The 101,933-nt window shown below is 44.9% G+C and overlaps 37 non-coding genes and 88 pseudogenes across 37 annotated transcripts; all 125 read left to right on the forward strand.

Annotated features, from left to right (window-relative positions):
* The first annotated feature begins 23,440 nt into the window (after positions 1-23,440).
* LOC114291537 (5S ribosomal RNA) lies at positions 23,441-23,559 on the forward strand. Its single transcript, XR_003639430.2, has one exon. It is a non-coding gene; the product is annotated as a 5S ribosomal RNA (ribosomal RNA).
* A 190-nt stretch (positions 23,560-23,749) lies between these two features.
* LOC114291493 (5S ribosomal RNA) lies at positions 23,750-23,868 on the forward strand (annotated as a pseudogene).
* A 488-nt stretch (positions 23,869-24,356) lies between these two features.
* On the forward strand, positions 24,357-24,475 carry LOC114291348 (5S ribosomal RNA). Its single transcript, XR_003639378.1, has one exon. It is a non-coding gene; the product is annotated as a 5S ribosomal RNA (ribosomal RNA).
* A 194-nt stretch (positions 24,476-24,669) lies between these two features.
* Positions 24,670-24,788, forward strand: LOC114291478 (5S ribosomal RNA; annotated as a pseudogene).
* A 185-nt stretch (positions 24,789-24,973) lies between these two features.
* On the forward strand, positions 24,974-25,092 carry LOC114291399 (5S ribosomal RNA; annotated as a pseudogene).
* Positions 25,093-25,288: 196 nt separating this feature from the next.
* LOC114291391 (5S ribosomal RNA) lies at positions 25,289-25,407 on the forward strand. Its single transcript, XR_014355830.1, has one exon. It is a non-coding gene; the product is annotated as a 5S ribosomal RNA (ribosomal RNA).
* A 184-nt stretch (positions 25,408-25,591) lies between these two features.
* Positions 25,592-25,710, forward strand: LOC114291497 (5S ribosomal RNA; annotated as a pseudogene).
* Positions 25,711-25,900: 190 nt separating this feature from the next.
* LOC114291510 (5S ribosomal RNA) lies at positions 25,901-26,019 on the forward strand (annotated as a pseudogene).
* Positions 26,020-26,504: 485 nt separating this feature from the next.
* LOC114291402 (5S ribosomal RNA) lies at positions 26,505-26,623 on the forward strand (annotated as a pseudogene).
* A 192-nt stretch (positions 26,624-26,815) lies between these two features.
* On the forward strand, positions 26,816-26,934 carry LOC114291459 (5S ribosomal RNA; annotated as a pseudogene).
* Positions 26,935-27,118: 184 nt separating this feature from the next.
* Positions 27,119-27,237, forward strand: LOC114291494 (5S ribosomal RNA; annotated as a pseudogene).
* A 185-nt stretch (positions 27,238-27,422) lies between these two features.
* Positions 27,423-27,541, forward strand: LOC114291473 (5S ribosomal RNA; annotated as a pseudogene).
* Positions 27,542-27,725: 184 nt separating this feature from the next.
* LOC114291529 (5S ribosomal RNA) lies at positions 27,726-27,844 on the forward strand. The gene has a single exon (XR_003639421.1). It is a non-coding gene; the product is annotated as a 5S ribosomal RNA (ribosomal RNA).
* Positions 27,845-28,038: 194 nt separating this feature from the next.
* On the forward strand, positions 28,039-28,157 carry LOC114291503 (5S ribosomal RNA; annotated as a pseudogene).
* Positions 28,158-28,344: 187 nt separating this feature from the next.
* Positions 28,345-28,463, forward strand: LOC114291344 (5S ribosomal RNA; annotated as a pseudogene).
* Positions 28,464-28,660: 197 nt separating this feature from the next.
* On the forward strand, positions 28,661-28,779 carry LOC114291393 (5S ribosomal RNA; annotated as a pseudogene).
* Positions 28,780-28,912: 133 nt separating this feature from the next.
* LOC114291426 (5S ribosomal RNA) lies at positions 28,913-29,031 on the forward strand (annotated as a pseudogene).
* A 184-nt stretch (positions 29,032-29,215) lies between these two features.
* LOC114291474 (5S ribosomal RNA) lies at positions 29,216-29,334 on the forward strand (annotated as a pseudogene).
* A 494-nt stretch (positions 29,335-29,828) lies between these two features.
* On the forward strand, positions 29,829-29,947 carry LOC114291387 (5S ribosomal RNA; annotated as a pseudogene).
* Positions 29,948-30,133: 186 nt separating this feature from the next.
* LOC114291477 (5S ribosomal RNA) lies at positions 30,134-30,252 on the forward strand (annotated as a pseudogene).
* Positions 30,253-30,444: 192 nt separating this feature from the next.
* Positions 30,445-30,563, forward strand: LOC114291420 (5S ribosomal RNA; annotated as a pseudogene).
* Positions 30,564-30,762: 199 nt separating this feature from the next.
* Positions 30,763-30,881, forward strand: LOC145812402 (5S ribosomal RNA; annotated as a pseudogene).
* Positions 30,882-31,063: 182 nt separating this feature from the next.
* On the forward strand, positions 31,064-31,182 carry LOC114291337 (5S ribosomal RNA). The gene has a single exon (XR_003639367.2). It is a non-coding gene; the product is annotated as a 5S ribosomal RNA (ribosomal RNA).
* Positions 31,183-31,379: 197 nt separating this feature from the next.
* On the forward strand, positions 31,380-31,498 carry LOC114291549 (5S ribosomal RNA). The gene has a single exon (XR_003639443.1). It is a non-coding gene; the product is annotated as a 5S ribosomal RNA (ribosomal RNA).
* Positions 31,499-31,697: 199 nt separating this feature from the next.
* LOC114291322 (5S ribosomal RNA) lies at positions 31,698-31,816 on the forward strand. The gene has a single exon (XR_003639353.1). It is a non-coding gene; the product is annotated as a 5S ribosomal RNA (ribosomal RNA).
* Positions 31,817-32,014: 198 nt separating this feature from the next.
* LOC114291506 (5S ribosomal RNA) lies at positions 32,015-32,133 on the forward strand (annotated as a pseudogene).
* Positions 32,134-32,331: 198 nt separating this feature from the next.
* LOC114291411 (5S ribosomal RNA) lies at positions 32,332-32,450 on the forward strand (annotated as a pseudogene).
* Positions 32,451-37,467: 5,017 nt separating this feature from the next.
* On the forward strand, positions 37,468-37,585 carry LOC114291512 (5S ribosomal RNA; annotated as a pseudogene).
* Positions 37,586-37,768: 183 nt separating this feature from the next.
* LOC114291394 (5S ribosomal RNA) lies at positions 37,769-37,887 on the forward strand (annotated as a pseudogene).
* A 188-nt stretch (positions 37,888-38,075) lies between these two features.
* LOC114291381 (5S ribosomal RNA) lies at positions 38,076-38,194 on the forward strand. Its single transcript, XR_003639395.2, has one exon. It is a non-coding gene; the product is annotated as a 5S ribosomal RNA (ribosomal RNA).
* Positions 38,195-38,377: 183 nt separating this feature from the next.
* On the forward strand, positions 38,378-38,496 carry LOC114291464 (5S ribosomal RNA; annotated as a pseudogene).
* A 185-nt stretch (positions 38,497-38,681) lies between these two features.
* On the forward strand, positions 38,682-38,800 carry LOC114291341 (5S ribosomal RNA). The gene has a single exon (XR_003639371.1). It is a non-coding gene; the product is annotated as a 5S ribosomal RNA (ribosomal RNA).
* Positions 38,801-38,983: 183 nt separating this feature from the next.
* On the forward strand, positions 38,984-39,102 carry LOC114291491 (5S ribosomal RNA; annotated as a pseudogene).
* A 182-nt stretch (positions 39,103-39,284) lies between these two features.
* On the forward strand, positions 39,285-39,403 carry LOC114291416 (5S ribosomal RNA). Its single transcript, XR_003639398.1, has one exon. It is a non-coding gene; the product is annotated as a 5S ribosomal RNA (ribosomal RNA).
* Positions 39,404-39,588: 185 nt separating this feature from the next.
* On the forward strand, positions 39,589-39,707 carry LOC114291548 (5S ribosomal RNA; annotated as a pseudogene).
* A 143-nt stretch (positions 39,708-39,850) lies between these two features.
* LOC114291447 (5S ribosomal RNA) lies at positions 39,851-39,969 on the forward strand. Its single transcript, XR_014355065.1, has one exon. It is a non-coding gene; the product is annotated as a 5S ribosomal RNA (ribosomal RNA).
* Positions 39,970-40,179: 210 nt separating this feature from the next.
* Positions 40,180-40,298, forward strand: LOC114291428 (5S ribosomal RNA; annotated as a pseudogene).
* A 188-nt stretch (positions 40,299-40,486) lies between these two features.
* LOC114291412 (5S ribosomal RNA) lies at positions 40,487-40,605 on the forward strand (annotated as a pseudogene).
* A 185-nt stretch (positions 40,606-40,790) lies between these two features.
* LOC114291456 (5S ribosomal RNA) lies at positions 40,791-40,909 on the forward strand (annotated as a pseudogene).
* A 182-nt stretch (positions 40,910-41,091) lies between these two features.
* LOC114291481 (5S ribosomal RNA) lies at positions 41,092-41,210 on the forward strand (annotated as a pseudogene).
* A 190-nt stretch (positions 41,211-41,400) lies between these two features.
* LOC114291423 (5S ribosomal RNA) lies at positions 41,401-41,519 on the forward strand (annotated as a pseudogene).
* Positions 41,520-41,702: 183 nt separating this feature from the next.
* Positions 41,703-41,821, forward strand: LOC114291518 (5S ribosomal RNA). The gene has a single exon (XR_003639410.2). It is a non-coding gene; the product is annotated as a 5S ribosomal RNA (ribosomal RNA).
* Positions 41,822-42,003: 182 nt separating this feature from the next.
* LOC114291422 (5S ribosomal RNA) lies at positions 42,004-42,122 on the forward strand (annotated as a pseudogene).
* A 185-nt stretch (positions 42,123-42,307) lies between these two features.
* On the forward strand, positions 42,308-42,426 carry LOC114291427 (5S ribosomal RNA; annotated as a pseudogene).
* A 184-nt stretch (positions 42,427-42,610) lies between these two features.
* LOC114291377 (5S ribosomal RNA) lies at positions 42,611-42,729 on the forward strand. Its single transcript, XR_014355794.1, has one exon. It is a non-coding gene; the product is annotated as a 5S ribosomal RNA (ribosomal RNA).
* Positions 42,730-42,913: 184 nt separating this feature from the next.
* LOC114291467 (5S ribosomal RNA) lies at positions 42,914-43,032 on the forward strand (annotated as a pseudogene).
* A 489-nt stretch (positions 43,033-43,521) lies between these two features.
* Positions 43,522-43,640, forward strand: LOC114291498 (5S ribosomal RNA; annotated as a pseudogene).
* Positions 43,641-44,130: 490 nt separating this feature from the next.
* Positions 44,131-44,249, forward strand: LOC114291360 (5S ribosomal RNA). Its single transcript, XR_003639388.1, has one exon. It is a non-coding gene; the product is annotated as a 5S ribosomal RNA (ribosomal RNA).
* Positions 44,250-44,432: 183 nt separating this feature from the next.
* LOC114291415 (5S ribosomal RNA) lies at positions 44,433-44,552 on the forward strand (annotated as a pseudogene).
* A 198-nt stretch (positions 44,553-44,750) lies between these two features.
* Positions 44,751-44,869, forward strand: LOC114291492 (5S ribosomal RNA; annotated as a pseudogene).
* Positions 44,870-45,363: 494 nt separating this feature from the next.
* Positions 45,364-45,482, forward strand: LOC114291413 (5S ribosomal RNA; annotated as a pseudogene).
* Positions 45,483-45,665: 183 nt separating this feature from the next.
* LOC114291502 (5S ribosomal RNA) lies at positions 45,666-45,785 on the forward strand (annotated as a pseudogene).
* Positions 45,786-45,984: 199 nt separating this feature from the next.
* On the forward strand, positions 45,985-46,103 carry LOC114291362 (5S ribosomal RNA). Its single transcript, XR_003639390.1, has one exon. It is a non-coding gene; the product is annotated as a 5S ribosomal RNA (ribosomal RNA).
* Positions 46,104-46,591: 488 nt separating this feature from the next.
* Positions 46,592-46,710, forward strand: LOC114291433 (5S ribosomal RNA; annotated as a pseudogene).
* Positions 46,711-46,893: 183 nt separating this feature from the next.
* On the forward strand, positions 46,894-47,013 carry LOC114291466 (5S ribosomal RNA; annotated as a pseudogene).
* A 197-nt stretch (positions 47,014-47,210) lies between these two features.
* On the forward strand, positions 47,211-47,329 carry LOC114291421 (5S ribosomal RNA). Its single transcript, XR_014355761.1, has one exon. It is a non-coding gene; the product is annotated as a 5S ribosomal RNA (ribosomal RNA).
* A 489-nt stretch (positions 47,330-47,818) lies between these two features.
* LOC114291509 (5S ribosomal RNA) lies at positions 47,819-47,938 on the forward strand (annotated as a pseudogene).
* Positions 47,939-48,118: 180 nt separating this feature from the next.
* LOC114291430 (5S ribosomal RNA) lies at positions 48,119-48,238 on the forward strand (annotated as a pseudogene).
* Positions 48,239-48,437: 199 nt separating this feature from the next.
* On the forward strand, positions 48,438-48,556 carry LOC114291460 (5S ribosomal RNA; annotated as a pseudogene).
* A 187-nt stretch (positions 48,557-48,743) lies between these two features.
* On the forward strand, positions 48,744-48,862 carry LOC114291417 (5S ribosomal RNA; annotated as a pseudogene).
* A 179-nt stretch (positions 48,863-49,041) lies between these two features.
* On the forward strand, positions 49,042-49,162 carry LOC114291449 (5S ribosomal RNA; annotated as a pseudogene).
* A 181-nt stretch (positions 49,163-49,343) lies between these two features.
* On the forward strand, positions 49,344-49,462 carry LOC114291358 (5S ribosomal RNA). Its single transcript, XR_003639386.2, has one exon. It is a non-coding gene; the product is annotated as a 5S ribosomal RNA (ribosomal RNA).
* Positions 49,463-49,629: 167 nt separating this feature from the next.
* LOC114291485 (5S ribosomal RNA) lies at positions 49,630-49,748 on the forward strand (annotated as a pseudogene).
* Positions 49,749-49,930: 182 nt separating this feature from the next.
* LOC114291444 (5S ribosomal RNA) lies at positions 49,931-50,049 on the forward strand (annotated as a pseudogene).
* A 184-nt stretch (positions 50,050-50,233) lies between these two features.
* Positions 50,234-50,352, forward strand: LOC114291452 (5S ribosomal RNA). The gene has a single exon (XR_003639402.1). It is a non-coding gene; the product is annotated as a 5S ribosomal RNA (ribosomal RNA).
* A 210-nt stretch (positions 50,353-50,562) lies between these two features.
* Positions 50,563-50,681, forward strand: LOC114291343 (5S ribosomal RNA). Its single transcript, XR_003639373.1, has one exon. It is a non-coding gene; the product is annotated as a 5S ribosomal RNA (ribosomal RNA).
* Positions 50,682-50,864: 183 nt separating this feature from the next.
* LOC114291496 (5S ribosomal RNA) lies at positions 50,865-50,983 on the forward strand (annotated as a pseudogene).
* Positions 50,984-51,165: 182 nt separating this feature from the next.
* LOC114291330 (5S ribosomal RNA) lies at positions 51,166-51,284 on the forward strand. Its single transcript, XR_003639361.1, has one exon. It is a non-coding gene; the product is annotated as a 5S ribosomal RNA (ribosomal RNA).
* A 186-nt stretch (positions 51,285-51,470) lies between these two features.
* LOC114291504 (5S ribosomal RNA) lies at positions 51,471-51,589 on the forward strand (annotated as a pseudogene).
* Positions 51,590-51,773: 184 nt separating this feature from the next.
* Positions 51,774-51,892, forward strand: LOC145812210 (5S ribosomal RNA). The gene has a single exon (XR_014355735.1). It is a non-coding gene; the product is annotated as a 5S ribosomal RNA (ribosomal RNA).
* A 187-nt stretch (positions 51,893-52,079) lies between these two features.
* Positions 52,080-52,198, forward strand: LOC145812405 (5S ribosomal RNA; annotated as a pseudogene).
* A 186-nt stretch (positions 52,199-52,384) lies between these two features.
* LOC114291385 (5S ribosomal RNA) lies at positions 52,385-52,503 on the forward strand (annotated as a pseudogene).
* Positions 52,504-52,688: 185 nt separating this feature from the next.
* Positions 52,689-52,807, forward strand: LOC145812375 (5S ribosomal RNA; annotated as a pseudogene).
* Positions 52,808-52,991: 184 nt separating this feature from the next.
* On the forward strand, positions 52,992-53,110 carry LOC145811378 (5S ribosomal RNA). The gene has a single exon (XR_014354920.1). It is a non-coding gene; the product is annotated as a 5S ribosomal RNA (ribosomal RNA).
* Positions 53,111-53,276: 166 nt separating this feature from the next.
* On the forward strand, positions 53,277-53,395 carry LOC145812427 (5S ribosomal RNA; annotated as a pseudogene).
* A 183-nt stretch (positions 53,396-53,578) lies between these two features.
* On the forward strand, positions 53,579-53,697 carry LOC114291429 (5S ribosomal RNA; annotated as a pseudogene).
* A 183-nt stretch (positions 53,698-53,880) lies between these two features.
* Positions 53,881-53,999, forward strand: LOC114291511 (5S ribosomal RNA). Its single transcript, XR_003639408.2, has one exon. It is a non-coding gene; the product is annotated as a 5S ribosomal RNA (ribosomal RNA).
* Positions 54,000-54,209: 210 nt separating this feature from the next.
* On the forward strand, positions 54,210-54,328 carry LOC145812262 (5S ribosomal RNA). The gene has a single exon (XR_014355793.1). It is a non-coding gene; the product is annotated as a 5S ribosomal RNA (ribosomal RNA).
* A 183-nt stretch (positions 54,329-54,511) lies between these two features.
* Positions 54,512-54,630, forward strand: LOC114291505 (5S ribosomal RNA; annotated as a pseudogene).
* A 182-nt stretch (positions 54,631-54,812) lies between these two features.
* On the forward strand, positions 54,813-54,931 carry LOC114291333 (5S ribosomal RNA; annotated as a pseudogene).
* A 185-nt stretch (positions 54,932-55,116) lies between these two features.
* Positions 55,117-55,235, forward strand: LOC145812408 (5S ribosomal RNA; annotated as a pseudogene).
* A 186-nt stretch (positions 55,236-55,421) lies between these two features.
* Positions 55,422-55,540, forward strand: LOC114291325 (5S ribosomal RNA). The gene has a single exon (XR_003639356.1). It is a non-coding gene; the product is annotated as a 5S ribosomal RNA (ribosomal RNA).
* Positions 55,541-55,722: 182 nt separating this feature from the next.
* Positions 55,723-55,841, forward strand: LOC145812400 (5S ribosomal RNA; annotated as a pseudogene).
* Positions 55,842-56,039: 198 nt separating this feature from the next.
* On the forward strand, positions 56,040-56,158 carry LOC145812376 (5S ribosomal RNA; annotated as a pseudogene).
* Positions 56,159-56,342: 184 nt separating this feature from the next.
* On the forward strand, positions 56,343-56,461 carry LOC114291390 (5S ribosomal RNA; annotated as a pseudogene).
* Positions 56,462-56,643: 182 nt separating this feature from the next.
* Positions 56,644-56,763, forward strand: LOC114291514 (5S ribosomal RNA; annotated as a pseudogene).
* Positions 56,764-56,961: 198 nt separating this feature from the next.
* On the forward strand, positions 56,962-57,080 carry LOC114291371 (5S ribosomal RNA; annotated as a pseudogene).
* A 191-nt stretch (positions 57,081-57,271) lies between these two features.
* On the forward strand, positions 57,272-57,390 carry LOC114291442 (5S ribosomal RNA). The gene has a single exon (XR_014355652.1). It is a non-coding gene; the product is annotated as a 5S ribosomal RNA (ribosomal RNA).
* Positions 57,391-57,904: 514 nt separating this feature from the next.
* LOC114291408 (5S ribosomal RNA) lies at positions 57,905-58,023 on the forward strand. The gene has a single exon (XR_014355683.1). It is a non-coding gene; the product is annotated as a 5S ribosomal RNA (ribosomal RNA).
* A 184-nt stretch (positions 58,024-58,207) lies between these two features.
* On the forward strand, positions 58,208-58,326 carry LOC114291380 (5S ribosomal RNA; annotated as a pseudogene).
* A 481-nt stretch (positions 58,327-58,807) lies between these two features.
* Positions 58,808-58,926, forward strand: LOC145812362 (5S ribosomal RNA; annotated as a pseudogene).
* Positions 58,927-59,109: 183 nt separating this feature from the next.
* Positions 59,110-59,227, forward strand: LOC114291355 (5S ribosomal RNA; annotated as a pseudogene).
* Positions 59,228-59,408: 181 nt separating this feature from the next.
* LOC114291392 (5S ribosomal RNA) lies at positions 59,409-59,527 on the forward strand (annotated as a pseudogene).
* A 185-nt stretch (positions 59,528-59,712) lies between these two features.
* On the forward strand, positions 59,713-59,831 carry LOC114291386 (5S ribosomal RNA; annotated as a pseudogene).
* Positions 59,832-60,018: 187 nt separating this feature from the next.
* Positions 60,019-60,137, forward strand: LOC114291454 (5S ribosomal RNA; annotated as a pseudogene).
* Positions 60,138-60,319: 182 nt separating this feature from the next.
* LOC114291419 (5S ribosomal RNA) lies at positions 60,320-60,439 on the forward strand (annotated as a pseudogene).
* Positions 60,440-60,638: 199 nt separating this feature from the next.
* LOC114291469 (5S ribosomal RNA) lies at positions 60,639-60,757 on the forward strand (annotated as a pseudogene).
* A 189-nt stretch (positions 60,758-60,946) lies between these two features.
* LOC114291451 (5S ribosomal RNA) lies at positions 60,947-61,065 on the forward strand (annotated as a pseudogene).
* Positions 61,066-61,247: 182 nt separating this feature from the next.
* LOC145812330 (5S ribosomal RNA) lies at positions 61,248-61,366 on the forward strand (annotated as a pseudogene).
* Positions 61,367-61,560: 194 nt separating this feature from the next.
* Positions 61,561-61,679, forward strand: LOC145812380 (5S ribosomal RNA; annotated as a pseudogene).
* Positions 61,680-61,869: 190 nt separating this feature from the next.
* LOC145812154 (5S ribosomal RNA) lies at positions 61,870-61,988 on the forward strand. Its single transcript, XR_014355678.1, has one exon. It is a non-coding gene; the product is annotated as a 5S ribosomal RNA (ribosomal RNA).
* Positions 61,989-62,185: 197 nt separating this feature from the next.
* On the forward strand, positions 62,186-62,304 carry LOC145812227 (5S ribosomal RNA). The gene has a single exon (XR_014355753.1). It is a non-coding gene; the product is annotated as a 5S ribosomal RNA (ribosomal RNA).
* A 456-nt stretch (positions 62,305-62,760) lies between these two features.
* Positions 62,761-62,879, forward strand: LOC145812392 (5S ribosomal RNA; annotated as a pseudogene).
* A 183-nt stretch (positions 62,880-63,062) lies between these two features.
* On the forward strand, positions 63,063-63,181 carry LOC114291450 (5S ribosomal RNA). Its single transcript, XR_014355620.1, has one exon. It is a non-coding gene; the product is annotated as a 5S ribosomal RNA (ribosomal RNA).
* Positions 63,182-63,364: 183 nt separating this feature from the next.
* Positions 63,365-63,483, forward strand: LOC114291445 (5S ribosomal RNA; annotated as a pseudogene).
* Positions 63,484-63,669: 186 nt separating this feature from the next.
* Positions 63,670-63,788, forward strand: LOC114291340 (5S ribosomal RNA; annotated as a pseudogene).
* Positions 63,789-63,974: 186 nt separating this feature from the next.
* On the forward strand, positions 63,975-64,093 carry LOC114291436 (5S ribosomal RNA). The gene has a single exon (XR_014355807.1). It is a non-coding gene; the product is annotated as a 5S ribosomal RNA (ribosomal RNA).
* Positions 64,094-64,275: 182 nt separating this feature from the next.
* LOC114291482 (5S ribosomal RNA) lies at positions 64,276-64,395 on the forward strand (annotated as a pseudogene).
* Positions 64,396-64,595: 200 nt separating this feature from the next.
* On the forward strand, positions 64,596-64,714 carry LOC145812343 (5S ribosomal RNA; annotated as a pseudogene).
* A 188-nt stretch (positions 64,715-64,902) lies between these two features.
* On the forward strand, positions 64,903-65,021 carry LOC114291483 (5S ribosomal RNA; annotated as a pseudogene).
* Positions 65,022-65,203: 182 nt separating this feature from the next.
* On the forward strand, positions 65,204-65,322 carry LOC145812264 (5S ribosomal RNA). The gene has a single exon (XR_014355798.1). It is a non-coding gene; the product is annotated as a 5S ribosomal RNA (ribosomal RNA).
* Positions 65,323-65,517: 195 nt separating this feature from the next.
* On the forward strand, positions 65,518-65,636 carry LOC145812364 (5S ribosomal RNA; annotated as a pseudogene).
* Positions 65,637-65,827: 191 nt separating this feature from the next.
* On the forward strand, positions 65,828-65,946 carry LOC114291437 (5S ribosomal RNA; annotated as a pseudogene).
* A 198-nt stretch (positions 65,947-66,144) lies between these two features.
* Positions 66,145-66,263, forward strand: LOC114291379 (5S ribosomal RNA; annotated as a pseudogene).
* A 158-nt stretch (positions 66,264-66,421) lies between these two features.
* On the forward strand, positions 66,422-66,540 carry LOC114291487 (5S ribosomal RNA; annotated as a pseudogene).
* A 312-nt stretch (positions 66,541-66,852) lies between these two features.
* Positions 66,853-66,971, forward strand: LOC114291470 (5S ribosomal RNA; annotated as a pseudogene).
* A 198-nt stretch (positions 66,972-67,169) lies between these two features.
* On the forward strand, positions 67,170-67,288 carry LOC114291488 (5S ribosomal RNA). The gene has a single exon (XR_003639405.1). It is a non-coding gene; the product is annotated as a 5S ribosomal RNA (ribosomal RNA).
* An 8,179-nt stretch (positions 67,289-75,467) lies between these two features.
* LOC145812374 (5S ribosomal RNA) lies at positions 75,468-75,586 on the forward strand (annotated as a pseudogene).
* Positions 75,587-75,768: 182 nt separating this feature from the next.
* On the forward strand, positions 75,769-75,887 carry LOC114291448 (5S ribosomal RNA). Its single transcript, XR_014355586.1, has one exon. It is a non-coding gene; the product is annotated as a 5S ribosomal RNA (ribosomal RNA).
* A 195-nt stretch (positions 75,888-76,082) lies between these two features.
* On the forward strand, positions 76,083-76,201 carry LOC114291536 (5S ribosomal RNA; annotated as a pseudogene).
* A 189-nt stretch (positions 76,202-76,390) lies between these two features.
* On the forward strand, positions 76,391-76,509 carry LOC114291461 (5S ribosomal RNA). Its single transcript, XR_014355787.1, has one exon. It is a non-coding gene; the product is annotated as a 5S ribosomal RNA (ribosomal RNA).
* Positions 76,510-76,706: 197 nt separating this feature from the next.
* LOC114291364 (5S ribosomal RNA) lies at positions 76,707-76,825 on the forward strand. Its single transcript, XR_003639392.1, has one exon. It is a non-coding gene; the product is annotated as a 5S ribosomal RNA (ribosomal RNA).
* Positions 76,826-76,982: 157 nt separating this feature from the next.
* On the forward strand, positions 76,983-77,101 carry LOC114291400 (5S ribosomal RNA; annotated as a pseudogene).
* A 314-nt stretch (positions 77,102-77,415) lies between these two features.
* On the forward strand, positions 77,416-77,534 carry LOC145812381 (5S ribosomal RNA; annotated as a pseudogene).
* A 198-nt stretch (positions 77,535-77,732) lies between these two features.
* Positions 77,733-77,851, forward strand: LOC114291534 (5S ribosomal RNA). Its single transcript, XR_003639427.1, has one exon. It is a non-coding gene; the product is annotated as a 5S ribosomal RNA (ribosomal RNA).
* Positions 77,852-101,933: the final 24,082 nt, after the last annotated feature.

Genomic DNA, 101,933 nt, shown 5'->3' on the forward strand with positions numbered 1-101,933 from the left:
TCGCACCAGCCTCAATTGAACCGTACATACAATATCGTGCCTGTAAAAGAGAGAAATTGCAACAAGTACAATATGCTACCAACATATATTTAATGTGATTCCGAAAGTTTGACACACGCAGCGCCGGTGAGTGAATGCATCGCAATGCAAGAGTGGAACATGCGTGACAACGTATGCTCAAACATAGAGGTATGCCAATATCAAGAAATGTGCATAAAAATGTGAGTATGCTCATGAGAATGCGAATTATGTGCATGATAGTACAATGCGAGCATAAGTTAACGTGCCCGTTTGTTACGAAACAACGATCACGGAAATGCATGTTTCGGCGAAGGTAACTCGATCACGGCCTCCGATCCGCTTCCCGGAAAGGCTACAACTCTTTCAAAAAGGATACACTTTGATTTTGATGAATGATGATGAGACACATGTCAGATCTTGAAGCTGAAGTTCCGGCGGAGCAATTTCACGACCGGAAGTGTACTCATCTTGAATTTTTTCAGGTCCCGGGAACTCCGATCTTCCTCAAAATTTGCAGGGAGCTAGGTGAGCCTGTGAGGGACATGGCCGGCCGTTTATCTTCCCAAGGGGAGGCCACCGGCCACTTTTGTAAAAAGTAATTGGCTGGCCGGCCGGTTTTCCAAAAAGGAAATGGCTGGCCGGCTAGAAAAGGTGGCCGGCCGGCCATATGCCCAAATCCAAGGGCATTTTGGTATTTTCACCTCCTTTTTGATGCTCCTACATTCTAAGACTTGGAGCCTATATAATGCAGCCGAGATCTCTTCCTTTCTTGCCTCCTACAACACTTTCTTCTCCAGATCTGAGTTCCATACGCGTTTTCCAACGCCCCACGCAAGTTGTTTCCGCAAAAACATTTAGTTTTAAACACTTTGAAGCGATTAAATTTCGGTTTCGGAACTTCTTTTCTCATTTTCGCCACTTGAGGTAAGTTTGTCTCAATATTTGGAAGATTTTCTCGGGAGTTGACTTTTGTTGACTTTTTCATTTCCCGAGAGTTGACTTTTGTTGACTTTTTCCAATTTTGACTCATTTTCGCTCATTTTTGCTCCTTTTGTAGATTCTTTGAAAATGGCGGGCAATTCTCCCCACGGCGGAGGTTTTCCAGGTGCCGGAGACGATTTTGATCCCATGACTTTGCCCCCGAGGACCCGACCTTTTATTCCCGGGAGGTACAATCCGCCAGCACATGTCCTCCCTCGTGCCGTCTTCCATCACTTCACTAGCTTTGACGAGCGAGCACCTGGGGATTTGCTTCTCCGAGAGCCAGAGCATCACCTCTCTCATGAGGCCCGAGAGGTATTTACTTCGTTTTCTGCATTTTTCGTACATTTCGCACCTTTGCCATGCTTGAACACGCAGTTTAGCTTATGACATAGTACTTTGCTTGCATCCTGAACATGTAGTTTAAACATTCGAATTTCTGAACACTTGGTTCATTAATTAATTGCGAACGCACAGTACACATTAGTTTAGAGGTGAACACACGGCTCAAACACTGATTTGTCGAACACACAGCCCGAATTCGAAAGTGAACACACAGCCCACACTTTAAATTTTCTGAACACGCAGCCCAGATTAGAATAGTGAACACGCAGCCCACACTGATAGAAAGTTGAACACACAGCCCAAACTTTAAATTTTCTGAACACGCAGCCCAGATTAAATAGTGAACACGTAGCCCACGCTAGTTGAAATTTGAACACGCAGCCCAAACTTTAAATTTTCTGAACACACAGCCCAGATTAGAATAGTGAACACGCAGCCCACGCTGATAGAAAGTTGAACACGCAGCCCAAACATTAAATTTTCTGAACACGCAGCCCAGATTAAATAGTGAACACGTAGCCCACACTGATAGAAAGTTGAACATGCAGCCCAAACTTCAAATTTTCTGAACACGCAGCCCAGATTAAATAGTGAACACGCAGCCCACACTGATAGAAAGTTGAACACGCATCCCAAACTTTAAATTTTCTGAACACGCAGCCCAGATTAAATAGTGAACACGCAGCCCACACTGATAGAAAGTTGAACACGCAGCCCAAACTTTAAATTTTCTGAACACGCAGCCCAGATTAGAATAGTGAACACGCAGCCCACACTGATAGAAAGTTGAACACGCAGCCCAAACTTCAAATTTTCTGAACACGCAGCCCAGATTAAATAGTGAACACGCAGTCCATACTGATAGAAAGTTGAACACGCAGCCCAAACTTTAAATTTTCTGAACACGCAGCCCAGATTAAATAGTGAACACGCAGCCCACACTGATAGAAAGTTGAACACGCAGCCCAAACTTTAAATTTTCTAAACACGCAGCCCAGATTAAATAGTGAACACGCAGCCCACACTGATAGAAAGTTGAACACGCAGCCCAAACTTCAAATTTTCTGAACACGCAGCCCAGATTAGAATAGTGAACACGCAGCCCACACTGATAGAAAGTTGAACACGCAGCCCATACTTCAAATTTTCTGAACACGCAACCCAGATTAAATAGTGAACACGCAGCCCACACTGATAGAAAGTTGAACACGCTGCCCAAACTTTAAATTTTCTAAACACGCAGCCCAAATTAAATAGTGAACACGCAGCCCACACTGATAGAAAGTTGAACACGCAGCCCAAACTTCAAATTTTCTGAACACGCAGCCCAGATTAAATAGTGAACACGCAGCCCACACTGATAGAAAGTTGAACACGCAGCCCAAACTTTAAATTTTCTGCACACGCAGCCCAGATTAAATAGTGAACACGCAGCCCACACTGATAGAAAGTTGAACACGCAGCCCAAACTTTAAATTTTCTGAACACGCAGCCCAGATTAGAATAGTGAACACGCAGCCCACACTGATAGAAAGTTGAACACGCAGCCCAAACTTCAAATTTTCTAAACACGCAGCCCACACTGATAGAAAGTTGAACACGCAGCCCAAACTTTAAATTTTCTGAACACGCAGCCCAGATTAAATAGTGAACACGCAGCCCACACTGATAGAAAGTTGAACACGCAGCCCAAACTTCAAATTTTCTGAACACGCAGCCCAGATTAAATAGTGAACACGCAGCCCACACTGATAGAAAGTTGAACACACAGCCCAAACTTCAAATTTTCTGAACACGCAACCCAGATTAGAATTTGCATGTAGCTTATTTCACTTCATCAACACACAGCCCATTTCATTCCATTGGCACGCAGCCCAGTTCATCTCATTGGCACGCAGCCCAGTTCATTTCATCGGCACACAGCCCATTTCATCTCATTGGCACTTAGCCCAATTCATTTCATCGGCACACAGCCCATTTCATCTCATTGGCACACAGCCCATTCATTTCATTATTGACACATGTATTCATTCTGAATGCAGGTTGGTTCTCGCAGTGTACGGGGATATGGTTCCATCGCCGCGCGGGACTGGTACGCTGAGCTCCCGGAGGGTGTCCGAGATTTGGTAGACTTGGCAGGGTTCGGGCCCTTCTGCGTCGGGTTGTCACGTTGTTCCGCCAGGAGGACACTGATGGCAGCATTGGTAGAGAGATGGTGGGACACCACCAACTCCTTTCATTTCTCTGCTACTGGGGACATGACCATGACGCCTCTAGACTTCGCTGTGTTGACTGGCTTGGACATAGGAGGTTGGCCCATCCCCTATGATGAGGATATGGGTGAGTGGGAGGCCGTTTGGATGTATCTATTGGGGGCTCGCCCGCCTGTTGACCGGGTTTCTGGGAGAGTCCGATACACTTGGTTCTCTTCCCACTTCCGACGGGCGGAGATGGTGCCCGAGACTCCTGAGGAGACGGAGCAGTACGCCCGTGGTTTCCTTATGTTCCTCTTCGGGACTACCCTGTTCGCCGATAGAGGGAACACAGTCGGGCTATACCTGCTGAGCGCTCTGGTTGACCTATCACAGGTCCATCGATATGACTGCGGTGGCGCCGGCCTGGCTACCCTTTACTTTTATATGAGCGCGACCTCCCGCGGGCGTGGAGATTTACTTGGCGGCTACTGGAGAGCCTGGGAGGTACTTTTCTGTCCCCTTGATTTACATTTCTGCTTTTCATTACTTGTACATTGCACTCACAGCGCACTTTTACAGTCTGTATTTTGCTCTCAGCATTTCGTACTTACATTCTGCACTGCTTTTCTCAGCTATGGGTCTATGTATACTTCCCAGCATTAGCCCCAGAGTTGGAGGTGGCAGGGCTTCCCATGACCCCATACTCACTAGTGTTCGAGGGCCCGCTCCGGCCGAGACCCCGAGAAACCCTCATTTACCTGCGACAGTACTTTGACACTGTGCGGCATTCGGAGGTACTTCAGAACTTTCAGTTCCTTTCATTTTCATCTTTGATTTGCTCTGTATATTCCCGATTTCTGATTGGTTTATGCATTTATCATCCGCAGATCTCATGGCAGCCTTGGGCGCCCCTGGGTGATGGTCTCCGACTTCAGTATACCGGAGGGTCGGACATATCCCAGTATAGGGTCCTGCTCGAAGGGCCGGTTGGCAGGGCATGGTTCCTGGGGGAACGCTTTCTGCGTCAGGTATGGGGGTATCTTTCTCAGGATCCTCCCGCAGTACCCCCAGTCAGTATGCGGACTGCTGACAGGCTCTCTTACTCGGAGGTAGTCGGCGCTATGCTGGGTAGCGATGCTTTACTATATCTCGAGAAGGGGGACTACGCCACTTACCGTCACATATATTTGATGCCTCCATTGACGGGAGTTCGCACCCCGATGACGAGGCCTGTGGTATGTCATCCTCGGGCCAGGCCTGAGCTCGGGCTGTAGACGCCCCTTCTACTAGTAGGGCTGGTACATCTAGAGGTGGGGGTAGACCGGTTCCTCCGATTCTGTCGACTTATCGTCATCCTGGATGGCCAGATATGCCGACTGAGTTGATGGCGTGGCAGTATGGGGCTATCTCTCCGACTCCGATCCCGCTAGAGCCTCCGATGCCCAGTGATCGATACGCCATTGATCCTGACTCACCGCTGGTATGCTCCACTGTTTTTCATTCATCATTCAGATGTTTAGACATTCTTTTGTTCACTGATGATTATGAGCTCATATTTGCAGCCACCGCGAGGGTACATGGAAGAGGTGGTTGGACTGGTGGCCACACTCGAGGGCATGGTCCTGCGTAGGGAGGCACAGTTGTCTATCGCGGGCATTCAGGTACCCTTCAGTTTTCTGGCATTTATCATACTTCTGATGACATGCTGATTTCTACTGCATCGATAGACTACTTGTGTAGAGCACATCTGACACACACCCCACTTGGACACTGCATTTACAAGCACCCACTTCATGTAGCCTTTGCTTGTATCTGCATCTGATGTATATATTTGGACTGATGTATTTGAATTGAACTTTTTGTTTTCAGATGCCTTCATGGTCCGGTCAGCCGCAGGCCAGGCCACCTGGGCCTCCTTGGGGAGCTGGGCCATCTGGGCCTTTTGAGGGAGTTGGGTCACCCGGGCCTTTTCAGGGGGCGGGGCCATCCCGGCTTTTCCGAGGAGCCGGGCCATCTAGGCCTTTTCGAGGAGCTCGAGGAGGGCCTGTCCGCAGACGCAGGGCTCACGTTGTAGAGGCGGAGCCTGACGAGGAGGAGGAGGAGGATGCTGAGGAGGAGGAGGAGGCTACCGACCGTCAGTCAGAGACATCTGCTGAGGAGGGGGGCTCCGGTCTTGGTTCGGGGAACAGAGGCGAGGCTGAGGGGGATCCTGAGGATGAAAGTTCCGACTCAGACGATGATGATGGTGCAGAGGTTGTCCCGCAGAAGAGAATGAGGAGTGCTTCTCGTTCCCGTTCCCGAGGACATTGATGCTGTTGTTTCCTGCTTTATTTTTCTTTTACTAGTAGTTTGTAGCACTTTGCACATTGTTAGGCAGTTTTATTTTTTGTAAAACTTGTACCTTTGTTTGTTGTAAAGCATGATGGAATGAAACAGCTTTTGAAAAGGTGTTTGTATTTTAAACTTTTAGCATCGTATCGCATCATTTTATTTTGCACAAAAATGAAATCGAATGGTAATGTGCATTGTGTAATCACCAAGTCAGGTAGTGAACCGACGCAACAAACTAAGCAACTCAACTTACTAAGATATAACAGAACCTTTAGCAAGTTTACAACTCGATAAACATAATGCAATAACGTTGACAACGCAAATAAACAAGACTTAAAACAAAGATTGTTTAATCAGAAAGTAATGAATCGAAAATACGAAACACGTCCGCTCGACAAACAACTCGATAAGCAAAACAACAACTCGATAATCAAAACAACAACAACAGAGTGTACTTCGGACGATCTGGGCACCGGAACGCATCCGAAACAGAGGGAAATGAAGGCCTTTGACTCTCCCGTTGCATGGAGATGCTTGAAACTTTCCCTCGAAGGGTAAAACAGGGCCAAGGGGATACACTGCAGCATTGCCGGCCACCTTTAGGAGCCGGCCGGCCAATTTTGTGGAGAGAGGGAGCCGGCCGGCCACTTATGTAAAAAGTAAATGGCTGGCCAGCCAGAAAATGTGGCCGGCCGGCCACTTATTCCTGCAGCCAGCTGGTTTTTGACACGTGTCCCTGTGAATAGTGTTTTTCCCTCTATAAAAGCCTCAACTTCGGAAACATTCATTTCATCTTAGTTTTACACAAAGATGGAGGCGTTTCTCGCAGAAAATCTCATATCTTGGATCTCTTCTCTAGATGGCTCGGAAAAGCTGAACTTCCGGGGTTTCGGTTTGAATGCACTATTCACGCTGAGCCGTACTCCACTGCATCTCCCTTTTCTCCATGCCGCGGCAAGGTTTTGGAACCCAGTGACGCACGTTTTTAGCTTTGGCGGCCAAGAGATGTGTCCCACTTTCGAAGATTTTCAGGTTTTGATGGAGTCTGAATGCCCTGAAGTGATCTTGCCCCAGCTCCGTTTTGGCCATGCTCAGGCTTTAGGGCGGATGTGTGGGCTCACGGCGCATGACGCCCGATCTCTGATCTGCAGTGGGGAACTGGACATCCTCGGCTTGATCCATCGTTTTTCCGACGCCGGTGACCGCAGCAACCATTATTGGCAGGGTTTCCGGCAACACGCCCTCTGCTTATGTTTGTTGTCTCACTTTCTGCTTTCCTTGGGCTTCGGCGGGGCTAGCATTCGCCTGATTGAAGTCGCCCAAGGCTTGAGAGAAGGAAAGAGCTGTATTGCCATGACCTTGGCCGAGACGCTGATGGGTTTAGATTCTGTCTATCGCCGGGAGGCGACTAGGTTTGCCGGGAGTCCACTGCTTCTGCAGGTAATATTTCCCACCCGACCTCACATATATATTTGCTCACATCACTCGACCCTCAGGCTCAGTTTGTCTCACAAAACCCTTGTCTTACTTTTCTCTCATCGTACATCTCTCTGTTCTTTATTCTCTCATTTTCCATCCCTCCCCCAAGTATGGTTAATGAACAAGTTGCAGGTTGTGGACTCTTGCCCGGCCTATTCAGCTCGAGGCTACTTCTTTCGACAGCGCCTAGTCAATGCTCTTGACGAAAGGTGGTGGTTCGATTGGATGTGCAATTTGTCCGCAGACGGCATTGCTTGGCGTTGTCCTTGGCTCAACCTCCTAGCAATGAGCTATAGTATGTCTCGGCTGATTGGGATCCAATTGATTGGTCTAACCCACTGCGTATTTTATTTTCCGTTCCGGTTTCTGCGTCAGTTTGGTCATGATCAGACCTGCCCACCGGCGGGGATTGAGTACCCAGCTGCTTTCCCGGTCCGGGGTGCACAGCTTGCCCGATATGCCACAGCCTGGAGGACTAGAGAGCTCCTGGCCCCTGCTTCCACTTTCAGTTGCACTTTGTCTGATGAGTGCTTGGATTGGCTAAATGAGGAGGCACAGGTTGGGCCTAGCTTGGCATCAGATGCTTCGTCCAGCTCTGGGAGGGGACGTAGAGATACTTGATTCAACTATGCCCCAAATTTATTGCTTATTTAGTATTTTCAAGTTTTCTTTATGAATGTACTAAAAAGCAACCTCGATTGTAATGCAAGAGCAGGAGAATTCAGTTTTGAAATCAATGAAATGGAAAGTTATGGTACTGAAAATTTTCCGCTTTGGTCCAAAAATGGTCTAAGTCGTAAAAAGATTAATTTGAACAAAGTCGACTTTTATTAAAACTTTTCAAAACTATTTTCGATGCGGATCAGAACTGGACACGCTGAAGATCTGTCACTGAGATGCACAACCCCAGATCCCTGCAACTGGAAAGTTGCCCCTAGTCTGAAGAACAATGCGACGCTTCATGGCAACGGAAAGTTGCCCCTAGTCTGAGTAACTTTGCACCGTCGCGGCAACGGAAAGTTGCCCCTAGTCTGAACAGCACTGTACCGGAGGTCGCGATAAATGCTGATGGATAAAGATGCCTGAGATGATCGAAATGGACAGAGTTGATCGGGGAAAAGTTTATGGCTGAACTTCAAGGTGAAGTTGCCTACGTATCCCAAAGATGGGAATCAAGCCTTACGTAGTTCAGGCTGAGGTTCACTCGAGTATTTTCACTCTCCTTTTGCGCTCTAACTTTTGCCAAGGCCGCCCTTTGCGGGTTTTCAACCTTGCGAGCTCACTTTTTATATTTTCTAATTTTTTGTGCCTTGACTTTTGCCTAGTCGTCCTTTCGGGTTTTCGGCCTAGCGAGCCTCTCAAGGGTAATATTTCTTCAACTTGTCCATATTGATCGGTTGTGAGAACTCCAAGCCATCTAGATCCATCAGAACCATAGCTCCACCTGACCAGATAGCTTTGATGATGTAAGGACCAGTCCAATTGGGTTTGAACTTGCCCCTTGGGTCGTGGATAGGAGCTCGGTTGTCTTGAAGCACCAAATCTCCTTCTTTCAGATTCCTGGACTTAACCTTCTTGTTGAAAGCCCGGGCAATTCTGCGTTGATAGCCTTGGATGTGGTACAGTGCTTTCAGTCTTCTTTCATCAAAGAGCATGAGTTCTTCGAATCTGCTTTGCTGCCAATCTGCTTCGGCTATCTAGCATTCAGCCAATACTCGTAACGACGGAACCTCAATCTCAATGGGTAGAACAGCCTCCATTCCATAGACCAATGAATATGGAGTTGCTCCAGTAGAAGTTCTGATTGAAGTCCTGTAGCCCCACAGAGCAAATGGCATCTTGTCTGGCCAATCCCGGTAGGTTCCCACCATCTTCTGCAGTATATGCTTGATATTCTTGTTGGCGGCCTCAACCGCTCCGTTGGTCTGCGGCCGGTATGTAGATGACTTATGGAAAGCCACATTGTATTTTTCCAACAAGTCTATCACTTCTTTCTTGAAGTGGGAACCATTATCTGAAATTATCTCGTTTGGCACCCCGTAGCGACAGATGATGTTGTTTCTGATGAACTTTGCGACGTGCGACGCCTTCAACACCGCGTATGATTGGGCCTCGACCCACTTTGTAAAATAATCTATCGCTACTAGGATAAACTCATGCCCGTTTGACCCCTTCGGGGTAACAGCTCCGATCACATCAATTCCCCAGACTGAAAAAGGCCATGGCGAAGTCATGTTGTACAGCTTTGACGGCGGGATGTTCATGCGGTTTGCATGAATTTGACACTTGTGGCATCGCCGAACAAAACTAATACAATCCTCCTCCATGGTTGACCAGTAGTAGCCCTGTCTGAGGATCTTTCTGGCCAGCATTACTCCATTCATGTGTGCACCGTACTCCCCCCCATGGATGGCTTCCATCAGGCGTTTCGACTCTTCAGCTTCTACACAGAGCTTATGCATTCCCAGATGACCCCTTTTGTACAGCTTACCCCCGCAGATAATGAACTGAGCAGCCATTCTTCTGATGGCCCTCTTATCCTTGGCATTTGCCCCTAGTGGATATGTCTCCTTTTCCAAGAAGTTCCAGATGTCGTAATACCAGGGGTTGCCGTCTTGAACCTCATCTATGGCGGAAATCGACTCGTATGCTGTCGCAAACTTTTGATCAATAATGACTGGACGCATCTGGACTCCGGACGGGATGTCTATCATAGAAGATAGAGTTGCTAGTGAATCTGCGAAGCAGTTGTTCTCTCTTACGAGGTGGGTGAAATTTAGCTTCTCAAACCGAGGAATTAACAAATCCAAGGTTTGGTGGTAAATTATCATCCTTTCCTCCTTGACTTTCCAATCTCCTTTTGCTTGAGACACAACAAGGTTCGAGTCCCCAATGACGTCCAACCGTTTTGCCCCTAGTTCTAGGGCTGCTTCCAGGCCAGCAATACATGCCTCATACTCTGCCTCATTATTCGAAACTTTGAACTGGAGCTTGAATGCTAAAGGGATACGAGAATCGTCAGGCGCTATCAGCAACACCCCTATCCCATACCCATACTGGTTTGACGCTCCGTCAAAGTACATCGTCCAAGTTTCATCTTCGACGTGCAGAATGGCTTCATCAGGGAATAGATACTCAACCGCTTCATCCCCCTCAACCGGGTGGTCGGCAAGGAACTCCGCTACCGCTCTCCCTTTTACTGACTTGCGCGTTACATACTTAAAATCAAATTCGGAGAGCAACAGCAGCCAACGAGCTAGCCTACCCGTAAGTGCTGGTTTCTCGAAGAGATATTTGACGGGATCCAAACGCGAAACCAACATTACAGAGTGAGCTAACAGGTAGTGCCGCAGCTTCCTGGTTGCCCATACCAAGGCCAAACAAGCCTTCTCCAGCGGTGTATAGCGGGTCTCATAATCCATCATCTTTTTGCTCAGATAGTAGATGGCTCTTTCCACTTTGTCTTCTGACTCCTGCGCGAGCATGCAGCCCATGGTAGTCTCAGTTACCGAAAGGTACAATATCAACGGTCTCCCCGGCTCTGGTGGTGACAACACGGGCGGGTTCTGTAGATACTCTTTGATCTGCTCAAAAGCTGCTTGACATCGGCCGTCCCATTGGAATTTCTTTCCTTTCTTCAGTAGACCAAAAAGTGGTTCACAAGTCAAGGTTAATTTAGAAATAAACCGTCTTATGAATTGCACTTTACCCAGAAAGCCTCGCACCTCCTTTTCAGTCCTTGGTGGTGGCATTTCTAAGATGGCCTTGATTTTGGAAGGGTCGACCTCGATGCCCCTTTGTGTAATCAGAAACCCTAGCATCTTCCCTGCTGTAACACCAAACGTGCATTTCTGGGGATTCAGTCACAGCCGAAATTCTTTGATCCTTTGAAAGAATTTTTGTAAGGCGGTGTAGTGGCCCTCTCTTTCTTTGGACTTGACAATCATGTCGTCCACATACACCTCGACCTCTTTATGGATCATATCATGCAATATTGTAGTTGCTGCCCGTTGATACGTAGCTCCAGCATTTTTCAACCCGAATGGCATCACTCTATAACAATATATACCCCACGGGGTAGTGAACGCATTCTTCTCCCGGTCTTCGGGTGCCATTACTATCTGATTATAGCCTGAGAAACCATCCATAAACGAAAGCAAGGCCTGTCCTGCCGTGAAATCCACCAATTCATCAATGTGTGGCAAGGGAAAGTCGTCCTTCGGACTGGCCCTGTTCAAATCTCTGAAGTCTACACAGACCCGAATTCTGCCGTCCTTCTTTGGCACCGGAACAATATTGGCCAACCAAGTTGGGTATTCGGATACCAAAAGGAACCCTGCGTCAATTTGCTTGGTGACCTCTTCCTTAATTTTGAGAGCCCAGTCCGGGCGGATCCTTCTGAGTTTCTGTTTGACAGGGCGGGCCTCGGGATCAAGAGGGATCCGGTGCTGTACAATCTCAGGATCGATTCCAGGCATGTCTTCGTAGGACCACGCGAAAACATCTTTGAAATCTTTTAATAAAGCGACTAAGCGCTCGCGCTCCTCTGAAAACAACGTGGACCCGATCTGGACCAGCCGCGGGTCCTTCTCAGTACCAACATTCACAGTAGTGATTTCATCCATTAAAGGTTTAACAAATCTTTCCTGCTCTTGATCAATTAACCGTTGCAAAACTGGGAGAATTTCTCCCTCGTTGTTTTCATCAAAATTTTGAAAATCCTGATTTAAGCAATAAATCAAAGGCACAGAAAAATACTCAGAAACCACATCCACATCATTCTCATTAAATATTTCCAAGCCGTCAGATTCCTCTGTTTCAACAGACTCAAAAGAAAATGAAAATGACGACCTAGACAGGACTGTGGCATCCGGGTTATCACCCCCAGGAATACCGGACTCAGACTCAGTCGAGCTGGAATCCGATTCCGACACACAAGATTCGTTGGAATCAGATTCCGGCTCACTACCTGACCCGGAACTGCTAGATAAAAAGCCTTCTTCATATTGCCAGATGAGAGAAGGTGTGATAGATGCGTCCAAGATCGGCGCTGGAAAGCCTGCAGCTATTTCATCTCCAATCATAGAAACCAAAGAGTTATCCCCCAAGCACTCTTGGTTGATCGGAGGATCTGATAGTAGACTCGCCAGTGCTACCCCCATTTCAAGCTCTGTGCTCTCAGGATCCACTGTTCTACACTGCTCAACCTCAGTTGGTGGGTCTGTCTGTGCTTCGGCAACGTCATCCCCAGATAATTGTATGTCGAAGAAGATTTCAAAACCAGGCCCGCGCTTCTTCTCCGCGTTCAGCCATGGCTCTGGGAAGCCACAAAATGGAAAATCTTCCCCCTCCCGGACGAAGCGTCCGTTTAGGGTACCCCAGATGGGCCTATGCATTAACTCAAATGGCTTCCCAGCCTTCTTTGCCCTGGCTCTTCCGGCCATTTCTTTCCCTTTCCTCACCCAGTCCTCTTTGGTGGGCAGATAACCCAGTCCAAAGGTGTGAGGGTTGTGTGGCACTTCGGCCAACACTGAGACGCCCTTCCGGCCGCTTCTCCCTAATCCCATCCCGGGGGTATGTTTTAGCTTGTTCATGAGGTAGATAGATTGAGCACTAACGTACATACCCTCATTCACAGCCATGACATTCTGCACCACTTGAGCCTCGGCCAAAGTGAACCCCGACAAAAACACATCCTCCGTGCCGTGCTCGATCTCCAAGACAGGTGTGGACACTTCCGGCGGCGGATGGATTGATGAATTCCCAAAAACGATCGCTACCCCTTTCCCGTGAGGGTACTTTAGTATTTGATGTAGAGTGGAAGAGACTGCTTTGACCTGGTGCAACCACGGTCGCCCCAAAAGTAGGTTAAAGGTTGCAGGAACGTCCAAGATATGAAATTCAATGCTGTGCTGTCCTGGACCAACCTTGGTTTGAATTTTAACAGTCCCCATCACTTCTCTGCTGGTATTGTCGTATGCTCTGATCACTTGGGTAGTTGGGACGAAGTCCACGGGCTTTAACCCGATTGCATATGCCGTTTTGGTTGGGCAGACATTAATCGCAGACCCGGTATCAACAAGTACCACCGGTATCCACTTATCTCTACATTCCACAGAAATATAGAGAGGTTTGTTATGATTTGTGCCCTCAGGCGGTAACTCCTTGTCCGAAAAGGTTAATGCCGGGGAACCTCCTCCCGGAAAAACCAGCCCAACCAGCTGTTCAGGCATGGTGTCTATGGAGAGTTTGGACTTGTCCATGGCAGATAGGACAGCTTCCCTATGTACTCGTGATGCCATTAGCAGTCCTCAGATGGTGATGTCCGCTTGTATCTTTTTTAACTGTTTCAGCACAGCTTCCTCTTCAATCTGCTTCTCCTTCTGTTTCTCCGCTTCTCTATCCTTCCCTGATGCCTCGGGTTGGTCCAGGTGTGGGGGTTTGAAGTACCGCCCACTTCTCGTCATATGGTCAACCTCATCGAGGTACCAAGTGTCATCCGGTTGATTATTCCCCCAGTCTTCATCCGTGTGGGCAAGACATAAGTCATCGTCTTCCCACCACATTCCGTCGGCAGCCAACAGACACCTGTCTGGCTCCGGTTTAGTTGCACTCGCAGTACTCCCTGTCCACATGCTCGTAGCATTCTCTATCTTCGTGCACACAACACTTTTAGTCCCCTCAGGGCCTTTAGCTTTCCTAATTCTCTCAGCCTCCTCAAACTTTTCTCGTTCCAGCTGCATCAGTACAGCTGTTTGTTCAACAATTCCCGTATCCATAATGCCCATGTCTCGAGCGAAATTCTTAGCACCGGTGCTCTCCGGCGATACAACTTGACTTTCGGCCATTCCGGCCACAACTGATACTTCTGTCCCTACCGGGCTCTGTTCTGGTTGGGCTTCCCCTACTGCATCTGGTTGATCCTCGAGCCATCCAGTGGCCTCCGTTGATCCCTCATAATCATACCAGTTGATTGACGCATCCCCCGGTTCCTGGTCATCGAAAAATTGCAAGTTGGCAAAGTCCTCCTCTACGACTGTCAGATCATCTGCCCATAGCCCAGATCCATCCCCCCAGATCATGCATAGCTCTCCTGTCTCTGGCAATTCTATACCTAGCCCAATTCGGCTTGTTGATAGGATGTACTCGCTTGGATCATAGGCTCCCCCAGCAAAACTCTGTCCAGTCCCAGATTCAACAATCTCATTCTCTCCCAAAATCTGCCCTGCCCCGTCTTCAACGGTCACCACCATCGGTTCTGGTCGGGTTTTGGAGATGTCCACCATGCACAAGAAATCAGTGCAATCGGGAAGGAGCACTTCCGGCTTGGGTAGGTGGGTGGGCGTAATATAGATGCTAGGATTGTAAGATGTGACCCCAGTCTGGATAAAATTGATTCTATTAGGAGGAGGAGCTTGGTTATGTGGTGGGAGAGGGTTGGTTGTGACATTGGGTTTATCAGGAGGCGCGATCACCTGTTTGTCAATAAGATCCTGGATCTCATGACGCAATCTGTAACAACGGTCGGTGTCATGACCGTGTTGTTGGTGATACGCACAGTATTTTGCTGGGTTATAAGAGGGGGGGAGTGGATTCGGTAATGGCTTTGGCTCCAGGGGTTTCAAATGATTTTTTCTGATCAATATTCCCAGAACTTTGGTCAGGGGCAAATATAGTGGGGTAGAGGTTCTTTGGCCTCGCGGTTGGAATCTGTTGGTTTGTGTGTTGCTTCCGGACGCGCCGGAGAAGGGTGTGGCAGCCATGGGCCTTGGAGGGGGAGGGGGAGTGGTGGTGACCATACTAACTTCCGAGGCTCTCGTATTTGCAGCGCCACTCGGGCCCGCATTGTTGTTGTGGTTGAAAGTCCTCCTCGGTTGTTCTCTGTCGTGGTCAAACAGACCTTGTTTCATTGCATCTTCGATTTGCACCCCCATCTCATGTAAATCTGCGAAAGTAGGGAAGGGGACTACAATCATTCTCTGCATCAACTTTGGGTGGAGATTGCGCACAATCATCCGGATTTGATCTTTGTCAGTGGGCCTTAAAGTCATCATTGACGCCTTTGCCCTCCATCGGATCACAAAGTCTGAGAAAGTTTCCTTGGGCTCTTGCCTTGTCGTTTCGAGATCACGAGTTGTGATCTCGATCTGAGTGTTGTATGAATATTGCGCGACAAAGGCCTCAGCCATTTCATCCCAATTCCTTTTCACTTCATCTTGTAACTTTGCGTACCAGTGGGCGGCCATACCCGACAGGGTTCGGCCGAATAGTGAAAGCTTCTGTGGTCGTGTTAGGCCCATTGGCTGCAAGATGTCTGCGAACAGTCGGAGATGGACCATGGGGTCGCCGGACCCGTCAAAGCGGTCGATTTGTGGCATTTTGAACCTATCGGGGAGTGTTACGGCCTCCTCGGTATATCTGTCTTCGATATCCGGCATAGCCTTGACCCCTTGGGATTTCTTAAAGAGCTTCTCCAGTTTGCTCAATTTCAGAGCTGTATGATCAACCTCGAACTCGAAGGGAGAGTCGGGGCGATTGGGTGCATGGACCTTAGACAGTTGTGGTGGAAGCAGGGGCGGAGCTGGCCCCGTTGGAAGATTCGTGTCCTCTTGTAAGTTTTGGATATTCGGCAAGGTATTCTGGGCATTTGGTGGGGCGTTCTGAACAGTAGGTGCCTGCTCAGGTAATGGAGCCCCTGCCGGAGGAGGGACTTGATGTGAAGCGGATACTGTATTCTGTTGTTGCAGCCTGGTAATCAGCTCAGCCTGCTGGGTCATAATCTCAGCTTGTTGCTTAGCGAGTTCATCCCGGCGAACGGCATCCTGTTGCATGGCCCGCATGGTTTCTTGCATTTGGCGCATCATCTCCTCAACTCCTGTTGGTGCCGTCATACTGTTTTGATTTGTCTGAACTACTGGCAGATCTGTCTCAATGGGGATCTCAATCCGACTGTCCACTGATGGGGGAAACCACTGTTCTGGTGATCTCTGTTCAGATACACTGCGCTTTTTCTGCTTTCTTCTGGTAACAGGGGGTAGAGAATGGAACACTGGCTGTCCGTCGATTAGATCCTCAGATCGATTGAGTCGACGACCTCGTGTCCAAAGTGCTTGGGGAATGCCTGCTGGGTTGGAAGCAATTGTGCTAGAACTGACCTAGCAAAAGATAAATAAAGCGAAAAGGAAATAAATAAACAGATAAACAGACAGCATAACAGCTTAAAATAAAATGCATGACACACAGCCGGGCATAACAACACACAGTCAATAAGCTGAGTACACACTGTCCTCAAACACTGATTATTATCCCTGTATCACTGTCCCCTAAAACAGGATCTGATATCCGCAGATAACTAATTCTCAAATACTGGCTGATGCCCGCAGGCCTGATACCCAAACTCATGTACTGAACTGATGCCTGCAGGCCTGATACTGACAATACTGAACTGATGGCCGCAGGCCTGATACTGACAATACGGAACTGATGCCCGCAGGCCTGATGCCCAAACTCATATACTGATACATGCATTCCTGTAGAGACGCACTCTAAAGCACATAACAGATAAGTGAGAGCCAAAACACCCCTATGTTGGGGTAGGGTTTCCCTGTCCTATTTTGTCAGGAGCTAGGGTTTCACTACGCACGCAACAGTTTCAAACAACCTATAAACGGGTAAGCAACCTGTCCTAATTTGGAATGGTCACTATGGATCCGAATATGCACTAGGTCGAATGGTCAAAGAGGGCGCCCCGGTAAAACCGGGGTTTGTGTTCCCATACTGGCAGAGCCCACAACCGGTCAGCCTTATGGTCAGGCCTTGACAAGACAAGCCTCCAGCAAACCGTTCAGGAATATCAGATGGCAAACACGGTGTCCTAGGCGCACCAATGCAAATGCAATGCAAAGAATCACACAAGTGTAGTCAAAAACAGATATCACGAGTTCGAGTTAAGTTCTCTAAATCCCCAGCAGAGTCGCCAGAAACTGTAACAAGCCCGCGGGGGACCTCGCTACAGCTCGGACTCGACTTGTAGTCACGGTTCTTAATATGAACCAAAGAGTCCAAATCCGGCAAATCGTTTTAAGAAAACAGATTTTTGGAAGAAGTGCCAAACATGGACTGCTTTGCCAGATACAGAGTCGCCACCTAAATATTTTATTTTGGGAAATTTAGGAAACTCTGACTCGGTGCCAAAAGGCCACGCGTCCGTCATTACCAAAATTGCCTCGGCTCGGGAACTTGGGTACGATTAGGGAAGGTCACTTCGTGAGCACCCCCGCTCGCCCGGTCATAGACCGGCCTCTACTAACCATGATATCTATTTTTGAAAACATTGTATGTTCTTATTCCGGTTATTAGCCTAGGTTACTATGTGATGCGCACAGCATACAAGTATAGACTGGATCGCCTGAATTGGAACAAAACATTTCATTTTTGCTTTTGAAAATGGTTTGCTACCCGCAGGTAGGCTTGAAACATTTGATGATTTATTCCAATTCAGATAACCCAACCTTCACCCACAGGCATTCAGGCAGTTATATCATATAAGCACATAGCCTCATGGTAAGCATGTTATTCATGGCAGTCACTCACACGCATGCAAGGATGCTAAAGCATACAACTTACCGGGTACTCCAAGCCAAAATAGAAACTACATTAGAAATCATGCATGAATCCAAAGTATACAGAAATGCCTAATGCAACACATGCAAAAATGCAACTATAGCAGGCTCGGCTATTCTAAACATGGCATATGGAATGCTACAACTATCATGTATTCAACTTTGAAATTGAAAGTACAATGCAGTTAGTATGATGCGCCGAGCCCGGTGCATGCAAAACAGATGAATGAATGCAAACATGCTGTCATACTGTATGCTAATTTAAATATGCCCTAATCTAACCATCATAAGCAGGTAAATAAAAGGGAGAAAGACGTGGGGTTGGAAGACATACAACACACACACGCACACTTTTTATAGTTGTGCCCTCTCGCAGAGGGTCTGAATAAATATACAGTCCCGAATAAATAATTACAGTCCAAATATTACAGTCCGAAAAATATACAAATTCCTACTTAATTAACAAATTAACTAACAAAGTAAATAAAACTGGCATGCAAGCCAGGGACTGCCTTGCTTCTGATGGATGATGCATGTCCGGGTTGTCTTGCGCGGAAATCCACCGGGATGCCCCAATTAGCCTCTGTTTAGCAGTTTATTCTTGGAAAGCGTTCCAGACTCCGAAAAGTTGCTGATTCTTCATTTTGCTGCAACAGAGAGCAGGAAAGGGGCATAGCAATGTATTTTCACAAATACATGCATGCCTCGATCCTCGTGCCACCAATCACGCATACCGAGGCATGATGGCCGAGGAGTCGAATTGCACAACTCAATATAGAATGAATGCACGTATAAACACAACAAAACCTAACTCCATCATGGGTAATCCGGAGTGTCGGTGACTGGGAATTGGGACACGTTCCGTCACTCGGAGTACGAAATGCACCTCGTTTCCCGTGCCCGGGCTGACTTCTATCCCGAACACGATGCGATATGCATGAAATGCATGAAATGCAACTAAGATACAATCCTAGTATGCACAATGCTATGAAAATGAGATGCCTCGAAATGCGTGCACACGGACACGCAAACTGAGAAAATAACAGAATGCAATCTAAGATACGACCTAGTATGCACTATGCTATGAAATGAGATGCCCCGAAATGCGTGCACACGGGCACGCAAACCGAGAAAATGACAGAATGCAATCTAAGATACAACCTAGTATGCACTATGCTATGAAATGAGATGCCTCGAAATGCGTGCACACAGGCACGCAAACCGAGACGATGGTATATGCAATGCAAGTGACTAAAATGGCATGGAAAATGTAACATGGACTTATACTAACATGAGAGAGCCTCAGCCACATTCACATAAGAGGCCGGTAGATGAAAATGAAGTGCCTCGAAGTGCGTGCACACGGGCACGCAAACTGAGGCAATGGCATACGCAATGCAAATGACATGGAAATATGATATGGGCTTATACCAACATGAGTGAGCCTCAGCCACACTCATATAGGATGCGGATAGATGAAAATGAGGCGCCTCGAAATGCGTGCACATGGGCACGCAAACCGAGGCAGTGGCATACGCAATGCAAATGACATGGAAATATGATATGGGCTTATACCAACATGAGTGAGCATCAGCCGCACTCACATAGGATGCCGAAGGACGAAAATGAGGCGCCTCGAAATGCGTGCACACGGGCACGCAAACCGAGCCAGTGGCATACGCAATGCAAATGACATGGAAATATGATATGGGCTTATACCAACATGAGTGAGCCTCAGCCACACTCACATAGGATGCCGAAGGATGAAAATGAGGCGCCTCGAAATGCGTGCACACGGGCACGCAAACCGAGGCGATGATAGAATGCGATGCAATGACATGAAAATGGAAAGAAATCATTCTAATAGAATTTCAGCAATGAAATATGGGGTAAAACAGTCCCGAAATGAGGCGAAATGACACCCGATGCACGGAATAGTCCCGAAACACGGATTTTGGCACCCGAAATGGCCTATGGCTATACCAAACATGCATAATATGGACATGGAATGTAAAGAAAGAAGCAAGGCAGCCCCAAAATTAGCATTTTACCAGTACAAAATATGGCCAAACAGCAAACCAAGATAGGGCAAAACTAGCATGCAAGAAATGGCCCTAAACATGGGATTAAGAAGCAACTCATAGCTGCTGGCCCCAAACAGGTTAGGGTCCTTCAAAAATGTTGAATAGGGACCCAAAATAAGACTATTTACAGTTTATGGCAGCCCCAAAAACAGTATAAAAATATATTAGAAATGCAATGCAAAAATGAGGCTCAAAAGTGGCTATAACATGAGGTATGCAAAATATTCACCAAACAGCCAAAGACCCTTAATGAAACATGTTAAGAAGGTCAAAATAAGACTATCTCTAGGCCTGTAAAATGGCCAAAAACAAAATCATGGTAGGCTGCCATAGCATGCAAAAATGGGACCAAAAAAGGAGTATAAAGGGAAGTATAACATGGAAGTCTAAAACAGTGTTGAGCCCTTCTTCAATGTTGAAGAGGGGCTCAAAATAAGCCTATTATCAGTTTACAACATGCTCCAAAATAAATCACACACAGGCTAAAAATATCATGCAAGAAAATGACCTTTTAGAGGGATAATGAAACAAGTGCAAGATGGAGGGCTCAAACAGGGTTGAGCCCTTAATGAGACATGAAAATGAGCTCAAAAAAAAGATACTTTCAGTTTTGGTCGGAGCTCAAATGTATAAGAAGGAGAGGCTAAGAAATATTGCAAAGAAAAGCTCAAAAAAGAGAAAATGGTAACTCACCCTTGGAGACAAGTCTTTTGTTGCTTCTTGGACCAATTTGCAGCTCCTTTAGCCTTTGAGAAGCCCTCCTTGTTGCTGGAAATGAAGTGGTGATGGTAGAGCTTGGTGGTGATGAAGAAAACAAGGTGTAGGACTTAAGGTTTTTTAGGAAAATGAGAAGGATGGAGGGAGATATGGATCTTGAGGCTTGAAGAACAAATTTTCTAACCCCTAAATATGATATGGCTTGCTGGTTATATGGACCAAAAAGGGGGTGTAAAGGTGGGGGAAAAGGAGGCCAACTTTCCCCCACAAAATATCCCCCGGATATTGATATTTTCTGGGGGATAAAGCTATACAGCTGTAAAGTGAACAGCGTGGGCATCTCGGCCGGCCAGTTATTTTGGTTGCAGGTGGCCGGCCGGCCACACCCCCTAGCCGGCCGGCTAGGGGTCAAAAGGTTCAAGCTGATTTAGTGGCCGGCCACCACATGATGGTGTCCTCCCATGTGTGTACATCACAAATATGTGGTTCAAAGTTCAAGAATGTGACCCCAAGGTGTTCAACATTAGCCCGGAAGGAGGGGTTAAAAAGGGTCAAATGGAATTACTGGCCGTCCACCAACTTTTAGGATCCTCCCAAGTGTGTACATCACAAATATATGGTTCAAAGTTCAAGAAAGTGGCCGCAAGGTATTCAACATTAGCCCGGAAGGAGGGGTTCAAAAGGGTCAAATGGAATTACTGGCCGGCCACCAACTTTTAGGATCCTCCCAAGTGTGTACATCACAAATATGTGGTTCAAAGTTCAAGAAAGTGGCCCCAAGGTGTTCAACATTAGCCCGGAAGTGTGAAAAACGGGCGCCGGAGGGCGTCGGAGGATGTATAACTGGTTGCTGCAACAACTACTGGCCTCCCACCCTTCAGTGACCTCCCTGGTGTTAAAACAGAGGTACCTGCCAAAAATGAACGAGAACCGATGCAAAACGAATGTTCGGGGGCCAAAACACGTAGTTCGGGGCCCCGGAAACTGCCCGTTAAACACCGAAAATGGTATTCGACCACGAAGTGGGTTTCTCAGACCCTAGTGTCCCTCAAAAGGGAGAAAATAGGAAGTATGCCAAAAATCAGAACAAACAGAGATGGTTAGGCGGTCCCGAACCGAGGCACACGGCCAACGATTCCGAAAAACCGGAAATCGGACTCCGAAATGAGCAAAATGGCCTACGGCCACCAAATGTAGCCCACGAACATTGAGAGATGGTCTACGGGACCTCTCCCTTCCCTCAGGAAAGTAAACAAGGAAAACCGAGCCTGGTTCGCAAACCGAGGCAAAGTACAAAAGAGGGTTCGGAAGTCCGGAGGCAGGGCTCACGGCCGCAACTCTGAAACTTCTGAACGAGCACATTATGCAACATCACCAAGCGCTCAATCAGTGACGTCTGAGTCTTAAGGTCGGTCAAAAATGGGGTGTCTACAGTTACCCTTGAAGCGCAGCAAGACAGCAACTTCTGGACCCAAAACCCAACTCCTTAACCTCTAAAAATGGCCTCCAAGAAGCTCCAAGCAATGGTGGAAGGGTTAGGCTATGAGGTGGTGTGCAAAGGTGCAAGAATCGTGCACACTTGGAGCCAAAATAGAGAGATATAGAGGGAGATATATATTTTGCCTTCCTAGAAGTTCTGAACCTGTGCCAAGGAAGAGGAGGGCCTCTCTTATGGAGATACAAGGCTAAAGCTTCTTCAAGAAGCTAAAAACCAAGGCTCAAGATCCTCCATACACGTGTATGGAGGATACAAATTGTGCCTTCCAGCTGGCACACACTCACACAGACAAAACAAGAGGGAGTAGGCCGAACAGCTCAGGTGGTCGGCTGACCACTTCCCCTGGTGGGCCGACCAGTTCAAAAGGTTCAACTCAAAGAAAGGTGGTCGGCAGCCCCATTTGATGGTCTCCACATTGAATGCAAGCTAGTGGTATAGTGGGAGACCAGTAAATGTGGCTCAAAAACAAAGGAGACCAGCTTCCTGACAAGAAAACCAGCTGGCGGGGAAAAGTGGTCTCCAAGGAGAAAAGGTGGTCTCCCACCCTTGTACCACCTTCCAAACAATGAAAACAAGGTCCATGCAAAAAATGAACCAAGATGGATGCAAAACGAGGGTTCGGGGGTCGAAACGCGCAGCCGGGTGCCCCGAAAACAGGCTGTTAAGCATCGAAAGTGGCGTGCGACCACAAAGGTGGTCTCCCGGGTCACAGTGTCCCTCTAGAGAGAGGAAGCAAGGTGTGTGCCAAAAACCGTGCAAAACAGAGAAAGCTAAGCGATCCCGAACCGAGGCGCACGGTCGACGGCTCTGAAAACCAGAAACTGGTCTCCAAACGGGAAAAGTGGCCTACAACCACGAAAAGTAGCCTACGGCCACCGAGAGATGGTCTACGAGACCTCTCCCTCCCTTCGGGAAGAGAAAACAAGACCTGGTTCGCAAACCGAGGCAAAGCAAAAAAGGGTCCTGAGGTCCGGGGGTAAGGCTCTCAGCCGAAACTCCGAAACCTCAGACCGAGCACAACATGCACCATCACCGAGAGCTTAATCGATGATGTCTGAGTCTTAAGGTCGGTCAAAAATGGGGTGTCTACACCAGATTATCCTATTCCATTCAATTTCATTTTTTGTCCGTTGACTGCATGAAACAATAAAGTCGCGATTAATCTTCGGGTGCGATCATACCAGCACTAATGCACCGGATACCATCAGAACACCGCAGTTAAGTGTGCTTGGACTAGAGTAGTACTAGGATGGGTGACCCCTTGGGAAGTCCTCGTGTTGCACCCATTTTGCCCCCTTTTTTTTTTTTTTTCCACCCTTCCCCGGACAGCTTGTCCGATTTTTAGCCCATTCAATCTCCTTCACCTCTTTTTCAACAAATTTCTCGCTTTTAAACCATTTCTAGATTATCCACTTCCATTCAATTTCATTTTCTGTCCAGCTACTACTTAAAACAATAAAGTTGTGGTTTATCTTCGGGTTCGATCATACCAGCACTAATGCACCAGATCCCATCAGAACTCCGCAGTTTAGCATGCTTGGGCAAGAGTAGTACCGAGATGGGTAACCCACTGGGAAGTCCTCCTGTTGCAACACTGTTGCCCCTTTTTTTTTTTCACCCTTCCCAAGACAACCTGTCCAATTTTTAGCCCATTCAATCGCCTTCGCCTCCGTTTTGACAAATTTCTTGGTTTTAAACCATTTCCAGATTATCCTATTACATTCAATTTCATTTTTTGTCCGTCTACTGTTTAAAACAATAAAGTCGCGGCTAATATTCGGGTGCGATCATACCAACACTAATGCATCGGATCCAATCAAAACATCGCAGCTAGGCGTGCTTGGGCGAGTGTAGTACTAGGATAGTTGCCCCCCCGGGAAGTCCTCATGTTGCATCCCTTTTACCGTTTTTTTTTTTTTCACCCTTCCCCAGACAAGCTGTTCGATTTATAGCCCATTAAATCGTCTTTGCCTCCTTTTCGACATATTTCTCGCTTTTAAACGATTTACTGATTATACTATTCCATTCAATTTCATTTTTTGTCCGTCTACTGCTTAAAACAATAAAGTCACGGTTAATCTTCGGGTGCGATCATACCAGCACTAATGCACCGGATCCCAGCAGAACTCCGCAACTAAGCGTGCTTCGGCGAGAGTAGTACTAGTGTGGGTGACCCCCTTGGAAGTCCTCGTGTTGCACACCTTTGGCCCCTTTTTTTTATTTTTTATTTTTTACACTTCTCCGGACAACCTGTCCGATTTTTAACCCATTCAATCGTCTTCGCCTCATTTTCGACAAATTTCTCGCTTTTAAACAATTTCCAGATTATCCTATTCCATTCAATTTCATTTTCTGTCTGTCTACTACTTAAAACAATAAAGTCGTGGTTAAGCTTCGGGTGCGTTCATACCAGCACTAATGAACCGGATCCCCTCAGAACTCCGCAATTAGGCGTACTTGGGCAAGAGTAGTACTAGCATGGGTGACCCGTTGGCAAGTCCTCGTGTCGCACACCTTTTGCCCGTTTTTTTTTTTTCACCATTCCCCAGACAACCTGTCCGATTTTTAGCCCCTTCAATCGCCTTCGCCTCCTTTTTGACCAATTTCTCGCTTTGAAACCATTTTCAGATTATACCATTCCATTCATTTTCATTTTTAGTCTGTCTATTGCTTATAACAATAAAGTCGTGGTTAATCTTCGGGTGCGATCGTACCCGCACTAATGCACTAGATGCCATGAGAACCCCGCAGTTAAGCGTGCTAGGGCGAGAGTAGTACTAGGATGGGTGACCACCTGGGAAGTCCTCGTGTTGCAATCCTTTTGCCCCATTTTTTTTTATTTTTTATTTTTCACCCTTCCCCGGACAACCTATCTGATTTTTAGCACATTCAATCGCCATCGCCTCCTTTTCTTCAAATTTCTTGGTTTTCAACTATTTCTAGATTATCCTCTTCCATTCAATTTCATTTTTTGTCCGGATACTGCTTAGAACAATAAAGTCGCGATTAATCTTCGGGTGCGATCATACCAGCACTAATGCACCGAAACCCGTCAGAACTCCACAGTTAAGCGTGCTTGGGCAAGAGTAGTACTAGGATGGGTGACCCCCGGCGAAGTCCTCATGTTGCACCCCTTCTGGTCTTTTTTTTTTTTCACCCTTCCCTGGACAACCTGTCTGATTTTTAGCCCATTCAATCGCCTTCCCCTCCTTTTCGACAAATTTCTTGCTTTTAAACCATTTCCAGATTATCCTCTTCCATTCAATTTCATTTTTTGTCCGTCTACTACTTGAAACAATAAAGTCGCTGTTAATCTTCGAGTGCGATCATGCCAGCACTAATGCATCGGATCCCATTAGAACACCGCAGTTTAGCATGCTTGGGCGAGAGTAGTACTAGGATGGGTGAACCCCTGGGAAATCATCGTGTTACAACCCTTTTGCCCCCCCCCCTTTTTTTTTTTCACCTTTCCCTGGATAAACTATCTGATTTTTAGCCTATTCAATCGCCTTCGACTTCTTTTCGACAAATTTGTCATTTTTATACCATTTCTAGATTATCCTCTCCCATTCAGGTTCATATTTTGTCTGGCTACTTCTTAAAACAATAAGGTCGCGGTTAAACTTCGGGTGCGATCATACCAGCACTAATGCACGAGATCCCATCAGAACTACGCATTTAAGCGTGCTTTGGCGAGAGTAGTACTAGGATAGGTGACCCCCTAGGAAGTCCACTTGTTGCCCCCCTTAGCAACCTTTTTTTTTTTTACCCTTCCCCGGACAACCTGTCCGATTTTTGGCCCATTCAATCGCCTTCGTCTCCTTTTCGACAAATTTCTCTCTTTTAAACCATTTCCAAATTATCCTATTCCATTCAGTATCATTTTTTATCTATCTACTGCTTAAAAAAATAAAGTCGTGGTTAATCTTCGGGTGCGATCATACCAGCACTACTGTCGCGGATTCCATCAGAATTTCGCAGTTAGCGTGCTTCGACGGGAGTAGTACGAGGATGGGTGAACCCCTGGGAAGTCCTCGGGTTGCACCCGTTTTGCCCATTTTTTTTATCACCCTTCCCCAGACAACCTGTCCGATTTTTAGACTATTCAATGACCGCAGCCTCTTTTTCAACAAATTTCTCGCTTTTAGACCATTTCTAGATTATCCACTTCCATTCAATTTCATTTTTTGTCCGGCTACTGCTTAAAACAATAAAGTTGCGGTCTATGTTCGGGTGCGATCATACAAGAACTAATGCACCGGATCCAATCAGAACTCCGCAGTTTAGCGTGCTTGGGCGAGAGGAGTATTAGGATGGGTGACCCCCAGGTAAGTCCTCGTGTTGCACCTCTTTTGCCCTTTTTCTTCTTCTCTGTGTTTTTTTTTTCACAGACAGCCTGTCCGATTTTTAGCCCATTCAATCGCCTTCACCTCATTTTCGACAAATTTCTCTCTTTTAAACCATTTTCAGATTATCATATTCCATTCAATTTCATTTTTTGTCCATTTACTGCATATGACAATAAGGTCGTGGTTAATCTTCAGGTGAGATCGTACCAGGACTAATGCCCCAGATCCCATCAGAACTCCACAGTTAGGCGTGCTTGGGCAAGAGTAGTACTAGGATGGGTGACCCCTTAGGAAGTCCTCGTGTTGCACCACTTTTGTCCCCTTTTTTTTTTCACCTTTCCCCAGACAACCTGGCTGATTTTTAGCCCATTCAATCGCCTTCGCCTCATTTTCAACAAATTTCTCGCTTTTAAATCATTTCCAGATTATCCTCTTCCATTGAATTTCATTTTTTGTCCGTTGACTGCTTAAAACAATAAAGTCGCGGTTAATCTTCGGGTGTGATCATACCAGCACAAATGCATCGGATCCCATCAGAACACCTCAGTAAAGCGTGTTTGAACGAGAGTAGTACTAGGATGGGTGACCCCCTGAGAAGTCCTCGTGTTGCTACCCGTCTGCCCCTTTTTTTTTTTTCATCCTTTCCCGTTCAACCTGTCTGATTTTTAGCCCATTCAATCGCCTTTGCCACCTTTTTGACAAATTTCTTTGTTTTAAACCATTTCCAGATTATCCTATTACATTCAATTTCATTTTTTGTCCGTCTACTGTTTAAAACAATAAAGTCGCGGTTAATCTTCGGATGCGATCACACCAGCACTAATGCACCGAATCCCATCAGAACACCGCAGTTAGGCGTGCTTGGGCGAGAGTAGTGCTAGGATGGTTGACCCCCCGGGACGTCCTCATGTTGCATCCCTTTTACCGCTTTTTTTTTTTCACCCTTCCCCGGACAGGCTGTCCGATTTTTAGCCCATTAAATCCCCTTCGCCTCCTTTTCGACAAATTTCTCGCTTTTAAACGATTTGCAGATTATACTTATCCATTCAATTTCATTTTTTGTCCGTCTACTGTGTAAAACAATAAAGTCGCGGTTAATGTTCGGGTGCGATCATACCAGCACTAATGCACCGGATCCCATCAGAACTTCGCAGTTAAGCGTATTTCGGCGAGAGTAGTACTAGTGTGGGTGACCTCCTGGGAAGTCCTCGTGTTGCACCCCTTTTGTCCCCTTTTTTTTAGTTTTTATTTTTTACCCTTCCCCGGACAACCATCCGATTTTTTACCCATTCAATCGTCTTCGCCTCCTTTTCGACAAATTTTTCGCTTTTAAACAATTTCCAGATTATCCTATTCCATTCAATTTCATTTTTTGTCTGTCTACTCCGTAAAACAATAAAGTCGTGGTTAAGCTTCGGGTGAGTTCATACCAGCACTAATGCACCGGATCCCCTCAGAACTCCGCAGTTAGGCATACTTGGACAAGAGTAGTACTGGGACGGGTGACCCCGTGGCAAGTACTCGTGTTGCACACCTTTTGCCTGTTTTTTTTTTTTTCACCATTTCGCAGACAGCCTGTCCGATTTTTAGCCCCTTCAATCGCCTTCGCCTCCTTTTCGACAAAATTTCTGGCTTTGAAACCAATTTCAGATTATACTATTCCATTCAATTTCATTTTTAGTCCGTCTACAACTTATAACAATAAAGTTGTGGTTAAGCTACGGGTGCGACCGTACCCGCACTAATGCACCGGATCCCATGGGAACTTCGCAGTTAAGCGTGCTAGGGCGAGAGTAACACTAGGATGGCTGACCACCTGGGAAGTCCTCGTGTTGCAACCCTTTTGCCTTATTTTTTTTTTATTTTTTATTTTTCACCCTTGCCCGGACAACCTGTCCTATTTTTAGCACATTCAATCGCCTTCGCCTCCTTTTCTTCAAATTTCTTGGTTTTCAACTATTTCCAGATTATCCTCTTCCATTCAATTTCATTTTTTGTCCGGATACTGCTTAGAACAATAAAGTCGCGATTAATCTTCGGGTGCGATCATACCAGCACAAATGCATCGGAACCCGTCAGAACTCCGCAGTTAAGCGTGCTTGGGTGAGAGTAGTACTATGATGGGTGACCCCCGGCGAAGTCCTCTGTACGATTTTTAGCCCATTCAATTGCCTTCCCCTCCTTTTCGACAAATTTCTTGCTTTTAAACCATTTCCAGATTATCCTCTTCCATTCAATTTCATTTTTTGTCCGCCTACTACTTGAAACAATAAAGTCGCTGTTAATCTTCGAGTGCGATCATACCAGCACTAATGCATCGGATCCCATTAGAATACCGCAGTTTAGCATGCTTGGGCAAGAGTAGTACTAGGATGGGTGAACCCCTGGGAAGTCCTCGTGTTGCAACCCTTTTTCCCCCCTTTTTTTTTTCACCTTTCCTGGATGAACTATCTGGTTTTTAGCTTATTCAATCGCCTTCGACTTCTTTTCAACAAATTTGTCATTTTTATACCATTTCCAGATTATCCTCTCCCATTTAGGTTCATATTTTGTCTGGCTACTTCTTAAAACAATAAGGTCGCGGTTAAGCTTCGGGTGCGATCATACCAGCACTAATGCACGAGATCCCATCAGAACTACGCATTTAAGCGTGCTTTGGCGAGAGTAGTACTAGGATGGGTGACCCCTAGGGAAGTCCACTTGTTGCACCCCTTTTGCCCCCCCCCCCCCGGTTTTTTTTTTACCCTTCCCCGGACAAGCTGTCCGATTTTTGGCCCATTCAGTCGCCTTTGCCTCCTTTTCGACAAATTTCTCACTTTTAAACCAATTCCAAATTATCCCATTCCATTCAATATTAGTTTTTATTAGTCTACTGCTTAAAAAAATAAAGTCGTGGTTAATCTTCGGGTGCGATCATACCAGCACTACTGTAGCGGATTCCATCAGAATTCCGCAGTGAGAGTGCTTCGGGGGAAGTAGTACTACGATGGGTGAACACCTGGGAAGTCCTTGTGTTGCACCCGTTTTGCCCTTTTTTTTTTTCACCTTTCCCCAGACAACCTGTCTGATTTTTAGCCCATTTAATCGCCTTTGCCTCCTTTTCGACAAATTTCTCGCTTTTAAATCATTTCCAGATTATCCTATTCCATTCAATTTCATTTTTTGTCCGTCGACTACTTAAAACAATAAAGTCGCGGTTAATCTTAGGGTGCGATCATACCAGCACTAATGCACCGGATCCCATCAGAACACCGCAGTAAAGCGTGTTTGAACAAGAGTAGTACTAGGATGGGTGACCCCTTGAGAAGTCCTCGTGTTGCTACCCTTTTGCCCCAAATTTTTTTTTTCATCCTCTCCCGTTCAACCTGTCTGAATTTTAGCCCATTCAATCACCTTTGCCACCTTTTTGACAAATTTCTTGGTTTTAAACCATTTCCAGATTAGCCTATTACATTCAATTTCATTTTTTGTCCGTCTACTGCTTAAAACAATAAAGTTGCGTTTAATCTTCGGGTGCGATAATACCAGCACTAATGCCCCGGATCCCATCAGAACACTGCAGTTAGGCGTGCTTGGGCGAGAGTAGTGCTAGGATGGTTGACCCCCCAGGAAGTCCTCATGTTGCATCCCTTTTACCGCTTTTTTTTTTCTTTTTTTTCACCCTTCCCTGGGCAAGCTGTGCAATTTTTAGCCCATTAAATTGCCTTTGCCTCCTTTTCGACAAATTTCTCGATTTTAAATGATTTGCAGATTATACTATTCCATTAAATTTCATTTTTTGTCCGTCTACTGCTTCAAACAATAAAGTCGCGATTAGCCTTCGGGTGCGATCATACCAGCACTGATGCACCAGATCCCATAAGAACTCCGTAGTTAAGCGTGCTTCGGAAATAGTAGTTCTAGTATGGGTGACCCCCTGGGAAGTCTTCCTGTTGCTCCCCTTTTGCCCCCTTTTTTTTATTTTTATTTTATTTTTTACCCTTCCCCAGACAACCTGTGCGATTTTTAATCCATTCAATCGTCTCCGCCTCATTTTCGACATATTTCACGCTTTTAAACAATTTCCAGATTATCCTATTCCGTTCAATTTCATTTTTTGTCTGTCGACTGCTTAAAACAATAAATTCGTGGTTAAGCTTCGGGTGTGTTCATACCAGCACTAATGCACTGGATCCCCTCAGAACTCCGCAGTTAGGCATACTTGCGCAAGAGTAGTACTAGCATGGGTGACCCCTTGGCAAGTCCTCGTGTTGCACACCTTTTGCCCTTTTTTTTTTCACCATTCCCCAAACAGCCTGTCCGATTTTTAGCCCCTTCAATCGCCTTCGCCTCCTTTTTGACCAATTTCTCGCTTTGAAACCATTTTCACATTATACCATTCCATTCATTTTCATTTTTAGTCTGTCTATTGCTTATAACAATAAAGTCGAGGTTAAACTTCGGGTGCGATCATACCCGCACTAATGCACCGGGTCCCATAAGAAGTCCGCAGTTAAGCGTGCTAGGGTGAGAGTAGTACTAGGATTGGTGACCACCTGGGAAGTCCTTGTGTTGCAACCCTTTTGCCATATTTTTTTTATTTTTTTTATTTTTCGCCCTTCCCCGGACAACCTGTTCGATTTTTAGCCCATTCATTCGCCTTCGCCTCCTTTTCGACAAATATCTTGGTTTTGAACCATTTCAAGGTTATCGTATTACATTCAATTTCATTTTTTGTCCGTCCACTACTTATAACAATAAGGTCGTGGTTAATCTTCGGGTGCGATCGTACCAGCACTAATGCACCGGATCCCATCAGAACACCGCAGTTAAGCGTGCTTGGGCGAGAGTAGTGCTAGGATGGTTGACCCGCTGGGAAGTCCTCGTGTTGCACACCTTTCACCCTTTTTTTTCTTCTCTGTTTTTTTTTTTCACCATTCCCCAGACAACCTATCTGATTTTTAACCCCTTCAATCGTCTTCGCCTCCTTTTTGATAAATTTCTAGCTTTGAAACCATTTTCAGATTATACTATTCCATTCAATTTCATTTTTAGTCCGTCTACTTCTTATAACAATAATGTTGTGGTTAATCTTCGGGTGCGATCATTCCAACACTAATGCACCGGATCCAATGAGAACTCCGCAGTTAAGCGTGCCAGGGCGAGAGTAGTACTAGGATGGGTGACCCCCTACGAAGTTCTCGTGTTGCAACCCTTTTGTCTCATTTTTTTTTTAATTTTTTATTTTTCACCCTTCCCCGGACAACCTGTCCGATTTTTAGCCCATTCAATCGCCATCACCTCCTTCTCGACAAATATCTCAGTTTTAAACCATTTCTAGATCATCCTATTACATTCAATTTCATTTTTTGTCCGTCTGTTGCTTAAAACATTAAAGTCGCGATTAATCTTCGGATGCGATTGTACTAGCACTAATGCACCAAATCCCATCAGAACACCGCTGTTAAGCGTGCTTGGGCGAGAGTAGTGCTAAGATGGTTGATTTGCTGAGAAGTCCTCGTGTTGCACACCTTTTGCCCTTTTTGTTATTCTCAGTTTTTTTTTTCACCCTTCCCCAGACAAACTGTCTGATTTTTAGCTCATTCAATCGCCTTCACCTCCTTTTCGACAAACTTCTCTTTTTTAAACCATTTTCAAATTATCATATTCCATTTAATTTCATTTTTTGTCCGTCTACTGCTTATAACAATAAAGTCGTGGTTAGTCTTCGGGTGCGATCATGCCAGGACTAATGCACCGGTTTCCATCAGAACTCCGCAGTTATTCGTGCTTGGGCAAGAGTAGTACTAGGATGGGTGACCCCCTGGGAAGTCTTTGTGTTGAACCCCTGTAGACACCCCATTTTTGACCGACCTTAAGACTCAGACATCACCAGTTGAGCACTCGGTGATATTGCATGTTGTGCTTGTTCAGAGGCCTCAGAGTCGCCGCTGCGAGCCCCGCTTCCGGACTTCCGGACCTTCTTCGATGCCTTGCCTCGGTTTGCGAACCAGACTCGGTTTTCTCTGTTTCTTTTCCTGAGGGGAGGGAGAGGTCCCATAGACCATCTCTCAGTGGCCGTAGGCCATTTTGCCCATTTCGGAGCCCGGTTCCCGGTTTTCGGAGCCGTCAGGCCGTGTGCCTCGGTTCGGGACCGCCTAACCATCTCCGTTTGCTCTGATTTTTGGCATACATCTTATTTTCTCCCTTTTGAGGGACACTGGGGTCTGAGAAACCCACTTCGTGGCCGAACGCCACTTTCGGTGTTTAACGGGCAGTTTCCAGGGCCCCGAACTGCGTGTTTTGGCCCCCGAACATTCGTTTTGCATCGGTTTTCGTTCATTTTTGGCAGGTACCTCTGTTTTATCACCAGGAAGGTTACTGAAGGGTGGAAGGCTAGTAATTGTTGCAGCAACCAGTTATCTCTCCTCCGGAGCCTCCCGGCGCCCGTTTTTCTGACTTCCGGGCCAATGTTGAACACCCTGGGGTTAGTGTTGCCAACTTTCGACCACATATTTGTGATCTACACACCTGGGAGGACCCTAAAAACCCATGGCCGGCCACTAATTGTTCTTTCCATTTTTGCCCCTCCTCTTTGAGGCTAATGTTGAACACCCTAGGGTTAGTGTTGCCAACTTTCGACCACATATTTGTGATCTACACACTTGGGAGGACCCTAAAAACCCATGGCCGGCCACTAATTGTTCTTTCCATTTTTGCCCCTCCTCTTTGAGGCTAATGTTGAACACCCTAGGGTTAGTGTTGCCAACTTTCGACCACATACCTGTGATCTACACACCTTGGAGAACCCAAAAAAGTCATGGCCGGCCACTAATTGTTCAGGCTAATTTTTTCACTTGGCCGGCCGGCTAGGGGGGGTGGTCGGCCGGCCACCTGCAGCAAAAGTACCTGGCCGGCCTGCTTCCTCACTGTGTGCACTTTACAGCTGTGTAGCCCTTTCCCCCAGATAATATCTGTATCCAGGGGATATTTTGTGGGGAAAGCTTGCCTCCTTTATGCCCCACCTTTACACCCTCCTTTTGGTCCATATAACCAGCTGCCAACATGCATTATAGGGGTTAGAAAAATTCTCCTTCAAGCCTCCTTACACAACTCCATCTTCATCCTTCTCATTTCTTGAAAAAACCCTAAGTCCCTAACCATCATTTCTTCTACACCACCAAGCTCTACCACCACCACTTCATTTCCAGCAGCAAGGAGGGCTTCTCAAAGGCTAAAGGAGCTGCAAATTGGTCCAAGAAGCAACAAAAGACTTGTCTCCAAAGGTGAGTTGCCATTTTCTCTTTTTTGAGCTTTTCTTTGCAATATTTCTTAGCCTCTCCTTCTTATACATTTGAGCTCCGACCAAAACTGAAAGTGACCCTCTTTTGAGCTCATCTTCACTTTTCATTAAGGGCTCAACCCTGTTTGATCCCTCCATGATGCACTTGCTTCATTAATCCTCTTATATGTCATAATCTTGCATGCTATTTTTGGCCCATGATTAATCTGTTTTTGAGCATAATGTAATCTGTGAATGTGCTTATTTTGGGCCCTTCTTCAACATTGTTGAAGGGCCCCTCACCATTTGGTGCCTCCATATGTCACTTGTAGTTATATCCCTTATTTGGCCCCATTTTTGCATAAATTGGTAGCCCCCTTTGCTTCTGTTGTTGGCTTTTTCACAGAACTGAAAGTGGCCTTATTTTGGCCTATACTTCATGTTTCATTAACACTTTTTTTCTGTTTGGCGATTATTTTGCATACTTCATGTTATAGCACCTTTTGAGCCTCAATCTTGTGCCTTTTTTTAGCATGTTTGTATACTGATTTTGAGGCTGCCATAAACTGTAAATATTCATATTTTTGGTCCCTTTTCAATTTTTTAGAAGGAAAGTTTTCAGTTTGGATTTTACTTATATCACTTGCTTCATTACCCCTCTTTTGGCCCCTATTCTTGCATGCTATTTTTTCCATACCTATGCTTGCTGTTTGGCCATGTTTATAACTGTGAAAGTGCATTTTTTGGGACTGTCTAGCTTCTGTCTTTGCATTGCATGTCCATATTGTGCATGTTTGGCATAGCTATAGGCCATTTCGGGTGCCTAAATTCACATTTCGGGACAATTCCATGCATTTGGTATCATTTCGCCTCATTTCGGGACTGTTTTCCCACATATTTTAGTGCTGAAATTCCATTAGCATGCTTGCATATCATTTTTGCCATATTGCATCATATTTTGCCATCGCCTCGGTTTGCGTGCCCGTGTGCACGCATTTCGAGGCACTCCATTTTCATCCGCCGACATCCTATGTGAGTGTGGCTGAGGCTCACTCATGTTGGTATAAGTCCATATCATGTTTTCATATCATTTCATCACATTCTGCCATCGCCTCGGTTTGCGTGCCCGTGTGCACGCATTTCGAGGCACTCCATTTTCATCCGCCGACATCCTATGTGAGTGTGGCTGAGGCTCACTCATGTTGGTATAAGTCCATATCATGTTTTCATGTCATTTCATTGCATTCTGCCATCGCCTCGGTTTGCGTGCCCGTGTGCACGCATTTCGAGGCACTCCATTTTTATCCGTCGGCATCCTATGTGAGTGTGGCTGAGGCTCACTCATGTTGGTATAAGTCCATATCATGTTTTCATGTCATCTCATCGCATTCTGTCATCGCCTCGGTTTGCGTGCCCGTGTGCACACATTTGGAGGCACTCCATTTTCATCCGCCGACATCCTATGTGAGTGTGGCTGAGGCTCACTCATGTTGGTATAAGTCCATATCATGTTTTCATGTCATTTCATCGTATTCTGCCATTTCCCCGATTTGCGTGCCCGTGTGCGCGCATTTCGAGGCATATCATTTTAATAGCATAGTGCATACTAGGTTGTATCTTAGATTGCATTCTGTCATTTTCTCGGTTTGCGTTCCCGTGTGCACGCATTTCGAGACATTTCATTTCCATAGCATTGTGCATGTTAGGATTATATATTAGTTGCATTTCATGCATATCATGCATATTGCATCGTGTTCGGAATAGGAGTTAGCCCGGGCACGGGAAACGAGGTACATTTCGTACTCCGAGTGACGGAATGTGTCTCAATTCCCCAGTCACCGACACTCCGGATTATCCATGATGGAGTTAGGTTTTAGCTGTAGTTTCATGTGCATTCATCCTATATTGAGTTGTGCATTTCGACTCCTCGGCCATCATGCCTCGATATGCGTGATTGGTGGCACGAGGATCGAGACATGCATATATCTGTGCAAATACATTGCTATGCCCCTTTCCTGCTCTCTGTTGCAGCAAAATGAAGAATCAGCAACCTTTTGGGGCTTGGCACGCATTTCAAGAACAGGTGTAAACAGAGGCTAATTGGGGCATTCCGGTGGATTTCCGCGCAAGACGACCCGGACATGCATCATCCATCCGAAGCAAGGCAGTCCCTGGCTTGCATGCCAGTTTTTACAATTTTCTTAATTAATCTGTTAATTAATTAGGAATTTGTATATTATTTGGACTGTAATATTTTGGGACTGTAATATTCTTTTATTTGGGGACTGTATTATTTATTCGGACCCTCTACGCGAGGGCACAACTGTAATAAGTGTGCGTGAGTGTGATGTATGTCTTCCAACCCCACGTCTTTCTTCCTTTTATTTATCCGCTTATGATGGTTAGATTAGGGCATATTTCAATTAGCATACAGTATGATAGCATGTTTGCATTCATTCATCTGTTTTGCATGCACCGGGCTCGGCGCATCATACTAACTGCATTGCATTTTCAATTACAAGTTGAATACATGATAGTTGTAGCATTTCATATGCCATCTTAGAATAGCCGAGCCTACTATAGTTGCATTTTGCATGTGTTGCATTAGGCGTTTCTGTATACTTAGGATTCATGCATGATTTCTAATGTAGTTTCTATTTTGGCTTGGAGTACTCGGTGAGTTTTATGCTTTAGCATCTTCGCATGTGTGTGAATGATTGCCATGATAGCATGCTTACCATGAGGCTAATTGCATATGTGACATATCTGCCTAAATGCCTGTGGGTGAAAGGTTGGCTTACTTGGATTGGAATAAATCATCAACTGTTTGTTTTAAGCCCACTAGATAGTGGCAAAACCATCTTTTCTAAGCCCACCTGAGGGTGGCAAATCCACGTCTTAGCCTACCCGCGGGTAGCACCATCAAACCATTTTCAAACAAACAAACATGAAATGTTTCGTTCCAATTCGGGCGACCCGGTCTATACTTATATGCTGCGAGCATCACATAGTAACCTAGGCTAATAACCGGAATAAGAACATACAATGTTTTCAAAAATTGATATCATGGTTAGTAGAGGCCGGTCTTTGACCGGGCGAGCGGGGGTGCTCACGAAGTGACCTTCCCCAATCGTACCCAAGTTCCCGAGCCGAGGCAACTTTGGTGATGACGGACACGTGGCCTTTGGCACCGAGTCAGGGTTTCCTAAATTTCCCATTAAAAAACATTTAGGTGGCGACTCTGTATCTGGCAAAGCAGTCCATGTTTGGCACTTCTTTCAAAAATCTGTTTTTCTCAAAACGATTTGCCGGATTTGGACTCTTTGGTTCAGATTTAGAACCGTGACTACAAAAATCGAGTTCGAGCTGTAGCGAGGTCCCCCGCGGGCTTGTTACAACCCCTTTTGCCGTTTTTTTTTTCACCCTTCCCCAGACAACTTATCCGATTTTTAGCCTATTTAATCGCCTTCGCCTCCTTTTCTTCAAATTTCTCGCTTTTAAACTATTTCCAGATTATCCTCTTCCATTCAATTTAATTTTTTGTCCTGATACTGCTTGGAACAATAAAGTCGCGATTAATCTTCGGGTGCGATCATGCCAACACTAATGCACCGGAACCCATCAGAACTCCGCAGTTATGCGTGCTTGGGAGAGAGTAGTACTAGGATGGGTGACCACGGCGAAGTCCTGATGTTACACCCCTTTTGCCCTTTTTTTTTTTCACCCTTCCCTGGACAACCTGTCCGATGTTTAGCCCATGCAATCGCCTTCCCCTCCTTTTCGACAAATTTCTCGCTTTTAAACCATTTCCAGATTATCCTCTTCCATTCAATTTCATTTTTTGTCCGTCTACTACTTAAAAAAATAAAGTCGCAGTCAATCTTTGGGTGCAATCATACACGCACTAATGCACTGGATCCCATCAGAACTCCATAGTTAAGCATGCTTGGGCGAGAGTAGTTTTAGGATGGGTGATCCCCGACAAAGTCCTCGTGTTGCACCCCTTTTGCCTATTATTATTTTTTTTTTACCCTTCCACGGCCAACTTGTCCGATTTTTAGCCCATTTAATCGCCTTCGTCTCCTTTATGGAAAATTTCTCACTTTTAAACCGTTTTAAGATTATCCACTTCCACTCAATTTCATTTTTTGTCCGGCTATTGCTTGAAACAATAAAGGCGCGGTCAATCTTTGGCTGTGATCATACTAGCACAAATGCACCGGATCCCATCAGAACTCCGCAGTTTAGCGTGCTCGGGCGAGAGTAGTACTAGGATGGGTGACCCCCTGGGAAGTCCTCGTGTTGCAACCTTCTGCCCTTTTTTTTTTTCACCTTTCCTAGGATAAACTTTCCGATTTTTAGCCCATTAAATCGCCTTCAACTCCTTTTCGACAAAATTCCTCGTTTTTAAGCCATTTCCAGATTATCCTCTCCCATTCAGTTTCATTCTTTGTCTGGCTACTTCTTAAAACAATGAGGTCGTGGTTAATCTTCGGGCACGATCATACCAGCACTAATGCACTGGATCCCATCAGAACTACACATTTAAGCGTGCTTTGGCGAGAGTAGCACTAGAATGGGTGACCCACTGGGAAGTCCACGTGTTGCACCCCTTTTTTTTTCCTTTTTTTTTTCACTCTTCCCCGAACAACCAGTCTGATTTTTAGCCCATTCAATCACTTTCGCCTCCTTTTCAACAAATTTCTCGATTTTAAATCGTTTCCAGATTATCCTATTCTACTCAATTTCATTTTTTGTCCGTCGACTGCTTGAAACAATAAAGTCGCGGTTAATCTTCGGGTGTGATCATACCAGCACTAATGCACTGGATCCCATCTGAACACAGTAGTTAAGCGTGCTTGGATGAGAGAAGTACTAGGATGGGTGACCCCTTGGGAAGTTCTCGTGTTGCAACCCTTTTGCCCATTTTTTTTTTCACCCTTCCCCGGGCAACCTGCCTGATTCTTAGCCCATTCAATCGCCTTCGCCTCATTTTCGACAAATTTCTCACTTTTAAACCATTTCCAAATTATTTTATTCCATTCAATATCATTTTTTATCCGTCTAATGCTTAAAAAAATAAAGTCGTGGTTAATCTTCGGGTGCGATCATACCAGCACTAATGTAGCAGATCCCATCAGAATTCCGCAGTTAAGCGTGCTTCGGCGGGAGTAGTATTAGGATGGGTGACCCCCTGGGAAGTCCTCGGGTAGGACACCTTTTGCCCATTTTTTTTTCACCCTTTCCTAGACAGCCTGTCCGATTTGTAGCCCATTCAATCGCCTTCGCCTCCTTTTCGAGAAATTTCTCGCTTTTAAACCATTTTCAGATTATCCTATCCCATTCAATTTCATTTTTTGTCCGTCTACTGCTCATAACAATAAAGTCGTGGTTAATCTTCGGGTGCGATCATACCAGAACTAATGCACCGGATCCCATCAGAACTCCGCAGTTAGGCGCGCTTGGGCAAGAGTAGTACTTGGATGGGTGACCCCCTGGGAAGTCCTTGTGTTGCACCCTTTTTGCCCCTATTTTTTTTTTCACCCTTCCCTAGACAACCTGTTCGATTATTAGCCCATTCAATCGCCTTCGCCTCCATTTCGACAAATTTCTCACTTTTAAACCATTTCCTGATTATCCTATTCCATTCACTTTCATTTTTTCTCCGTCTACAGCTTAAAACAATAAAGTCACGTTTAATCTTCGGGTCCGATCAAACCAGCACTAACGCACCGGATCCTGTCAGAACTCCCCAGTTATGCGTGGTTGGGCGAGAGTAGTACTAGGATGGGTGACCTCCTGGGAAGTCCTCGTGTTGCACCCCTTTTGCCGTTCTTCTTTTTTCACCCTTCCCGAACAACCTGTAGAAAATTCTCGCTTTTAAACTATTTCCAGATTATCCTCTTCCATTCAATTTCATTTTTTGTCCGGATACTGCTTAGAACAGTAAAGTCGCGATTAATCTTCGGGTGCGATCATACCAGCACTAATGAACCGGATCCCATCAGAACTCCGCAGTTTAGCGTTCTTGGGCGAGAGTAGTACTGGGATGGGTGACCCCCTGGGAAGTCCTCGTGTTGCACCCCTTTTGCCCGATTTTTTCTTCTCTGTTTTTTATTTTTTTTATTTTTCCACCCTTCCCCAGACAACCTGTCTGATTTTTAGCCCATTCAATCGCCATCGCCTCCTTTTCGACAAATTTCTCTCTTTTAAATCAGTTTCAGATTATCCTATTCTATTCAATTTCATTTTTTGTCCGTCTACTGCTTATAACAATAAGGTCGTGGTTAATCTTCGGGTGAGATCATACCAGCACTAATGCACCGGATCCCATCAGAAATCTGCAGTTAGGCATGCTGGGGCGAGAGTAGTGGTAAGATGGGTGACCCCCTGGGAAGTCCTCGTGTTGCACCCCTTTTGCCCCTTTTTTTTTTTTTTTCATCCTTCTCCAGACAACCTGTCCGATTTTTGGCTCATTCAATCGCCTTTGCCTCCTTTTCGACAAATTTCTATCTTTTAAACCATTTTCAGATTATCCTATCCCATTCAATTTCATTTTTTGTCCGTCTACTGCTCATAACAATAAAGTTGTGGTTAATCTTCGGGTGCGATCATACCAGGACTAATGCACCGGATCCCATCAGAACTTCGCAGTTAGGCGCGCTTGCGCAAGAGTAGTACTTGGATGGGTGACCCCCTAGGAGGTCATTGTGTTGCACCCCTTTTGCCCCTATTTTTTTTTTCACCCTTCCCTAGACAACCTGTTTGATTATTAGCCCATTCAATCGCCTTCGCCTTCTTTTCGACAAATTTCTCGCTTTTAAACCATTTCCTAATTATCGTATTCCATTCAATTTCATTTTTTCTCCGTCTGTTGCTTAAAACAATAAAGTCACGGTTAATCTTCGGTTCCGATCAAACCAGCACTAACGCACCAGATCCCGTCAGAACTCTGCAGTTATGCGTAGTTGGGTGAGAGTAGTACTAGGATGGGTGACCCCCTAGGAAGTCCTTGTGTTGCACCCCTTTTGCCGTTTTTTTTTTCACCCTTCCCCGAACAACTTGTCCGATTTTTGGCCCATTCAAACGCCTTCGCCTCCATTTCTTCAAATTTCTCGCTTTTAAACTATTTCCAGGTTATCCTCTTCCATTCAATTTCATTTTTTGTCCGGATACTGCTTAGAACAGTAAAGTCGCGATTAATCTTCGGGTGTGATCATACCAGCACTAATGCACTGGAACGCATCAGAACTCCGCAGTTAAGGGTGCTTGGGCGAGAGTAGTACTGGGTTGGGTGACCCCCGGTGAAGCCCTCGTGCTGAACACTTTCTGGACTTTTTTTCTTTTTTTTCCACACTTCCCGGGAAAAACCTGTTCGATTTTTAGCACATTCAATCTCCTTCCCCTCCTTTTCGAAGAAATTCTCGCTTTTAAACCATTTCCAGATTATCCGCTTCCATTCAATTTCACTTTTTGTCCGTCTACTATTTAAAGCAATAAAGTCGTTGTCAATCTTCGGGTGCAATCATACAAGCACTAATGCACCGGATCCCATCAGAACTCCGCAGTCAAGCATGTTTGGGCGAGAACAGTACTAGGATGGGTGACCCCTGGCAAAGTCCTCGTGTTGCACCGATTTTGCCCATTTTTTTTTTCACTCTTTCCCGGCCAACCAGTCCGATTTTTAGCCCATTAAATCGCCTTCGCCTCCTTTACAAAAAAATTCTCTCTTTTAAACCATTATAAGATTATCCACTTCCATTCAATTTCATTTTTTGTCCGACTGCTGCTTGAAACAATAAAGTCGCGGTTAACCTCCGGGTGCGATTTTACCAGCACTAATGCATCGGATCCCATCAGAACTCCGCAGTTTAGCGTGCTTGGGCGAGAGTAGTACTAGGATGGGTGACCCCCTGGGAAATCCTCGTGTTGCAACCCTTTTGCCCTTTTTTTTTTTCACCTTTCCCGGATAAACTGTCCAATTTTTAGCCCATTAAATCGCTATCAACTCATTTTCGACAAATTTCTCGTTTTTAAACCATTTCCAGATTATCCTCTCCCATTCAATTTCATTTTTTGTCTGGCTACTACTTAAAAAAATAAGGTCGCGGTTAATCTTCGGGTGCAATCATACCAGTACTAATGCACCAGATCCCATCAGAACTACGCATTTAAGCGTGCTTTGGCGAGAGTAGTACTAGGATGGGTGTTCCCCTGGGAAGTCCACTTGTTGCACCCCTATTGCCCCTTTTTTTTTTTTCACCTTTCCCCGGACAACCAGTCTGATTTTTAGCCCATTCAATCACCTTCACCTCCTTTTCAACAAATTTCTCGATTTTAAATCATTTACAGATTATCCTATTCCATTCAATTTCATTTTTTGTTCGTCAACTCCTAGAAACAATAAAGACGCGGTTAATCTTCGGGCGAGATCATACCAGCACTAATGCACCGGATCCCATCAGAACTCTGCAGTCAAGCATGTTTGGGCGAGAGCAGTACTAGGATGGGTGACCCCTGGCAAAGTCCTCGTGTTGCACCGCTTTTGCCCTTTTTTTTTTCCCACTCTTTCCCGGCCAACCAGTCCGATTTTTAGGCCATTAAATCGCCTTCGCCTCCTTTACAAAAAATTTCTCTCTTTTAAACCATTATAAGATTATCCACTTCCATTCAATTTCATTTTTTGTCCGGCTACTGCTTGAAACAATAAAGTCGCGGTTAACCTCCGGGTGCGATTTTACCAGCACTAATGCATCGGATCCCATCAGAACTCCGCAATTTAGCGTGCTTGGGTGAGAGTAGTACTAGGATGGGTGACCCCTTGGGAAATCCTCGTGTTGCAACCCTTTTGCCCTTTTTTTTTTTTTCACCTTTCCCGGATAAACTGTCCAATTTTTAGCCCATTAAATCGCCTTCAACTCATTTTCGACAAATTTCTCGTTTTTAAACCATTTCCAGATTATCCTCTCCCATTCAATTTCATTTTTTGTCTGGCTACTACTTAAAAAAGTAAGGTCGCGATTAATCTTTGGGTGCAATCATATCAGCACTAATGCACCAGATTCCATCAGAACTACGCATTTAAGCGTGCTTTGGCGAGAGTAGTACTAGGATGGGTGTTCCCCTGGGAAGTCCACTTGTTGCACCCCTTTTGCCCCTTTTTTTTTTTTTTCACCTTTCCCCGGACAACCAGTCCGATTTTAGCCCATTCAATCACCTTCGCCTCCTTTTCGACAAATTTCTCGATTTTAAATCGTTTCCAGATTATCCTATTCCATTCAATTTCATTTTTTGTTCATCGACTCCTAGAAACAATAAAGACGCGGTTAATCTTCGGGCGAGATCATACCAGCACTAATGCACCGGATCACATCAAAACACCGCAGTTACGCGCGTTTGGAAGAGAGTAGTACTAGGACGGGTGACCCCCTGGGAAGGCCTCGGGTTGCAACCCTTTTGCCCCCCTTTTTTTTTCACCCTTTCCCGGACAACCTGTCTGGTTTTTGGCCTATTCAATCGCCTTCGCCTCCTTTTCGACCAATATCTCACTTTAAAAACATTTCCAAATTATCGTATTCCATTCAATATCATTTTTTATTCGTCTACAGCTTAAAAAAATAAAGTCGTGGTTAATCTTCGGCTGCGATCATACCAGCACTATTGTAATGGATTCCATTAGAATTCCACAGTTAAGCGTGCTTCGGTGGGAGTAGTACTAGGATAGGTGACCCCCTGGGAAGTCCTCGTGTTGCACCCCTTTTGCCCAATTTTTTTTTTCACCCTTCCCCGGACAGCCAGTTTGATTTTTAGCCCATTCAATCACCTTCGCCTCCTTTTCGACAAATTTGTCGATTTTAAATCGTTTCTAGATTATCCTATTCCATTCAATTTCATTTTCTATCCGTCGACTCCTTGAAACAATAAAGTCGCGGTTAATCTTCGGGCGCGATCATACTAGCACTAATGCACTGGATCACATCAAAACAACGCAGTTACGCGTGTTTGGAAGAGAGTAGTACTTGGACCGGTGACCCCCTGGAAAGGCCTCGTGTTGCAACCCTTTTGCCTCGTCTTTTTTTTTTTCACCCTTTCCCGGACAACCTGTCTGATTTTTGGCCCATTCAATCGCCTTCGCCTCCTTTTCGACAAACCTCTCACTTTTAAACCATTTTTAAATTATCCTATTCCATTCAATATCATTTTTTATCCGTCTATAGCTTAAAAAAATAAAGTCGTGGTTAATCTTCGGGTGCGATCATACCAGCACTACTGTAACGGATTCCATTAGAATTCCACAGTTAAGCGTGCTTTGACGGGAGTAGTACTAGGATGGGTGACCCCCTGGGAAGTCCTCGTGTTGCACCCCTCTTGCCCATTTTTTTTTTCTCCCTTCCACTGAAAGCCTGTCCGATTTTTACTTCATTCAATCGCCTTCGCCTCTTTTTCAACAAATTTCCTGCTTTTAAACCATTTCTAGAGTATCCACTTCCACTCAATTTCATTTTTTTTCTGGCTACTACTTAATACAATAAAGTTGCGGTTTATCTTCGGGTGCGATCATACCAGCACTAATGCACCGGATCCGATTAGAACTCCGCAGTTTAGCGTACGAGGGGCGAGAGTAGTACTGGGATGGGTGAACCGCTGGGAAGTTCTCGTGTTGCAACCCTTTTGTCCTTTTTATTCTTCTTTGTTTTTTTTTTCCACCCTTCCCCAGACAACCTGTCCGATTTTTGGCCCATTCAATCGCCTTCGCCACCTTTTCAAAAAATTTCTCTCTTTTTAACCATTTCCAGAATATCCTATTCCATTCAATTTCAATTTTTGTCCATCTACAGCTTGTAACAATAAGATCGGGTTAATCGTCGAGTGAGATCATACCTGAACTAGTGCACCGGATCCCATCAGGACTCCGCAGTTAGACGTGCTTGGGCGAGAGTTGTACTAGGATGGGTGACTCCCTGGGGAGTCCTCATGTTGCACCCCTTTTGCCCCCTTTTTTTTTTTTTTCACCCTGCCCCGGACAACCAGTTTGATTTTTAGCCCATTCAATCAACTTCGCCTCCTTTTCGACAAATTTCTCGAATTTAAATCGTTTCCAGATTATCCTATTCCATTCAATTTCATTTTTTGTCCGTTGACTCCTTGAAACAATAAAGTCGCGGTTAATCTTCGGGCACGATCATACCAGCACTAATGCACCAGATCACATCAAAACACCGCAGTTACGCGTGTTTGGAAGAGAGTTGTACTAGGACGGGTGACCCCCTGGGAAGGCCTCGTGTTGCAACCCTTTTGCCCCCCCCCTTTTTTTTTCATCCTTTCCCGGACAACCTGTCTGATTTTTAGCCCATTCAATCGCCTTCGCCTCCTTTTCGACAAATCTCTCACTTTTAAACCATTTTCAAATTATCCTATTCCACTTAATATCATTTTTTATCCGTCTACAGCTTAAAAAAATAAAGTCGTGGTTAATCTTCAGGTGCGATCATACCAGCGCTAATGTAACGGATTCCATTAGAATTCCACAGTTAAGCGTGCTTCGGCGGGGGTAGTACTAGGATGGGTGACCTCTTGAGAAGTCCTCGTGTTGCACCGCTTTTGCCCAATTTTTTTTTTCTCCCTCCCCGGACAGCCTGTCCGATTTTTAGCCCATTCAATCGCGTTCACCTCTTTTTCAACAAATTTCCCGCTTTTAAACCATTTCTAAAGTATCCACTTCCATTCAATTTCATTTTTTGTCCGGCTACTACTTAAAACAATAAAGCTGCTGTTTATCTTCGGGTGTGATCATACCAGCACTAATGCACTGGATCTGATCAGAACTCCGCAGTTTAGCGTACGAGGGGCGAGAGTAGTACTGGAATGGATGAACCGCTGGGAAGTTCTCATGTTGCACCCCTTTTGTCCTTTTTATTCTTCTCTATTTTTTTTTTCCACCCTTCACCAGACAACCTGTCCGATTTTTGGCCCATTCAATCGCCTTCGCCACCTTTTCGAAAAATTTCTCTCTTTTTAACCATTTCCAGATTATCCTATTCCATTCAATTTCAATTTTTGTCCGTCTACAGCTTGTAACAATAAGATCGTGGTTAATCTTCGGGTGAGATCATACCTGAACTAATGCACCGGATCCCATCAGGACTCCGCCGCTAGGCGTGCTTGGGCGAGAGTTGTACTAGGATGGGTGACTCCCTGGGAAGTCCTCGTGTTGCACCCCTTTTGCCCCTTTTTTTTTGTTTCACCCTTCCCCGGACAAGCAGTTTGATTTTCAGCCCATTCAATCACCTTTGCCTCGTTTTCGACAAATTTCTCGATTTTAAATTGTTTCCAGATTATCCGATTCCATTCAATTCCATTTTTTGTCCGTTGACTCCTTGAAACAATAAAGTCGCGGTTAATCTTCGGGCACGATCATACCAGCACTAATGCACCAGATCACACCAAAACACCGCAGTTACGCGTGTTTGGAAGAGAGTAGTACTAGGACGAGTGACCCCCTGGGAAGGCCTCGTGTTGCAACCCTTTTGCCCCCCCTTTTTTTTCACCCTTTCCCAGACAACCTGTCTGATTTTTGGCCCATTCAATCGCCTTCGCCTCCTTTTCGACAAATCTCTCACTTTTAAACCATTTTCAAATTATCCTATTCCACTCAATATCATCTTTTATCCGTCTACAGCTTAAAAAATAAAGTCATGGTTAATCTTCGGGTGCGATCATACCAGCGCTAATGTAACGGATTCCATTAGAATTCCACAGTTAAGCGTGCTTCGGCAGGAGTAGTACTAGGATGAGTGACCCCTTGGGAAGTCCTCGTGTTGCACCCCTTTTGCCCATTTTTTTTTTCTCCCTTCCCCGGACAGCCTGTCCGATTTTTAGCCCATTCAATCGCCTTCGCCTCTTTTTCAACAAATTTCCCGCTTTTAAACGATTTCTAGAGTATCCACTTCCATTCAATTTCATTTTTTGTCCAGCTACTACATAAAACAATAAAGTTGCGGTTTATCTTCGGGTGCGATCATACCAGCACTAATGCACCGGATCCGATCAGAACTCCACAGTTTGGCGTACGAGGGGCGAGAGTAGTACTGGGATGGGTGAACCGCTGGGAAGTTCTCGTGTTGCACCCCTTTTGTCCTTTTTATTCTTCCCTATTTTTTTTTCCACCCTTCCCCAGACAACCTGCCGATTTTTGGCCCATTCAATCGTCTTCGCCTCCTTTTCGAAAAACTTCTCTCTTTTTAACCATTTCCAGATTATCCAATTCCATTCAACTTCAATTTTTGTCCATCTACAGCTTGTAACAATAAGATCATGGTTAATCTTCGGGTGAGATCATACCTGAACTAATGCACCGGATCCCATCGGGACTCCGTAGTTAGGCGTGCTTGGGCGAGAATTGTACTAGGATGGGTGACCCCCTGGGAAGTCCTCGTGTTGCACCCCTTTTGCCCCTTTTTTTTTTTCACCCTTCCCCGGACAACCAGTTTGATTTTTAGCCCATTCAATCATCTTCGTCTCCCTTTCGACAAATTTCTCGATTTTAAATCGTTTCCAGATTATCCTATTCCATTCAATTTCATTTTTTGCCCGTTGACTCCTTGAAACAATAAAGTCGCGGTTAATCTTCGGGCACGATCATACCAGCACTAATGCACCATATCACATAAAAACACCGCAGTTACGCCTGTTTGGAAGAGAGTAGTACTAGGACGGGTGACCCCCTGGGAAGGCCTCGTGTTGCAACCCTTTTGCCCCCCCCTTTTTTTTTCACCCTTTCTCGGACAACCTGTCTGATTTTTAGCCCATTCAATCGCCTTCGCCACCTTTTCGACAAATCTCTCACTTTTAAACCATTTTCAAATTATCCTATTCCACTCAATATCATTTTTTATCCATCTACAGCTTGAAAAAATAAAGTCGTGGTTAATCTTCGGGTGCGATCATACCAGCGCTAATGTAACGGATTCCATTAGAATTCCACAGTATGAGCGTGCTTCGACGGAAGTAGTACTAGGATGGGTGACCTCTTGGGAAGTCCTCGTGTTGCACCTTTTGCCCATTTTTTTTTCTTCCTTCCTTAGACAACCTATCCGATTTTTAGCCCATTCAATCGCCTTCGCCTCTTTTTCAACAAATTTCCCGCTTTTAAACCATTTCAACAGTATCCACTTCCAATCAATTTCATTTTTTCTCCGGCTATTACTTAAAATAATAAAGTTGCGGTTTATCTTCGGGTACGATCATACCAGCACTAATGCACCGGATCCGATCAGAACTCCGCAGTTTAGCGTGCGAGGGGCGAGAGTAGTACTGGGATGGGTGAACCCCTAGGAAGTTCTCGTGTTGCACCCCTTTTGTCTTTTTTTTCTTCTCTGTTTTTTTTTTTCCACCCTTCCCCAGACAACCTGTTCGATTTTTGGCCCATTCAATCGCCTTCGCCTCGTTTTCGAAAAATATCTCTCTTTTAAACCATTTTCAGATTATCCAATTCCACTCAATTTCAATTTTTGTCCGTCTACTGCTTGTAACAATAAGGTCATGGCTAATCTTCGGGTGAGATCATACCTGAACTAATGCACCGGATCCGATCAGGACTCCGCCGTTAGGCGTGCTTGGGCGAGAGTTGTACTAGGATGGGTGACCCCCTGGGAAGTCGTAGTGTTGCACCCCTTTTGCCCCCTTTTTTTTTTTTTCACCCTTCCCCGGACAACCAGTTTGATTTTTAGCCCATTCAATCACCATCGCCTCCTTTTCGACAAATTTCTCGATTTTAAATCGTTTCCAGATTATCCTATTCCATTCAATTTCATTTTTTGTCCATTGACAGCTTGAAACAATAAAGTCGCGGTTAATCTTTGGGTGCGATCATACCAGCACTAATGCACCGGATCCGATTTGAACACCGCAGTTAAGCGTGCTTGGATGAGAGAAGTACTAAGATGGGTGACCCCCTGGGATGTCCTCGTGTTGCGAACCTTTGGCCCTTTTTTTTCATCGTTCCCCGGGCAACCTGTCTGATTTTTAGCCCATTGAATCGCCTTCGCCTCCTTTTCGCCAAATTTCTCACTTTTAAACCATTTCCAAGTTATCCTATTCCATTCAATATCATTTTTAATCCGTCTACTGCTTAAAAAATAAAGTCGTGGTTAATCTTTGGGTGCGATCATACTAGCACTAATGTAGCAGATCCCATCAGAATTCCACAGTTAAGCGTGCTTGGGCGGGAGTAGTACTAGGATGGGTGACCCCCTGGGAAGTCCTCACGTAGGACACCTTTTGCCCATTTTTTTTTTCCATCCTTCCCCGGAGAACCTGTCCGATTTTTAGCCCATTCAATCGCCTTCGCCTCCTTTTCGACAAATTTCTCCCTTTTAAATCATTTCCAGATTATCCTATTCCATTCAATTTCATTTTTTGTCCGTCGACTACTTAAAACAATAAATTCGCATTAATCTTCGGGTGCAATCATACCAGCACTAATGCACCGGATCCCATCAGAACTCTGCAGTTTAGCGTGCTTGGGCGAGAGTAGTACTAGGATGGGTGACCCCTGGGGAAGTCCTCGTGTTGCACCACTTTTGCCCGGTTTTTTCTTCTCTATTTTTTATTTTTTTTTATTTTTCCACCCCTCTCCAGACAACCTGTCCGATTTTTAGCCCATTCAATCGTCTTCGCCTCCTTTTCGACAAATTTCTTTTTTTGTCCGTCTACTGCTTATAACAATAAGGTTGTGGTTAATCTTCCGGTGAGATCATACCAGCACAAATGCACCAGCTCCCATCAGAAATCTGCAGTTATGCGTGCTTGGGCGAGAGTAGTGCTAGGATGGGTGACCCCCTGGGAAATCCTTGTGTTGCAAACCTTTTACCCCTTTTTTTTTTCACCGTTCCCCAGGCAACCTGTCTGATTTTTAGCCCATTCAATCACCTTCGCCTCCTTTTCGACAAATTTCTCTAGTTTATACCATTCCCAAATTATCCTATTCCATTCAATATCATTTTTAATCCCTCTCCTGCTTAAAAAAATAAAGTCGTGGTTATCTTCGGGTGCGATCATACCAGCACTAATGCAGCGGATCCAATCAGAATTCCGCAGTTAAGCGTGCTTGGGCGGGAGTAGTACTAGGTTGGGTGACCCCCTGGGAAGTCCTCCTGTAGGACACCTTTTGCCCATTTTTTTTTTTCACCCTTCCCCGGGCAGCCTGTCCGATTTTTAACCCATTCAATCGCCTTCGCCTCCTTTTCGACAAATTTCTCGCTTTTAAATCATTTCCAGATTATCCTATTCCATTCAATTTCATTTTTTGTCCGTCGACTACTTAAAACAATAAAGTCGCGGTTAATCTTCGGGTGCGATCATACCAGCACTAATGCACCGGATCCCATCAGAACTCCGCAGTTTAGCGTGCTTGGGCAAGAGTAGTACTGGGATAGGTGACCCCTTGGGAAGTCCTCGTGTTGCACCTCCTTTGCCCGATTTTTTCTTCTCTGTTTTTTATTTTTTTTATTTTTCCACCCTTCCCCAAACAACCTGTCCGATTTTTAGCCTATTCAATCGCCTTCGCCTCCTTTTCGACAAATTTCTCTCTTTTAAACCAGTTTCAGACAATCCTATTCCTTTCAATTTCATTTTTTGTCCGTCCACTGCTTATAACAATAAGGTCGTGGTTAATCTTCGGGTGAGATCATACCAGGACTAATGCACCGGATCCCATCAGAACTCCACAGTTAGGCGTGCTTGGGCAAGTGTAGTACTTGGATGGGGGACCCCTTGGGAAGTCCTCGTGTTGCACCCCTTTTGCCCCCTTTTTTTTTCACCCTTCCCTAGACAACCTGTTCGATTTTTAGCTCATTCAATCGCCTTCGCCTCCTTTTCGACAAATTTCTCGGTTTTAAACCATTTCCTGATTATCCTATTCCATTCAATTTCATTTTTTCGCCATCTACTGCTTAAAACAGCAAAGTCATGGTTAATCTTCGGGTCCGATCAAACCAGCACTAACGCACTTGATCCCGTCAGAACTCCGCAGTTATGTGTACTTGGCCAAGAGTAGTACTAGGATGGGTGACCGCCTGGGAAGTCCCCTTGTTGCACCCCTTTTGCTGTTTTTTTTTTCATCCTTCCCCGGACAACCTGTCCGATTTTTAGCCCATTCAATCGCCGTCGCCTCATTTTCTTCAAATTTCTCGCTTTTAAACTATTTCCAGATTATCATCTTCCATTCAATTTCATTTTTTGTCCGGATACTGCTTAGAACAGTAAAGTCTCGATTAATCTTCGGGTGCGATCATACCAGCACTAATGCACCGGAACCCGTCAGAACTCCGCCGTTAAGCGTGCTTGGGCGCGAGTAGTACTAGGATGGGTGACCCCCGGTGAAGCCCTCGTGTTGAACCACTTTTGGCCATTTTTTTTTTCCTCACCTTTTCTTGGACAACCTGTGCGATTTTTAGCGTATTTAATCGCCTTCCCCTCCTTTTCGAAAAATTTCTCGCTTCTAAACCATTTCCAGATTATCCTCTTCCATTCAATTTCATTTTTTGTCCGTCTACTATTTAAAACAACAAAGTTGCGGTCAATCTTCGGGTGCAATCATACAAGAACTAATGCACCAGATCCCATATGAACTCCGCAGTCAAGCATGCCTGCACGAGAATAGTACTAGGATGGGTGACCACCGGCAAAGTCCTCGTGTTGCACCGCTTTTGCCCTTTTTTTTTTTTCACCCTTTCCCAGCCAACCAGTTCGATTTTTAGCCCATTAAATTGCCTTCGCCTCCTTTAAAAAAAATTTCTCGCTTTTAAACCATTATAAGATTATCCACTTCCATTCAATTTCATTTTTTGTTCGGCTACTGCATGAAACAATAAAGTCGCGGTGAACCTCCGGGTGCGATCATATCAGCACTAATGCATCGGATCCCATCAGAACTCCCCAGTTTAGCGTGCTTGGGCGAGAGTAGTACGAGGATGGGTGACCCCCTGGGAAGTCCTCGTGTTGCAACCCTTTTGTCCCTTTTTTTTTTTTTTTCACCTTTCCTAGATAAACTATCCGATTTTTAGCCCATTAAATCTTCTTCGACTCCTTCTCGACAAATTTCTTGTTTTTAAACCATTTCCAGATTATCCTCTCCCATTCAATTTCATGTTTTGTCTGGCTACTTCTTAAAAAAATAAGGTCGCGGTTTATCTTGGGGTGCGATCATACCAGCACTAATGCACCATATCCTATCAGAACTACGCATTTAAGCATGCTTTGGCGAGAGTAGTACTAGGATGGGTATCACCCGGGGAAGACCACTTGTTGCACCTCTTTTGGCCCCCTTTTTTTTTTTTCACCCTTCCCTGGACAACCAGTCCGATTTTTAGCCCATTCAATCACCTTCGCCTCCTTTCGAAAAATTTCTCGATTTTAAATCTTTTCCAGATTATCCTATTCCATTCAAATTCATTTTTTGTCCGTCGACTTCTTGAAATAATAAAGTCGTGGTTAATCTTCGGCCGCGATCATACCAGCACTAATGCACCAGATCACATTCGAACACCGCAGTTACACGTGTTTGGACGAGAGTAGTACTAGGATGGGTGACCCCCTGGGAAGCCCTCGTGTTGCAAACCATTTGCCCCCTCCTTTTTTTTTCACCCTTTCCAGGACAACCTTCTGATTTTTGCCCCATTCAATCGCCTTAGCCTCCTTTTCGACAAATCTCTCACTTTTAAACCATTTCCAAATTATCCTATTCCATTCAATATCATTTTTTATCCACCTACAGCTTAAAAGAATAAAGTCGTGGTTAATCTTCGGGTGCGATCATACCAGCACTACTGTAACTGATTCCATTAGAATTCCGCAGTAAAGCGTGCTTCGGCGAGAGTAGTACTAGGACGGGTGACCCCCTGGGAAGTCCTTGTGTTGCACCCCTTTTGCCCATTTTTTTTTTTCCATCCTTCCCCGGAGAACCTGTCCGATTTTTAGCCCATTCAATCGCCTTCGCCTCCTTTTCGACAAATTTCTCCCTTTTAAATCATTTCCAGATTATCCTATTCCATTCAATTTCATTTTTTGTCCGTCGACTACTTAAAACAATAAATTCGCATTAATCTTCGGGTGCAATCATACCAGCACTAATGCACCGGATCCCATCAGAACTCTGCAGTTTAGCGTGCTTGGGCGAGAGTAGTACTAGGATGGGTGACCCCTTGGGAAGTCCTCGTGTTGCACCACTTTTGCCCGGTTTTTTCTTCTCTATTTTTTATTTTTTTTATTTTTCCACCCTTCTCCAGACAACCTGTCCGATTTTTAGCCCATTCAATCGTCTTCGCCTCCTTTTCGACAAATTTCATTTTTTGTCCGTCTACTGCTTATAACAATAAGGTCGTGGTTAATCTTCCGGTGAGATCATACCAGCACAAATGCACCAGCTCCCATCAGAAATCTGCAGTTATGCATGCTTGGGCGAGATTAGTGCTAGGATGGGTGACCCCCTGGGAAATCCTTCTGTTGCAAACCTTTTACCCCCTTTTTTTTTCACCGTTCCCCAGGCAACCTGTCTGATTTTTAGCCCATTCAATCGCCTTCGCCTCCTTTTCGACAAATTTCTCTCTTTTATACCATTCCCAAATTATCCTATTCCATTCAATATCATTTTTAATCCCTCTCCTGCTTAAAAAAATAAAGTCGTGGTTATTCTTCGGGTGCGATCATACCAGCACTAATGTAGCGGATCCAATCAGAATTCCACAGTTAAGCGTGCTTGGGCGGGAGTAGTACTAGGTTGGGTGACCCCCTGGGAAGTCCTCGTGTAGGACACCTTTTGCCCTTTTTTTTTTTCACCCTTCCCCGGGCAGCCTGTCCGATTTTTAACCCATTCAATCGCCTTTGCCTCCTTTTCGACAAATTTCTCGCTTTTAAATCATTTCCAAATTATCCTATTCCATTCAATTTCATTTTTTGTCCGTCGACTGCTTAAAACAATAAAGTCGCGGTTAATCTTCGGGTGCGATCATACCAGCACTAATGCACCGGATCCCATCAGAACTCCGCAGTTTAGCGTGCTTGGGCAAGAGTAGTACTGGGATAGGTGACCCCTTGGGAAGTCCTCGTGTTGCACCCCCTTTGCCCGATTTTTTCTTCTCTGTTTTTTATTTTTTTTATTTTTCCACCCTTCCCCAAACAACCTGTCCGATTTTTAGCCTATTCAATCGTCTTCGCCTCCTTTTCGACAAATTTCTCTCTTTTAAACCAGTTTCAGACAGTCCTATTCCTTTCAATTTCATTTTTTGTCCGTCCACTGCTTATAACAATAAGGTCGTTGTTAATCTTCGGGTGAGATCATACCAGGACTAATGCACCGGATCCCATCAGAACTCCACAGTTAGGCGTGCTTGGGCAAGTGTAGTACTTGGATGGGGGACCCCTTGGGAAGTCCTCGTGTTGCACCCCTTTTGCCCCCTTTTTTTTTCACCCTTCCCTAGACAACCTGTTCGATTTTTAGCTCATTCAATCGCCTTCGCCTCCTTTTCGACAAATTTCTCGGTTTTAAACCATTTCCTGATTATCCTATTCCATTCAATTTCATTTTTTCGCCATCTACTGCTTAAAACAGTAAAGTCATGGTTAATCTTCGGGTCCGATCAAACCAGCACTAGCGCACTTTATCCCGTCAGAACTCCGCAGTTATGTGTACTTGGCCAAGAGTAGTACTAGGATGGGTGACCACCTGGGAAGTCCCCTTGTTGCACCCCTTTTGCTGTTTTTTTTTCCATCCTTCCCCGGACAACCTGTCCGATTTTTAGCCGATTCAATCGCCGTCGCCTCATTTTCTTCAAATTTCTGGCTTTTAAACTATTTCCAGATTATCATCTTCCATTCAATTTCATTTTTTGTCCGGATACTGCTTAGAACAGTAAAGTCTCGATTAATCTTCGGGTGCGATCATACCAGCACTAACGCACCGGAACCCGTCAGAACTCCGCCGTTAAGCGTGCTTGGGCGCAAGTAGTACTAGGATGGGTGACCCCCGGTGAAGCCCTCGTGTTGAACCACTTTTGGCCATTTTTTTTTCCTCACCTTTTCTTGGACAACCTGTGCGATTTTTAGCGCATTTAATCGCCTTCCCCTCCTTTTCGAAAAATTGCTCGCTTCTAAACCATTTCCAGATTATCCTCTTCCATTCAATTTCATTTTTTGTCCGTCTACTATTTAAAACAACAAAGTTGCGGTCAGTCTTCGGGTGCAATCATACAAGAACTAATACACCAGATCCCATATGAACTCCGCAGTCAAGCATGCCTGCACGAGAATAGTACTAGGATGGTTGACCACCGGCAAAGTCCTCGTGTTGCACCGCTTTTGCCCTTTTTTTTTTTTTTCACCCTTTCCCAGCCAACCAGTTCGATTTTTAGCCCATTAAATTGCCTTCGCCTCCTTTAAAAAAAATTTCTCGCTTTTAAACCATTATAAGATTATCCACTTCCATTCAATTTCATTTTTTGTTCGGCTACTGCATGAAACAATAAAGTCGTGGTGAACCTCCGGGTGCGATCATACCAGCACTAATGCATCGGATCCCATCAGAACTCCCCAGTTTAGCGTGCTTGGGTGAGAGTAGTACGAGGATGGGTGACCCCCTGGGAAGTCCTCGTGTTGCAACCCTTTTGTCCCTTTTTTTTTTCACCTTTCCTAGATAAACTGTTCGATTTTTAGCCCATTAAATCGTCTTCGACCCCTTCTCGACAAATTTCTTGTTTTTAAACCATTTCCAGATTATCCTCTCCCATTCAATTTCATGTTTTGTCTGGCTACTTCTTAAAAAAATAAGGTCGCGGTTTATCTTGGGGTGCGATCATACCAGCACTAATGCACCAGATCCTATCAGAACTACGCATTTAAGCGTGCTTTGGCGAGAGTAGTACTAGGATGGGTATCACCCGGGGAAGTCCACTTGTTGCACCCCTTTTGCCCCCCCCTTTTTTTTTTTTTTTTTTTTTTCACCCTTCCCCGGACAACCAGTCCGATTTTTAGCCCATTCAATCACCTTCGCCTCCTTTCGAAAAATTTCTCGATTTTAAATCGTTTCCAGATTATCCTATTCCATTCAAATTCATTTTTTGTCCGTCGACTTCTTGAAACAATAAAGTCACGGTTAATCTTCGGCCGCGATCATACCAGCACTAATGCACCAGATCACATTCGAACACCGCAGTTACACGTGTTTGGACGAGAGTAGTACTAAGATGGGTGACCCCCTGGGAAGCCCTCGTGTTGCAAACCATTTGCCCCCTCCTTTTTTTTCACCCTTTCCAGGACAACCTTCTGATTTTTGCCCCATTCAATCGCCTTAGCCTCCTTTTCGACAAATCTCTCACTTTTAAACCATTTCTAAATTATCCTATTCCATTCAATATCATTTTTTATCCACCTACAGCTTAAAAGAATAAAGTCGTGGTTAACCTTCGGGTGCGATCATACCAGCACTACTGTAACTGATTCCATTAGAATTCCGCAGTAAAGCGTGCTTCGGCGAGAGTAGTACTAGGATGGGTGACCCCCTGGGAAGTCCTTGTGTTGCACCCCTTTTGCCTATTTTTTTTTCTCCCTTCCCTGGACAGCCAGTCTGATTTTTAGCCCATTCAATCACCTTCATCTCTTTTTCAACAAATTTCTCGCTTTTAAACCATTTCTAGAGCATCCACTTCCATTCAATTTCATTTTCTGTCCGGCTACTACTTAAAACAATAAAGTTGCGGTTTATCTTTGGGTGCGATTATACCAGCACTAATGCTCCAGATCCGATCAGAACTCCGCAGTTTAGCGTTCGAGGGGTGAGAGTAGTACTGGGATGGGTGACCCCCTGGGAAGTCCTCGTGTTGCACCCCCTTTGTCCTTTTTTTTCTTCTCTGTTTTTTTTTTCCACCCTTTCCAGACAACTTGTCCGATTTTTAGCCCATTCAATCGCCTTCGCCTCCTTTTCGACAAATTTCTCTTTTTTAAACCATTTTCTAATTATCTTATTCCATTCAATTTCATTTTTTGTCCGTCTAGTGCTTGTAACAATAAGGTCGTGGTTAATCTTCGTGTGAGATCATACCTGAAGTAATGCACCGGATCCCATCAGGACTCCGCTGTTAGGCGTGCTTGGGCGAGAGTAGTACTAGGATGGGTGACCCCCTGGGAAGTCCTCGTGTTGCACCCCTTTTGCCCATTTTTTTCTTTTTTTTTTCACCCTTCCTCGGACAGCCTGTCCGATTTTTAGCCCATTCAATCGCCTTCGCCTCCCTTTCGACAAATTTCTCGCTTTTATATCATTTCCAGATTATCCTATCCCATTCAATTTAATTTTTTGTTCGTCGACTGCTTAAAACAATAAAGTCGCGGTTAATCTTCGGGCGTGATCATACCAACACTAATGCACCGGATCCCATAAGAACTCCGAAGTTTAGCGTGCTTGGGCGAGAGTAGTACTGGGATGGGTGACTCCCTGTGAAGTCCTCGTGTTGCACCCCTTTTGCCCGATTTTTTCTTCTCGGTTTTTTATTTTTTTTATTTTTCCACCCTTCCCCAGACAACCTGTCCAATTTTTAGCCCATTCAATCGTCTTCGCTTCCTTTTTGACAAATTTCTCTCTTTTAAACTAGTTTCAGATTATCCTATTCCATTCAATTTCATTTTTTGTCCGTCTACTGCTTATAACAATAAGGTCGTGGTTAATCTTCGGGTGAGATCATAGCAACACTAATGCACCGTATCCCATCCGAAATCTGTAATTAGGCATGCTTGGGCGAGAGTAGTGCTAGGATGGGTGACCCCCTGGGAAGTCCTCCTGTTGCATCCCTTTTGCTCCTTTTTTTTTTTTCATCCTTCCCCAGACAACTTGTCTGATTTTTAGCTCATTCAATCGCCTTTGCCTCATTTTCGACAAATTTCTATCTTTTAAACCATTTTCAGATTATCCTATTCCATTCAATTTCATTTTTTGTCCGTCTACTGGTCATAATAATAAAGTTGTCGCTAATCTTCGGGTGCGATCATACAAGGACAAATGCACCGGATCCCATCAGAACTCCGCAGTTAGGCGTGCTTGGGCAAGAGTAGTACTTGGATGGGTGACCCACTGGGAAGTCCTCGTGTCGCACCCCCTTTGCCCCTATTTTTTTTTCACCCTTCCCTAGACAACCGGTTCAAGTTTTAGCCCATTCAATCGCCTTCGCCTCCTTTTCGACAAATTTCTCGCTTTTAAACCAGTTTCTGATTATCTTATTCCATTCAATTTCATTTTTTTTCCGTCTACTGCTTTAAACAATAAAGTGACGATTAATCTTCGAGTCCGATCAAACCATCACTAACGCACCGAATCCCTTCAGAACTCCGCAGTTATGCGTACTTGGGCGAGAGTGGTACTAGGATGGGTGACCTCCTGGGAAGTCCTCGTGTTGAACCCCTTTTGCCGTTTTTTTTTTTTTTCATCCTTCCCTGGACAACCTGTCCGATTTTTAGCCCATTCATTCGCCTTCGCCTCCTTTTCTTCAAATTTCTCGCTTTTAAACTATTTCCAGATCATCCTCTTCCATTCAATTTCATTTTTTGTCCGGATACTGCTTAGAACAATAAAGTCGCTATTAATCTTCGGGTGCGAACATACCAGCACTGATGCACCGGAACCCATCAGAACCCGCAATTAAGCGTGCTTGGGCGAGAGTTGTGCTAGCATGGGTGACCCCCCGGTGAAGCCCTTGTGTTGAAACCCTTCTGACCTTTTTTTTTTTTTTCACCTTTTCCTGGACAACCTTTCCGATTTTTAGCGCCTTCCCCTCCTTTTTGATAAATTTCTCGCTTTTAAACCATTTCCAGATTATCCTCTTCCATTCGATTTTATTTTTTGTCCGTCTACTATTTAAAAAAATAAAGTCGCGGTCAATCTTCGGGTGCAACCATACAAGCACAAATGCACCGGATCCCATCAGAACTCCGCAGTCAAGCATGTTTGGGCGAGAAGAGTACTAGGATGGGTGACCCCCGGCAAAGTCCTCGTGTTGCACCGCTTTTGCGCTTTTTTTTTTTCACTCTTTCCCAGCCAACCAATCCGATTTGTAGCCCATTAAATCGTCGTCGCCTCCTTTACAAAAAATTTCTCGCTTTTAAACCATTATAAGATTATCCACTTCCATTCAATTTCATTTTTTGTCCGGCTACTGCTTGAAACAATAAAGTCGCGGTTAACCTCCGGGTACGATCATACCAGCACCAATGCATCGGATCCTATCAGAACTCCGCAGTTTAGCGTGCTTGGACGAGAGTAGTACTAGGATGCGTGACCCCTGGGAAGTCCTCATGTTGCAACCCTTTTGCCCTTTTTTTTTTCACCTTTCCCAGATGAACTGTCCGATTTTTAGCGCATTAAATCGCCTTCGACTCCTTTTCGACAAATTTCTCATTTTTAAACCATTTCCAGATTATCCTCTCCCATTCAATTTCATTTTTTGTCTGGCTACTGCTTAAAAAAATAAGGTCGCGGTTAATCTTCGGGTGCGATCATACCAGCACTAATGCACCAGACCCCATTAGAACTACGCATTTAAGCGTGCTTTAGCGAGAGTAGTACTAGGATGGGTGACACCCTGGGAAGTCCACTTGTTGCACCCATTTTGCCTCTTTTTTTTTTTTCACCGTTCTTCGGACAGCCAATCTGATTTTTAGCCCATTCAATCACCTTCGCCTCATTTTCGACAAATTTCTCGATTTTAAATCGTTTCCAGATTATCCTATTCCATTCAATTTCATTTTTTGTCCGTCGACTGCTTGAAACAATAAAGTCACGGTTAATCTTCGGGCGCAATCATACCAGCACTAATGCACCGGATCACATCAGAACACCGCAGTTACGCGTGTTTGGACGAGAGTACTACTAGGATGGGTGACCCCCTAGGAAGTCCTCGTGCTGCAACCCTTTTGCCCTCTTCTTTTTTTTTTCACCCTTTCCCAGACAACCTTTCCGATTTTTGGCCCATTCAATCGCCGTCGACTCTTTTTTGACAAATCTCTCACTTTTAAACCATTTTCAAATTATCCTACTCCATTCAATTTCATTTTTTATCCGTCTACAGCATAAAAAAATAATGTCGTGGTTAATCTTCGGGTGCGATCATACCAGCACTACTGTAATGGATTCCATTAAAATTCCGCAGTTAAGTTTGCTTCGGTGGGAGTAGCACTAGGATGGGTGACCCCCTGGGAAGTCCTCATGTTGCACCCCTTTTGTCCATTTTTTTTTCTTTCTTCCCCGGACAGCATGTCCGATTTTTAGCCCATTCAATCACCTTCGCCTCTTTTTCAACAAATTTCTCGTTTTTAAACCATTTCTAGAGTATCCACTTCCATTCAATTTCATTTTTTGTCCGGCTACTGCTTAAAACAATAAAGTTGCGGTTTATCTTCGGGTGCGATCATACCAGCACTATTGCACCGGATCCGATCAGAACCCCGCAGTTTAGCGTGCGAGGGGTGAGAGTAGTACTGGGATGGGTGACCCCCTGGGAAGTCCTCGTGTTGCGCCCCTTTTTATTTTTTTTTCTTCTCTGTTTTTTTTTTTCCACCCTACCCAGACAACCTGTCTGATTTTTTACCCATTCAATCGCCTTCGCCTCCTTTTCGACAAATTTCTCTCTTTAAAACCATTTTTAGATTATCCTATTCCATTCAATTTCATTTTTTTGTCCGTCTGCTGCTTGTAACAATAAGGTCATGGTTAATCTTCGGGTGAGATCATACCTGAACTAATGCACCGGATCCCATCAGGACTCCGCAGTTAGGCATGCTTTGGTGAGAGTAGTACTAGGATGGGTGACCCCCTGGGAAGTCCTCGTGTTGCAACCCTTTCGCTCCATTTTATTTTTGTTTTCAACCTTTGCTGTTCAACCTGTCTGATTTTTAGCCCATTCAATCGGCTTTGCCTCCTTTTTGACAAATTTCTTGGTTTTAAACCATTTCCAGATTATCCTATTACATTCAATTTCATTTTTTGTCTGTCTACTAAATAAAATAATAAAGTCGCGGTTAATCTTCGAGTGCGATCATACCAGCACTAATGCATCGGATCCCATCAGAACACTACAGTTAGGCATGCTTGGGCGAGAGTAGTGCTAGGATGGTTGACCCCCCGGGAAGTCCTGGTGTTGCATCCCCATTACCGTTTTTTTTTTCACCCTTCCCCTGACAACCTGTCTGATTTTTAGCCCATTAAATCGTCTTCGCCTCCTTTTCGACAAATTTCTCGCTTTTAAACCATTTGCAGATTATACTATTCCATTCAATTTCATCTTTTGTCCGTCTTCTACTTAAAACCATAAGGTCGCAATTAATTTTAAGGTGCGATCATACCAGCACTAATGCACCGGATCCCATCACAACTCCGCAGTTAAGTGTGCTTCGGCGAGAGTAGTACTAATATGAGTGACCCCCTGGGAAGTCCTCGTGTTGCACCCATTTTGCCCCCCTTTTTTTATTTTTTATTTTACTCTTCCCTCGACAACCTGTGCGATTTTTAACCCATTCATTCGTCGTCGCCTCCTTTTCGACAAATATCTCGGTTTTAAACCATTTCCGGATTATCCTATTCCAGTCAATTTCATTTTTTTGTCTATCTACTGCTTAAAACAAGAAAGTCGTGGTTAAGCTTCAGGTGCGTTCATACCAGCACTAATGCACCGGATCCCCTCAGAACTCCGCAGTTAGGCGTACTTGGGAAAGAGTGGTACTAGCATGGGTGACCGCCTGGGAAGTCCTCGTGTTGCACACCTTTTGCCCGTTCTTTTTTTTTTTTTTCACCATTCCCCAGCCAACCTGTCCGATTTATAGCATATTCAATTGCCTTTGCCTCCTTTTCGAAAAATATCTCGGTTTTAAACCATTTCCAGATTATCCAATTACATTCAATTTCTTTTTTTGTTCGCCTACTGCTTAAAATAATAAAGTCGCGGTTAATCGTCGGGTGCGATCGTACCAGCACTAATGCACCGGATCCCATCAGAACACCGCAGTTAAGCGTGCTTGGGCGAGAGTAGTGCTAGGATGGTTGACCCGCTGGGAAGTCCTCGTGTTGCACACCTTTTGCCCTTATTTTTTTTCTCTATTTTTTTTTCACCATTCCCCAGACAGCCTGTTCGATTTTTAACCCCTTCAATCGTCTTCGCCTCCTTTTCGAAAAATTTCTCGCTTTGAAACCATTTTCAGATTATACTATTCCATTCAATTTCTTTTTTAGTCCATCTACTGCTTATAACAATAAAGTCGTGGTTAATCTTTGGGTGCGCTCATACCAGCACTAACGCACCGGATCCCATGAGAACAACGCAGTTAAGCGTGCTAGGGCGAGAGTTGTACTTGGATGGGTGACCCCCTGGGAAGTCCTCGTGTTGCAACCCTTCCCGGACAACATGTCCGATTTTTAGCCCATTCAATCGCCTTTGCCTCCTTTTCGACAAATATCTCACTTTTAAACCATTTCTAGATTATCCTATTACATTCAATTTCATTTTTTGTCTGTCTACTACTTAGAACAATAAAGTCGCTATTAATCTTCGGGTGCGAACATACCAGCACTAATGCAACGGAACCCATCAGAACCCGCAATTAAGCGTGCTAGGGCGAGAGTTGTGCTAGCATGGGTGACCCCCGGTGAAGCCCTTGTGTTGAAACCCTTCTGACCTTTTCTTTTTTTTTTTTTCACCTTTTCCTGGACAACCTTTCCGATTTTTAGCGCCTTCCCCTCCTTTTCGACAAATTTCTCGCTTTTAAACCATTTCCAGATTATCCTCTTCCATTCAATTTTATTTTTTGTCCATCTACTATTTAAAACAATAAAGTCGCGGTCAATCTTCGAGTGCAACCACACAAGCACAAATGCACCGGATCCCATCAGAACTCCGGAGTGAAGCATGTTTGGGCGAGAATCGTACTAGGATGGGTGACCCCCGGCAAAGTCCTCGTGTTGCACCGCTTTTGCCCCTTTTTTTTTCACTCTTTCCCGGCCAACCAGTCCGATTTTTAGCCCATCAAAATCGCCGTCGCCTCCTTTCCAAAAAATTTCTCGCTTTTAAACCATTATAAGATTATCCACTTCCATTCAATTTCATTTTTTGTTCGGCTACTGCTTGAAACAATAAAGTCGCGGTTAACCTCCGGGTGCGATCATACCAGCACTAATGCATCGGATCCCATCAGAACTCCGGAGTTTAGCGTGCTTGGGTGAGAGTAGTACTAGGATGCGTGACCCCCTGGGAAGTCCTCATGTTGCAACCCTTTTGCCCTTTTTTTTTTTTCACCTTTCCCAGATGAACTGTCCGATTTTAGCGCATTAAATCTCCTTCGACTCCTTTTCGACAAATTTCTCGTTTTTAAACCATTTCCAGATTATCCTCTCCCATTCAATTTCATTTTTTGTCTGGCTATTGCTTAAAAAAAATAAGGTCGCGGTTAATCTTCGGGTGCGATCATACCAGCACTAATGCACCAGATCCCATCAGAACTACGCATTTAAGCATGCTTTGGCGAGAGTAGTACTAGGATGGGTGACCCCCTGGGAAGTCCACTTGTTGCACCCCTTTTGCCACTTTTTTTTTTTTTCACCCTTCCCCGGACAACCAGTCTGATTTTTAGCCCATTCAATCACCTTCGCCTCCTTTTCGACAAATTTCTCGATTTTAAATCGTTTCCAGATTATCCTATTCCATTCAAATTCATTTGTTGTCCGTCGACTGCTTGAAACAATAAAGTCACGGTTAATCTTCGGGCGCAATCATACCAGCACTAATGCACCGGATCACATCAGAACACCGCAGTTACGCGTGTTTGGACGAGAGTAGTACTAAGATGGGTGACCCCCTGGGATGTCCTCGTGTTGCAACCCTTTTGCCCCCTTCTTTTTTTTTCACCCTTTCCCAGACAACCTTTCCGATTTTTGGCCCATTCAATCGCCTTCGACTCTTTTTCGACAAATCTCTAACTTTTAAACCATTTCCAAATTATCCTACTCCATTCAATTTCATTTTCTATCCGTCTACAGCTTAAAAAAATAAAGTTGTGGTTAATCTTCGGGTGCGATCATACCAGCACTACAGTAACGGATTCCATTAGAATTCCGCAGTTAAGTGTGCTTCGGCGGGAGTAGTACTAGGATGGGTGACCCCCTAGGAAGTCCTCGTGTTGCACCCCTTTTGCCCATTTTTTTTTCTTTCTTCCCCGGACAGCCTGTCCGATTTTTAGCCCCTTCAATCACCTTCGCCTCTTTTTCAACAAATTTCTCGCTTTTAAACCATTTCTGGAGTATCCACTTCCATTCAATTATAGATTTTGTCCGGCTACTACTTAAAATGATAAAGTTGCGGTTTATCTTTGGGTGCGATCATACCAGCACTAATGCACCGGATCCGATCAGAACCCCGCAATTTAGCGTGCGAGGGGCGAGAGTAGTACTGGGATGGGTGACCCCCTGGGAAGTCCTCGTGTTGCGCCCCTTTTGTCCTTTTTTTTCTTCTCTGTTTTTTTTTTTCCACCCTTCCCTAGACAATGTGTCCGATTTTTCGCCCATTCAGTCGCCTTCGCCTCCTTTTCGACAAATTTCTCTCTTTAAAACCATTTTTAGATTATCTTATTCCATTCAATTTCATTTTTTGTCCGTCTACTGCTTGTAACAATAAGGTCGTGGTTAATCTTCGGGTGAGATCATACCTGAACTAATGCACCGGATCCCATCAGGACTCCGCAGTTAGGCATGCTTTGGCGAGAGTAGTACTAGGATGGGTGACCCCCTGGGAAGTCCTCGTGTTGCAACCCTTTCGCTCCATTTTATTTTATTTTTCATCTTTGTTGTTCAACCTGTCCGATTTTTAGCCCATTCCGTCGGCTTTGCCTCATTTTTGACAAATTTCTTGGTTTTAAACCATTTCCAGATTATCCTATTACATTAAATTTCATTTTTTGTCTGTCTACCAAGTAAAACAATAAAGTCGCGGTTAATCTTCGAGTGCGATCATACCAGCACTAATGCACCGGATCCCATCAGAACACTGCAGTTAGGCATGCTTGGGCGAGAGTAGTGCCAGGATGGTTGATCCCCCGGGAACTCCTCGTGTTGCATCCCCATTACCATTTTTTTTTTTACCCTTCCCCTGACAACCTGTTCGATTTTTAGCCCATTAAATCGCCTTTACCTCCTTTTCGACAAGTTTCTCGCTTTTAAACCATTTGCAGATTATACTATTCCATTCAATTTCGTTTGTTGTCCGTCTTCTACTTAAAACAATAAAGTCGCGGTTAATCTTTAGGTGCGATCATACCAGCACTAATGCACCGGATCCCATCACAACTCCGCAATTAAGCGTGCTTCGGCGAGAGTAGTACTAGTATGGGTGACCCCTTGGGAAGTCCTCGTGTTGCACCCCTTTTGCCCCCCTTTTTTTATTTTTTTATTTTACCCTTCCCCCGACAACCTGTGCGATTTTTAACCTATTCAATCGTCTTCGCCTCCATTTCGACAAATATCTCGGTTTTAAACCATTTCCAGATTATCCAATTCCATTCAATTTAATTTTTTTGTCTATCTACTGCTTAAAACAAGAAAGTCGTGGTTAAGCTTCGGGTGCGTTCATACTAGCACTAATGCACCGGATCCCCTCAGAACTCCGCTGTTAGGCGTACTTGGGCAAGAGTGGTACTAGCATGGGTGACCCCCTGGGAAGTCCTCGTGTTGCACACCTTTTGCTTGGTTTTTTTTTTTTTTTCCCACCATTCCCCAGACAACCTGTCCGATTTTTAGCCTATTCAATTGCCTTTGCCTCCTTTTTGACAAATATCTCAGTTTTAAACCATTTCCAGATTATCCTATTACATTCAATTTCATTTTCTATTCATCTACTGCTTAAAAGAATAAAGTCGCGGTTAATCTTCGGGTGCGAACGTACCAGCACTAATGCACCGGATCCCATCAAAACACCGCAATTAAGCGTGCTTGGGCGAGAGTAGTGCTAGGAAGGTTGACCCACTGGGAAGTCCTCATGTTGCACACCTTTTGCCCTTTTTTTTCTTCTCTGTTTTTTTTTTCACCATTCCCCAGACAACCTGTCCGATTTTTAACCCCTTCAATTGTCTTCGCCTCCTTTTCGAGAAATTTCTCGCTTTGAAACCATTTTCTGATTATACTATTCCATTCAATTTCTTTTTTAGTCCATCTACTGCTTATAACAATAAAGTCGTGGTTAATCTTCAGGTGCGCTCGTACTAGCACTAACGCACCGGATCCCATGAGAACAGCGCAGTTAAGCGTGCTAGGGCGAGAGTTGTACTTTGATGGGTGACCCCCTGGGAAGTCCTCGTGTTGCAACCCTTCCCGGACAACATGTCCGATTTTTAGCCCATTCAATCACCTTTGCCTTCTTTTCGACAAATATCTCACTTTTAAACCATTTCTAGATTATCCTATTACATTCAATTTCATTTTTTGTCTGTCTACTGCTTAGAACAATAAAGTCGCGGTTAATCTCCGGGTGCGATCGTACCAGCACTAGTGCACCGGATCCCATCAGAACACTGTAGTTAAGCGTGCTTGGGTGAGAGTAATGTTAGGATGGTTGACCTGTTGCGAATTCCTCGTGTTGCACACCTTTTGCCCTTTTTTTTCTTCTCTTTTTTTTTTCACCATTCCCCAGACAACCTGTCCGATTTTTAGCCCCTTCAATCGCCTTCGCCTCCTTTTCTGCAAATTTCTCGCTTTGAAACCACTTTCAGATTATTCTATTCCATTCAATTTCATTTTTAGTCCGTCTAATACCTTTCCGATTTTTTGTCCATTCAATTACCTTCGCCTCCATTTTGACAAATATCTCAATTTAAACCATTTCTAGATTATCCTATTACATTGAATTTCATTTTTTGTCTGTCTACTGCTTAAAACAATAAAGTCGCAGTTAATCTTCGGGTGTGATCATACCAGCACTAATGCACCGGATCCCACCAAAACACCGCAATTAAGCGTGCTAGGGCGAGAGTAGTGCTAGAATGGTTGTCCCCCTAGGAAGTCCTCGTGTTGCACACCTTTTGCCCTTTTTTTTCTTCTCTGTTTTTTTTTTCACCATTCCCCAGACAACCTGTTCGATTTTTAGCCCCTTCAATCGCCTTCACCTCCTTTTCGACAAATTTCTCACTTTGAAACCATTTTCAGATTATACTATTCCATTCAATTTCATTTTTAGTCCGTCTACTACTTATAACAATAAAGTCGTGGTTAATCTTCGGGTGCGATCATACCAGCACTAATGCACCGGATCCCATCAGAACTTCACAGTTAAGCGTGCTAGGGCGAGAGCAGTACTAGGATGGTTAACCCCCTGGGAAGTCCTCGTGTTGCAACCCTTTTGCCCCATTTTTTTTATTTTTTATTTTTCACCCTTCCCCGGACAACCTGTCCGATTTTTAGCCCATTCAATCGCCTTCGCCTCCTTTTCGACAAATTTTGCGCTTTTAAACCATTTCCAGATTATCCTATTCCATTCAATTTCATTTTTTGTCTGTCAACTGCTTAAAATAATAAAGTCATGGTCAAGCTTCGGGTGCGTTCATACCAGCACTAATGCACTGGATCCCCTCAGGACTCCGCAGTGAGACATCCCATTTTTGACCGTCCTCAAGACTTGGACGTCATCGTATTAGCACTCAATGATCATCTATGCTCGTGTTCGTTTTGAGTTCCCGGAGGTCTCGGCCACACGTCTTGCCTCAAGATCTCTCAACTTGACTGTTTTGTGCTTGGTTGTGGACCAAGCACTTGTGTTTTTTCTTTTAAGGGAAAGGGGTGGCTTGTTGGCCATTTCCTCAACCCATCGACCAAGGCATGAAGCCATCGGCCCCTTTTTCTTGCCATCGGCCAAAGGTGCTGGCCGATCGGCACTATTTTTGGTCGACCGGCCACCTTTGTTGGTCAATCGGTCATATTTTCCGGCTGACCCCTTTCCATCTGCTTTTGGCAGATATTTTAGGCCAGCTGTCACAGCTGGCATGCATATTTCATTCCCTCCATACACGTATATAGAGGGATTTTCACCTTGTGTTAGCTTCTTCAAGAAGCCTTGGAATTGGATTCCTATAAGAAGGGAGCTCCTCCTCCTTTCTCAAGGGTTAGAAAAAATCTGAGAAGAAATTATGTATCTATCTATCCATCTCTATATCTCCCTCTCTCTACATTTGTGTGTGCATTTGTGTTCTAAAGTGCATTTTGTCCATACTTTTGTACTAGAACACCTAGAGTTACACCATCCTTGTGTGCTGAGGTACTAGGAGGTTGGTTTTAAGGTTCTTGAGCTGGTTTTGATCAGAGAGAGTTGCTGGTCTTGTGTTCTTGAAGTTGTTCTTCAAAGGTGAGATTCTAAACTTTAGATACCCCATTCTTGCTTAAGCTTTTACACATACTTCTATATTGTTTCAAGCTTGACTCTAAACTACAAAAAGTTCTGATTTTTTATGCTTGTTATGGTTTCTTAAGGTCACTTTTTGGTTGGGGGTTGTCTACCCCCTCTTAGGCCTTGTTTGGCCTTGTTTTGTGCCTTTACTTTTGAGCTTTGGGATCATTTCAGTGGTGGAGAAGTGGTTTTGGAGTCTTGTATAGGAGGGGGACACCCCTCTCTCCTTATGTCTCATATGCTTGTGTTGTTGGCTTAGAAGAGTAGCATGTTTACTTAGCATGTCTCGGTTCTATTTCAACACTTTTTAGTGGCTTTTAGGACCTTCCTTAACTCTACTCCATGTTGGTTTGACGGCATCTTGCACGCTTTACATACTTGTAGAGTAATCTTGCATGTTTGCATAACATGCATCTTGTGTTTGGACCACTATTCTTGCATGTTTTGGCTCGACTCCAAGGAGCTTTCCCTCATGGTTTACCATGATTAAACTCTGTTCGGTGTTGTCTTGGTCATGCATGCATTGTTTTGCATAGCCTTGGTTCATTCTAGCTTGTAAGCTTTGTGCCTTGAGTTCATTAGCATGTGTTACTTGAAGTATTTTCATGATTTGGCATCATGTGAAATGTAATTTTAGTCCTTGTTTCATGGTCACACACTTGATCAGTGAACTTGATCAGTGAACTTGTGGGGGATAATGTGATGTGATCAGAGGTTGGACCACCTGTGGACGACACTCAGTTTACTCCAGAAGTGGCGTATGGCACGCACTGTTTTGAGCATTTGTGAATGCTAGTTTTGTACATTCTGACTTGGGCATTGGGTCAGTCTTGTTGTGTTGTTTTGAGTCTGCCTCTTTGTTTCGAGTCAGTCCTTTCATACTGAGTCAGTCAGGTCTGTCTTATTGTATCGAGTCAGTCCTGTTTTGTTAGAGTCAGGTGATTTCGGGGGTGTTACCTTGGATATCACTTGCTTGTTTTGTGTTTGTCCTTTTGCTTTCCTTTGAGTCTGTTTCTGCCGGGGAGCCAGTTGTGCCAACAGATTTGAATGGAACAGCAGTGATTTTCACACTCTTGTGTTTGCTTCTGCCGTGTGCCAGTTGTGCCAGAAATTCTAAATGAGATGGCAGTATTTGACTACAAGCTATGTCTTTTCTGTACCTTGAATTCATTGCATCAACCTAAGTTTTCCAAAACTTTTTTTCGAAACATTGTGAGAAAAACAAAGAGGAAGGAATTCCTCGGGTTTTACAAAACTTGATCAATTGAGAGAAAGAGAGGCATGTTAAGCCCTTAATGATCGAGATCATGCTTGTTAGTAAGAGTACTGAGAAGGATCCTGGCTTGATCCAGATTGGTCTTACACTGTCTTCAGCGCGAGCGATTTGTTGCTTTCTTAAAAGATTTCAAAAACTGTTTTGCGTGGTCCTGTGAAGACTTGTGTGGAATCGCTCTTGAGATTGTGCAGCCTAGGATCACTCTCAGCCTCAAGATTCAATCCATTTGTTTTCGAAGCTTGAACCCATTCAGAACGTTCAACGGTCAACCGCCATGTGAGGCCTGTGTGGCCAGATTCAAAGCAGCCCTCGAACAAGAGGCAAGAAAGTCAGATCAAGAAGATCAGATTTCATCAGAAGAGGCTTGCGAAGCTAGAACAAAAGCACCCCTCGAACTAGGGGGAAAAATGTCCAATATGCTCGAAGAGCTGAAGATGGATCCATCCGTAAATCAATGCAACGGCCACTCTCCTAGATACGGATGGCTGCAAAACCCTAAAACCATTTGGCATGGACTTGTTACACTTTTACCCTTTGAGAGGCTCGCTGGGCCGAAAACCCAAAAGGGCGACCTAGGCAAAAGTTAGAGCAAGAGAAAAGAACAAAAAAAAAAAAAAGGGAAAAGAAAATAACAACAAGAATAAAAGAAAAAAAAGAGAAAAGGAAAAAAATTAAAAAAAAAAAGAAAAAAGAATGAAAGAGAATGAAAAGATACAAAAATTGAAAAAAAAGAAGAACAAAGCTCGCAAGGTCGAAAACCCGCAACGGGCGCCTTGGCAAAAGTTAGAGCCTAAAAAGGAGAGGTTAATACCCGAGTGTACCTTAACCCCGAACTACCTATGGCTTGATTCCCATCCTTGGGATACATAGGCAACTTCATTCTGAAGTCCAGCCCTAAAACACTTCAAATTTGATCATGTCCATGTAATGGTTCTGATAATCTTTGCCTTCTCTGTATCCGAGAGTTCGGCTGCAATCATCGCTTCGAGGACTGATTATAATGCGCTGCAGTGCCATTCACACAAGGGGCAACTTTCCGTTGCCATTCAATGCATTGCTGTGCCATTCAAACTAGGGGCAATTTTCGTCCAGATCCGAGGTTGTACGTCTCAAGAGTAAGTTCCGCGCTTGTTAAGCATCGGCCGTTTGCAAAAATAGTTTTTGAGAATTTTTACTGAGGTTGACTAATTTTCTTGAAAATTGTTCCATCTTTTCCAAAAACTGGACCATTCCTTGGACCCAAAAAAGGAAAATTTTCAGTGCTCATAGCCTGACTTGCATGATTTCAAATCAAAAATCGAACAAGTGTGTTAATCTAACTCTCATGTTGGTCAAAATTGTTTTAGTAGAAAATCAAAACAAAAAATGGTCAAAATAATGAACTAAGGGCACAGTTGAGTCAGGCTTCCTCTCTTTTCCCTGTTGTCAATGCATTTGCTAGAAAGGGCACTCTACTTGCCAGAAAGGGCACAACTGAAGTCAACAACAAAGGGCTGAAAGCTCTCTCATCCTCCAAGCGACGAGGTATCAAGACAAGTGCGAAGCACGAACTGGAATGGGGTGAGATATTCCACTCCCTCATCTGGACAGATCTGATCATGTCTGAACTTCCCAGCAGAGCATCATCAACTGATGTCAGCTACAGATTTGCTACATACCCAGTTGTAGCGCAACCCCCTCTGTGGGAGGAATTCACTGTTGTGAACAAGAATCAAAAGCTGGTAGAATACCAGGGGCAAGGGCCCATGACTTCCTGTTTATCCATCAACCACCCAGGGGTGGGATTGAAAAAAATGAGAGATTGAATAATAGAGAGATGTGCGATGAGAGAAAAAGTGAGAAAAGGGCTTTTTCAGAAAAATAGAGCTTGAGGGCCGAGTGATGTGAGGATCACAAATGAGAAAGGGTGGGAAACAATACCCGGTGAAACAGGCTCCCTGTGCACGTCTGTGTGTCGTGTCTTTTGTTTTGTTTGTCTCGATTCTTGCTTTGAGTCGTTCCGAGCGTGTCTCGATGTGTTTAGGTTGTTTACCTTTTGTTTTCCGTTGTTGAGTCGTAGTGCGCTGTATTCAGTCATTGGCTCAATACCCGGTTAAGAACTCATTTCTTAACTTCAAAAATAAAATCGCTTTCTGCTTAGAGTGCTGTGCCATTCTTCACGTTTGTGGAAAAGAAGATTTGTTCTTTCATAAAACTGCAGGGTTCAACCCAAGTCATGTCAGAACAGTAAAACCAGGACCTATTTGAAGCTATATGGGTTCCAGACTACAAAACAAAAGCAAAAGAGGAAAATATCGGGTATCTGAGTGTGCTTCAACTTCGAAAAACTCCGTGATTATGCTCCAGATGTACCTCTTCAGGCCTTGTCAGTGCTCCGAAGAATGAGTGTGCCTCTACTCCAAGCTTAAGCCTGCTTCAAGTCAGAATGGCAATTAAAGCAGCAGCAGATGTTATCTCTCGCCAATGTAAAACAGGGTGTCCCTTTTTCGAGCAGAGTTGTGTTGCCAAGTCCTCCGAAAGGTAAATCGGAGGCACCAGAGTACATGTTTGATGCCCTTCCATTGCATAGAATGTGAACTTTCATATACACTTCGGTTGCATGCGTGCCGCGCGTCGTTATGTTTCTGCATAGAATATGCTTTCAATGTTGCATGGAAAATGCCCCCATACTTGCATAGAAAATGCATTTTATCGCACTGTCTTGTGCACCTGCATTGCATTGTTTTGCGCGCTCCTCTGTTTGTAAACACTGGGATACGTCCTTTTGTTTCTTATACCTTTCTGAAACACCGGGATACGTCCCCATGTCCTGATGTTTCTCCCTCCTTTCGAAACACCGGGATACGTCCCTACGTTTCCTTTTCTCCTTCTTTTCCGAAACACCGGGATACGTCCCTATGTTTCTCTTACCTTTCCAAAGCACCGGGATGCGTCCCTATGTTTCTTCTTCCATTCCGAAACAACGGGATGCGGCCCTATGTTTTTTCCTTCTCTTCGAAACACTGGGATACGTCCCTATGTTTCTCTTTCCATTCCGAAACAACGGGATACGTCCCTATGTTTCTCTTTCCATTCCGAAACAACGGGATATGTCCCTATGTTTCTCCTCCCCTCCGAAACACCGGGATACATCCCTATGTTTCTTCTCCTTTGTCGAAACACTGGGATACGTCCCTATGTTTCTCCTCCTTGTTCGTAACACCGGGATACGTCCCTAATCTTTGGGATACGTCCCTAATCTCTGGGATACGTCCCTAACCCTTGGGATAAGTCCCTAATCTTTGGGATACATCCCTAACCTTTTGGATACGTCCCTATGTTTCTCTCTCTTCAGTTAAAAGCGTTCAGAATACGTTCCAATGCTCACACCATTTCGAAACACCGGGATACGTCCCTATGTTTCTCCCTTCTTTCGAAACACCGGGATACGTCCCTATGTTTCTCCCTCTTCGGTTAAAAGCATTCAAAATACGTTCCAATGCTCACACCATTCCGAAACACCGAGATATGTCCCTATGTTTCTCCCTGTCCCTTTTCCCCACACGATTTCAGTGTGTTTGGAATTCATCTTAGGTTGCATTGTCATGCACACCTCTTCACTTGCGTTGTCACGCACATTCCACTTGCATTGTTTTGAATTATCAAACCGGCTTCGCAAAAGCGTATAATTCCAATTACAAACTGGCTTCGCGAAAGCGTATAAGTCCAATTACAAACCGGCTTTGCGTAGCATATAAGTCCAATGTTCAAACCGGCTTCGCGTAGCGTATAAGTCCAATTATCAAAGTCTTCCTGCATATCATTTGCATCCTGCCCCTAAACTACGCTGGTTTGATTCCTTGCAAAGGGATACGTAGGCAGCCTGTGGGCACAACCATTCTTTCATATGTATTTTGTTTGTTTGTCCAAGTCTTCGGCCTTGTCAAAAATAGGTCGTCTTTGGGCTTTGACATTCACTCCCGTCAGTCTTATGACTTCCGAGTTCTGTCAAAGAGGGGCAATTGTAGACACCCCATTTTTGACCACCCTCAAGACTTGGGCGTTACTGATGGTTTACTTGGTGGAGAAAGGTGTGCAGGGCAAAGGTTCAGTTTCTTCGGCAAGGAGAGAGACAAATCTCAACTTCACACCCCATTTTGGACCAAAGCTATTTTGGATGGTTTTTAGACCTTAAAACCCTCTCTTTCAAAACTTTTTTGAAATAAAGTTTCTGCGATGTTCCGAGGCTCGCATTTTGTCAAACGTTGCGCTTTTCGGTAAACCGAGCAGGGACAAAGTGGAAATGAATGAAAGAGAGATGAAATCTTTGAAAAATCTTTCAAAACACCTTTCTTAGGGGTTTGAAGTTGAAGAAAGGAGGGGAAGAGAGAAGAAACCAAGTTGGAGGAGAAGAAAGGCATGAATCCGGGTAGAAGGGAGTCGAGCAGTCCTCGCTGATCCTCGCTGAATCGGGCTTATTAATCTGCATACTTGGATTTTAGCTATGGGGCCACCACCTTCGGAAAGCTCACTTCTGGGGCTTCATTTTGTATTCAAGAATCTCTTAAATCCGAGTCCGGATGGCGGAGATATGAATGGTTGAAGTTGGGCATCATCCCGGTTGGATCGAAACTGAGCAGCCTTCACCAAAACAAGCATAACTCTTTGATGCAAGGCTGGTTCCATTGGAAATCTTACTTCCGGGGCTTCAATTTTGATGCAAGGCTGGTTCCATTGGAAATCTTACTTCCGGGGCTTCAATTTTGACAGAAGATTGACCTGAAAAGGAGTTCATATGAAGAAGTTATGCTCGTTTGAAGTTGGACCTGCAGAGCAGATTTTTCCTGCCGACCGGCCAGAACAGATGGCCGACCGACCGAATAGATGGCCGACCGGCCAGAACAGATGGCCGACCGGCCAAATAGATTTCCGACTGGCTAGTTAAAGTAGCCGACCGACCAATTTTGCTAGCCGACGACCTTCCGGAGTATTCTACAGATTGAATGGATGCCAGCTGTGCCAGCTATTCTCCACTCAACCCACTGTCCGAGGGGCTGCCTTTTGGGGGGGGGGGAATTTGAATTTGTTTTTCCCCCCCTTTCCATAGCCTCTCTCCCTCTATATAACCAGCCCTCCACCACCATTTTGAAGGGTTACAAAAACCAGCTGAGGCTTTGATACATACACCCTCTATATCTCTCTCATTCAACCCTCCAAACCCTAAGGTTCCTGCACCCTTTGCACTACAACCCATAGCACCACACCTCTACACTCCATTCCAGCAACTTGGAGGCCATTTGAAGAGGTTGAGAGCTCAGAAAGTTGGTCCAAGAGCTGCTGGTTTACTGCTCTACAAGGGTGAGTTCTTTTCCCTTTTCTAGTCTTTTCTTGCTTCATCTATAAGCCATACTTGCAAGCATTTTTGGGCTCCGACCCAAACTGTAAATGGTCATATTTTGAGCTCCCGTTCATGTTTGATTGAGGACCTCTTACTGTTTGAGGTCTCCTACTATCACTTGTCTCTTTATCCCCCTTTTAGGCCTTTTTCTTGCATGATAGTTTAGCCTCACTTGTGATAATTTTCGTGGCTTGATGTAAACTGTAAAGGGTCTTATTTTCATCCCCTCTACAACTTTGTTGAGGGGCTCATCACCATTTGGGGCCAGTTGCTGTCCCTTTGTGTTTAGTCTCTCTTTTAGGGCCATTTTTGCATGATAGATTAGCCCTATTTGCATTCATTTTTGGGACTTGTTATAAGCTGGAAATATGCATGTTTTGGGACTTGTTATAATCTATCATGTTTTGCATGATAGATTAGCCCTATTTGCATTCATTTTTTGTCTGTCTACTAAATAAAACAATAAAGTCGCGGTTAATCTTCGAGTGCGATCATACCAGCACTAATGCACCGGATCCCATCAGAACACTGCAGTTAGGCATGCTTGGGCGAGAGTAGTGCTAGGATGGTTGACCCCCTCGGAAGTCCTTGTGTTGCATCCCCATTACCGTTTTTTTTTTCACCCTTCCCCTGACAACCTGTCCGATTTTTAGCACATTAAATCGCCTTCGTCTCCTTTTCGACAAATTTCTCACTTTTAAACCATTTGCAGATTATACTATTCCATTCAATTTCGTTTTTTGTCCGTCTTCTACTTAAAACAATAAAGTCGCGGTTAATCTTTAGGTGCGATCATACCAGCACTAATGCACCGGATCCCATCACAACTCCGCAGTTAAGCGTGCTTCGGCGAGAGTAGTACTAGTATGGGTGACCCCCTGGGAAGTCCTCGTGTTGCACCCCTTTTGCCCCCCTATTTTTATTTTTTTATTTTACCCTTCCCCCGACAACCTGTGCGATTTTTAACCCATTTAATCGTCTTCACCTCCTTTTCGACAAATATCTCGGTTTTAAAGCATTTCCAAATTATCCTATTCCATTCAATTTCATTTTTTTGTCTATCTACTGCTTAAAACAAGAAAGTCGTGGTTAAGCTTCGGGAGCGTTCATACCAGCACTAATGCACCGGATCCCCTCAAAACTCCGCAGTTAGGCGTACTTGGGCAAGAGTGGTACTAGCATGGGTGGCCCCCTGGGAAGTCCTCGTGTTGCACACCTTTTGCTCTTTTTTTTTTTTTTTTTAACCATTCCCCAGACAACCTGTCCGATTTTTAGCCTATTCAATTGCCTTTGCCTCCTTTTCGACAAATATCTCGGTTTAAAACCATTTCCAGATTATCCTATTACATTCAATTTCATTTTTTGTTCGTCTACTACTTAAAAGAATAAAGTCGCGGTTAATCTTTGGGTGCGATCGTACCAGCACTAATGCACCGGATCCCATCAGAACACCGCAGTTAAGCGTGCTTGGGCGAGAGTAGTGCTAGGATGGTTGACCCGCTGGGAAGTCCTCGTGTTGTACACCTTTTGCCCTTTTTTTTCTTCTCTATTTTTTTTTCACCATTCCCCAGACAACCTGTCCGATTTTTAACCCCTTCAATCGTCTTCGCCTCCTTTTCGACAAATTTCTCGCTTTGAAACCATTTTCAGATTATACTATTCCATTGAATTTCTTTTTTAGTCCATCTACTGCTTAGAACAATAAAGTCGTGGTTAATCTTCGGGTGCGCTCATACCAGCACTAACGCACCGGATCCCATGAGAACAGCGCAGTTAAGCGTGTTAGGGCGAGAGTTGTACTTGGATGGGTGACCCCCTGGGAAGTCCTCGTGTTGCAACCCTTCCCGGACAACATGTCCGATTTTTAGCCCATTCAATCGCCTTTGCCTCCTTTCGACAAATATCTCACTTTTAAACCATTTCTAGATTATCCTATTACATTCAATTTCATTGTTTGTCTGTCTACTGCTTAGAACAATAAAGTCGCGGTTAATCTCCGGGTGCGATCGTACCTGCACTAGTGCACCGGATCCCATCAGAACACCGTAGTTAAGCGTGCTTGGGTGAGAGTAGTGCTTGGATGGTTGACCCGTTGAGAATTCCTCGTGTTGCACACCTTTTGCCCTTTTTTTTCTTCTCTTTTTTTTTTTTTCACCATTCCCCAGACAACCTGTCCGATTTTAGCCCCTTCAATCGCCTTCGCCTCATTTTCTGCAAATTTCTCGCTTTGAAACCACTTTCAGATTATTCTATTCCATTCAATTTCATTTTTAGTCCGTCTAATACCTTTCCGATTTTTTGTCCATTCAACTGCCTTCGCCTCCATTTTGACAAATATCTCGATTTAAACCATTTCCAGATTATCCTATTACATTCAATTTCATTTTTTGTTTGTCTACTGCTTAAAACAATAAAGTTGTGGTTAATCTTCGGGTGTGATCGTACCAGCACTAATGCACCGGATCCCATCAAAACACCGCAGTTAAGCGTGCTAGGGCGAGAGTAGTGCTAGAATGGTTGTCCCCCTAGGAAGTCCTCGTGTTGTACACCTTTTGCCCTTTTTTTCCTTCTCTGTTTTTGTTTTCACCATTCCCCAGACAACCTGTCCGATTTTTAGCCCCTTCAATCGCCTTCACCTCCTTTTCGACAAATTTCTCGCTTTGAAACCATTTTCAGATTATACTATTCCATTCAATTTCATTTTTAGTCCGTCTACTACTTATAACAATCAAGTCGTGGTTAATCTTCGGGTGCAATCATACCAGCACTAATGCACCGAATCCCATCAGAACTTCAGAGTTAAGCGTGCTAGGGCGAGAGCAGTACTAGGATGGTTAACTCCCTGGGAAGTCCTCGTGTTGCAACCCTTTTGCCCCATTTTTTTTTATTTTTTTATTTTTCACCCTTCCCCGGACAACCTGTCCAATTTTTAGCCCATTCTATCACCTGCGCCTCCTTTTCGACAAATTTTGCGCTTTTAAACCATTTCCAGATTATCCTATTCTATTCAATTTCATTTTTTGTCTGTCAACTGCTTAAAACAATAAAGTCGTGGTTAAGCTTCGGGTGCATTCATACCAGCACTAATGCACTGGATCCCCTCAGAACTCCGCAGTCAGACACCCCGTTTTTGACCGTCCTCAAGACTTGGACGTCATCGTATTAACACTCAATGATCATCTATGCTCGTGTTCGTTTTGAGTTCCCGGAGGTCTCGGCCCCGCGACTTGCCTCAAGATCTCTCAACTTGACTGTTTTGTGCTTGGTTGTGGACCAAGCACTTGTGTTTTTTATTTTAACGGAAGGGGGTGGCTTGTTGGCCATTTCCTCAACCCATCGGCCAAGGCATGAAGCCATCGGCCCCTTTTTCTTGCCATCGGCCAAAGGTGCTGGCCGATCGGCACTGTTTTTGGTCGACCGGCCACCTTTGTTGGTCAATCGGCCATATTTTTCCGCCGACCCCTTTCCATCTGCTTTTGGCAGATATTTTATGCCAGCTGTCACAACTGGCATGCATATTTCATTCCCTCCATACACGTGTATGGAGGGATTTTCACCTTGTGTTAGCTTCTTCAAGAAGCCTTGGAATTGGATTCCTATAAGAAGGGAGCACCTCCTCCCTTCTCAGGGGTTAGAAAAAATCTAAGGAGAATTTATATATCTATCTATCTCTATATGTCCCTCTCTCTACATTTGTGTGTGCATTTGTGTTCTAAAGTGCATTTTGTCCATACTTTTGCACTAGAACACCTAGAGTTACACCATCCTTGTGTGCTGAGGTACTAGGAGGTTGGTTTTAAAGTTCTTGAGCTGGTTTTGATCAGAGAGAGTTGCCGGTCTTGTGTTCTTGAAGTTGTTCTTCAAAGGTGAGATTCTAAACTTTAGATACCCCATTCTTGCTTAAGCTTTTACACATACTTCTATATTGTTTCAAGCTTGACTCTAAACTACAAAAAGTTCTTATTTTGTATGCTTGTTATGGTTGCTTAAGGTCACTTTTTGGTTGGGGGTTGTCTACCCCCTCTCAAGCCTTGTTTGGCCTTGTTTTGCGCCTTTACTTTTGAGCTTTGGGATCATTTCAGTGGTGGAGAAGTGGTTTTGGAGTCTTGTATAGGAGGGGGACACCCCTCTCTCCTTATGTCTCATATGCTTGTGTTGTTGGCTTAGAAGAGTAGCATGTTTACTTAGCATGTCTCGGTTCTATTTCAACACTTTTTAGTGGCTTTTAGGACCTTCCTTAACTCTACTCCATGTTGGTTTGACGACATCTTGCATGCTTCACATACTTGTAGAGTAATCTTGCATGTTTGCATAACATGCATCTTGTGTTTGGACCACTATTCTTGCAAGTTTTGGCTCGACTCCAAGGAGCTTTCCCTAATGTTTTACCATGATTAAACTCTGTTCGGTGTTGTCTTGGTCATGCATGCATTGTTTTGCATAGCCTTGGTTCATTCTAGCTTGTAAGCTTTGTGCCTTGAGTTCATTAGCATGTGTTACTTGAAGTATTTTCATGATTTGGCATCATGTGAAATGTAATTTTAGTCCTTGTTTCATGGTCACACACTTGCATTTATCACCTATTCCATGCTTTGGATAGTTTATGTTTCATGCCTTAAGAATAGGTCATTGTGCATGCCATCATACTTAGGCCTTTGGGATGCCATCTAAGTGGGTTTTTGGGCTCATTCTAACATGCCATAACTCTGATTTTATTGGCCTAAGTCATGCCATGTTTGGTTATAATAGGTGTAGTGCAATTGCCCCTTTTTGCCTTGTATGCGTCTTGTTTTGTGCTCACCTTTCTAGCATGTTTTGGCCTTATCCCATGCATGTTCTAGCCTTGTTTTGGACTGCCTTGGGACTACTGTCGGTCACCTTGGTGCTTTGGGGCTTGGTTGATACGGCCATGGTTCAAGTACCTTGGCTAGCTTTGAACTTGAAGTCCATTAGCATGCCTTGCTTGTGTTATGTGTTTGATTTGGCATCACTCTTAACATAATTTCAGAGCTTATGGTGTCACCATACTATCATGATTGTCACCCCTCACTCATGTTTGAGTGTAGTGACCTTATGCCTTAACTCTTGGACCATTGCGTGTGCATGCTCATTGTGCATTTCATTCATCACTTCATCATTTTGGCCACTGTTTTGGTATGGTTGAGGGATATCCATCTTCAATGTAAGTCCATGGATCATGCGGTTTGTGTATTGTTGTACGCCTATCGCATTGCATGTTGTTGCATACTTATTGTTGGTATCATTGCTTATCACATTGTATGTTTGCATATCTAGGATGCATAGTAGTATTACATATTTATTGCATACCATGTTGTTTACATGTTAGGTTGCATTGCATGGCATTTGTCATGCTCAGGTTGCATCGCCTTGCATTTCCATGTTGCATTGTACTTGGTTGCATGCACTGTATTGTGTTTGGTTTGGGGTGTCAAACCAAACACGAGGAGCGAGGAATGTTCGTACTTGAAGTGACGAAACCTGCCTCAATCCTTAGTTGCCGACGCTCTTGATTCAGCATGATAGAGTTCTAGGCATTCATATGTTTTTTTTTTTGTCGCATTCATTCCACATTGATTTGCACACTCTGCTCCTTTGGCCGTCATGCATTGAAATGTGTGATAGATGGCCCGAGGGTCGAGAACCATACTCCCTTGAGTTCATGACATTATAAGGAGGGTGTTTGTGCACACATTGCCTTGAAAATGCATTGTCATGCTCTAATTGTCCTCTGCTGCAACAAACGGCATTCTGCAGGGAGAGATGGCCAGTCGGCCATCTTCAGTGCTGGTCGGCTACCAATTTATGGCCGAGGGCTCCATTATTGGTCGATGACTAGTTCCCCTTGGACGATGGCCTTTCCACTTGGCCGATGGCCTCTCAAAGCACCTAGAAGGTGATTCAGAAGCATCCTTCAGACTTACACAGTTTTCAGAGGTGCAGAGCAGTGTAAATAGAGGCAGCATCAGCATGGCAACAGATTTTCGAGTGGAGCCGAGCATGCATGCATTTGTCCCTCTTTCCAAGGCCTCTTTACCGCTTTAGTAGCTTAATTAATTTGTTTAATTAGTTAAGTGTTGTGTAATAATTAATTAGCTAGTTAGTTAGTTAATTAGGCAATTTGTATTATTCTTTCGGACCCTCCGTCGAGCGGGTGGATTTTGTAACAAGTGTGCATGAGTGTGTGAATGTCTTCCAACCCACGTCTTTCTCCCTTTTACTTACCTGCTTTTGATGGTTAGTTTAGGGTCATTTTCAATTAGCATCCTTATGCTATGCATGTTTGCATCATTTGTCTGTCTTGCATGCACCGGGCTCGGCGCATCATACAAACCGCATTGTATTTCAATACCAAGTTGAATACATGTATCAATTGTTGCATTTCACATGACATTTTAGAATAGTCGAGCCTACTTCTAGTTGCATTTTGTATGCATTGCATTAGCCATCTTAACATGAACTAGGATCATGCATTGATTACTAACTAGTTTTTCTTTTTGCTCGAAATACTCAGTGAGTGTTTATGCTTTAGCATCCTTGCATGAGTGTGAGTGTTGCCATGATAGCATGCTTGCCATGAGGCTATTTGATTACGTGATATAATTGCCTGAATGCCTGTGGGTGAAGGTTGGATTACTTGAATTGGAACAATTAATTGAAATGCGAGTTTTAAGCCCACTTGAAAGTGGCAAAATCATGTTTTCTAAGCCCAGTTGAGGGTGGCAAATCCATGTCTTAGCCTACTTGTGAGTAGCATTTTCAAACCATTTTCAAATAAACCAACATGAAATGTTTTGTTCCAATTTAGGTGATCTAGTCTATACTTGTGTGCTGTGCGCATCACATAGTAAATTCCAGCCAATAAACCAGAATAAGAACACATATGTTTTCAAAAACAAAATATCATGTTTAGTATAGGCCGATCTTTGATCGGGCGAGCGGGGGTGCTCATAGATGACCTTCCCCAAACGTACCCAAGTTCCCGAGCCGAGGCAACTTTGGTGATGAAGGACACGTGGCCTTAGGCAACGAGTCAGGGTTTCCTAAACTCCCCAAAATAAAATATTTAGGTGGCGAGTCTGTATCTGGCAAAGCAGTCCATGTTTGGCACTTCTTTCTTAAAAATCAGTTTTCCAAAATGATTTGCCGGATTTGGACTCTTTGGTGATTTATCAGTCTCGCATTGCACTTTGCGGGATTAGATTCAGAACCGTGACATTTGAGTCCAAACTGTAGCAGCCCAATGAACAAAATGGGATTTTCGTACCGTTTCGCGCGTGTAGCCCGGGACGTTCGGGCACGTCTACAGTTTCTAGCAACTCTGCTGGGGATTTAGAGAACTTGACTCGAACTCATGATATCTTGTTTTGATTACACTTACGTGTCTCTTTGCATTGCATTTGCATTGGTGCGCCTAGGACACCGTGTTTGCCGTATGCTATTCCTGAACAGTTTGCCGGAGGCTTGCTTTGAGAAGCATGCCATAAGGCTGACCGGTTGCGGGCTCTGCCATGACGGGAACACAAACCTCGGTTTTTACCAGGGCACCCTTTTTGACCATTCAACCTAGTGCATATCGAAATCCATAGTGACTATTCCAAGCTAGGACAGGTTGCTTACCCGATTACAGGTTGTTTGAAATTGCTGTGTGCATAGTGAAACCCTACCTCTTGACAAAATAGGACAGGGAAACCCTACCCCAACATAGAGGTGTTTTGGCTCTCATTTGCTTGTTATGTGCTTTTAGAGTTAGCCTCTACAGGAATGCACGTATCAGTCTACAAGTTTGGGTATCAGGCCTGCGGGCATCAGTACTTGGGAATCAGTTATATCTGCGGGTATCAGATTCAGATTTGGGGCAGTGATTTGGGAACAGTGATCAATGGTTGAGGACGGTTCATTCAGCTTGTGTTTACCAAACTGTGTGTTGTATTAATTTAAGCCGTTATGCTGTCTTTTTTTTTTCTGTTCATTATTTCCTTATTATGCTTTATTTATCTTTTTGCAAGGTAGTTTAGCACCATTGCATCCGACCAGGCAAATATCCCCCGAGCTCTCTGGGTTAGAGGTCGTAAACTTAATCGATCTGGGGATTTGATAGACGGACAAGCAGTGTTCCTTTCTTTACCCCCGGTTACCAAACGGAGGTCAAAAGGGCGCAGTGCATCGGTACAACGGTCGTCAAATCAGTGGTCTACCCCATCAGTGGACAGTCAGGCTGAGGTCTTAGTTTCTACTGTAGGGTCAGATATACCGGTTGTACAGATAGATCAGCGCGATATAGTAGGCATAGAGGAGATGATGCGTCAGCTCCAGGAAAGTATGAGAACTATGCAGCAGGATGCTGCCCGTCAAGCAGAATTTGCCAAGCAACAGGCCGAGGTCATGGCCCAACAGGCAGAATTAATCGTCAGGTTACAGCAGCAAACTAGAGCATCTGCTTCACACCAAGTTCCTCCCTCACCAAGAGTTCCAATACTCGGGGAGACACCAAATGTCCAGGAAGATACGGACGTTTCGACAGGGCCGGCTCCGCCCCCAATCCTACCCCAGCTATCCAAAACACCTACCAACCTACCGAATTCATCCTTTGAGTTTGAGGTGAACCCCACAGCATTGAAAGTGAGCAAGTTTGAAAAGCTATTCAAGAAATCTCAGGGTGTGAAATTCATTCCAGATATAGAGGACGGATACACCGACTCGGCCGTGACGCTGCCAGACTGATTTAAAATGTCGTACATAGACCGTTTTGACGGGTCTGGAGATCGTATGGTGCATTTGCGGCTGTTCTTGGACATACTAAGGCCGATGGGCCTCTCTAGATTGCAGAAACTTTCTCTGTTTGGCCGGACCCTGTCAGGTGTAGCGGCTATTTGGTATGCAAAACTGGAAGACTCTGTTAAGAGGAACTGGGATGAGATGGCTGAGGCCTTTGTGGCTCAATACTCCTATAATACTCAGATCAAGGTCACAACTCGTGATCTCGAGAATACTAGGCAAGAGCCGAAGGAGAGCTTCTCCGATTTCATGACCCGATGGAGGGCCAACGCCTCGACGATGACCATCAGGCCTGTCGACAAAGATCAGATTCGGATGGTTGTGTGCAACCTCCAGCCCAAGCTTATGCAGAGGATGATCGTTCTCTCCCTCCCCACCTTTGCAGATTTACATGAGATAGGGGTGCAGATCGAGGACGCTATGAAGCAAGGCCTCATTGATCATGAGAGAGAACAACCCGAGAGGGCATTCAACCGCAGTACGAATGCAGGCACAAGCAGTGCTGCAGCTTCCAGAGCTTCAGATGTGAGTATGGTTACCACCACCACCACCCCAAGAACCCTTTCAGCTACACCATTCACCGATGCGTCCTGAAGTAGTTCACAAACAACCAAGTTTCCACCCAGAGGCCAAAGAACCTTTACCCCACTATACATGCCTCTGTCCAAGGCTCTGGGGGTTTTGATCAGAAAAGGGCACTTGAAGCCCCTAGAGCCGTGGCCATTGCCAGAAAAACTTCCCCCCTCCTACAACCCAGCTAAATACTGCGCATTTCACCAACAGCATGGTCATGACACCAACCAGTGTTATAGATTGCGTCACAAGATTTAGGATCTCGTTGACAATAGGGTGATCGTGCCTCCGGAGAAACCGAATGTCACAACCAACCCCCTCCCACCACATAACCAAGGTCCCCTTCCCAAACGCATCAATTTGATCCAAATAGGGGTTGTGTCATACGACCCTAGTATATATATCACCCCTTCTCACCTACCCAAGCCGGAGGTGTTCATTCCTGACAGCACTGACTTGTGCGTGTTGGCCATCTCCCAAACCCAACCAGAAACGGTGGTGGTAGCTATCGAAGATAGAAGTGGGTCGAATGTGGAGGCAAATGAGAATGTAAATACAGAGCCTGAGAGGTCTACAAGCTTCATGTACAACCCGAGCGGTTACATTACATCAGCAGGCCAGGCTAGGCCGAATGTGGAATTGCCAGTGGAGGCAGAGATTTGTGTAGTACGGGAGGATGGACTTAATTAGGGGCTGGATGACCTGGCAGAACTAGAAAAAAACATTGATAACCTACAGTTTTTCAATGAGCAAGATTCGAGAGACGTGACAGTCAGCTGGTTTGATTTGGATAGGGCAGCGGAGTCTACTGGATGGCTTGACGACCAGCCAGATGTTGTTGAACAGCCTCAGCTAGAGCAGGGTCCGTCAGGGACGGGAACATCAGCTGTAACCGGAAGGGCTGGGAATTAGTCTGCATTGCCGGAGAGCGCCGGTGTTAAGAATTTCGCTCAAAATCCGGGCAATTTGAATATAGGAGATGTTGAACAGCAAGCTGCGTTGAAGCAGTCTGAACGAGAAGGGATCGAGGATTCTGAGAGGGCCAGAAAGGCCAAGGCCCCTGCGGGGACAGCACATGCTGTGTAAACAGGAGCAGAGCGTGCGGCGGGCAGAGGAATGGAAGGTGCTGTGGGCACAGGAATAGTTGTAACGAAGCCGAATAGGTGTCTGTCGGCTGCCGATGGCATGTGGTGGGTAGATGATGATCTATGTCTTGCCAACACTGACGATGACTGGGGGAGTAACTAGCTGGATGATACCTAGTACATTGGCGAAGTTGATCACATGACTAGGAGCGGGCGGTATTTCAAGCCCGCACCCTTAGATCAACCAGAAGCATCCGGAAAGGACAAGGAGGCAGACAAGTAGAAGGAAAAATTGCTCGAAGAGGAGGCTGTGCTGAAATAGCTGAAGAAGATACAGGTAGACAACTCCATCTGGGGACTGCTTATGGCTTCAAGAGTACATAGACAAGCTGTCCTTTCTACTATGGACAAAGCCAAACTTTCAATAGATACCACGCCTGAGCAACTGGTAGGATTGGTTTTTCCGGGAGGAGCTTCCCCGACGTTGACCTTTTCTAACAAGAAACTGCCGCCTGAGGGCGCAAACCATAACAAACCGCTCTGCATCTCTGTGGAGTGTAGAGACAAATGGGTACCGGTAGTTCTTGTCGACATGGGATCCGCCATTAACGTGTGTCCGTCGAGGACGGCATATGCAGTCGGGTTGAAGCCCACGGACTTTGTGCCAACTGCCCAAGTAATACGGGCATATGACAATACAAGCAGAGAGGTGACGGGGACCGTGCAGTTTCAAACTCAAGTTGGTCCAGGACAGCAAGAGATTGACTTTCATGTCTTGGACGTTCCTGCAACTTTCAACCTACTCTTGGGGCGGCCGTGGCTGCACCAGGTGAAGGCGGTCTCTTCCACCCTGCATTAGATGTTAAAATACCCCCACGGGTAGGGAGTGGCTATTGTTTTTGGGAATTCGTCAATCCATCCTTCGCCATAAGTGTCTACACCGGTTTTGAAAATCAAGCATGGCACGGAGGATGTGTTCCTATCAGGATTTACCCTAGCTGAGGCCTGGGTCGTACAGAGCATTTTGGCTGTTGATGAAGGGTTGTATGTCAGTGCACAGTCAGTGTACCTCATGAACAAGTTCCAGCATATCCTCGGGATGGGACTAGAAAAAAGTGGCCGGAAGGGCATTGCAGTATCGGCCGAAGTGTCACACAACCCGCATACCTTTGGTTTAGGCTATCTGCCCACCAAAGAGGACTGGGTAAGGAAAGGCAACGAAATGGCTGGGAGAGCTAGAGCTAAGCAGGCCGGAAGGCATTTTGAGTTGATGCATCGGCCTATCCAAGGCACCCTGAACGGACGCTTCGTCCGGGAGGGGAAAGACTTTCCATTCTGCGGGTTCCCAGAGCCATGGTTGAATGCCGAGGAGAGACGCCTGCCGGGTTTTGAGATCTTCTTCGATTTACAATTGTCTGGGGATGATGTTGCTGAGGAGCAGACAGACCCATCAGCTGAGGTTTAGAAGTGTAAGGAAGTGGATTCCGAGAGCACCGAGATTGAAATGGGGGTAGCACTGGCTTGTCTACTATTAGATCCTCCGATCGTACATGAGTGCTTGGGGGATGACCTCTCAGTGTCCATGATTGGGAATGAAACGGCTGCGAGCCTATCTTCAAGCATTTTGGATGCGTCCATCGCATCCTCCCTCGTCTGGCAATACGAGGAGGGATTCTTATCAAGCAGCACCTGGTCAGGTAGTGAGCCAGAATCTGATTCCACCGAGTCTGTAGAGTCAGAATCAGGTTCCGGTTCATCTGAGTCTGAGTTTGAGTCCGGTATTCCTGGGGTGACAACCCGGATGCCACAGTCCTGTCTAGGTCGTCTTTTTCTTTTTCCTTTGAGTTTGTTGTAATAGAGGAATCAGGTGACTTGGAAGTGATTAATGAGAATGGAATGGCTGTGGCCCTTGAGTATTTTTCTGTGCCTTTGATTTATTGCATTAATTTAGACTTTCAAAACTTCGATGAAAACGACGAGGAAGAAATTCCTCCGATTTTGAAATATTTTCTAGATCAGGAGCAAGAGAGGTTTGTAAAACAGCTGGTTGATGAAATCATCCAAATTAATGTTGGTACTGAGAACGACCCGTGACTGGTCCAGATCGGGTCCACGCTGTCTTCGGAGGAGCGCGAGCGCTTAGTCACTTTATTAAAAGATTTCAAAGTTGTTTTCGCGTGGTCCTACCAAGACATGCCTCGAATCGATCCTGAGATTGTACAGCACCAGATCCCTCTTGACCTAGAGGCCCGACCTGTTAACCAGAAACTCAGAAGGATCTGCCCGGATTGGGCTATCAAGATCAAAGAAGAGGTCACCAAGCAAATTGACGCAGGGTTCCTACTGGTATCTGAATACCCAACTTGGTTGGCCAACATCGTTCTAGTGCCAAAGAAGGATGGCAGAATCCGGGTATGTGTGGATTTCAGAGATTTGAACAAAGCCAGTCCGAAGGACGACTTTCCTCTGCCGTATATCGATGAGTTAGTGGACTTCACAGCGGGGCATGCATTGCTCTCATTTATGGATGGCTTTTCAGGCTACAACCAGATTGTAATGGCACCTCGGGAGAAGACTGCTTTTACCACCCCGTGGGGGACCTACTGTAATAGAGTGACGCCGTTTGGGCTGAAGAATGCTGGAGCTACATATCAACGGGCTACGACCACAATATTGCACGACATGATCCACAAGGACGTTGAGGTGTACATGGACGACATGATTGTCAAGCCCAAAGAAAGAGAGGGCCACTAAACCGCCTTATAAAAGTTTTTCCAAAGGATCAGGGAATTTTGATTGTGGCTGAATCCTCAAAAATGTACGTTTGGTGTTACAGTAGGGAAAATGCTGGGGTTCTTGATTACACAGAGAGGTATCGAAGTTGACCCTTCCAAAATCAAGGCCATCTTAGAAATGCCACCACCGAGGACTAAAAAGGAGGTGCGAGGCTTTCTTGGTAAAGTGTAATTCATATGATGGTTTATTTCTAAATTAACCTTCACTTGTGAACCACTCTTTGGCCTCCTGAAGAAAGGAAAGAAATTCCAATGGGACGGCCGATGCCAAGTTGCTTTTGAACAGATCAAGCAATATTTATTGAACCCACCCATGTTGTCACTGCCTGAGCCGGGGAAACCGTTGATTTTGTACCTTTCAGTAATTGAAACTACAATGGGCTGCATGCTTGCACAGGAGTCTGAGGACAAGGTGGAGAGAGCTATCTACTACCTGGGCAAGAAGATGCTGGAATACGAGACCCGCTACACACCGCTAGAGAAGGCTTGTCTGGCCTTGGTGTGGGCTACTAGGAAGCTGCGGTACTACCTATTTGCGCACTCTGTAATGTTGGTTTCAAGATTAGATCCCATCAAATATCTCTTCGAGAAACCGGCACTTACGGGTAGGCTAGCTCGTTGGTTGCTTCTGCTTTCCAAATTCGATCTGAAGTATGTGACGCGCAAGTCAGTGAAGGGGAGAGCGGTAGCAAAATTCCTAGCCGATCACATAGTTGAAGGGGATGAAGCAGTTGAGTATCTATTCCCAGACGAGGCCATCCTGCATGTAGAAGAAGAGTTTTGGATGATGTACTTTGACGGAGCGTCAAACTAATATGGGTATGGGATAGGGGTGTTGCTGATAGCGCCTGACAATTCCCGTATACCTCTAGCATTCAAACTCCGATTCAATGTCTCGAACAATGAGGCAGAGTATGAGGCGTGTATTGCTGGATTAGAAGCAGCTCTGGAACTAGGGTCAAAACGGTTGGATGTCATTGGGGACTCGAACTTTGTTGTATCTCAAGCTAAAGGAGATTGGAAAGTCGAAGAAGAAAAGATGAGAATATACCACCAGACCTTGGACTTGTTGATTCCTCGATTTGAGAAGCTGAACTTCGCTCATCTGTTAAGAGAGAACAAGAGATTCGCAGATTCACTAGCAACCCTATCTTCTATGATAGACATCCCTTTTGGAGTCCGGATGTGTCCGATCATCATTGACTAGAAATTTGTGCCGGCCTATGAGTTGATTGCTCCCATAGATGAGGTTCAAGATGAGAACCCCTGGTATTACGATGTCTGGAACTTCTTAGAGAAAGAGGCATACCCACCAGTGACAAATGCCAAAGACAAGAGGGCAATCCGAAGAATGGCTGCTCAGTTCATCGTCTGTGGAGGGAAGCTATACAAGAGAGGTCATCTCGGGATGCATAAGTTGTGTGTTGATGCCGAAGAGTCCAAGCACCAAATGGAGGCCATCCATAGAGGAGAGTGCGGAGCGCATATGAACGAGGTGATGCTAGCCCGGAAAATCCTTAGACAGGGTTACTACTGGTCCACCATGGAGGAGGATTGTATTGTCTTTGTCCAACGATGCCACAAATGCCAGATCCATGCAAATCGCATGAACATTCCGCCGTCGAAGCTGTACAACATGACTTCACCATGGCCATTTTCCGTCTGGGCGATTGATGTGATCGGGGCTGTCACTCCAAAGGGATCCAATGGGCATGAGTTCATTCTGGTCGCGATAGACTATTTCACAAAGTGGGTTGAGGCCCAATCTTATGCGGTATTGAAGGCTTCACATGTTGTGAAGTTCATCAGCAACAACATCATCTGTCGCTATGGGGTCCCGAACGAGATCATTTCAGATAATGGTTCCCACTACAAAAAGGAAGTGATCGACTTGTTGGAAAAATATAATGTGGCTTTTCACAAGTCATCTACGTATCGGCCACAGACCAACAGAGCAGTCGAGGCCGCCAACAAGAACTTCAAACACATTTTGCAGAAGATGGTGGAAACCTACCGGGACTGGCCAGATAAGCTACCATTTGCTCTGTGGGGCTACTGGACGTCAATTAGAACTTCTATTGGAGCGACTCCGTTTTCATTGGTTTATGGGATGGAGGCCGATCTACCAATCGAAATTGAAGTTCTGTCATTACGAGTACTGGCTGAGTGTCAGATAGCTGAGGCAGATTGGTAGCAGAGCAGATTCGAGGAACTCATGCTCTTTGATGAGAGAAGGCTAAAAGCACTGTACCATGTTCAAGGTTATCAACGACGAATTGCCAGGGTTTTCAACAAGAAAGTTAAGTCCAGGAATTTGAAGGAAGGAGATTTGGTGCTCAAAGACAACCGAGCTCCCATCCACGACCCTAGGGGCAAGTTCAGACCTAATTGGACTAGATTTTACATCATCAAGTCTACCTGGTCGGGTGGAGTTGCCGTTCTGATGGACCTAGATGGCCTAGAGTTCTCCCAACCGATCAACATGGACAAGTTGAAGAAATATTTTCCTTGAGAGGCTCGCTAGGCCAAAAACCCAAAAGGGCGACCTAGGCAAAAGTTAGAGCACAAAAAATTTGAAATTATAAAAACTGAGCTCACAAGGTTGAAAACCCAGAAAGGGTGGCCTTGGCAAAAGTTAGAGCGTAAAAGGTGAGGGTTAATACACGAGTGAACCTAAGCCGAACTACGTAAGGCTTGATTCCCATCTTTGGGATACGTAGGCAACTTCATCCTAAAGTCCAGCCATAAACACTTCCCCGATAAACTTTGTCCATGTGATCGCCTTGGTCATCTTTGTCTATTCAGCATTCTAGAGCTCGGTCGTGATCTCCGGTGCAGTGCAATTCAGACTAGGGGCAACTTTCCAGTTGCTGGGATCCGGGGTTGTGCATCTCAATGATAGATCTCAGGCGTGTCCAGTTCTGATCCATATCGAAAATGGTTTTGAAATTTTTTAATAAAAGTTGATTTTGTTCAAATTAATCTTTTTACAACTTAGACCATTTTTGGACCGAATGGAAAATTTTCAGTACCCACAACCTTCAATTACATTGATTTCAACATAGAGTTCTCCTACTCTTGAATACAAAATTGAAGTTGCTTTTCATTACATTCATAAAGAAAGCTTGAAAGTTTTGATTAAAAGCAAATAAATCCAGGGCATAGTCAGGTGTTCCTGCGTCCCCTCCCAGAGCCGGTCGAAGCCTCTGATGCCAAGCTGGGCCCGATCTGTGCCTTTTCATTGAGCCAATCTAAGCACTCATCAGAGAGGGTGTAGCTGAAAGTAGGAGCGGGGGCCAAAAGTTCTCTCGTCCTCCAAGCTGCGGCATACCGAGCTAGCTGCGCGCCTCGAACCGGAAATGTAGCAGAGTACTCAATCCCCTCTTCTGGGCAAGTCTGATCATGTCCGAACTGGCGCCGGAACCAGAACGGGAAATAGAAGACGTAGTGTGTCAAGCCAATCAACTGGATCCCGGGCTGACGGGTCATGCTGTAACTCATTACCGGCAGATTGAGCCGAGGGCAGCGCCAAGCGATGTGGTCCGTAGACAAATTGCACATCCAGCTGTACTACCATCCTTCATCCGGAGCATCAACTAGACGCCATCAAGAGAAATAGTCGCGAGCTAAATATGCTGGACACGAGTCCATAACTCTCAACTTGTCCATTAACCATACCAGGGGAGGGATAAAAAATGAGAGAATAAAGAATAGAGAGATATACGTTGAGAGAAAAGCCGAGCAAAAGGTTTTGAGAGAAAAAATCGAGCCTGAGGGCCGAGTGATGTGAGCAATATATGTGAGATGGGATGGGAAACATTACTTGCAATAGTAGTGGACTCCCTGCAAACCTAGTCGTCTCCCGACGATAAAAAGCGTCTAAGCCCATCAATGTCTCAGCCAATGTCATGGCGATGTAGCTTTTGCCCTCTTTCAAGCCCTCGGCGACCTCAATTAAACGAATGCTAAACCCGTCGGAGCCTGGGGCTAGCAAGAAATGAGATAGCATGCATAAACAAAGCGCATGTCGTCGGTAACCCTACCAATGATGGTCGCCGCGGTTACTAGCATCAGAAAACCGACAAAGCAAGCTCGGAGTGTCCAACTCTCCATTGTGAATCAATGACCGAGCGTCATGCACACTAAGGCTGCACATCCGTCCTAAGGCTTGGATATGGCCGAACCGAACTGAGGCAAGATTTCCTCGTCGGGCTCAGATTCCATTAAAGCTTGGAAATCCTCGAAAGTAGGACACATCTCTTGACCGCCAAAACTAAAGACGTGTGTTACCAGATTCCAAAACCTTGCCGCGGCATGGAGGAATGGAAAACGTAGCAGGGTGCGGCCCAGCATGAATAGTGCATTTATGCCGAAACCCCAAAAATTTACCCTTTCCGAACCATCCAAGTTGGCAATTCAAGTTGTGACGTTTTGGGCAAGAAACTCTTCCATTTTGGTGCAAATCAGTGTTGAAATGAGGAAAACAACGAAGCTGAGCTTTTTGTAGAAGATAAGGTGGTGAGTGGAAGACAGGTGTCATCATTCTTGAGGTGTTTTCCATTTTTGGCCGATGGCCATTTCTTGTGGCCGGTGGCTTTTCCCTTTGGTCGATGGCCTTCCTTCTTGTTCCCTGAGCTGATTATGTATGGAACATGCTGAGAACTTGCAACTGGTTCCATTTCCAATGCCTTTCAGTGATGATTTTGCGAAGTCGCGCCTGTTACTGCAATTTGTTTATCGAGTTGTTGTACTCTTGCTTATCTAGTTGTATTTTACATTCTTTAAGTCTCTGCTTTGCTTATCGAGTTGTATTTACACTTGGTTAGCTTATCTAGTTCTTTGTTTTGATTATCGAGTTATTTTTGTCGTTACTCGGTTCACTACCTGATTATTACCATGCAAGTGCTTAATTTTCAAACAAAAGTTCAAATCTCATTTACATTGTTATGTAATGCGATGCGATGCGATGCATAAAATGCATAAAATGTAACACTTTTTGAACAAAATAGCTGTTTCATTTCATCATGTCTTTTGCAAAAAGTACACTGTTTTGAGAAAGTAAAACCTGCCTGAGGTAGTACAATGTGCTCAAATTACCAGTAAAAAGAAAAATAAAGCAAAACAAAAGAGAAGAAAAACAACAAAGTGTCTGAACATAAAAAAAAAAAAAAAAAAAAAGAGGAGAAAAGCAGCAGAAAGACTGGATCAACATCAATGGTCTCAAGTGCGGGAGTCGGTCCTAGTCCTCTTCCTGGATGAGGGTCTAGGATCACCACTGCCATCTCCATAGTTAGAGTCTGAGCCGTCTCTGGCCTCGCCCTGGGACGACGCCGCCTCATCGTCAAAATCATCGGGGGAGGGATCTCATGAACTGCTCTCAGCATGAGCGTGCCTATGTCTGCCCTGGCTATGGAATGTCATCCCCCGCCTGGCTCCTCCTCCCCCTCGAGCAGGAACAGATGATCCAGCTAGAGCACCTCCCGCAGCCGGAATCTAGAATGGGGCCTGAAAAGGACAAATAGCAAATGCATCAGTCATGTTACGCAAAGTAGAGTATGAATACCAAATACAGTGTATGAGTACAGCGTATAAATGCTGTGAGCAGTGTATCAGTACAAAATGCAGTGTATGGGTCCAGTGTATGAATCTCGTAAGCAACACTGTGAGCAGTATATGGGTTACAGGGTATCAGTGCCGTGAGTGCTGTGTATCAAGTGTCGTGTTGATAGTGTGATGCATCAGAATATGTATGAAACAGATTAGGCAGAGTTTGAGACTGCGGTTGAAAGAACTTACCGGGATACTGTAGATGGTCAACAAGTCGATGCACCGCTGCAGCATCCCTACCGCTGAGGCTGTCAACTCCAGGGACTGGTGAGGGTACTCGACAGAAGCCTGCAAAGTGTTGAAGTCATTAGTATTCTGTGGGATATCAAATGAATTGAAATGATTGTACAGAATGCAAAGTCCAGTAGTACATACCGAGGTCGAGCCATAGACTCCGACAAGCTCATGATCAGCAGGAGGAGGAGCAAAAGGGATCTGATAAGTCTTCCCACCCTGCCCTCGGCATGTGATCGTCATGGGCAGTGCTGGTCACTCAGCACCCCGTCCCCTCCGAGATCCACTCCTACCACATGCCTGAGTCACCATCGGTGCTCCTACTCCTGTCGGCGCCGCAGGCCTCTCCCTCTCGACTCGGCGAGCACCGGTTAGAGGCAGCATAAGATAAGCCTGAATGAACTCGGCGTAATTGTCCTCGTCTCTAAAGCACTCCGAGTCCCAGCTGATCGTATAATCCATCATCTCCTCAAAGGTCTCAATATGCCACATAAGATAGAAAAGGGAACATGTCCCTCCCAGGCTCGCTAGTAGCCTCCAAGCAACTGCCCGCTGAGGCGGGAGGATGAGCTCATATATCTATAAAGGGTGGCCAAGCCCGCGCCACCCCAGTCGTAGCCGCGGATCCGCGTCACGTCCACGAATGCGCTCAGTAGGTAAAAGGCGACAGTGTTCGCCCGGTCGGCGAAGAGCGTGGTCCCCAGTAAGAACATGATAAAGCCACGGGCATACTGCTTCTCCTCCTCCCGAGTAGTAGGCGCCTTGATCCAGAAGTGATCCTCGAACCATGAGTACTTCACAAACCCTGACCGGGCAAGAGGTGGCTAAATGCCGAGCAAGTATAGCTGAACGGCATCCCACTTGTCCATATCTGTATCAAAGGGGATCGGATCATCCCCTACTCCGATGCCTGTGAGCATGGAGAAGTCAAAGGGAGTCATCGTCATCTCCCTGTTGGCAGAAAGGTGGAAGGAGTCGGTGGTGTCCCACCACCTCTCCACCAAAGCAGCAGGAAGAGGCCTGCTCACAGTGAGGCACGAGAGTCCCATGCAGAAGGTCCCAAAGCCAGCCTGATCGACAATACGGCGAACCGCATCGGGTAGCTCCATATAACATCCTCGAGCGACGATATTCCCATACCCCTGGAAGGCATGGGAATCTCCCTGTGTTCAAAAATAAACAAATATGAAGCAGTATCACATGTATAGTGTTTGAATGCCTTCAGAATTGGGGAAAATGCAGTGTGGGTATATATATATTCGAGTTTACACAGATATTGGGTGGGCTAAGCATACGACGTAACAGTTTGTTTGGGTTATTTCAGTTGAAAATGCAGTGTGGATGCATATGTTCAGATTTAAACAGATATCGGGTGTGGTTGTGCTCACAGTGAACTACAGCATGTGATGTATCAGTGTGTTTGAGTTAAGCAGTTAAAGAATAGAATCGACTATCGCAGTTATATGTTCTACATTGTAGAAAATGAAACAGAGGAAGAGTGTACCTCAGAAGCACCGTACGACAGATATGACTCTGGCTTGCACAGCAAAAGCTCCAGTGGCGCGCCCCGCGCGTAGCTCCTAAAGTGGTGGATGCCGTCGGGAGGCAACACGTGTACCGCCGGCCTCTAAGTCACCGGATCGAACAGCCAGATGTGAAGAGGTAGGAGCTCGACCTCGAGGTCCACGTCCATCCCCAGGGGAGTCCCACCACGTGGAATGTCATCTGCCATTTCAAAAGGAGCGTGAAAATGGCCGAGAATATGAAAAACGGGCAAGAATGCGAAAGGTCAACCCAAATGTCAACCCCGAGAGGATGAAAAATGGGAGAAAAGGGTCGGAGTGTGGAAAAGGCATGAAACCAAGTAAACTCGGGGGGAAACAAACCCTATGTAGTGGAAACCAAGAAAGAAACACCGAAAACTGAGTTTTGATCGGTTTAAAGTGTGCGAAACGGGAAGGGTTTCGCGAATCGAAAGACGAAAAAGGGTCGAAAACAAGAGAAAAACACGGTTCAAAGGTCGGGAAATCACCTAGAAAGGAAGAGGAATGTTTTTCGAGCTTGGAGAAGTGAGGAAATAAGGTTTGAACCCAATATTTAAAGACCCGTGGCCAAAGGACAAAACTGCCCCCGAAACTGCCATTTTTGGCCGGTCGGCCAAATTGTTAGCCGATCCGCTAAATATTTAGCCGATGAGATTATTTTGTGGCCGATTGATGGCCAGTGGCCTCCCCTTGTGGTCGATGCACCTCCCACACCCTTGTTTTGGTCAGTTATGTGGTTTAGGACCTTCATTACTCAAGACAGTGCAAGAAAGTGCACTTTTGAAGCTTAACCGGCCTTCGTGTTGACCTCGAGTCGCGTCTTCTGTGTGCGATGCTCAGTGCGTGCAAGGAGTATCCTTTCTCGTATCCTTTTGTATCTTACAAGTTCTGCAAACCGCTTTAAATATGTTGTTTTACAATGCTTTGTTATGACTGTAATAAGCGCGCTCATTATGCGTCTTGCATTGAACAATGCCTCGTCATGTTTTGAAGTTGCATTTCAACATTGCGAGTGACGTGCCTTCACCATACTTATGCTGAACATGGGTCTTTCTTGTTAAACACATTGTTATACGTTGTCACGTATGCCTTACTTACATGTGTTCGTGCTTTTGCTGCTATACACATTGCTATACGTTGTTTTGTATGCTTTACTTACATGTGTTCATGCTTTTCCTGCTATACACATTGCTATACATTGTCGCGTATGCTTCACTTACATGTGTTCATGCTTTTCCTGCTATACACATTGTTATACGTTGTCGCGTACGCTTTACTTACATGTGTTCATGCTTTTCCTGCTATACACATTGTTATACGTTGTCGCGTATGCTTTACTTACATGTGTTCATGCTTTCCTTGCTTTACACATTGCTTGCGTCGCCGCGCATGCTTTACTTAAAACAATAAAGTCATGGTTAAGCTTCGGGTGCGCTCATACCAGCACTAATGCACCGGATCCCCTCAAAACTCTGGAGTCAGACACCCCATTTTTGACCGTCCTCAAGACTTGGACGTCATCGTTTGAACACTCGATCTATGCTCGTGTTCATTTTGAGTTCCCGGAGGTCTCAGCCACGCGCCTTGCCTCAAGATCTCTCAACTTGACTGTTTTGTGATTGGTTGTGGACCAAGCACTTGTGTTTTTGCTTTCAAGGGAAGAGGGTGGCTTGTTGGCCATTTCCTCAACCCATCGGCCAAGGCATGAAGCCATCGGCCCCTTTTTCCCGCCACCGACCAAAGGTGTTGGCCGATCGGCACATTTTTTCACCGACCGGCCACCTTTGTTGGTCAATCGGCCATATTTTCCGGCCGACTGCTTTCCATCTGCTTTTGGCAGATATTTAATGCCAGCTGTCACAGCTGGCATGCACATTTCATTCCCTCCATACACGTGTATGGAGGGATTTGCACCTTGTGTTAGCTTCTTCAAGAAGCCTTGGAATTGGATTCCTATAAGAAGGGAGCTCCTCCTCCCTTCTCAGGGGTTAGAAAAAATCTGAGGAGAAATTATGTATCTATCTATCTCTATATCTCCCTCTCTCTACATTTGTGTGTGCATTTGTGTTCTAAAGTGCATTTTGTCCATACTTTTGCACTAGAACACCTAGAGTTGCACCATCCTTGTGTGCTGAGGTACTAGGAGGTTGGTTTGAAGGTTCTTGTGTTCTTGAAGTTGTTCTTCAAAGGTGAGATTCTAAACTTTAGATACTCCATTCTTTCTTAAGCTTTTACACATACTTCTATATTGTTTCAAGCTTGACTCTAAACTACAAAAAGTTCTGATTTTGTATGCTTGTTATGGTTGCTTAAGGCCACTTTTTGGTTGGGGGTTTTCTACCCCCTCTTAGGCCTTGTTTGGCCTTGGTTTGTGCCTTTACTTTTGAGCTTTGGGATCATCTTATTTTGACATTCCCACCACTGAAATCCAGAGGATTTTCAGTGGTGGAGAAGTGGTTTTGGAGTCTTGTACAGGAGGGGGACACCCCTCTCTCCTTATGTCTCATATGCTTCTGTTGTTGGCTTATGAGAGTAGCATGTTTACTTAGCATGTTTTGGTTCTATTTCAGCACCTTTTAGTGGCTTTTAGGACCTACCTTAACTCTATTCCATGTTGGTTTGACGGCATCTTGCATGCTTCACATACTTGTAGAGTAATCTTACATGTTTGCATAACATGCATCTTGTGTTTGGACCACTATTCTTGCATGTTTTGGCTCGACTCCAAGGAGCTTTCCCCCATGTTTTACCATGATTAAACTCTGTTCGGTGTTGTCTTGGTCATGCATGCATTGTTTTGCATAGCCTTGGTTTATTCTAGCTTGTAAACTTTGTGCCTTGAGTTCATTAGCATGTGTTACTTGAAGTATTTTCATGATTTGGCATCATGTGAAATGTAATTTCAATCCATGTTTCATGGTCACACACTTGCATTTATCACATATTCCATGCTTTGGATAGTTTGTGTTTCATGCCTTAAGAATAGGTCATTGTGCATACCATCATACTTAGGCCTTTGGGATGCCTTCTAAGTGGGTTTTTGGGCTCATTCTAACATGCCATAACTCTGATTTTATTGGCCTAAGTCATGCCATGTTTGGTTGTAATAGGTGTAGTGCAATTGCCCCTTTTGGCCTTGTATGCGTCTTGTTTTATGCTCACCTTTCTAGCATGTTTTGGCCTCATCCCATGCATGTTCTAGCCTTGTTTTGGACTGCCTTGGGACTGTTTTGGGTCACCTTGGTCCTTTGGGGCTTGGCTGATATGGCCATGGTTCAAGTACCTTGGCTAGCTTTGAACTTGAAGTCCATCAGCCTGCCTTGCTTGTGTTATGTGTTTGATTTGGCATCACTCTTAACATAATTTCAGAGCTTATGGTGTCACCATACTATCATGATTGTCTCCCCTTGCTCATGTTTAGGTGTTGTGACCTTATGCCTTAACTCTTGGACCCTTGCATGTGAATGCTCATTGTGCATTTCATTCTATCACTTCATCATTTTGGCCACTGTTTTGGTATGGCTGAGGCCTATCCATCTTCAGTGTAAGTCCGTGGATCATGCGATTTGTGTATTGTTGTATGCCTATGGCATTGCATGTTGTTGGATACTTATTGTTGGTATCATTGTTGCATGCTTATCACATTGTATGGTTGCATATCTTGGATGCATAGTAGTATTACATATTTACTGCATACCATGTTGTTTACATGTTAGGTTGCATTGCATGGCATTTGTCATGCTCATGTTGCTTTGCCTTGCATTTCCATGTTGCATTGTAGTTGGTTGCATGCATTGCATTGTGTTTGGTTTGGGGTCTCAAACCAAACACAAGGAGCGAGGAACATTCGTACTTGAAATGAAGAAACGTGCCTCAATCCTTAGTCGCTGACGCTCTTAATCCAGCATGATGGAGTTTTAGGCATTCATATGTTTTTTTTGTGACATTCATTCCACATTGATTTGCACACTTGGCTCCTTTGGCCATCATGCATTGAAATGCGTGATTGATGGCCCAAGGGTCGAGAACCATACTCCCTTGAGTTCATGACATGATAGGGAGGGTGTTTGTGCACACATTGCCTTGAAAATGCATTGCCATGCTCTGTTTGTCCTCTGCTGCAGCAAACGGCATTCTGCTGGGAGAGATGGCTGGTCGGCCATCTTCAGTGCCAGTCGGCTACCAATTTATGGCCCAGGGCTCCATTATTGGTCGATGACTAGTTCCCCTTGGTCGATGGCCTTTCCACTTGGCCGATGGCCTCTCAAAGCACCTATAAGGTGATTCAGAAGCATCCTTGAGACTTACACAGTTTTCAGAGGTACAGAGCAGTGTAAACAGAGGCAGCATGAGCATGGCGATAGATTTCCGAGCGGAGACGAGCATGCATGCATTTGTCCCTCTTTCCGAGCCCTCTTTACCGCTCTAGTAGCTTAATTAATTTGTTTAATTAGTTAAGTGTTGTGTAATAATTAATTATCTAGTTAGTTAGTTAATTAGTCAATTTGTATTATTCTTTCGGACCCTCCGTCAAGCGGGCGGATTTTGTAATAAGTGTGCGTGAGTGTGTGAATGTCTTCCAACGCCACGACTTTCTCCCTTTTACTTTCCTGCTTTTGATGGTTAGTTTAGGGTCATTTTCAATTAGCATCCTTATGCTATGCATGTTTGCATCATTCATCTATCTTGCATGCACCGGGCTTGGCGCATCATACAAACCGCATTGTATTTCAATACCAAGTTGAATACATGTATCAATTGTTGCATTTCACATGACATTTTAGAATAGTCGAGCCTACTTCCAGTTGCATTTTGTATGTGTTGCATTAGCCATCTTAACATGAACTAGGATCATGCATTGATTACTAACTAATTTTTGTTTTGGCTTGGAATACTCGGTGAATGTTTATGCTTTAGCATCCTTGCATGAGTGTGAATGTTGCCATGATAGCATGCTTGCCATGAGGCTATTTGCTTATGTAGAAACCCCATTTTTTGCCATCCTTAAGACTTGGACGTCATCATTTGAACACTCGATGATCATCCATGCTCGTGTTCGTTTTGAGTTCCCGAAGGTGTCGGCTGCGCGCCTTGCCTTAGGATCTCTCAACTTGACTATTTTGTGCTTGGTTGTGGACCAAGGGCTTGTGGTTTTTGCACCTAAGGGTAGAAAGTGGCTTTTTAGCCATCCCCTTAACCCACCAGCCATGGCCTGAGGCCACCGGCCTTGTTTTCTTGCTATCGGCTAAAAGTGTTGGCCGATCGGCACTGTATTTGGTCGGCCGGCCATTGTTTTGGTCGATCGGCCACATTTTCTGGCCGAGGCCTTTCCTTTGCCTTTTTCAGGCATTGTGTATGCCAGCTGTGCTAGCTGGTGAGCACAGACTCTGCCTTCCATACACGTGTATGGAGGGATTTGAACCAACACTTAGCTTCTCTTGGAAGCTTTGAATTGGACTTCCTATAAAAGGAGAGCCTCCCCTCCCTTTCCAGAGGTTCAGCCAACTGATATAGAAGATATATATCACTCTCTCTCTATATCTTCTCTCTCTATAGTTGTGTGTGTAATAGTGTTCTAAAGGGTGTTCTTGTTCATATTTTTGCACTAAAGCACCTAGTGGTACACTATCCCTTAGTTACTGAGGTGTTAAGGAGTTGATTTCAGATTTTGGTGTTGGTTTTGATCAGAAGGAGGTGCTGGAGTTGGTGTTCTTGAAGTGTTCTTCAAGGGTGAGAAACTATTCTTTTATTTCCCATATTTTGCTTAAACTTTTAGCAATACTTGCATACTGTTTTAAGCTTAGTGTCCAACTAAAAAAATTTCTGTTTTTATATGCTAAATATGTTTGTTTAAGGTCACTTTTGGGTTGGGGGTTGTCTACCCCCTCTTAGGCCTTTTTTGGCCTTATTTTGTGACCTTCTTTTTGAGCTTTGAAACCTTTTTGTTTTGCCCTTCTCACCACTGAAATCCAAAGGATTTTCAGTGGTGGAGAAGTGGTTTTGAGGTCTTGAATAGGAGATGGACACCCCCCTCCCTTTGTGTCTCATTTGCTTGCATTGTTAGCTCACCATAGTAGCATGTTTGCTTAGCATGTTTTGGCCCCATTTTCAGCAAGTATTTGGTGTTATCTTGGCATGATATACCTCTGTTTTAAGCTGGTTTGTTGGTCTCTTGCATGCACCATGTACTTGCCTTGTAATCCCTTCTATTGCCTTAACATGTATCTTGCATTTGGACCATCATGCTTGCATATTTCGGCTCAACTTCAAGGAACGTTTAGTCATGTTCACCACGTTTAAGCTCTGTTCGGTGTT

This window comes from Camellia sinensis, chromosome 14 (genome assembly GCF_055761805.1).
Source record: "Camellia sinensis isolate YWXY chromosome 14, ASM5576180v1, whole genome shotgun sequence".
NCBI lineage: Eukaryota > Viridiplantae > Streptophyta > Magnoliopsida > Ericales > Theaceae > Camellia > Camellia sinensis.